This window comes from Mauremys reevesii, linkage group 2 (assembly GCF_016161935.1).
Source record: "Mauremys reevesii isolate NIE-2019 linkage group 2, ASM1616193v1, whole genome shotgun sequence".
Taxonomy (NCBI): domain Eukaryota; kingdom Metazoa; phylum Chordata; order Testudines; family Geoemydidae; genus Mauremys; species Mauremys reevesii.
The window spans coordinates 189,586,764-189,695,557 of record NC_052624.1 but is presented as its reverse complement, the minus strand read 5'-3'; the positions used below and the strand labels follow the sequence as shown (position 1 = coordinate 189,695,557).

Here is a 108,794-nt window from a genome sequence, read left to right as displayed (position 1 = left end):
CCTTGGGAGCTTAACCCAGAATTCCAATGGGTGGCAGAGACTGTGGGAACTGTGGGATAGCTATAATGCATTAAGATTTTTTGGCTCCCGAGGACAGCGTTATATTGAGGTAGAGATGTACTTCCAAATTTGTATTTTTACCACTTTATTGAAAAGAAAAGAAAAGAAAACACACAGTTTGCATTATTGCATGGTCATAATGTTTCCCTAAAGATAAGATGATCGGAAACTTTAAAAAGAATCAAAAGAGAAAAAACACTACAAAACACACGCTATTTTTAATTACAAGTTAAAGGAGGTCAAAAAAGTCCAGCCTCCCCTACCACTTCGTTATGTGCTATCTGTACGAGAACCAGTGGATTGAAATTACTGTAGTTTAGTGTCTGGGTGTAATTTGATCTCAACAGCAGGAGGTGGCGCTTTGCATTGCGGTAGTTGTAGTCATTTTCCCTTTAAGCTACTATTAACTGTGGACGGGAAGAGAATTTCTGTGAACTACAATTCCCAGAGCTTCCTGGTATTTTTTTCCCAGGCAACTTTGCAAACGCAATGGCGAGGAAGTTGCAAATGTCAGCGAGCAAAGGGTAATGTAGGTTTCTCAATTAAAGTAAATCGACAAGGTAAAAGCAAAACTCAAAGTCAGAGATTGCTTTAATTCTGTTAAATTCATTATAAGGGCTGCACCTTCCGTGCACACACTGTGCACGTGTTGCTTAGGTGCAGACTAAACTAATGTAGGATAGATCTGTGCGGCAATCAAGGGACGCTTTAGTTCAGCTAATCTAGATCTTAGTTTGTTGGTAACATATTAAGACTTGTTTTGCCTCATCATGTTTGCTGCTTCGTTTATGCGAGTTATTCAGTGCAGCGAGAAGTTACAAGGCTCGCCAGGAAAGTGGTTGCTTGCACCCCATGGGAAGGTGTTCCTAAGGACTTGGCGGTGTTTTAGGTGGGGGCAGGAATTTGCCCACAGAGAATCTGTGTTGCGTCCTCGTATGTTTTTCCAAGTTGCTAAACAAAATATCTGGACCCAGGAGGGGCCGCTGAGAGCTGGGAATGAAAGTAAACAAGCGTCTGTACAAAGAAGTCAAAAAGGAGGAGCACCCGTGTCGGCTGCTCAGAAAGGTAAGTGGGCCTATGGCCAGTATTAATTAGGAGCAACATGTATTGTTTTTAGAGATTGTTGCTGCAGGAACTAGCTGCAGCCTTGCAATTGAGATTTTAGGCACCCAGAACTGAGGAATTAAAAATTATGGTTCCCAACAGCTGCAACTCGTTTCCTGGTGTACACATTGCATTGTTTTGCATGACTTCATATAGTGTTAAGTTGTATGTGTATATTATACACAGAGGGTAAAATTTTGCTTGGATTCCCAGTTACAGCTCTTCTTGACTTTATTGGGAGTGGTATTTGTGTACATATGAGGGAAGAATCTGATGCATCAAGTGTTTGAGGGCGTGGGGAGGACTCTGAATACATGTCTACATTAGTGCAAAAAATAAAGTCCACATGTTGCTAATTCAGGTTCAGCTTTAATGATGTTGTTAGCAATAGGGACTTTGGTTTTTGGAAAACTTTCCTGTTGTAAATGCTTGATGAACTGGACAGTACCGCTCCAGTTGTGCAAATTTAGATTGTATTTTGCATGCCATCACACACTTTCTAATGCATACTAAACAGCTAAGTGGCAGGCCTCTTATTTTTAGACTAATTGGAGTAAGCCTAATATATTTTGTAGGATCCTCTTAAGTAATACACAGTGCCTCTCCATCTATCTCCTCAGTTATGGCTGAACATCCCCCTGGACATGCATAGGTTTACCACTACATCCCCATTCCGTTGCCTTTTGCCTGCCTGCCATCAGCTTTTTGTATCACCCCAGCCCCACTTCCCCATGGAACAGGAAGCCAAGAGATGAAGTAAAGGTACATTTTCCAAGCAGAGAGTCCACACAAAGACTCTCAGGGATAAACCTCTGCTTCTGCAAAGTGCCACCCAAGTCAGATGGGCTCATAGATGGGGAAACAGGGAAGATACCTGGTTCAGAGCCCCTGGAAAAATATTGCAGCAACACTTCGGTTGAAGGCTAATACAAATTCAAATAAACTGTTAATTAACTCTTCTAAAATCATTTTCTTCCTCCAACGCACACATCAAATTTTCTTATTGACATCATAACAAAATATTTTTTCTTTTAGCATGGGTGGAAAGGAAGGGCTTTGTATCTAATAATTTCCATATCTGTATATTAGATTGATATTTGATATCAGTTTCATCAATCCCTATTTAATATGGAAATTGTAACTCACTTTTGTGCATTTCTTCCATATGGCCACAACGATGGTCTTAGATTGAACATCATCCATCAGTTCAAACAGAAAAAACCTGAATGGAATATAGAGGTGACTCAAACTCTTATCACTGTTGGAATTCATTGTCTATAAGTGCCCATATAAATTCCATGTCATTTCCTGAAGATTAAGACTGGCTGGGTTTAATAACGTAAGAGAGCAGTTTCCAAACAGTGGTCCATTTGCTGGTTGCCAGCAGAGTTGGCTGATCACATGGTATTGGCTCCTTCTTTACAACTGGTACATCTTAAAAATAGTGAACGCTTTCCTAACAGTGCATGTCCATGTACATAATTAATATACTGTAGTTGCCATCGACGTTGTCATTTGATCACCAGTGGAAGGGGAGGCAGTCCATATTGTTCCAAATGCGAAGGAAGATGGCCCATAAGAGACTTTGATGTGGTCCATGTTTGGAGATCCCAAGTTTGAGGTGTCTCAACTAGGTATTAATCCCCAGGAACTGCCTTGGGCATTCATAATTCTTTGCTTAAACCTTCAATAGAATAAAGACAATGCTAAACCATGTAATTTTATTTCTCTGAGGCCAAGGAGGTTCCACTTTCATTGATAGACATAAGTGAATATCAGAATGTAATGTCTTAATTGATCTTGAATGCTTTGAGCGTCTGTCAAGCAGTTACAATATGTAGCTTTTGTTACAGTAAGCAATTTAGTTCCCTAAAGGCTCTAGCAGTTTTTTCTGTTTAGTTCCACTACTAGTGGAATACTTTGCTTAGAGGTAGAGTAGGATGAGAGGGCTTTTCTTAGAATTATTGTAATTTAGCTATCTTCTATTCATTATGTTTGTAATTATGTAATGTGTGATGACAGTTCCATCATATGACCCCTAGTTCCTCCCATTCATTCCTTTGAGCAAGAAGTGATTGTTACACAGCTTCAGAAAGTGAAAAGCCTTTTCTTTGGATAAAACCTTCTCAGCTGTGAAAAGTGGGAGGAAAAGAGGTTATTAAGTTTCCCCCCTAATTTGGAACTTTGCTAAAAAGCACACCTTATAATCCACACAAATTGGTGATCTCTTCCCACTTCTCAAGAAAGACTTTATAGCAGAGGTTGTAATGCGGTCTCATAATAACTTCTTACTCTTCTACATGATGCAATATTATAAATAAATTACAATTGACTAAATAAAAAAGTATATGCTTTTGTGGCATCCTTGCTTTTTATTGTTCACATACTTGGTAATTCCTCATTCACAGTCTTTGTCAGTAGTGTTGACTCTTTCCCCCATACTTTTGTTCAAAAATTGCTATAAATGAATGTTATATTGTAACTTGAATACTTTGCAGCTGAAAATGTAGTACTAAAACTTAAAAGAAAATGACTTTGTATGTCAACATGAGAGCAATAGCACAGGTTGTTGTGGGTTTAAACTAGTTGAAAGGTTTAATAAAAAATTCTGCTGGAACTGACAAAAACTTTTCATGGTCTCTTAATTTTACTGCTGAGACATAACAGAAGGAATGGACTAAAAGCTAACTTTTTCCCCCCTTATCACTGTGAGACCTACTAACCAAAATGCTAATTGAATCTTAGACTAGCACGTAGAGGAGAAGAAAATTATTTATATGATACACTTATTCTAATATTATTAACTGACATTTTAACTGGTATATTTTTTCTTTCTATTACAGTGAAAGAAGCTGGATGGGATTTTACCTACTTAATAGTGGTGCTCGTTGGGATTGGTGTTACAGGTTATATAAAAAGCTGTATGCCCTATAAATATTCTTTATTTATTGTTCATCAGATTAGATTAGTTCTCATTATATTTGCTTTTGTTTCCCTCTATTTCAGGTGGTTTGTTCTATGTGATTTTTAAAGAACTATTATCTTCCTCCAGTCTCAGTAAGATCTATGACGATGCCTTGGAGAAATGCAGATCTCACCCAGAGGTTGTTTTTCAAACCTAAATTACAGTTTCATTGTTGAACAAAAGGATTTCTCATTAATTGCTGTCTTTTTTAGATCTTCCATTCAAAGAGCATGTACCATTAAGCTCCAAAGAAAATTCCAGTTGACTTAGTCACACACATAATTCCACTCAGTACAGTGGGAATTGGTGCCCACTAAAATACACCATGTAGTTTCTGACTGCTTTCTGCACTGAATGATATATTCTTCTTATTTATACTGTGGTACTAAACAAGAGTCTCATTAAGATCAGAACACCATTGTGCTAGGTGCTATACAAATCTACAGGAAGACATGGCCCCCCTCAGCCCCAAAGAAATCCATTGAAATATAGAAATATTATTTGATATGAATCGGCTGTTCTCTTCTAGTTTGTTTCCTAAATTCTTGGGTTGTCACTATCAGTAGTATACTAGAAACATTTGGTGAAATAAAAATGATTTCTGATGAGGAGGTGGGATGACACTGGAGTATCTGTTTGAATGTAACCCTTTAGACATGCTATACCTCATCTCTGTTCTTTTTCTTAGGTAATAGGTGCTTTTGGAGACCCCATTAAAGGTTATGGTGAGCCAACGCGACAAGGAAGACCACAGCTTGTCAGGTACTTGTTTGCATTTGTTCTGTACAAACACCAATTTCAGCAAAGACGCTTTGGGCCAAGGTTACATCTAGACTAATTTAGCTGTGTAGGATATATTTGATCTGTCATTTATAAAAGGAACTGAGCAACCTTTTTTGCAGGGCTATTTAAATGGCACATAGGTAGCAAGTGTTTGCTAGGGTTAAAGAACATTTGAGAACAACTTTAGGTGGAAGATTTTTTTCCAAGTTCATCTTTCTGAGGGCACAGAATTTGAGTTATTAGGATTGCAAACACAGAGGCAATATTTTTCATCTTCTATTTATAGTTATGCTGATCAATTAACTCACAGAATTATTTGTATAGATTGAAAAGTATTATGGTGGGGTCTATTTTGTTTAAAGAGTAGCTAGATCTTGTTTCCTGAACTGCCACCTAAAAGAGCATTTTATTTTTAAAGGAAGACAGAAGGCTGGAAAAGGATCTTTTTAAAAAAAGGTCAGTCAAGGACATATTTTCCTTGTCCTAAATGTAAAGATGCACAAAGGTCCTCTATTCCAATTGGTCTAATTCTTTCTGTTGTAAGACTGGCAGGAAACTAAAGAAACACCTTAGTGGTAGAATGCTAAAATGAATATGCTTTGTAAAAGCTTTTAATACTGGGGGTTGGGACCTCTCAGGGGGTCGTGAGGTTACTACATGGGGGGGTCACAAGCTGTCAGCCCCCACCGCACATCCCACTTTGCATTCATCATTTATAATGGTGTTAAATATATTTAAAAGTGCTTTTAATTTATAAGGAGGGGTCGCACTCAGTGGCTTGCTATGTGAAAGAGATCACCAGTACAAAAGTTTGAGAATCACTGCTTTAATATGATACAGCAGAATGTCTGTTTATATCCAACACTCACCACTTTTCAGTCATATAGTTCCTTGCATTTGACACTATGCATGTAATATACACTAATCATTTTGATCTCACACAACACGTTTGAAATGGATGTAGTCCTCTGAAAGTGTGAGAATTTATTACATTCCCACTTCCCTCCTATTTGTCGTATTCCCTTGCTCTAGCTCTTCTTAAATTAAATTAGAAGCCCTTTGGGGGGCATGGACGACTTATGGCTTAGTACAGTGCCCAACACGATTAGATCTCAGTCCCCACTTGGGCCTTTGGGCTTCAGTTTACCAAAATGGATTTAGTGTGAGGCAGATTGATGGGCCTGCATAGAAAAACTCAACCTCAAGATTGAGAGTTTTGGTTTTTTTTTTTTAAAGGAAAAGAATTTTTCTCCCAGTTAAAGATTTTTTTTTTTTACCAGATTGTGTGTCAAAAATGCTGCTCACAGTTGATCTGCTGAATACTAAAATGTAAAAGGGAAGTTTTAAGCATCTGTCCATAAAAACAGGAACTGTCCTTCTCGGGCCATACCTGAATGAAGAGGTAATTGGTTCCTATGATTTCAGTTCCAACTTTTTGCTAGCTGTGCATTTTTTACAGTTATTTTTGAGTCAGGACTTTGAGGAAGGTGGCAGTCAAGTCTGTGGCCTGACCCATGATCTCACGTGTCTCAGAATACCTATGGGCCTGCTCACTGGGTGTATTTTTGGATCTCTGGACTTTCTGAACTCCAAGTTACCAGAATGGGGAGCTCCTTCATTAGCATAAAGGTAACTAATTAGATCCCATTGCAAGATGCTAGTGACCTCAAGAGAAGTAGCTCCAAGCAGGAGGAACTAGCTATGTAGTGCAGCCATGCCTGACAAAACGTTTTGACTTACTCCACACTCCTGGTTGGCTATTGAGTAGTAAGAGTCCAGCAAAATGAATCTTTTAAGATTAGACATCTACAAGCAAGTAACCTTTAGTCAGCCACCAAGTCTATCAAAGTTAAACTTCAGAGCCAATAAAACCACTGGCTTTTGTGTTTTGTTTTTTCTTTTCCAACCATGTACCGGCTTCCTGAAGATGAATAAAACCACAGTCAGCAACCATTATACATAAGCATTAATTTGTTTTGTTTTCCAATCTTTAACAGAAGAGTAACATATCTACTTCAGCATTCTTGCTCTTGATTTTAACTCCCAACGGACGACTGATATTGAATGCACGTGTATGGCTAGAATCCACAAATTTTTTTTGCAAATGGGACCTACACAGTAATTCCTCAGATACCTAAAATGGTTCTACGTTAAACAACTTTGCTGTCTAAAAGATCATGCCAGTGTCTCTTGAAAGCACTGGACTACATTCCCTCCCAACATAGCTAAGCAACTTCTCTAGCTAAGAGTGTTAACTCAAATACAATTCATTAAAATAGCAAGAAGGCCACAGTTGTTTGTTTTTTTTAAAGTGCAGTCTAGCACCTTTTCCTTAAACTATCTTACGTCTAACAAGTGAGAGTTAAGATCTTCTGTCTATACAATTACAATCTGGCATTGAGATGTAGGTAAGATCATACATTGAGACAAAATTGCTGTCAGTACAGATGTTACATTTCACATAATTGTGCCTGCAATGTACATGGTTTCTCAAACTGCAATACACAGAATGTGTAACATGTTTCCTTGTTCCTTTTTCTTAGTGAGATTGAGTATGTAAAAAATGGGTTGAAATACATGTGCTTGACGTTCTACATTGAGGGCTCAGAACGAGGAAAGCAAGGGACAGTCCATGTGGAAGTGAAAGAGGTAAAATTGTCTCAAATTAGTTATACCGTCAACAAGCATCACCTGATGCTTAAACTACTGAAGGGGAAAAAATAACCCTGGCATATTTTTTCCTTATTACAGAATCCTGAAAGCAGAAGATATGAGTACCGTTACATATTTGTGGAAGTTGAGCCTTACCCTGGAAGAACCATTGTAATTGAAGATAATAGATAGTAACTTGGTTCTGTGACAGTTCTTGAAGAGTGCTGAATGGTACACAGTCAGTGTACAAATGAATGCCGAGTGATGCAGCATACCATCTACAATTTCACAATCTTACTCCCTTACTTACATCCATGGAATCTCATTGAAGGCACTGGGGTTGCACAGGTGTAACTGGGGACAGTAGAGAGTTGGTCACATCAGTGTATTTATAATGGAAGTATAATAAGATTTGAAGTGAACCAAATTTTAAAATAGTGCCATCCTTTATGGCAAAAAGGCATGAGATAGGAAAGAATGGTTATACAATGAATTGTGTTTTTCTACACACAACCCCTAAAATTTCAACATTTCAAAATTATTTTTCTTTTGTTTATACTTCACAACAGCACTTCAATAAAGAATGACATACAAAATGTAGAAAAATACGTGTTTATTTATGTGCAGCCACTGTGTTTGATAGTGAGATAAAATGAGAAGATATCAGCAATACAAGGAGACTTTATTGCAGATGCAGCTATGAATATGCATCACAGTACTGTGTGTCCCAACAAGATGAATTAGGATGAAAGGGAACAAAATTTAACAGCTTCTAAGAGGTCTCAATAGAATGAGGAAGGTACAAACTTCTGAGCTAGTCAGACATATAGGACCAGGGACTTGATTGTAGTACTCAGTATCGTGGGGATTTTGGGCTGCAAAGCAGTCCCTACATAACTATGGGGAGTAGTATAGCAGAACTTCATATTGTGGCCACTGTCTATTAGATGGAAAACAATGCCAGTTTGGTTCTGGGTATCTCCTTGATCACCAGGCGCTTTAGAGACCACGCCAAAATGACTAGTAACAAACCTTCAGAGTTGCAGGTCTTCATGCTTTAGTTGTGGTGCCCTTAGTTCTGAATCTCTTTCCCCTATCTGATGAGGCAAATATCTCTGCTCTTCAGAGGAGGCTTAAGGGACACTTGTTGTTTAAATGACAAAAAAAAAAAAAAAGCCAAATTGATTCCTCCACCCTTTGCTTCACTTCTGTACAATGCTCTGTGCCACAGGATGTGTTGCAGGCCAAGGAGGAGGGTTTGTTTTTTAAAATGGGAGCCTGTGTATGATGGGAGCACAAACCCCACAAAGGTGAGGATTACGGAGTTGCTCTGGCCACAGGAAGTCACACCCCTTTACCCCTGCTGGGCCTTATCCCAATGGAGGGAAGAGTTCAAAAGGGGAGCAGCTCAGTCTAGACAGGAGAGCAGTTTGGTGCTACAGCCTCCAGCAGAGAAGCCACCAGGACTCAAGCAACCAGGCCCAGGCCTCACAGTCAAGCTGCTGCAAGCCTTTCAACAGTGGAGGCTGAGGGTGATGCATTTCTGCAGATAAGGAAAGATGCTTTGGAGCATGACCTGAAAAGACAGTGAGGGCAACCCCAAGACAGACCTGTCGCACAGATGGACAAACAGAATCAGGTAGAAAGTGACCCAGGGAACAGGCATAAGGGCATCCACCCTTAGGCCATGTATCTGGACCATTGTTTTGAAGGGTCCTGGGTTGGAACCTGGTGCAGCAGGATGGGCTCAGGTTCCCCTACCCCCAACCATCGGCTCTCGCCCTTGGGCGACACCGCCACTGGCTCTAGCTGCTAAGCCAGGCAGCCAAAACTCTTGCAGTTGGATGACTTTATCACTGGCTCTAGCCACTAGGCATAGTGGCCACAGACACTTGCCATGGGCAGCAGTCTGGAGTATTGTCCCCGCAACACTGTAAGTATATTAGAGGTTTGTATAAAACTCATACTGAATTTTTTCATGGTTATTTTACTAGTTGAAGGAGCATATACTATCCCATAATTAGAAACCCACTGAAAATGACTAAGACAAAGTATAAATGTTACACACCTCTACCCCTATATAACACTGTCCTCGGGAGCCAAAAAATCTTACCGCATTATAGGTGAAACTGCGTTATATTGAACTTGCTTTGATCCTCCGGAGCGCACAATCCCCCCACCATCCCACCCCGGTGCACTGCTTTACCATGTTATATCCAAATTCGTGTTATATCGGGTCGCATTATATCAGGATACAGGTATATCCACATCATACTACAGAGTTCAAACCAAGTGCACAAAAGGGAATAGGGCAGTTTGTGCGTGTAAACAGTACCATGAGCTGACTAGGTTGATGGTCCTTTGGGAAAACATAGGGAAATAATTCCAATGAAACAATTTACTGCCCCAAATATACTCCATAAATGCCAGTTTGTTGAATTCTAGTGCTGGAAAACTGGTGTCCATGTTGTCCAGTTTAAAAATTTGTTACCAAAACATAATTTAAAAACTAGAACATAAAGCTAGGCTCCCAGGGTTTCCATGCTTTTGCAAAGGAGGCCAAGAATGCATCCCATGAGGTGCGCACGACTTTAAAAAATCATGAAGTAACAGATTTAAAGATAAAGTCCAAAATAGTTTAATGGGAAAAAAAATCAGAATTTACTAAGCGGTGTGCTATTTTCTTAACTTTTAATTTGTTAAACTAAATCTTAAATGAATGGTTATACCTCAACCCCTGATGTCCTGGGTTCTTTCCTACAGAAGTTGTATATATTTCTTTTGGCATGACAATACAGGTTGAAAGTCTCAGGAAAGAAAATGAAGAGAAAGCGATACTGAACAAATATAAACACTGATGTGGCTATTTTTATAAAGTCCACAGCTAACAGAAAAGGAGTATTTAATAGTCATGATATATAAACTCCACAGCAAAACAAAACCTCAGGCAGGACTGTTACCCCGGGTTCTACCAAAGCTCTTGGTAACTTTTACTGTGTGCGAGGTGGTGTCAGCAAATAAATCAGGGGAAACACGGCTGTCTGATCGATAGCTGGCTGGCACATACAGGACAACACAAGGGTGGTTTCACTTAAAGCTAAACTTTACTTAGTCACAAACAGTTAACACATGTCCTCAACAGGTTAGTAAAACACCCCCAACCCTTGATAATTACCAAAGCTGAGTGTGGTTCTCGAGTGACACAGCGGCAGACTTCCAGTGGCCAAATCTGCCCGGGTGGGGGGACCAAGATGTATCCAGAAGAGGAGAGTCAGAGAGTCCCCAAACCAGGTCCAACAACCTTTTTCTTTTCCCCTTATTTATACAATAGAATAATATATGTCCTTAAAGAAAACTTGTCAAGTAAGCAGTTTCAATGGTCAAGCAAGAGGTTCCTTCTGATTGATTAACCAGGTGTGGGTTTTTTCAGAGTTTGCAGCCTTGAGACCCCCATAGACTTTCCTGTGTAAATGCATGTGTAAACATCCACTGTTGAGGTTCGCGCCTCTCTGAGGCGGCTGCTGGGCCACATCATCACAGCACAGCATGTAACCAAAACACAAACACAATATCACTCCACATGGGGGTCAGGGGCCCCTTTGCCCCAAAAACCCCCCCTCCTGCCCTGGGTGCCTTGGAGCTGATGACTGAGGCTGCTTTTTTAGCAATAAGCCATAGTGGTTTAGGGGTTTACTGGGTTGCCAAAATCTCCCCATACAGGACTAAAAGAAAGTAAACTTTGTTATTGTATTTATTTGTTGAAGATGTACTTGTCAGGGTGCAGGGTTAGATGTTTCCCCATCCTCTCCTCTCAAGGGCTTCAGGGCACCCCAAAGAAAGCAAACTTTCTATTCTTACACTCTCTAGCTATAGTTATGTGATTCTCCCACTTCTAGACCCGGACCTGTGTTACAGATCCTTGTTTGTTTGTTAACCAGCCCTCAGCAGCAGTCTCTTAGCTTCTTTCTGCAGTTCTGTCTGCAGTTCTGTGTGGTGGGAGCTGTGACCAGTGATTTTACAACACTGTACACCTTTTAATTTTTAAATTGATTTTTGATTACTCGATTCCTATTTTTTCCTATAATGGTATTAACAACTTCAACTTCTTCTTCTTGAAAAAGTGTTCCTGTGCAATTCTCAATACAGACCCCAGACCCTCCCCCTTTCTCTTCTAAGAAGACAATTGGAAAGGGTAAAAGATATTAAAAAATACCAAAATAGCTAAATACCTTAGCAAAAATTAAAATTGTTTAATTTAGCTTCCTTCCTAGTCCTTAGGCATGATAAGATAAGTCCTAAATAAAGCCAGGGCAGCAGGCAGGCCAAGGCAGTCCCCCAGTCCTGTTTGTTAGCCACCCTGAAGTGGTTTACTGGAAGGTATCTTATGTCTAGTTATAGCAAAAACAAGCAGGAAATGAAATTGAACAGCCCCTTTTCACTTAACACTAGTTAGAAAACATCCCTTACACTTACAGCAATTGCACAACCATATCGCATTCATGAATTAATACATAGTAACCCCAAATCCATCACAACAGTTATATATATTGTATATTGCTAATAGAAAATAATGGACACAAATCATAGATGTGCAGCTATTGATACAAATCTGATTAATATTAAAGCATTTGAGTCTTTACTTAGTTATATGAAACAGAGGTTGGTTATGTTGAAGACAAGAGGCAGATTACAAGGTTAGTAATATCAACCAAGACTGACCAAACCAAATTAACATCAGTGAACTTCAGTGGAATGACAAAGAATAAGTTGTTTGCAGGATTGTTGTAGCCATGTTGGTCCTACAATATTAAAGAGGAAAGGTAGTTGAAGTAATCTCCTTTACTGGACTTATCCTTAGAAGTTGGACTCATTTCCTTTGTTCCTTAAAGGAAGCTCATCAAGGCTAAGAACCCCACAATTCAATTTTACCTATAGCAGAAGCCATTAAAATGAACTTTTGCCAGCTGTTTCTACAGCTTTCCTATTCCAAGTATAGGGGATAATTATGGAAGTTGAGATTCCACCATGTGGTAACTTTAATGACTGCTATGGTAGGTAAAAATACCTGCTTGTCAATCTTGAAAGGGTCACTTTCAAGAATAAAGGCAATGGTCCAAATTCATCTCTCACGTCACTTCACTGAAAGTAATGCAGTCAGCATCTTTCACACCATCTCCCCAACTTTTAACATTCTGCTTTATTTCAGAATCTTCAAATCACTCATTATCACGACAGCAATAAAAAGTAAACTAGTAAGACATAATATTCTTGTGCAAGCTTCAGTGTTGCATATAATGTTTCCCTGCTTGTGCCTATCTGTTCCATTCTTATGAGCAGGCACAGTATTGACATTTACAAGAGACCTGCTCTCCAAGGGTTTTGTATGTACTAGGACAGAGCAAATAGCCATAGCAAAGGAAAAACATTAGGCACATGCAGTTGGCATGACTGTGCATTCTACCTTGAAAAAGGGTTTTCCCCTATACAGTACTTTCCGTTTACAAAATGTGTCACTATGTTGTTAGTCTAGATAGTAAAATGCCACATTTTTGCAGTAGAGTAACTGTATTAATATATTTTTCTTTAACAAGTTGTCTCAACGTTCTTGTAAATTTCCATGTGAAATTCTGCCATTAGGTTAGTTCTTCACCCTTTACCTCTAAACTGCACTTCAGTTCTCTTGTTTCTCCAACTGAGGTTTGTTTTCAATGGGCTTCATTGCTGGGAAGAATAGCACTTCCTAAAGCAGGGTGGGGAAAACACATACACCACAAGTCAGTGTTGCCAAACCCAAAACTTTGAAAAAAATCTTGAGTAAGGTCCCAAAAAGTAATGAAACTAGATTAAAAATGAGATTAAAAAAATGTTGTGTTCTTATTAGTCTTTCCATTTTTGAGCCTTTTCAGTGCACTTGGGTCACTTTTTCAAGTTTCTTTCTGCAACCGTAAGGGCTAGAAACTTGAGGGGGGAAAAAAGAAGAAGAAAGCTGAGAGTCTCACCTAAACGCTCGTCTGTTTAGGGAAGTTAAACATCAACTCTCACAAGACTTGCAATAAGATTGCAAGAATTGGCAACGCTAATTATTGGCTTTAGATTCACTTCAGTTAATTTGATAAAGCAAACTCTCAACCTTATTCTTATTCACAATCAAGGCCCTTTTATCCTGTTCTAGTAGTAAAGGAGTCCTAAAGAGGGAGTAAATATCATTTACTTACAGATCAATGTAAGAAAGCCTTTGTGTAAGTGAGAATCAGGCCCTGGGTCTTCTGAATGCTGGACATTGTACATTGGAATTGAAGGCCCTTTAAATTCTCTAAGCATCTCAGCATGATTGGCTGGAGATGCAGAGTTAAGGCACCTCCATTAAGTTATAGTTACACTGACAACTCCTGCTCTCCTAATTCATAGTCTGGACTGGCATTGGTATTTGCCTCAATGCCCAGTCACGTGCCCCCTAGTTAAGGATGAGTGCTACAAATACAGTTGTCAAAAGAGGTACTGCAAAGTAATATAGTTGTTTTGTATGACCCTTCAAAGGGCAGCCACATTTGGCCCAGATGAGGGTACAGAGACAGACCATACCTGGTTTGTTAGGTACTGGGGGAGGGAGAGATACTTCTAAAATATATGGATAAGTGCTTTTTGAATTTGACCTTAATGCTAGTGACCTATTGTAATTTACTGCAAGAAGCTGTAGGTGTCTAATACTGAAGTACAGAGCTTTACGTACTGTACTGCTTTTCAGGGAGCTGTAGAATACACAAAGAAAGAGATGGGGCAGGGGTTCCAAACTTTTTTTGATTCGATCCACCCCCAACATGATCGAGCTGTACCTCTGTTGCAACTGCCACATCTCACTTTTTTCCTGGGCGGAGATACTTGGAAGCTGCTAGGTGGCTGCCAGAGTGAGACTGGGCTTCACAGCAGTGTGGCTGCTCTTTCCACCACATCATTCATTATGAAGGGGAAAGCTGAGGCATATACAAACATGCCCTAAGCAGCAGCACTTGCAGTAAGGATGCATAGGACACCCCTCGCAGGTAGGGGAAAGTTGCAGTACAGGACATTTTAAACCTATTCTGCATCCTCATTTCTGCCTGCTTTACAAACAGCAAAGAGCTGCAGGGAAGCAAAATAATATTTTGCCTTTTATGGAAAAAAATAGCAGAACAGTAACCATAGGCATAAAAACTACTTAGCTACCTTTTGCTTTTTTCTAATTACAGCCTAACCCACCTTAATGTTGTTGGAGTCTGTGAGGAACATGGCAAGACGGTCAATTCCTATTCCCCAGCCGGCAGTAGGAGGAAGTCCATATTCCAATGCTGTGCAGAAGTTTTCATCAATACTCATGGCTTCTTCATCACCTGCTGCTTTAGCCTAAGGCCCCAAAACAATATGAACATACAGTATTTCAAGTATCTGGCAAGCCTCTAGGCACTTGTAACTCAATGGTAAAAGATGTGGCAGTACCAGCTATATTTAGTGCTGCTGAATGTCCCAAGTAACACCCTGACATTCTACTGACACATGCTGCTGAAGCTGCAGCATTTTCTGTCAGCAGGGAAGAGGCTGGTGTTTATTGATTCAGTCTGGGTAGCTGTTGTCTCTGTCTCTCCTTGCCTGAGATGCAGTTGAGTAGCAGAGCTGCAGTCCTTATGGGTCTATATAAACATGTGTTCTTCAAACAGAGGTGTAAGACCTACATTTAGCTTCTCCCCAAGATAAAAAAAAATTCTTAAAAATATATAAGTAATATCACCTTAGCAGCAGCTCAGAAGGGCAGAGCTTTGGTTGTGACCAAGAGTGAATTACTTCTTAGGCTGATGGCAGGATACAAGATTGTCATTCACTATAGGAAAACCTGGGCTTAAAGTCAGCTGGAGCTGTTTGGAGCATTGTGCTGATAAACATTTTCAAACCTGTGGGGCAGAAGCCCTAAACCCCATGGCTCCAGGAAATACTCTTGATAATTTAATCCCAGAGGAAAGCCTTCTGCTAGACAATTCGCCATGTAATACTAGTTACTTTCCAGTTGGCTAAAGTGTCCTGTTTAAGCAGGGAAGATTCTTAACCCCTGGATGTAAAGTTATCAGATACTTCAGGTACTTCCATAGAGCAGACTTTACTGGGGAATAGACAAGGCATCTAAATGTGGTATGCTCAGTCACCACACTCCACCTCCAAGTCTCAGAATGGAAATGTTAGCCAAGGGCAGCATCATGTGGGAGGGTCACACAAATACAATATGGCTAGGGAGTCAAAAAGCTCAATATGATTTCTGCTGTGGACCCCTTAAAAAAAAAAAAGGTAACTGGTAATGAGTGTCATGGGCTCAAAACATTTTGAAGAACTGACTAAGCACTACATTTAAACCTTCCCTTCTGCAGCCAATCACTACCTAGAAGCATTGGCACTAGCAAAAGAAAGAAAAAATAATTGAAATTGAATAACATTTTTCTTTATAATTTGGGTTTTTAGAGAAAACCACTTTTTCCTGCCTTCTGAAAAAGCTAATAACATGCAACATAAATGTAGACAAAAGTGTCTGTGGATGTGAAAAGAAAATCCATCTTTAACCATGCTTCCGTAATACCACAGGGTTTTTAAATCAGACAGATGACAAATAAAAGATTCAAAGGATTTTTTAAAAATTATATCTTACCCAAACCCAATTGAAAGTAGATGAACATTTAGAAGAAAACCTCCTCTGAGTTAAGCACAGCAAATGTAGCCCAACCAATAATTCAGGTGTAGTGCAGAGAATATAGATCAATTCAGCATTTGGCTCAACAACATATTGCCTTGTGTCTGTTAGTTTTCAAGGCAAGAGCTTGCGGTCATTGCTCTTAAATATAATATTTTAGTTCATACTGTTGTAATTTTGAAAGATGTTACCTTCGATTGGTCCATAAAAAGCTCTCTCTGCCTCATTGGATCATTGAGCTCAGTGTAAGCATTGCAAATCTCCTTCTCCATCACAAAAAGTTCAAAACGTTCACTCAGGCCTTTCTTTGAACGATGCCTAGTTAGAAAGACAAATTATGAGGAACAATTTAACATTTTGGTGTCCTGCTGCAGATTGGGATAAAAAAATTCCAATAAAGAGTTCAACCCATACAAACAATTTAGGGTTTTGACTTCGTTTTCAAACATCTTTCCCCTAGTTCTGTAGAAAGCCACTTAATTATACCATATGCCACTTATTTTCTGAAGAAAAACTATTTCATACTTATTAGAGCTGTGAAAAGAAAAAAACTCACTACCAGCAAATCAGAGCCAAAACAGTGAAATTGTCATGGAAATTAAACATTTTCTAGAGTTAGTTATGATTTTTTTTCTTCCCTGCAACAACCACTTTTCTCTCTTTCAGGGGATGAAAGAGTGTCTATGAAAATGGCTGTTTCTCCAGAAAAATGTATTATGGATTATTTAAAATTTGCATCCTGGCCTTAACCAGACTTCCACTTTTGTGCCCTCAGTTTTGTAGGTGCAAATAAGTGTGAGGATAGTACAGGTAGATATCTATGTAGCTGGTTTCTGGGAACAATCACATTACTTTGACATATTAATGACCTAAATTGCATGCATGTAAACAACTGTTTGAAAATCTGAGTCGTATGTCCTTACGTACCGTAATTGTCACTGAGTGTGGGTCCATGAAAGTAATGTATCTTGAGGGGATTCATTTTGCTGGAACTCAAAAACCTTAACTACAGCACCAGCAGCTGACTAACTTTTATACGATACAAAACAACAATGTGAACAGAAGTCACAATTTACTGAACCCTGAAATGAATTGAATATATGGTTAGCTGAAGTTTAAAAATCCACCGCTTGCACTGAAGTTACCTACCATTTAGCCAGAGGACTCATGATCTGGGGATGGTCACAAATGAATGTGGGGTTGATGCAGGAAACTTCAATAAACTCCCCTACCAACTGCAAAGAGACAAGACTTCTGTTTTTCCCTTTTACTTGCATTTCATTTTGTTCTCAGTGTCATCTTATTATCCCAGATGGCACCAGTACGATTTCCATTCATCCCAATATTTGAGAGATTATTCTAATTTTACCAGGGCCAACTAGTTTCAGGGATATTGATAGGCCCTAAAATCACTTTGGAGGCATATTGGGGTGGACATTGAGTCCAACCCCACTTTTAGGGCTCATTGTAAGAGGGAAGCTGACAGAAAACATGAAAGGATGAGGAGCTATGAAAGTTAACACTGAAAATACATTAAAGCAGTAGTAGAACCAGGAGAACACAGAGTTCAAAGACTACTGGGTAGAAAGACTCAAAGATAAGGGTCACTTGACTCCATCAAAGATGGCAATAAGGTCTTCAGAAGATGAGACTGGAGTAGAGACCTCACAATTTGATCACTGTGAGTGGAGTTGGGGAGAAGCTAAGCTTCAGAAGAGATATCATTATTTCTCCTCAATAGTGGGAACAAAAGGAAAAAAGAAATCTATAATCCATTCTAATATTCTGAAGTTTTCAAATGGATCTCAGGCAGTTAAGCACACGACTCACATTTGAAAAACCTCATCTTTAAAAACCACAGCTCTAATCACTCTACTTAGTTACTAGTATATTATATGCATGTAGGACCACAGTGTACACACTGTCTAGGCTACTTAGAATGTTGTCAAACATACAGTTGAATACACCAGAATAATTCTGAAATTATTGACATCCATTCCAAGCTAACTAAAACACCTCTAAAAGATCTTCTAGAACAGGGGCAGGCAAACTTTTTGGCCTGAGGGCCGCATTGGGTTTCAGAAATTGTATGGAGGGCCAGTTAGGGGAGGCTGTGCCTCCCCAAACAGCCAGGTGTGGCCTGACCCGCGACCCCCCCTGCTTCTCACCCCCTGACAGCCCCCGGAGGTCCCTGCCCCATCCACTCCCCTGCTGTCTGTCCCCTGGCCGCCCCAGACCTCCCGCCCCTAACTGCCCCCGCTGCCTCATCCAACCCCACCTCCTTCCTGACTGCCCCCAAGATCCAACCACCTCATCCAACCCCCACCTCCTTCCAACTGCCAAGATCCAACCACCTCTTCTCTCTGTCCCCTGACCACCCCCGGAAGCCCCACCCTGAATGCCCCCTGCTGCCCCATCCAACCCCTCCTCTCATTCCTGACTGCCCCCCATGGACCAATGCCCTATCCAACCATCCCTTCTCCCGGATGACCCCCGGAACCCCTGACCCCACTCAACCCCCCTGTTCCCTGCCCTCTGACCGCCCCCACCCCTATCCAGACCCCCAGCCTCTAACCACCCCCGAACTCCCCTGCCCTCTACCCCAGGAGCTCACAGCCCCACTGCCCAGGGCATTGCGCCCACGGCGCAGTGAACTGAGGCCGCAGGGGAGGGAGGACAGCAGGGGAGGGGCCGGGGGCTAGCCTCCCAGACCAGAAGCTCCAGGGCTATGCAGAATGGTCCCGCGGGCCAGATGTGGCCCGCGGGCCATAGTTTGCCCACCTCTGTTCTAGAAGAACCATATGATGAAAATATCTTTGATCAAGTTTCAGTAAAATCTCAACCAAGCTTTTATATATGTATATTTAATATGTAGAGCTGACATTTATATATACACAGTATATAAAGAACCATACAGAAATATGAATTGATGTCACCCCAATACACACAGCCTAGCATATTAAGATTTTTTAAGTATTATGTAACCAAAAGTAGGAAAATGTAGCAAAAATGATACATAAAAACAAAAAAAACAAGAAAACCTTATCTAGAAGTCTTGCTGTAGTCCGAGGAGGAGAACATTGGATTCCCTTCTTCACACATAGCTTGTCAAGGAACTTTTGGGCTTCTGTAAATGAAAATAATTATAACCGTGTGTCAATAAAGGAGCTCAGTTACGAATGAATTTTGTTTGCAATGGAACAAAAGAAAGGTACATTTCCTCTCAACATTCAGTATCAACTGTTGTTTACAATTTAAATTTTGACATAACAGAAAAATACAAGCTCTGGAAACCGCCCAATAAATAAGCTTGTAATTGTCTCCATAAAGGAGATAGGAACAGGAGCTAGAAAAGGGAAGTGTTAGGGAATTTAAAATTAGTGAAAAGTGTCAGATTTTCAGGCCAGATCTGTCATGTCCAAACATTTATCTATCTATCCACAGACCAAGTACATCATGGGCAACAGCTGCCTCCAATTCCCCCCACATCCGCCAGTGGAACTCTGCCCCAGCGTGGAGGTCAGGGGAGACTGTGTAAGGCAATCTCCACTCCTATGCACTCTTTGTTGAGAATCTCAGCTGAAAGGGCAAAGGTGCTAACATAACATAATAAGAACATAAGAAAGGCCGTACCGGGTCAGACCAAAGGTCCATCTAGCCCAGTATCTGTCTACCGACAGTGGCCAATGCCAGGTGCCCCTGAGGGAGTGAACCTAACAGGCAATGATCAAATGATCTCTCCTGCATCCCCATCCATCCCTCTGACAGAGGAGACAGAGGGACACTATTCTATCCCCATCCTGGCTAATAATAGCCATACTTAGCCACCATGAATTTTATCCAGTCCCTTTTTTTTTTTAATTGTATAGTCCTAGCCTCTTCCTCTCTCTCCTCAGGTAAGGAGTTCCAAAGTTGACTGTGCAAGATGAAGAAAGAACTTTTTTTTTTTTTTTTTTGCTGCTGCCTATTAATTTTTTTTGACCCTTGACCCTGTATTATGTATATAAATAAAAAAAAAACTTTTTTCCTTATCCACTTTCAACATCATATTATGATTTTATATACTATCTCTATCCCCTCCCCTTCTCTTTTCTTTTTCTGAAGAGTCTAGTCCTTTTCTCTTTTCTCTTTCCTCACCTGGACTCTCTCTAAAATCTTTTCATTTTTCTTTTTCTTCTTTCTTTTCTTTTTTTAGAGTTTTTTTTTTTTGAGGAGAGAGAGACTACACACACACACACACATCTGCGGGTATGATGCGATATAATATAGGGCAATAATATATTCTTCTCTTTATTCTCTATCCCCTTTTTTGATTCTTTTGATCCTTCCTGCTTTTTTTTTGCCTCTTTGCACACTGCGTGCACACTTCAGAGAGAATCTTCAGATAACTCCACCATATTTTTAAATCTGTAGCCATCATGTTGTATGCCAATTTGTTGTATGTTTTTTTGGTGTATTTTTTTTTTATTTTTTTACATTTTTTTTTATTATTATTTTATTTTTTTATCCATTTGTTTTGCCATTTTGTTTTTTTTTTTCTTAGTTTTGTTTTCTTTCTTCTGATCTTTTTCTTCTCTGTATCTCTTGTTCACTAGTTTAGTTTTAGTATCATCTGCAGCTCCCTTTCTCTTTTAATTTTATAGGATTAGGGATTTGATTGGGATCCTAGAACACCCCCCTACACCCCCCTCCTTGCCTCTCCCACTCCATACTTACCCCCCATTCTTAATTCCCTAACCTAATTCCCCTTCCCCCTTTCCTGTCTCCTTTCCAGTTCTCAATCCATGAATTATCCTTTGACAGCTTAATTTACGTAAGAGCTTTTTGGAGAGGACCTTTTCAAAAGGCTTGAAATCTAAGTACACTATCCCCACCACACTATCCCCCACGGATTTGTTTGTCCCTTTCCAAAGACCTAAAGAATCAAAGAACCTTTTCCAATTTAGACAGACACGATTTGTTTTTGATTCTTGCTATGTTTTTAATGTTTTTTTATGTTTTTTTTTTTTTTTTTTTTTTTTTGTTTAATTTTTTTTTACGGTATTTGTTTTGCACCCCTAGAGCCGCCCGTTTTTAAATACCCCTTTTTAAACTTTACCTTTAATTTATTTTAGCTAATTAAATTTCATTGTACATAAGGTAGGTTAGGACAGGTTTAGTTTACAGTTACACCTTATTTAATTTCACATTTTAGTTGATTAAGACAGCAGTTTCTGCAATACCATAGCCTATCCAAAAAGACTCCAATTTATTCAGATAGGCCACTGCACCACTGTCATCTGATATAGAGACAACTCTCTTCTGTCACTTGGATTCCAGGCTCCATCTGAATCTCTGACTGAGCTGAATGACCCTATACCATATCACTAGTTCCCCGAGACAACTGAATTTCAAGGGTTGGTCTTCCCTGCAGTGTTAGCTCGAGCTATAATGTGAGTGTTGCCCCTAATCTGACTCCTGCCTACCAAAAAAAATCTTAAACTCCTGTTCTAGCTGGCCCAACAATGAGGGTAGGTTGAAGTCTGAGTGCTGCTGATGCTGGGGCAAGTAATGCTGGAAGGTGGGCAGGCAGGGAACAGCTACTCTGTGCTGCTAATACCAATTGTGCAATCCATGTGTTATTTCACAGTGAGACCACTCTCATTAGAGCTAGGCTAACTGGAGAGGTGTTAACACAAGTGTAGAGAAGTTGAACTGTCCTTGTGCAATGAGTTAATTCCAATTCTTCTCTAGTTCCAGAACACGCTCATGTTTCTGCTCCCTCATCTTAAATCACCTCGCCTGCTAACATTCTTGAAAACCTTTACAGAATAATCATGTTCATCCAACCTCCACTTAATCACAACTGCCTTTTATTTGAATCACAATTACGTTCCCCAGCATGAATTGGTTTCTTAAGTTGCTCCCTCTAATTTACTTGACCTCCATTTATCCAAATGTGTTTTCCTTGCACTTTTTTGGATATAAACCAGGTTGTACTGCATTTGCAATCTTAATTGTACAGTGATAGCTCTGTGTTCCATTGAAAACTCTGTAATTTCAGCCATACTGATGTGTTCTAATAGCTCCCATGCATAGACGCTAAACATATGGCTGAATTCATCCTTAAAGTTCCGCTATGCTTCATTAGCGTTACGTCAGGAGAGGAGCTTGAGAGAATTGTAGCTTTGTATTCAATTTGTCCATTAGCCTGCATTTCATAACACGAGCCAGTTGCAAACAGAGAAATATATCTATCCTCTAGACATGGCCAGTTGCTTTCCTTGCATAACAATGGACATTTAGATCAAGGGCTGTGTACAACTCTTGTTTCCTTTTACACCACTGCTAGGTCAGAATGTGGGAGAACAAAAGCTAAAAGGGACAGGAAGCAATGACTGAGAATGTGAGGACTCGGATTAGGGGGCTCTTTATTCCAGCCCTGTGGAAGAGGAGCCCCCCAACTAGAAAGGAGCTCTTCTGTCAGCCACCTTCCTGTCCACCCCACTTACAAGAACCATCTGTATAAGCCATGACTATTCCTCTTCCCCAGTGTACCTACGTAAGGTATCCTACAAAGACACTTCTCTCGTGTTCCTTATACTCTTCCCAACCACCTCTTCTTTTGCCTGAAGTTCACCTCTTCCCACTACTCCAGGATTTCTGCCACCTCCCATCATTCCCTATTTTTTCCCACCAATCTCTTATGCCCACCCTTTCCTCTAACAGCCACACCTGTATTTCTTCTCTCTCTCCCCCCTTATCCAGTGTTCCACCCATTGTTGATCTTTTCCTTCATCCTTGGCTCACTCCTTTTATATGCATAAGCTTTTATTCCCCCACACTCCATTAAATCTCATTGCACATGTGTTTCTATTCGTGTTATTTCACATGAACCACCACTTTTTTTTTGCTTTAAGAGTTAGCTCTGAACAGAGAAATCCATCCACCAAATGATTCTAATAGAATGAGGAAACCAGTGTGAGCAAACAGCAGAAACTATTAACACAACCTCCAGGGGCTAAGGTCTTGCAGGAAGGGATAGTTCAGTGGTTTGAGCATTGGCCTGCTAAACCCAGGGTTGTGAGTTCAATCCTTGAGGGGACCATTTAGGGAACTGGGGTAAAAATCTGCTTGGGGATTAGCCCTACTTTGAGCAGGGGGTTGGACTAGATGATCTCCTAAGGTCCCTTCCTACCCTGATAGTCTGTGAACTCTTAGCAGTTTTCACCAGCATCTCAAAATTTGTTTCACAGGACAAGTTCCAAGAAGAATTGCTATTCCCTTTAGAGCCAGAAGCATGTGTCAAATAGGATGCACTGAGGTAGCTCCTCTTCCTTCCCCCTTTATTGGGGAACGGGATCCCTGCCCAAGACAAAGGTTTCTAACCATTAGAGGAGTGAAGTTCTAGAACAGCCTTCCAAGGGGAGTAGTGGGGGCAAAAGACATGTCTGGCTTTAAGACTAAGCTTGATAAGTTTATGGAGGGGCTGGTATGATGGGATAGCCTAATTTTGGCAATGAATTTAGCAATTGGTCATTGGTTATCAGGAGGTAAGTATGCCCAGTGGTCTGTGATGGGATGTTAGATGGGGTGGGATCTGAGTTACTACAGAGAATTCTTTCCTGGGTGCTGGCTGGTGAGTCTTGCCCACATACTCAGGGTTTAGCTGATTGCCATATTTGGGGTTGGGAAGGAATTTTCCTCCAGGGAAGATTGGCAAAGGCCCTGGAGGTTTTTCACCTTCCTCTGCAGCATGGAGCACGGGTCACTTGCTGGAGGATTCTCTGCAGCTTGAGGTCTTCAAACCACAATTTGAGGACTTCAATAACTCAGACATAGGTTAGGGGTTTGTTATAGAAGTGGATGGGTGAGATTCTGTGGCCTGCGTTGTGCAGGAGGTCAGACTAGATGATCATAATGGTCCCTTCTGACCTTAAAGTCTATGAGTCTACCTCACTCCTACCCAGGAGTTGGGCTCCCCTGGCAGGAAGCCAGCTACTTCATTCCAGCCTTACGGCTCCTCTTCCACAGGGCTGGAATAAAGAGCCCCCTAATCTGAGTCCTCACATAGATATAGGTTACTTCACATAACATACACTGGTATGTATTCCTGATGCTACACCCTGGACCTGGGTAGGAAGTAATTCATGCTAATATAATCATGCAAATTAAACTTGTGCATTTGTGCAACCATATAACGACCTTTTCACATTACTAAATCACTTTTCTTTAACACCAGAATAGCAACTTATCCCTCACTGAGGCCTATTCATATCCCAGGCCCGGCATTTTTGTAGTCAGTAATTTTTCAATGCAATACAAAAGTGTCTTCTCAGATTTCCATCATTCAAACACAGTGGACCCATTTTTTCCTGAACTTTAACAAAAAAAAAAAGAAAAAAAGAAAAAAAAAAGAAATCACCTTTGGGCTGAAAGCAGAGAATAGAACATTTCTGTCTCAAAGGAATATTCAAGAGAAAGGCGTAAATAAGTGGGGGAAAGTGACTCTAAATGGATAACCATACACTTTATGATAAATATTGGTATTATGGTAGAGACACACACAGACTTCTTTCCTCACCATAGAAGTGAAACTTAACCATGGTATGAAATACACTGTTACAAGAAGCGAGAGAATATCATGCAGTTGCAATCCTGTGAGACAAACATTTCTTTAGTGATCATTGAAATGTCAAATAACTTTAAAATGAAAATGTCTTACTACTTAATTCATTACACCATTCAAAACCCAGAGACAAGCCCTGACAGATTTAATGTACCCTCAGTATCCAGACTTTCTGGTGCTGGCATTTTTTCTCCCGTGACTTTCTCCAATTCTTCCATCATTCTGACTCGTTTAAAAGGAGGAGTGAAGTCAATTTCTACTGCCTTTCCCTCAGGGCCATCTGGATGGTAAGTGATCTTGTAGCCACCTGTCACATTCTTCACCATGCCTTAGGGTAAGTAAAATGTGAGGTGTCAGAGAAGTCATCTTAATCTGACTGAATTCCTGGACTTTTATACAAGCAGCTGCAGTATAACTTGCAACATATTGTCTGTTCTGATCAAGAGATACCAAACATTACCTGATAATCATATACAACAATTTATTTGCAAGAGGGAAGTCAGGGAAATTTCTCTCCTGTCCCCTCATATCTTGTTCTCTGGATCTAATTATTCAATATTATCCAAGCAAGAAAGTATTATCCCCCCTCCTCCCCTTTATATTTCTTAATTGGTTGCATTTTTATTTGGGAAATATAAGTTATGGACCTTTTTCCACACCTTTATGGTCTTTGAGTGACTCTCACCCAACCCAAACCACTGAAGTTACTCATTAATGAATGTATACAATCATCACCCAAGGACATACCTGACAGCAGCTGTTCAGTGATGTCCATGAGATCATTGTAATCTGCATAAGCCATGTAGAACTCACACGTAGTAAATTCTGGATTGTGGGTTTGATCAATTCCTTCATTTCTGAACTGACGTCCAACTTCATATACCCTCTCCAGACCTCCAACTACTAGCATCTGGGAAGAAGATCCAGATTATTCCCTAGTGACTTTCTATTCTATTCTATTCTATAGAATAATTCTATATTACAAGTGTCTAACAAAGGATGATTAGCCATACTATTCACCATATGTTAGGTGAAGCAGTATATATGGGGATGTGATCTTTGCCAGTTTTTCCTGCCAATTCTGTATGGCAGCCCTTCATTGAAATAATAAGAGCCAGCCTAAAATTAGAATCCAGTCTCGCAAGCCCTCTGTATATACACAACTCCCAGTGACTGCCTGTTGCTTTCCAATGGCTGGTTTGCTATGGGAGGGGACTTACAGAAGGGGAGTCCTTAGTATTTGGGACTGAGAACCAATATATAAAACACAAAGTCTAAACCCACTTTTTTAAAGAGATGTTTTACAATTGGCAGGTATTTGCTTTTCCTAAGTGTAAATGAACTGCAAATGTTAAAGGCAGATCCATGAAGACTTAGGTAGCTTTAAATCATGTTGCAGCACCAATGTGAGAGATATGATTCAATAACTCCTACCTGTCCACAGAGGATTGACACTGATTCCTAAGTCAAATAGATATACTTAGTCACCACAGAACATTTCCAAAACAATTAGTCATTGCCAGAGTACAATTTTTATTCATGTACATATATATTAAAAATATTAGTAATCTACTTACCTGTGGGAACTTCTTGATATCTAGAAAATGAAGGCTATGTAATTCATATAGCAGAGTCCAAGTTTTTGGGCTTAACCTGTTTATAGTATTATATGGACAACACTATAATGCAAAAATATATGCACAATCTTGTTCTGTGGGAAAGTGAGAGCATTGCATATCATTGTTAAGCATGTAAGCGGATATTATACAGTTGCTGCACCTTGTGGTATAGTTCAGGAGCTATCCTCATGTACAAGTCCATGTTGAGGTCATTGTGATGTGTGATAAAAGGTTTGGCTGCTGCACCACCTGCTATCATATTCATCATGGGAGTCTCCACCTTTAAAAGAAGAAAGAGCTTGGATGTCTTTCTAAAAGATATTCTGTAGCTCAAACAGAAGTTACTGGCTTGATGCAGGAAATATTGGGTGATGTTCTATGGTCTGTGATATATACAGGGAGTTGCACTAAATGACCATAATGGTCCCTTCTCGCCTTAAAGACCTATGAAAAAGCAATTCCCCTACAACATGCCAAGCAGATAAGAAGCAGAAGGATGAGCTAGAGACAGACAGCCATTTAGACTGGAAACACATTATGTTTTTCCACATGGATGCTTTAATGGGAGTTTGAGTAAGGGATGAGTTCAGCCTATTATAGTCAAGAAATAGATAAACACTTCTAAACCATACTCTGTAAAGGGAAAAAAAGTTCAGTAACATCAGCTGTACAAAAAGATTCTCACCAATATTGTTACTAGTTTGCAATAAAAAGCAACCCTCCCCCAAAATAATTACTTATCCTAATAGTGACTTTTTTATTCACAAAAAATAAAAGGTAAGTTTCTCACCTGCAGAAAGAAACTGTTTGTGTTTTTTCTGTAAATGTGTCACATTTCTGACAGCACAAATACACATTTTTGAATTTTGCACTAAAAAAATGGTGTTGGAGGCCAAGATGTAAGGGGACGGGAGGTAGAGACTTTTCAGTTGCAAGCTCAATATTCTAGAACACTGTCACAGAAGAGGACAGGACAGGTCCCAACTTCACTCTTGCTCTGATCCAGTACATTCTTAAGTGCATGTGTAACTAAGCACTCAAGTAGGAGTATTGGCTTCAGAGGGACTACTCACAAGTTCGAGCTTACATATGTGCTTAAGTCTTTGCTGGATAAGGCCCTATATTCAGGTGGCACTATAAGATGCATCTTTTTTGTTATAACAAACCAAAAAGAATCAGAATGGAAGAAAATTCAGTGGCACACTCAGAACTATCATCTTGGTCAGGGGTGGGCAAACTTTTTGGCCGAGGGCCACATCTAGGTATGGAAATTGTATGGTGGGCCATGAATGCTGATGAAATTGGGGGTTGGGGTGTGGGCTCTGGCTGGGAGCGCAGGCTCTGGGGTGGGGACAGAAATTAGGAGTTCAGGGTGTGTGAGGGGGCTCCAGGCTGGGGTGCAGGGGGGCGCGGGCTCCAGCTGGGGGTGCAGGCTCTAGGGTGGGGCTGGGGATGAGGGGTTGGGGGTGCAGGAGGTTGCTCCGGGCTGGGACCGAGGGGTTCGGAGAGTGGGAGGATGCTCTAGGCTGTGGCAGGGGGTTGGGATGCAGGAGAGGGATCAGGAGTGCAGGCTCTGGGCAGCACTTACCTCAAGCAGCTCCTAGAAGCAGCAGCATGTCCCCCCTCTGGCTCCTCTGTGGAGACGCAGCCAGGCGGCTCTGCACACTGCCCTGTCTGCAGGTACTTTGGGAGGGGGCAGCGTGCAAAGCTCCCTGGCTGCCCCTACATTTAGGAGCCGGAGGGGGGATGTGCTGCTGCTTCCAGGAGCTGCAGGGAGTGGGGCAAGCCCCTGACCCCACTTCCTGTCTGGAGTGCTGGAGCAAGGCAAGCCCCAGCAGGAGCTTGAGGGCCGGATTAAAATGTCTGGAGGGCTGGATGTGGCCCCCGAGCTGTAGTTTGCCCACCCCTGATCTTGGTGATTAAAGCTAGAAAAAGATACAGACTTGTCTTGGGGTTACATTTTCAGAAGTGCCTAAAGATATGTCTACATTGCATCTGGGAGGCGTGATTCCTAGCACGAGTAGACAGACTCGCACTAGAGCCCCAAAAATGGCAATGTGGATGTTGCAGCACAGGCAGTGACTTGTGCTAGCTAGCCAAGCTCGGGCCCAGGGGTTGGGAAGGCTTGGACTCAGGTGTCTAGCCCAAGCCCATGCCGCAACTTCCACACTCCTATTTTTAGTGTGCTAGCTTGAGCCGAGCTAGTGTGACTTTTACACTAGGAATCACATCTCCCAGCTCCAGTGTAGACATACGCTAACTGACTTAGGAGTAGAGCAGGTTGGAAAGTTTCTAACAGAACATTGTTGCAACTGGAGAATGCAGATTCATCAAAATGAAAAGATTTCACAGAGAAAATTTGATTTTGATGAAGCAGCAATGGTACCCAGGGTTCTGTCAGAACTGTGGCCATGTTCTGGAATGGGAGGAAGCCCAGCCCAGTTCTTTTCTTCCTAACCAGCCTCTCCAGCAGCTCCCAGGCATTCCCAATGCACCATGTGCAACTGCTGTGTACATAGGGCCTGGTGCCACAATTTTCCTGAGGCATGAAAGGGTAGTTGTGATTTAATACTTGCAATCTCAGCAAACCTTAACAGAATTTTATGGGGCAAAAAAAGACACTTTTCTAACCTAAGGGGTTTCTCCCTGGTGAATTTCCAAAGGCCTGCTGCAAACAATGGAGATCTTAGACTATCTCAAAAAAGTCACAAGAATCCTTTACCATAGAAAAGTGTTGGGCAACCCAAGTAGAGGGGTCACGACCAGCTTCTCCTAGAAAACTGCCAACTAGGAGATACAAAAGCTACATAAAGACCTCTTAAAAAATCAAAAATCAAACTAAGACTAGTGCACTCAGCAGGTGCCAGAATGTTTGAAACACTGCCTGTGAAGTGGGCTCCACCCATAGAGGGTATCCCAGTACCCAGCCTCATAAAATAATCAGCCACTGCACTGGAAACACTAAACATTCAGATGACCCAAGTGGCCCCGGGGTCTTTTGACACCCAGTTTGCTGAAGGGCTCCAACGTATCACATTGAAACAGGTCCTTCTTCTGACTCCCACTAGCACGGATTACAAAAGACCTCAGAATTGGCACAGTAACTAGATGTGAATTCAGCATAAACTAACATGTACCATAACTTTCCAGCAACTAATATCTCGGTATATTCTATTGTGGTATGTTCATTTGAATTAGAATGCTGCAAGACAACACTGACAAGACTGCATGTCCATATTGTTTGAGTATGTATTCATATACACAGTGGAGGCACTTGTTGTGACTCCTTAACTAAGTGTGTGTTGAGTTTTTAAACATATGGATGCACGCGCGCACACACACACACACACACAGAGTCAGTTGAGGGGCCCTAAACCCCGAGGGCCACACTGGCAATTTGATGGCAGGCTGAAGACTACATCCAGGCCTGCCCCTGCAGTCTTTATTGATTTCAATGTGAGCTTTGCCTGGTAAAGGACATGAATTACATATCAATACTTTAGAAACCAAACATACCTACACAATCATAACAGTAACTTGCACTTCAATCTTCCTTGACATATGGTTAGATATTGTTTATTAGTCTTTTTTGTTTCGCCACCAAAGAAAGCAACACCATTTGAAAGGAATTTGCATCTGGCTGGGTCCTTTCCATGGACCTCTCTTCTATGTGCAAGACATAGCGAATTGGAGGGCAGCTGCAGGCTCCATTTTAGAACTCTGCAGGCCACGCATAGCCTTCAGGCCACACTTTGGGCATCCTTGCTGTATATGGTACTGTATTACCTGCCTTAGAATTTTAAACACCAGGAACAACATGTATCTTTATGGAGGCTATAACTGACTATGAATCACCAATGAAACATACTTAGATTAATTCAACTAATGATTTTGGGCGCCCAACTTGATTTTCAGAAAGTACTGAGCATCCTTCAGCTGAAAACTTGACCCCTTAAACTTGTCTCAGGTTGGGTGGGCACCCAAAATTGTGTGCCACTTTTGAAAGTCTTGGCCATTAAAATATTATGTATCTGAATGATTATGAAGCATGTCGTGACATAATGCAACCATCATGTCAATCATCTTTTCAGGCCATACCTCAAGAAATCCAAGGTTATCCAGGAAGTTTCGTAAGAAAGTGATAATTTTACTCCTCATAATAAACTTCTGCCTCACATTCTCATTCATGATCAAATCTAGGTAACGTTGACGATATCTGGTTTCCTATAAAGAATCACAAAAAATGATAATATAGATACTGATAAAGCACAATATCCAGCTATTAAATCAACATTCAAAATTAATTGAGTTACTACTCAAGTATGTAATTTCTTTTGACTCAGATATTTCCCTCAGCAGGAAGAATAACCTGCATTCCTATTCCAGAAAGGAGCAAGAAAGCAGATATGTTATGACCTGCCAAACAAATCCAAATTAAAAAATAAAACCCCACAATTTTTTAAAAATTAAGTTTATGTTTCAGTTTAACTGTCCCAAATTCCTTCCTTTTGAAACATAACATTATCCAAGTGTAAAAAAACAACACAGGGATGTATCTGTGGTCTAAGCATCAGCCTTGGAATACCTAGACTCCCTTGAACTGTAGATTCAAATTAAGCAAGTCCTACTCAGCCATCACAGTAAGTATATTGAGTGCCATGAAGAACTCTGAGATGGGGTCTTTTGTAGGGTACTGTAGCAGGCTTCATTTGGGGGCCATCAGGCCTAGTGGTCAGGCCATGGCCAAACTCTCTCTCTCTGGTCTTGGGACTGCTCTTCTGGGCAGTCCAGAGGGCCCAGCAGCCAAGTCACAGTTCGTTGTCCCCTGAAGTCCTCTGCAATCTCTCAGGTGGTTGGGGAAGAAGGGAAGCAGGGCTGGCTCTAGGCACCAGCAAAACAAGCAGGTACATGGTGCAGCACATTTCCAGGGGGCATCATTTTGGCCATCCTTTTTTTTTTTTTTTTAACTCACTTCCTCCCCTCTCACAACCCTGCAGAAGTGGAGCCATGGAGCAGCTGGGGATCCACACTGGGAGCTGAGAACCCATGTGACCCTGGGAGCTGTAGTTCCTTGCCTAGCTCCCTGCCTATAGAGCCAGCCCTGGAGCAGGGAAAGAACTACATTTCCCAGCAATCCCTTGGCTGCTATCAACAGGAAAGGGAGGGGTAGGGAGTGAGGTAGCTGAGCCATGCTGCAAGTCGAAAGGGGTGGCACTGCGAATGGGGAATAAGTTGCCCGAGTAGTAGAAGGGTTTGCCCCAGATGTTCCCTTCAGAAGACTTCCCCAGACTGCATTATGGATACTGCTGTGACCTCACCTTGCAGCCAACAAAGAAGGAATTGGGTGGACTAAATGGACAGTGAACCTCTCCATCTGAAGCCTAGCAAGGGAGGTACATGGATCCCACTAGAATTTAAAATGAAAAGTAAGGGAGGGAGGGGAGGCTCTACTAGGGGACTTCGGCAGCTTTAGATACAGTACCAGGCATGTAGGAGAATTTGCATGTCTGAGCCATGGAAGCGGAAATTGACTTTTCCTTTCCAGATTTAGCTAATATTCAGAAAGGGAATCTAGCACCTGCCTTCCAGATTTGAACACCCTCAAAATTCAGGAGTGCTCAAGCTCAATTTGGGCAACTGTTACGTCATTTCTCCCAAATCAAATATACTGATCCACTGTAACTTGCTGTAGAAAAAGTAGGATAAGAAATGAAGAAGCAAGAAATGCTTCCCAGTGGTTTTTAGGACTGGAATTGCTATTATCAACAGCTATTGCCTTTTTTTTTTTAAGTTTTATTTGTTTAAAAGGAAGACAGTGATATTGCATTGGCAAATTCCCCATAGAAACAAAGAGTAGAACAAAAGAATAATAAAGGCATCTCAACTTTTCCTCATTTATGTAGGACAGTCTTATAATATCCATCCAGATATCCTCCAATCACACAAGCTGAAAATTGTTCCACTTTATTGCAATTCTGTAACCATATGGGAACCAATCCTGTCTGTGTTCTGTGCACATCCAAAATTCCTGCTGAATGACCCACCCTAGGAGCGAGTTACCAGTGACCCAGGGCTGGGACAGCAGGAGGCTGCAGGTTGAGGGGAGAGCCCAGGGCTGGGGCGGCAGAGAAGTGTGGGTGGGGGAGGAGCTGGTGGGGAAAGGAGGAGCCCAGGGCTGGGGCAGCCGGGGGTGCGGGGGGGGGAGAGAGAGAGCCTAGGGCTGGGGTGGGGGGCAGCCAAAATTTTTTTTGCTTGGGGCGGCAAAAAATCTAGAGCCGGCCCTGAAGGGAAGCATAGGAGGACCTAAGCCTTCGTTCTCCACCAGGTCCCATCTGGGGGCTCATGGGGAGAGAGGATGGGGTGGCTCTGTCACTTCTGGCTGCCACTCCAGATTTGCCTCCCCTGGGCTGCTTTCTACCTTCTCTACAAGCAGAAAGCTGGGGCCATGCCCCAAACTGAAGGGAAAACAAAGTCTCAGGAATTCAGAGCCTCAGCTGGTGGGAGATGGGGGCTTCCCAACTCACTCAGAGTCCAGTTGTTGCCCCTAGTCAAGGGAAAGGTGGGAAGGGGGTGTCCTACCTCCGTCGATTGCTCTGCCTCAGTGGATACAGTTTGTCTGGCTTCCTTCAGGCTGCCCCCCGCCCCACCCTTACACACAAACACACACACTCTCTCTCTCTCAGCTTCGTTTGGAAATAACTGCCCAAATATCCTAGTACAACATTTCCCCATCCCTCTCTGTGCAAGCTGACTTCTGCCCTCCCACACCCCAGCAGTGGCTGAAATTCACTAATGGTGTTTGCATGCATATTCTTCATAAAGCACTTTGTGGCAGTTTGAGCTGAAAAGTGTTATATTAATTCAAGATATTATATGAGATCCATAGCTGTGTGTTCAAACTGTACAGACAAAAAAAAAGGCCAACATGAATTTACTTGTACAAAAGAATCAGAAGTAAATCCCATGGAACAATTGCTTCTAGGCAGCTATCAATGGGCTCCCCAGCCATTGTCCCTGATTGAAGTTACCTGATCTTTGAATCCATAATGAAGATGAGGCAGCATATGCAAGCATGGTGACAGCAGAGTTATTTCTTTAGCTATGATGCTAAGTTCTCCATGCTTGGTTCTCCCAGGATATCCCAAAACTCCTATGATGTCTCCTCGCCGCAGCTTATCTATGGTCTTGGTGAAAAGGTCTTCAGACTTAAAAAATCTGACAAAAAGAAGCAGCTGACTTAGAAATGCAGATTCCTTTCCCAACCATTAGCTTTCTGTCTAAGGTAGAAAATAACTTTTAGCACAGTTAAACTAAAACCATCCTTGTAAAGAATTATCCTAAGATATTTCTTTCTTGATTGAAATATAGTTATTTACGGTTATTGTGGATAGAATATAATAGATTACAAATAATAATTTAAATTAAAATTCACCTAAATGAAAAGCACTATGAATTTACACTAGTAACTAACTGCATACATCAAATATCAGAGGGGTAGCCGTGTTAGTCTGGATCTGTAAAAGCAGCAAAGAATCCTGCTTTAACTGCATACATGTGATTGAAAAGTTCAGTCAACTTTAACTACACTACTCAAATTCAAGTTATATTCCATTTTTTGCCCCTTGATACTATAACTATTCAAAAAAGGATTTCTCCACTAAACCACTGGGTTGGTTAATAGAAATTAAAATCTCATCATTTTCGGGATGTAAGCAATCATCAAAAATAAATAAATAGATAAGCACAGCAAATAGCCACAAAGATTCTTTCAGATTTTCACACGCATTCACTTTGACTATGTTCACATCCCTTTTGTATTTTTTTTCTGCCAATAGTCTAACATATTTACTAGCAGGAATATTTGCCCAAATAGCACATTTTAAGTGAATATTGCAGAAACAAATTTCAAATTCCTATTCCCAGGCACACACCAGAAAACTGGATTTCATAAGAGTCACACTCACACATTCAGGAAACACATCCTCAGCTGGGGTAAACCAGCATAGCTCCTTTGACATCCAAGGGCTGATTTACTCCAGCTAAGGTGCTACCTCTCCTCTATGTCTCCCATCAAAATAGAACACCACAGCAAACAGTTCAAGAACAATGAACAAGTTGAAATCTGTTAGCATGCAAACATTCAGCAAATAATTTCTAAGTGTGAACAAAGGTATAGAAGCTAATCTGTTGCAGTATAATTCATGAGCAGAACACAGCCAAATCTAACAATTATTAACAACAAATAGTTTGCCCAGCCAAAAAGTAAAAACACTTAGCCTTTAATTAGGCAATGGTTAGAAGCCCATTGAAGTGAGTGGGGAGACTCATCACATCAATGGGCTTTGGGTCACCCCTATAGAGCTTTATTTGGTTCAGAGCATTGTGCAAATATTAACTAAATAAGCTTCCGGAGCTATTGAGCAGCTGTTTGGAAGAGCACCATCAATAAGGCGTTAAAACCACAAAGTTTAGAGCAGCTTGGATCTGGATCTGAATTTTAGGTTTGGACCACAGAAAGGTTTGCTTCCTTCTAACACTGAACAAGGAACTCCATTAGGTAAACGGCTTTATTCCTAAAGCTATTCCATCTCTCTTTCTGCTTCTCTGCACAGCTTCTGCCAGCAGCCTTCCCAGGCTCCCTGCAACAGATTTAAAGAAGCAGAGAGAGAGAGAGAGTGTGTGTGTAGGCTCCACATTATTCAGAAGTAACGTTTACTCACTTAGCATTGGCCATAACTTGTAATTTAAGTCCATTTCCCCGGAGATCATAGAAGTAGAGCTTTGCACCAGCAGATCTCTTGGCATGAATTCGTCCTGGAAAAAAAAGGGGAGGGTTGTTTGTAGATAGATGATAAGAAAACAACATGGGGGGAGAATTCCATGTCTAGTGACTAACCTGACTGCAGTATGGACGAGCTGGAGTTATCCAGCCTTTTCTTTCTTTCGACTACTTGATAAGAGACCATCTCATTGACCCACCTTCCCACCCAGAACCCCAGTTTGGACTACCAGGAAGGGCTCTGCTGAGCACTGGCGATAAACAGAATATAGTTTGAGAACCTATGATGTAGAGTTGCAAAGCCGGAAAATAATCATAGGAGAAGTGCATGTCTAGTGCCACATTCTATTAGACATTAGGATTATTCATAATCACAGAGCAGACTAAGTGCACTTTCCAATCGAGGTGCAGAATTTTGAAATTCTCTGTTATAATATAGGGCTTGATCTATTTTTCTGATAACTTCAAAGCAAGAGACAGTTACAGTGGTTAGCAGCCTTCTATGAGAGGACACATGCATGCTGATAGAGAGTTTCAGAGATTTCTCAAAAAATGAAGAAGAAGATTGATATCAGTGACACACTGGCAGGCTCATGATTTAGAACAAATACACTGTTCCGCACAATACAAAGGAGGCGATACTAGAATTGGTGCAGGTGATGAATGCAGGAATAACTAATCTGCTTCAGATACGACCACTAACCCAAACCTTCAATCAAAACTGAAGAGAAGTTTTTGTTTTGCTTTGTTTTGGGGCGGGTCTTATTTGTTTAATGAATTATCTTTCTTTTTTGTACACCTGTACTTCCTGCAGGCTGCTCTCAGTTGCTGGGAGGGACCAGTCAGCATGACACGACTAGGGATTGAGTGGAGGACAAAGGTTATTTAAACTTACTTTGGCACACCCTTGCCACTGCTATGCTGAGCACTCCTCAGTCACAGTTCAGGATTTGGGCCCATAAATCCAGGGAGGGGATCAGGTTACTAGGTATGACTCACACCTCAGCTTCAACTTGGAAGCCCAACTTTGAAAGGAGTTATAAATCCTCCTGCCTCAGGACATAAGGCAACCCCTAACTAAAGCTGGCCATGAAGGAACTTTCCCTGGGGTGAATTATTCTGTAACCATTTTCACTACCATTTTTTGCACCTTCCTGTGAAGCAGCTGTTACTATCCTGGCACTGGGCTGCACCCTGGAAGTGGCCAGCAGGACCGGCTCCTAGGTGGGGGAAGCATGGGGTTCTGTGTGCTGCCCCGGACTCGAGCACAGGCTCTGCACTCCCACTGGCCGGGAACCACAGCCAGTGGGAGCTGCGGGATGATGCCTATGGGTGAGAGCAGCACATGGAGCCTCCTGGCCCCCTGCCTAGGAGCTGGACCTGCTGCTGGCTGCTTCCGGGGTGCAGCACGGTGCCAGGACAGGTAGGGAGCCTGCCTTGGCCCCCCTGCGCTGCTGACTGGGAGCCACCTGAGGTAAGCCTGTGCCCCAACACTGAGCCCCTGCCCTGAGACCCCCCAAATCCAGAGCCCCCTCCTGCACCCAAACCCCTCATCCCCAGCCCAGAGCCTGAACCCCAGCTGGATACCTCACCCCCCTCCGAAGCTCAACCTCCTACCCCAGCCCAGAGCTCCCTCCTACATCCTGAATCCCTCATCCCTGGCCCCACCCCAGAGCCCACACCTCCACCCCAGAGCCCATACCCCCTCCCGCACTCTGAATCCCTCAGTCCCACCCCCCCATCCTGGCACCCTCTCTGCACCCCAAACCCCTCATCCCCAGCCCCACCCCAGAGCCCATACCCCCAGCTGGAACCCAGGGGCGGCTCCAGGCACCAGTGCAGCAAGCGCATGCCTGGGGTGGCAAGCTGCGGGGGGCGGCCTGCTGGTCGCTGTGGGAGTGGCAGTCAGGCAGCCTTTGACGGCATGCCGGCAGGAGGTCCACCGGTCCTGCGGCTTCGGCAGCAATTCGGCAGCAGGTACGCTGAAGGTGCAGAACCGGCACATGACCCGCAGAAACGCCGCCGAATCTGCGTGACCAGCAGACCACCTGCAGGCGTGCCACCGAAGGCCGCCTGACTGCCATGTTTGGGCAGCAAAAAACATAGAGCCACCCCTGCTGGAGCCCTAACACCCCTCTCCGCACCCTAACCCCCTGCCCCAGCCCAGAGCCCACACTCGCACTCCAAATCCCTCATCCCCAGCTCCACACCAGAGCCTGCACCCCCAGCCGGAGCCCTCACTTCCCCCCGCACTCTAACCCCCTGCCCCAGTCCAGGATCCCCTCCTGTACCCTGAACCCCTCATTTCTGGCCCCACTCCGGAACCCCTACCCCCCACCCAGAGCCTGTACCCCCTCCCACACCCCAACCCCTTGCTCAGCCCAGAACCCCCTCCCATATTTTGAACCCCTCGGCTCCACCCCCCAGCCTGGAGCCCCCTCCTGTACCCCAAGCCCCTCATCCCTGACCCCACCCCAGAGCTCGCACCCCCAGCCAGAACCCTCACCCCCTCCCATACCCCAACCCCCTGCCCCAGCGTTGTGAAAATGAATGAGTGAGGGAAGGTGGGGAGAGCAAGCGACGGGGGAGGGGTGGAGTAAGCATGGGGCAGGGACTCGGAGAAGGGGCAGGGCAGGGGTGTTCAATTTTGTGCAAGAAGGAAGTTGGCAACCCTAGTTTAAAATTTCTGCAGACATTGTCAAAGAACACCTTTTACTCAACTTTATCCAACGTACCAAGGCTCATTTAAATGTATTTTGACAAAAACCTGTTGTAGCACAAGCCAGAGACCTCTTGTCAAATTCAAATAGGATTTTACTTTATCTGCAGTTTGCAGTATCACCTAAATAGTGCAGAAGAACATTAATAATACAGAAAGAGAGAGTCCTTATGAATATATGTGATGTCACATGCAACAGTAACAGCGGGTCTCTAAGGATGAAAGGCTTTGAGTAAATTTAACTTCTATTTAAAAGGAAAAAATACTATGTACAAGTTTATGTTGTTCCCTGGCTCTCTATCCATTTGCAGATGTTTTCAGATGCGGCTTTTTTCAGGCGAAGTCCAGGCTATCTTAGAGACTACTTGATGCCCAGAGCCAGATAGCTTAATGGACATCAGCATTAGAGAAATAGAGTAAAAAGCATGTGGTCCTCTCCGAAATCAGAACAGATGACATTTTGTTTTACTTTTGTTGTTTAGTAGTACATAATCTGAAAAGACACACAATATAACCGAGTAACTGGATCTCATTCAAATGTATGCTCTACTGCAACCCACCCTTCCATATGAATAACTAATAAATAAAATGGAGGCTTTGGGAGCAATTAGAAATTACTACCCTGTCATGTACTAACCTGCCAGAGATAACTGTTTGTCAGGAAGTTGCTCTTCATTTCCAAGGTGGCTGAATTTGGCAAGGAATTCAGCAAGTGTAGTATTTGTATGGAATTTGTGTGGGTAAGGCTGTTCCCCTTTTTCTTTCAGCTGCTGGACAAAATCACTTCGAATCAGATGGTATTGCTGCAATGAAGATTTGGAGCAGAGTGAAGGACTTACAAATGATATACAGTCCAGTGTCTATAGTATTATTATTTTATATTATGTGCTGCAATATGAACTATTATTATGAGTGGGGCTGGTAGCACCTCCTATTATTAAAGTTCCATGATACTTCTCTTTATAAGACCAGGTTTTCAGTTACTTATAACTTTGCCACACGTTAACGGTGGCTGCAGTTTTCCCATGCCAAGTGTCTGCCTCAGGATGACTTGTTTTAAAAATTTTCAGCCAAACCAGTTTGGCTGTTTCTGAGAACAAGATTAGATGTTGTTTTGCGAAAACACTTTCATAAATTTGGATGACCTTTTCTTTGAAAAGCTATAATGCCCCCCATGCTTGGGAGCAGGGAACTAGAAATCTGGCTGGGGGAGGCTTTTGTGTTAGGTATGTGCTATTTGCCATCCCCACAAAAATCTTCCAAAATGTGGCCAATTTATAAGCCCTTGAAAAATATTGCAGTTTGTGCTTGCTTCTTAGATTTTTGCAGCTAAAATTCCCTGCAGATGCTGTCTACGTTTGGCATGCTGCAGCCTGGCACTGAGCAGAACTTTCTCTGGGCTGCCGTGGACTGTGCTGCATTTCTAGTTCCAGACACCTGAACTGAGAACAAGGAACCTGTCTCTCCTGTGCTCTCAGTGACCCCCTTGCATGGCCCCAGCAGCATAGAGGAGGAAGCCATCAGAGTTGAATACACAGGGGAGAAAAGCTGAACCTGCAGGGAGTAGAGGAAAGTGCAGAGTGGGATGGCGGGGAGGAGAGACTGGGATTAGCTGTGTAAGTAGACTGAGGGCTTGTCTATGCTTAAAATGCTACAACAGCACAGCAGTGCCACACAGCACTTCAGTTTAAACACTACCTATGCTGATGGGAGGATTCTTCCATCAACCTAGCACGGTCTACACAGTTAGTTAGCTTAATTTTGCCATTCAGGGCTATGGATTTTTCACACCCCGGAGCGAGGTAGTTACGCCAACCTACTTACCTAGTATAGACTAGGCCAGAGACTCAGAACCAGTGGGAAAGAGGTGAGAGAAGACAGAACGGATGAGGAGCCAGAGCAGACAGGGAGAACTGGGCCTGGTTGAATCAGGAAATTAAATCAAGAATGGATAGTGAAGAAGGCTGGCTATAGGATCCGTGCCTCATTTGTTGCGGACGTTAGAAGGTGTTTAGTGAATGAGGCAGGAGACTTCAGGAAGAGAAAGGACAGTCTCATGATTAAGGCAGCTGAATGCTGCCCTGGAAGACTGGATTCTATCCCTGCCTCTGCCACAAAGTTCCTGTGTGATGCTGGGTGAATCACTTAAGCCAAACTTTCTCTAAATCAGAAATTCTTAAGAGAACCTACCCAATAAAAAGCAGCTAAACAACAAGGAGCAAAAAAATGTTTAGGGGGTCAACTAAAGCTTGACACATGAAGAGAAGGGTAAGCTCTTTGGGGCAGAGATGGTCTTTTATCTTGTGTGTGTGGGTACAGGGCCCAAAACAATGGGGCTCCAATACCTGACTGAGGTCGGTCAGTGCTACTGTAACACAAAAACAATAACAAAACCTGTTATAGGAAATTGAGAATTATATGGCAACAAGGAGAACTGGTCACCACATGCATTCCTCCTGCATGCGCTAGCAAAAACAGGAGCTTTCAACCATCATCCTCACCTTCCTTGATCTAATACCAAACAAGAAGAATGATAGCAACGTGTTAACTCCACATCTTTCTGATACAGGTGTTTACACTAGACGATTCCATGGCCAGTCCCAGTTTACATAGCGGTTTCCAAAGAAGCACAATCAGAAATAACTCTGGGTCCTAAAAACGACCACTTCTCATGTGACAAACTGCAAACATTTCAGAAGCCATAAGGAGCTAATCTTGGCAAACTTAACACTACGGGGTGCTGCTAGGCATTTTTTATAGTGCATGCACCCAACATTGAGCCAGATCCTCAGCTGGTATAAACTGACAGTCCATTGACCTCAATTGAGCGATGTCAATTTACATCAGCTGAGAATCTGGCTCATAGTTTCTTAAATGGTAGTTTCAGTTTGGGAGCAATTGAATCGTTTATCTTGACATTCTGTCTAGATCTATCCACCCTGCTTCTCTAGCTTCATGCTAACTGGAATTTGAAGTGAGACAATATTTTGAGGCACAGATTGCTAGATAATAGGGTCTCCATACCACTGAGAAACACTAATTCCGGTAAAGATAAGAGATTGCCATCTACTGGTCTCTTAAGCAAGCTGTACCATAGAATCGCTTTCCTCTGGTAGGGATCTATCCTTCGATCATCATTATTAAACATGTATGTTACAGCCTATTCCTGCTTCTTACTTATTTTAATAATAAAGGGCCAACTCCTCAGCTGGTGTAAATCAATGGCACAACACTGATTTAAATCTGTCAAGGATCTGGTTTAAGAGAGGTAGCTCAGATGTCTGTGTTTTATATACACAGAAACGAGCATACTATTTTGAGTTTAGAAATACACAGGATTACACTTGCAGCATGCTGTTTTTCCATATTTGTAACAGTTGCCAGGCTCCCCATTCCTGTAATATACCTGAGCTAGCGTACGCCAGAAACTGTTTTCTCTGACACACTGGGCTGTTTCCAGCAGTTTCAGTTCATCAGAATAAAGCACAGGCAGTTTTGCTTCAGTAGAGGACTTTGGAATTGATTTATAGGCTGGATTAAACTTTTCCCCTTTGATGGCTATTGACTTGATTCCCAGCTATAAAATGTGAAATCACACATTGCAGCTTATACAATCGGTTGCTAATTTGCTAAGAATCTACAGCAGTGGAAATGGAAGTAAAACCCTTTATTATTAAGGCCTCCGCAAAAAGGGAGTTCACATATTAAACTCAAAATACTAGGATAATTGCAATCATTCAGCAGGCCTACTGTTTGATGTTACCCGACAGTTGCTGCTTAAATGTCTCCTGTGACATCAACCATCTGTTTGGCAGTAAGGAACACTGGACAATCTATTAAACGGCAGTGGGATTCAAAGGAAAGGATAAGAACCCTTTTGAAGGTTTTACCATTGAAAGTCCATGCCTTTCCTAAAAACCAATTAAAAAAACAACATATGTATGCAATGTTGCTGTAACTGTGCTGGTCCCAGGCTATTAGACAGACAAGGTGGGTGAGTTAATATTTTATTGGACTACTGTTTGTGAGACAAAAGTTTTTGAGCTTTTATACTGAGCTCCTCTCTGTGTAAGCTGAAAAGCTTCTCTCTCTCACCAACAGAAGTTAGTCCAAAAAAAGATAATGGGGAGTAGCTGCTCTTCACAGTGCTTTTATGTAATGGTGGTTAAGATTTTAATTTAACTCCCGTTCATTATTCTAAACTCTTCTACAATCCAAAAATCAACACACCCACTATGTTCAAACTGTGAAGTCAGCTGAGCAACTGACCACAGTAAATCAGCTTTGGCCATTAATTTCAGTTATGTCACTATAAAATCCAGCCTCAGTCTCAGAGAAAACATTGATGGTAAAAAAAACCAAAACAAACAAAAAAAACCCACTGCTTTGTTCCAGGCTAGCCTCTATAAAACTGAAAAGTCATATGTTGCTCTTGGGGGTGAGGACTCACACCACCATAGGAGGAGGTTACATACATCTGTGAGGCCACACAGATGCCATTTTGGATTAAAGTGGAGCTATAACATCAAGCTTGAGCAATGGGCCTCAGTTGCTGAGCAGATTCTTACAGATTTCTTCTAACACAGCTGTATCCCTTGTTCTTCAACCAAAAAAAAACCACTCACCACACAACAGTACATTTTGTTTATGTAATTCAGGTAAAAATCTTACTGAAATTATATCCCTCACTGTTATTTTATATTGGGCTGTATTCACCTTCTGGTAGAGTTCTAACTAGCCTGAGCACTAACTGGCATGAATTCTAGATGATTCACAAGCATACATGGGGAAGTCTGAAATATTTAGAGGTGGATGTCTATTCTAGATCAATGGAAGAAAAATTTCATTTGAACAAAAATCTTTGTTCTATCATCTGTTCCAAACAGCTGAAGTGTTGAAGAGCTAAAAGGCAAACATCAGAATAAGATGGCCACCATAGCAGAGCCAATCACAATGGGACACAAATACCTTCTGTAACATATGAATAAGGACTCTGAGCTAATATTCCACACTTGATATCCCATCAACCACTGTGTCCTTTTGAAGCCAATATATAATCAAGTGGGGAGGAAAAGAGGAACAAAAAAATATTTTACTACATACATATCTGCTCCTTACCTACACATATTGCTCACAAGCAGCAATATTCTACCTTGTGACATTACTAATTCCTTCACCTCCGCAAGGCAATTGGCTTTATTGAATGAACCAAGGGCATTTCTTTCCAATGTAAATACAGAGTAATCACTTGTACTATCACCTCCTTCACACGCACCCATGTGCTGGGGTGGAAAAACTGGCTTCTCCTCCCTTCTCAGCTCCCTCCTGCAACCCAAACAGCTAAACTGAAAGTGATGTATTCAAGGTTACATTTAATACTATTGGAGGCTAAATAAGGAACAGAGTATTCAGGACTTGTTCTCTTCACTGATGTGGAGTCTCATCATTAGGAAAGTGAAGCTGTATGTCTCAGTAAACCTGCCGCTGCTGCCTTGCTATGCTACAATTTGTATAGCAGCTTATAATAATGTGTATATGTAATGCTGACAGACCCCGGTCATTGGTGGGTGGGATCAAATTGGGCACCTTTGGAGCTTAGCTCATGTGGTAGAAGCTCATGCACTAAAAGCCAACTGGCTGTTCGCGAAGACTGTAGAGCAGACTCATTTAACTCTCTCTCTAAGTGGTCTCGGTGCCACTAGATGGGACAGAACACCACACCCAGAAGGTCTGTGGGTTACATATAATCAATTTTACTATAAAAAATGTTGGCCAATATTTTCAAATATGGGTGCCTAAAGTTCAGGTGAATTGGTAGTGTACTACAGAATCTATTTGAAATAAATTATTAGTGGTGTCAGGGTAGCCAGCTTTCTTCCTGCTTTGTACCAGGACAGCAGAACAAAGTAATAGGAACAGAAGTCAGAGTTGGTGCCGTGGTGATTTTGACCAATTCTGATGTTAATATACTGGAGATAGAGATAAACATCTTTGAGATTCAATTAAAACACAATGAATATCATAAATGAATAATCAAAAGTTGCCTCTGCGTCATATTGTTTGTTTTATTAGTGAAATAAGTTTCTATACGGTACCATAATTTACCTGTCACTTTACAGACCTAAGGAAAAAAAGAAACAGGTCCTACCCTAAAGAGCTTATAGTGTTAGGGTTAGATTGAAAAAATTGCACACAATATTGCACAGCTTCAGGAGCTATTTCCTGAGACAGAATTCTTCCTGGAACTCCCAGCATGCAGAAGGAACAAAATTACTGCTACAATCTTTAAGAAATGTTAAGTCAATTTCTTACTGAATTAAGTTTAAAAACAAAAAACAAAAACAAAAAAACAATGCAAACATTATTGTCCCGCTGGGCAGAGATGACCTATACCTGTTGAAAGCCCACCTGCAGAATAGCTTGAATCACGCCCTGCCCTCCCAGCTGTCCTCCCTGCCCTTACCCTGTCTCCCATCCCAGAAAGCAGCAGCCCCCTCCCTTCTGCTTCCAGGTTTTGCTGCCTCTCCCTGTGGGACACAGCTCACTGGCTGTGGCCCGGTAGCACGTGTGACCACGCGGGGCTGGGCTCTGCTAGGTCCAGCAGCCCCCTAGCGGCAGCCAATAGCTCTGCAGAGCCAATTCTGCAGGAAAAATTAAACTCAGTGCAGAACATTAATTCTGCATTATGCAGTGGCACAATTCCCCCAGGAGCAATAGACAAAATCTTCTTTGAGGGGCCATTAGCAGTACATCTTGAAAGATTCAAAACAGTTTAAGTCTGGTTCTCCTTATACTCAGTTATAGTTCAGCAGGGAATACCCACCTGGGGCCCATATTCCTCTTCAGATTCTCCTTTTCCCTGGTCAGACACAGTCTTGGGCTTAGCTGTTTGAAAATCCCTGCAAAAGAAGAATCTCCACAGTGAATTCACATTGAACTTTCAGAGGGCACTGCCAGTTCTTGTAGGCCAATATTCTGCACACACACCCCCACCAAAAAAAGTTAAATATATTTTAAGGGGGTTGGTTATAAACCCTAATATGAATGATTCCCCCCCCACGCACAATTTCTTTTTATCAATGAAACAGCAATGCCAACCCTAAGCTTTCAAAAATCATGATTCAAGCTCCCAAAACTCATAAGATTTAAAAAATAATACATTTGGGGTTCTTTTTATTTGCCTTCTTGGTTTTGAGCATTTATGTTTCATGCTTGCAAACTTTCCTCCACAGCAGCGAGGGTTAGAAATTTGTTTTTGTTTAAATCAAAGCTGAGATTCTTAGATAATCACCTGACTCCAGAAGCTGAGGCTTTATGAAGAATAAAGCCTCATGATAAAAATCATGAGAGCTGGCAACAGTGAGAAAAATAAGTGTCTTTTATTTAGGGTCAAACACAGCAGCATTGTTCCAAACCCATAAGGATCGAAGTGAAACTGAAAAGAATAGAACTATAAACAAAAGTAAATTACCGTTGCCCAAGCCTAATGAAATGCAAGAAGTGAACCAAAAAGTTGAGGTAGGGACTAGTATATTCATTATATTAAGATGAAAATATTTAAAATATCTAGTTATTAGTAACAAGTGAGGCTTTTTATATATGAAATCTTAATGTAATAGTGTGACAAAATCAAGCTTTTGTTTTTAGTCATATTGAGGGAATTTAATCAAATGTGTTATTGATCATGCTATGTATCTGAGTGGCTACACAAAGACTACATAGCAAGTGAACCAATGCCCTAGTATGCCACTAGAGGTGATATATTTCAGACATAAATCTGAGGTCCTGCCATTTGTGGTCTTTAAAGATCCCATGACAACTGCTATAGAAATTAGGGTGTTAACTCCAGGGTTCTGGCCAAATTCAGACCAGATAGTTACATTCCATTAACCTAAATTTCCTCTGAAGTTTCAAGTGGAAAAAAGTTATTTTTCCTGGCCAGGCATTTATGTCCTGAATTGTTGGTTGCTTTTTTCCTGAGAGTGGGAGGAAACAGGGGTTGTTTTAAATGTTGTTGTTCACTGTATAATGGCTGCCTTCAGAAAGATCAGTCATCATGATTATGTTTAGTAACAATAGGTCTGATCCTGAGAGCCAGGAGTCAGTGGGAGCTGGGTTGTTCTTATCAAATCTCAGGATTCGGGCCCCTTAATGTTTAAAAAATTATAAATACAAAATGGGCCCTGATTTATCATTGCCCTGCGGCCCTTTTACTCCAGCAAGGCTAGCACAAAGGAAACCTAGGGCAGGTGCAAGGCCCCCACCTTTGGGCAATACTCCTGGCACAGAAAAGCTCTATTAATGCTAGGTTTCGGAGTAGCAGCCATGTTAGTACTGTATCCGCAAAAAGAACAGGAGTACTTGTGGCACCTTAGAGACTAACAAATTTATTTCAGCATGAGCTACTAATGCTGTGTCATCTCTATTCCAAACCTGGGCCGAGTTGGTGTAGGGTACAGGTGGAGGAGGCAGATTGGGGGTGGGAAGGTGGAGACAGGGGCGGCTCCAGGCCCCAGCACGCCAAGGGCGGCATGCCGCGGGGGGGGGGCGCTCTGCCAGTCGCCGGGAGGGCGGCAGGCACGATGCCTTCGGCGGCATGCCTGAGGAGGGTCCACTGGTCCCGCGGCTCCGGTGGACCTCCCACAGGCGTGCCTGCGGAGAGTCCGCTGGTCCCACGGCTCCACCGAAGCCACGGGACCAGCGGACCCTCCGCAGGCACGCCTGCGGGAGGTCCACCGGAGCCGCGGGACCAACGAGCAGCAAAGCGCCCCCCACGGCATGACACCATGCTTGGGGAGGCGAAATGTCTAGAGCCGCCCCTGGCTGGAGAAGATCTAGTCCACTGGCAATTCTATGTCCCTGCAAAGCCTCACAAGGGCCTTTGCAAAAGGGGTGCAAGTTACAGTAGCACTGTCGATTGCACTGGTGCCTGTGCAGGGATGGATCTGGCCCTGTGCGGCGCTAGTGACTTCAGGTTGCAACATCCAGTACTGTTCACTAATGATCAACAAGTGGGCTGATCATCTAAAATGTTTTAAGTGTTGAGTTTTCTGGAGGATTCATCCCCAATTGATTGCCAGCCACTATTGCCAGGGCTACCTTGTCCTGCAGGACTCAAAGCAGAATTTCCATCAATATCAACTGCAAATTTCTGCCTGTACTGACAATAAATCAGCTACCTATGGCACTGACATTGGCTCAGAACTTTGCAGTGTCTCAACCACAGATAGACTCTTCACATCAGCAGCCTTATCTGATCCTTGATCCTAAGGATCCTTGAATCAGTTTGACTGTGAATAGAAAATTGGAGGGTAAATCCACTTTAGTTTCAGATGCAAAGAATACTACAACATAATAGCACTATATAACAGCTAGATGGTGCTATTATGTTGGAGTATTCTTTGCATCTGAAACTAAAGTGGATTTACCCTCCAGTTTTCTGCTTAACGGAGCCATGCAGACAACATTGATATTAAACTCAATCCTGTAGGATCATCACAGGGACTTTGAAACGGACTCCCACACTGTCAGTGGACTGCCTCACAGGGACTGCATCACCATTAGTGAGACAGCATACCATCAATAAAAAATGACACAAAAAACAGGTGCATGATCTAAGGCATCCATTGCATGGATACATTCCACCACCCAAGAGGCAGAAGTCCAGAAAGAGCTTTGCCTCTGAAAATCCTTACCCCCACCATGGAAGGCTACAGAGTTACAAAAAATGCCAGTGATCCTGGAGAATCTGCTTCATTCAGGACAACTCCCTCCAGGCACTGACCTCAAAGAAAAAAAACACTGGTGTATTCTAAATCGAGGGAGAGCTGGGGTGGCAAAGACCTAAGACAACATGATCAGGTGGAAGATGAAGAACACATCCGAATAGGAATGCAGAAAGGCTAGTGAAACACTTGTTCACTGCCACCATCAACATCCTATACCCTGAGGAACTATTTGTGATAAGTGACAACAACAAGTCTTGGATGTGGTTTTGGAGCAATGACCTATGATTAACCACCGGTATATAGGGACCAGATCCTCAGCTTCTGTAGATCAGCTAATCAATGGAGCTATGTTGGTTAGATATTCAGCTGGTATAAATCAGTGTATCTCCATCTATTTTGATGGAATTATGTTGATTGACATCAGCTGAGGATCTGGCCCTGTGAATTCTTAACTGCCACAATAGAGACCCATAACTAGAAATCAGATAAATGGGGAAGAAATTTCTTAACAAAGCAATCATACAAAACTCTGATTTCTCACAATCCAGTGAAAGTACACAACATCCTGCACCCATGAACTGCTGCCCAGAACCAACAGGTTACATGTAAGGAATGGACACATTCTTATCTGCCAAGAGATAATCTTGGACACTGTTCTAAATTCATTCCTTCACCAGGAAAGGAAAGTTTCCTCCTCTTTGATGATTCCTCCAGAAATCAAATATTGTAAAAAACAATCCAAAACTGCTTGATGTATGTGTGTCCATTGCCATTCACAACCATAAAACCTAACACCTGAAATCTGATATTGCTCCACTCTCTTCAAAAATGCATCACTACAGATGATGTAGTATCATCCCTGTGAATTGCTCCTTTGGCCTCTGAAATTGTCTTCTAACTGTCTAGTGTCTTCACACTATGTTACAGTATTGCACACATAGGCACTTTATCCCAAAATTATGGCAAAGGAAAAACAGATGAAAGATATCTGTGGATTTGTTTTCTCAGTCTTCCTAAACCAGAAACATCTTCGATCCAAAAGTTAACTATTTGTAGCCCAGCTAATCTTTACAAAAAGAGTGTTATAACAAAATTATAGTTCTTCCATCATCACATACAGTTTTTCTTATTGACTATAGTGACGTATAAAACTGGGAAAATGGGTTCCATCTAAGATTGATTACTAGCATAAGTATGGAAGTATGACAATCAAACCAGATGATTTGGGCAAACCATTGATATTTTTACTGGTGTGTCTGAAAGGACCTTTTAATACTCTAAGATGTACTATTAGGGGAAAGAAGAAGCTGCTTCACTGGGTACACCTGACATTGTTAGGAACCAGCTTGAAACTATTTCCCATATTGGTCTATTCCTTCAAGAACTGGGTCCTGTGTAAAACCTGGGATGGATTCTTTGGAGTCATCACTACTTTGATTATTACAGTGTCCTGGCCCCATAATGGAAAAAACTTCCAGTGCCTTCAGTGAGTGACTTTCACCCTGGTCTGTAGTTGAGTGATTCATTCCATGACATTACGTAAAATTGCAAAATTGCCTGTAATTCATCCCTGAAAGTCAGTAGACAGACACTATTCTTATCTCAAGAGAAAGAAGACATTTAAAAGTAGAAATAGAGACACAGCCATAGCAATTAATGTGTTGCATCATAAAGTGGTGGCCACGAATCATAGAAATATAGTAAGTAGAGCTGAATCACATCTATCCCACCCACTAAAGAAGAAACAGCCCATTAGTCTCAAAACATGTATTTTCTTTCCAGAGTAGTTGAAAATATCAAAGTGTGAAAAGCATATTTACTATATTTTCTACTAGCAAAATTAAAGAGAAAGTAGATTTTCTATTTTCCAGTTTGCAAGCCCATAGCGGAAGAAGCACGTGCCTGGAGCGGCACATGCTAAGGGGTGGCATTCCATCCATTCTTGGGGCGGCACAGTCCGGGCGGCTTTTGCTTCGGCAGTTCGGGGGGGAGTCCAAGCGACTTTTTTTTTTTTCCTTTGCTTGGGGCAGCAAAAATGGTAGAGCCGGCCCTGGTTATAATCATAATAGCACCTACCATTTATTAGAGTGCTTTATATGTTAATGAACTGACATTTAATAATTAGTTTCCAAACAACAAATAAATTAGAACTGGAATATTTTCACTAAAAAAAAAAATCAAAATTTGAAAAAAAATTGAATTTCAATTTTTTTTACACTTCACATAATGATGGCATGTTTGACAACAATAACTTACCCTGAAGAGGCAGCTGAAGTCTTTCCTTTATCTGTCATCTTTGCAAAGCTGAGAGCAGATGAAGTTACAGCATAAGAATTCTGCCTAGAATGCTTGATCTGTTCCCCCACTTCGCTTTATATGGACACTTGGAGGCAGTCATGTGAGTATCACAGAGATTTAGAAAGTGAAAGTTAAACTTCATGCTCTGTCCTAAAGAGTGATATATAAACTAAAGTAAAAAGTTTAGATGCTGAAATGTGTGATTTCTCTTATTTTTATGGGCACCTATAAAGATTAAGGAATTGAAAATGAGGAGATAACACATATAACATATGGGGATTTTAACTGGGGTCCAAATTGTTAAAGATTAAAGACATCTCCTCTTTCACTTTACCTATCAAAATATAAACACCATTATCTAAAGACTTGCAGTCACCACCCATTTACTGGAAAAGAGTCTTATTCCTTTAATCCAATACAGTGTGGTGTCACAGTGCCAGTTTCTTCACGTATTCAGCTCAGAGGACCAGGAAGAAACATACAGTACTTCCCATTGTTAAATGCTTACAGGAATTATGTTTTACTCTGACTCTTAGAGGTGCACCCCTGTGCATTGCACTCTTCAAGCAGTCTCCCCAGCTTGTTCTGGAATTAGACAAGTATTCACATCACAATACACTAGAGGGGGGAGAGAAGGAGGAGGAGAGAAGATCCTCAGCTGGCATAAGTCAGCATAACTCCATTGAAACACATTAAACCAGCATGGTCAAACAGACTCGATTCTATCCAGGTCAAGGGGATCAGAAAGATCTTCCCCATGTGCAATTGTTTCACTTAAGGGTAACATCTCCAGGAAAGCATCTGAGACTAAAATATCAGAGTACTTAAGTTATAGTATTCACAAGCAACATGCAAAGCAAAGTCATACAACAGAGAATGTTAAAGAAAGACATATGTAAGCAGGGGAATGGTTCCACTATTATAGGGAACTTTCCTAGCTTCTGCATTACCCCGGTGAAGTGGGCTAGTGAAAGGATCTGAGTCCTCGCTCCCACTTCCTTTACCTAGAGGCCTCCCTGCCCTTGAGGACTCCCCTTCCACTCTCCTGTCTGGCAGAGTCCTCGTAACCCCAACAAGGCTGGGCCCAGGATTCCTGAGGGGCTCAACCCCCAACCCTGCTGTGGTCGCCTGGAACAGGGGCTAAGGTGTCCCCACTCCAGGGTGCTCTCTCTGCACTGGGCACCTCCCTGACCCACTGATCATTTCATACAATTTAAAGCAAATACAAGTTGTTTAATTAACAATTAATTTAAAAAAAGAATAAGGAAAAATGGGAAAGGTTAAAGGAAAACACATCACTCGGCTCTGTGGCAGGGAACATTACAAACAGTGTCTCTGGACATCAGGGCACTTCACAGTCTGTTCCTTGTAGGTCCCAGGTCTCCTTCTCAGGGCCTGGCTGTGCTGCAGGGATGCTATGGGTTGGACACTTGCAATGGTGGTGGCCACACACCTCCTGGCTTTGGGTAGTGGGACCCTTCTTCCCAGCGTCAGCCCCCCGTCGCGTTAAGATCCCCCTCCCAGTCTGGCCTGCAAGGACCCTTGGCTGAGGGTGTCTTTCTGCACTGGGCCCTTTGCCCAAGGCCCCCTCTTGCTCACCACACCTGGCTTGGTGGCTGCAGCTCTGCTCCCAACACAGGATCTGCTCTCTCCCTGGGCTGTCTCTGGCTCTGCTCCCAACTCTGACCTGCTTCGTGAACTGCTTTTCTGGCCCCTCTGGATCTGGCACAGCTCTGCTCTCCAGCTCAGCTTGGGCCCCTGCTTTCTCCTTAGCTTGGCCCACTCTGTCTGACCTAGGCAATTCCAGCTAAGATGGAGGATGGGACCCCCCTGGCCTCCTGACTCCCTGATTAGCCTGACTGCCCTGTCAACCAGGCTCAGAGGCTGAGGCTGACCTGGAGCATTGGCCTCTCCCCAATCCTTTAGTGCTGGGAGCTAGCCAACCAAAACACCCCCACTGAATGTTAGTAAGGGGGCAACAGTCCTCTTACACATATAATAGGATATAGGAATGTATGTATCAAATGGCTACCTAGGTTCACTTGATCAATAACTCAGCTGGTCAAAGATTTTCCAATTATTGAAGTTGCTATAAGTACAAGAGGAAAACTCGTAAATACAGTTAGTAAAGTGGTTGAAAGAATCATACCATTTCTAATTCCCCTCTCTGCTAGGAGCTGAAAACCAGGCCTGAAGTGTGAGAGCATATACTAGTGCTTCCATCTGAATTTCTCAGGGCCCAGCCATGCCATCTCCTGGCAGGATGTAGATACATATAGGGGAGGGGGGTTATTCAAAATGTAGGTTCATGGTTGTGTGCTCAAGGTGGTAAGGGCTGGGGGTATTACTCATTATAGTTTAAGAGTTGGCTCATTTCTGCACAAACTGCCTATAATAAGGTGACATGTTGTTTCAAGCTAATTTTCAATAGAAGTGGGGCCTGATCAATCATCAGCTGGGCATAGATTTCCTTTCCTGTACCAGCGATTGATCTGTGACTAGCCATTTAACCAGTAATCAATATTATCCCTTCAGGGCCTTCCACCCGGCTAAACTTTCCTTCGATCATAGAAATAGGCAGGTTTAAAATGTCATGTCTCACTGAAAGCAAACAGAAAAGGGGGAAAGTATACCAAAAAAAAAAAATTAGTGTGTCATGCTCAGGGCTGTCCAATATTTTTGCCTCAAAACCAGGCAAAATTCACTCAGTTTTAGATTTTGATACATACCCCAAACTCTCCAAGATAGAAGAAAACTTGGACTGCCCAGGGAATCCACCCAACTGTGCTCCAGACAGCCATCTTCTCCACACAGACCTTTAGGTGTCTTCCAGAGGGGAAAGTTGCCTGTTACCACTACTTCCAATATCTTCAGCCCCACTTCCCCTTCTTAGGCTTGTCTGAGGGCAGCCAGCTGATCCACTCTCCCCTCTTCTGGGGGGATGGCTGATTACCCCATTCCTGAGTGTGGCTCTGATCTACAGAAAGGAGAAACACTGTCCTCAATTCATAGTTCAGAAGGGAGGAAGGTGAAGGAGGCAAATATTATGTTTCAGGGGAAGGGAAATAAAAGAAAGAGGGCGGGAGGGGCAGGATGTATGTCACCAAAGCTAGCTGTAAGAAAGGAGTGATTAATCTAAAGACTTGGAAGTCATTAGGGCTTCTGACATACTAGACATGGAGACAGGAAGACTCGGGGGAGGGGGAGAGGAACTCTCAGAGGTATCTAGGAATCCCTAGGCTTTTCTAATGTGTGCAAGTTACTAAAAACAACTGCTCTGTGTAACTGCCCTGAACAAACAGAGGGGCATGTGCAATGCGGAAGCTGACCAAGCAGCAGGAATTAGATAAGAGATCTCTTTACATACATAGCATGTGGTTGTAACTATCCCCAGGAGATAGAAAAGCTGGAACTTGCTCTTTAAAAGACCCAAGACTTTCCTGTAACTAAGCTGACAGTCTTTTCTCTAGTTTAGCTTATGAGGAGTATACAGAGGATACAGTAGCCATTTCTTTGGGCTTGGTTCCTTTTCCCCTATACTTTTAATAAAACCTTGTTTTAAGGAATTCTACTATTGGGTGGTAGTACAATCACTCTGTCCAAGGAGAAAAGAATCCATCAACCTCAAAAGGAGAGATGCTAAAGGGTGTTGGGATTCCTTCCCAAACACTCAGTTTGACTCCAGATTTTGTCACTTATGTATTTTATTTGGCATACACCAAGGCTACTCTGAATTGATCAGATTCAAACACAAGGAGTGGATGCAGAGTACATCACAGATCCAATGTTACACAGAAACCCTCTTCCTTTATATACATTTACACATCACATTGCATTTACTCTACATTGCTTTACACTAGGGCTGTCGATTAATCACAGTTAACTCACGCAATTAACTCAAAAAATTAATCACAATTAATCACAGTTTTAATCACACTGAAATAGAATACTAATTTAAATTTATTAAATATTTGAGATGTTTTTCTACATTTTCATATATATTGATTTAAATTACAACACAGAATACAAAATATTATTTTTATTAAAAATATTTGCACTGTAAAAATGATAAAAGAAATAGTTATTCAATTAACCTCATACAAATACTATAGCGCAATCTTTGTCGTGAAAGTGCAATTTACAAATATAGATTTTTTTTGTTACATAACTGCATTCAAAAGCAAAACATGCTCTGTTCATACACTGTCCATGTACATCTCTATGTTCCTGGCTTATCTTGTCCACTGTTATCTTGCTCTTTGTAAATCATAGAATAGAATCATAAACGTGTAGGACTGGAAGGGACATGGAGAAATCATCTAGTCCAGTCCCCCTGCACTCAGGAGAGGACCATTCTTGACAAGTGTTTGTCCAACCTGTTCTTAAAAAGCTCCAATGAGAGATTCCACACCCTCCCAAGGCAATTTGTTTCAGTGTTTAATTATTCTGACAGTTAGGAAATTTTTCCTCATGTCCAGTCTAAACTTCCCTTGATGTAATTTAAGCCCTATTGCTTCTTGTCCTAGCCTCAGGGGTTAAAAGAGAACAATTTTTCCCTCCCTCCTCCTTGTAACAACCTTTTATGTACTTGAAAACTGTTATCATGTCCCCGCCCCCACCCCAGTCTTCTCTTCTCCAGACTAAACAAACCCAATTTTTCCCCATCTTCTTCATTAATAGGTCATGTTTTCTAGACCTTTAATCATTTTTGTTGCTCTTCTCTGGACTTTCTCCAATTTGTTCACATCTTTCCTGAAATGGGACTGTAATGTGACGCTCTGCTCAGTTCAATGATGAGAACAGTCGGCTGCGTGCGTGTTCCCTCTGTGTGCTGCCCCGGCTCTGCGCAGATCGCTGACCCAGCAAACCCCGATAAGGTACGAAGGCACCCGGCCAGGTTTATTGTCAAACAAAGCTCAGTAATAGTTCCCCACAGACTCTACAGGACATACTACGAATATGTGCTCCCTGACAATGGACCGGCTCAGTCAGTGGTGGGAGTTGCCACTGGCCCCTGGGCCAGACAAAGACGTCCACTCAGGGATGCATTCTTATACACAGGTACAAACAGGTTATGCATCATTGAACGCACTGAGGTACAGCCCCTCTATGCATTACGGTGTTGCCTTTCCCCTAGTACAGGTTGGTTCGAACAAATAAGTCTATCCATCATACTGTCTATCCCTCGTATTGTCCTTTCATATTGTCTAGCAATCATATTGTCTTTAGGCTGGGTCTGCCTGTTCCTTTTATCTGTGTGGGATGTGTGTGAACCAGGCTGTTCTGGTGCCATCCTGGCATACGTTCATCTTATTAGTGCTTACTGCGGCGCCTCCTGCTGGTCTCTCAGGGAATTAGCTCGGTTTCCAGCTCTGAAGCGCTCTCTTCAGGCCAGTGATCCACCTGTCCTCTGACCCCCGTGTCCCTCCCTGGACTCTTTTACCTGGGGTGCTGCCCCCTGGCAGTAACCCCTTTCTCTTTGGGTCTCCCCTCCCCCGGGAACTCCTACCCCCACTATCCCCACCTTGCCTCAGTATATGGCTACTATCCTGGGAAAAGAAAGCTATTAAATCATGTCAAACAAACTTCTTCTTGACAAATCCATGCTGACTCTTACTTACACCTGATTATATTCTAGTTGTTTGCAAAGTGATTGCTTAATTTTTTGCTCCATTATCTTTCAGGGTACTGAAGTTGAGCTGGTCTGTAATTTCCTGGGTTGTCCTTATTACCCTTTTTTATTGATTGGCACTAGATTTGCCCTTTTCCATTTCTTTGGAATCTCTTCCATGAGTTTTTGAAGAGATCACCAATGGCTCAGATCTCCTCAGGCAGCTGCGTATTCCAAGATGTATTTCATCAGGCCCTGGTGACTTGAAGACATCTAACCTGTCTCAGTAATTTTTAATTTGTTCTCTCCCTATTTTAGCCTCAGATTCTACCTCATTTTCACAGGAGTTCACTATATTAGATGTCTAATCGCTACTAACCTTTTTGGTGAAAGCTGAAACAAAAAAGTCATTTGTCACTTCTCCCTCCCGCTCCCTCTCCCCCACACACCCATTCAATAATAAGCCTACTCTGTCCTTGGTCTTCCTCTTTTCTCATGTATTTGTAGAATGTTTTCTTGTTACCTTTTATGTCTCTAGCTAGTTTAATCTAATTTCTAATTGTTCTTCTTCGGGTGATTGCTCCTATGCATTCCAGTTAGGTGTGCGCGCCGCGCGTGCACGGCTGTCCGGAACATTTTTACCCTAGCAACTCCGGCGGGCTGGCTGGTGCCCCCTGGAGTGGCGCCGCTATGGCGCCTGTTATATACCCCAGCCGGCCCGTCCACTCCTCAGTTCCTTCTTACCGCCCGTGACGGCCAGTTGGAACTGTGGAGTGCTCTCTGTCCTCCACAACCCTAGCTATAGCTACCTTCTCGTGTATATAGTTCGTTTAGTGATTAGTGTAGATAGTTTCTGTTAGTTAGATAGTTAGTTTTTAGGATAAGGTTAAGGGGGGGTTTCCCCTCCCTTTCCTCCCCCGGTGCGGGCTCATGCCCAAGGCACCGGGCTTTAAGCCCTGTGCATCTTGCCAGCGGCCTATGTCAGTAGGGGATCCGCACGACTCCTGCCTCCGGTGCCTCGGCGAGAGTCACAGGGCAGATAAGTGCTCTATCTGTTCCTCTTTTAAACCCCGGACTCGTAAGGAGCGGGACATACGATTGAAGCAGCTCCTCATGGAGGCTTCGCTCCAGCCCCCGGCACCGTCCGCGCCGGCGCCGAAGGCTTCATCGATCCGGAGCGCACCGCCGGCCCCAGGCCGTTCCGGCACCGAGACTACGCATCCTCAGCCACCGAAGGCCCGGCACCGCTCCCTCTCGCCGTCAAGGAAGCGCAGGCCGGCGAAAGCGGGTGCCAAGCCCCACACTGAGGGCCCAGCAGCCAAGACAGTTGCGCCACCTGCGGTCCCCGCTGTGGCTGTGCACAGGACGTGCACCGGGCCGTTGACTCCGGCGACGCAAGGGCCGTCGAGTCCGGCACCGCCATGCTCCCCGGCACCGGCCGCGGTTGAACTCCGGCTGCCATCGACGCCGGAGACTTTCTTCACGGCGCGCGAGCTCATAGAGCTCACAGAGGCACCGAGCCTCCGGCCCCTGGCACCGCCGGTGCGGGCTGTCGTTTCGGCGGGAAAGCCGGCAATGATGGTACGGCCCCCCTCTCCGGACAGACGGCACGGACGACGCTGCCGGTCCCGGTCACGCTCCCGGTCCCGCCGCAGGTCACCGTCCCGTCGCTCGCGATCACGGTACCGCTCGCCGTCCCGACGCCGGTCGCAGTCCCGCAACCGTTCGACATCGCGGTACCGGTCGCACTCCCGGCGTCGCTCCAGGTCCCGATCGCCGTCGCGTCAGCACCGACGGAGGTCTGCTTCCCGGCACCGTTCCCGGCACCGCGATTCGCGCAGCCGCTCCCGGCGCCGCAGGTCCGGATCCCGATCGAGCTCCCGGCACCGGTCGAGCTCCCGGCACCGCAGCGGACGGTGGTCTCGGTCACCATCCCGGTACCGTGCAGACCGGCACCGATCCTCGGCACTGTCCGGGGACAGACTGCCTCAGTCGGCGGCGCAATTCGTCAGCGCCTCGGCGCCTCCATGGCCATCCCGCCCCGCCTCGGTTGCTTCCGGGGCAGACAGTAACGGGCACCTGCCGCCTACCCCACAAGGCCAACCTCAGGGGGCACAGCAGTGGGGCTTCTGGGTTCCCTGGGCCCAGTACGAAACTCAGGGGGTGCCATTCCCCCCAAGAGCCCCTGCCTCCGAGCGCAGGGTACCAGAGGCGACCATCAGCCGACCGGCTCCTTCGTCACCAGGCGCGGTTTCCATACCGCCTGAACCCCAGAGGCACACGCAGCCCGACCCAGCCGACGAGCAGTCAGCAGATCCATCGTCGGAGGCTGTCGTCCAGGGCTTATCCTCCTCGCCCTCACCTGATGAGGCGGTGGCCGGAGCGTCGGCCAAGGAGCCTCCGCCGATAGACCTAAAGGCGCACCAAGACCTGCTTCGCCGTGTGGCGACGGCTATGGCTCTCCCCGTGGCGGAGGTCCAGGAGGACGAGGACCCCATAACGAATGTCGTTGGAGCAGAGGCTCCAGTGCGCGTGGCATTACCATTCGTGCGGACGATACAAAAGAATGCCACCACACTCTGGCAGACGCCTGTGTCCATCCCTCCTATGGCCCGGGGGGTTGAGCGCAAGTACTCTGTCCCCCCCACGGGCTACGAGTATCTATATACTCACCCGACCCCGGACTCGTTGGTCGTTCAGTCGGTCAACGACAGGGAGAGGCATGGTCAACCTGCCCCTGTGCCAAAGTCGAAGGACGCGCGGCGAATGGACCTATTAGGCCGCAAGGTCTACTAGGCGGGCGGCTTGCAACTTCGCATCGCCAACCAGATGGTCCTCCTCGCCAGGTACGTGTACGACATCATGGCGTCCCTGGCGAAGTTTACAGAGCTCTTACCAACAGCCTCCCGCCAGGAATTCTCCGCATTATTGGAGGAGGGGAAGAAATCGTCCAGGTCCTCCATCCAGGCCGCCCTTGACTCTGCGGACTCGGGAGCTTGGACCTTGGCCTCAGGGGTGACGATGCGGCGTATCTCCTGGCTGCAGTCCTCCACCCTACCGCCGGAGGTGCAGTATACGTTGCAGGACCTGCCCTTTGACACACAGGGTCTTTTCTCTGAGAAAACTGATTCCCGGATCCAGACCCTGAAGGACGGTCGCATCGCCATCCGCACCCTCGGGATGCACACACCGGCTCCTCAGCGCAGGTCCTTCCGACAACAACCCTCCCGGTCTTTCCCGCAACAACGGTACCGCCCGTACAACAGCAGGCAACCAGGCCCGAATCGCCGTCGACCATCAGGCAACAGACGCAATCAGGCCCCTTCAAAGGCCCCCCAAGGGTCCAAACAGGCCTTTTGATGGGACGCCCGAGGACGGCCGATCACTCTCCCTACTGGATCCTACCCTTTTGTTTTACAACCACCTTTCCCATTTCTTTTCGGCGTGGTCCCGAATAACAACGGACAACTGGGTGCTTCAAACAGTACAGTCGGGATACCGCCTTCAGTTTGTTTCGCCCCCCCTTCCCACCCACCCTCCCTGTCCCTCTTCAGGGACCCCTCTCACGAGCAACTCCTCTTACAAGAGGTCCAGACTCTGTTGAGCGTGGGTGCCATAGAGGCAGTGCCTCAAGACAGGCGGGGCAGGGGATTCTATTCCCGATATTTTCTCATCCCCAAAGCGAAAGGAGGGCTACGTCCTATCCTGGACCTTCGCGAGCTGAACAAATATCTGCTCAAGCCCAAGTTTCGCATGGTCACCCTGGGGACCATCATTCCCTCTCTGGATCCGGGAGACTGGTTTGCCGCCCTCGACATGAAGGACGCCTACTTCCATGTCGCGATCTACCCTCCCAATCAACGCTACCTGCGTTTCGTGGTGAACAACGCACACTACCAGTTCGCAGTGTTGCCATTCGGCCTATCCACAGCACCGAGAGTGTTTACCAAGTGCATGGCAGTGGTTGCCGCAGCCCTCCGCCGTCGTCAGATACACGTCTACCCATATCTCGACGATTGGCTGGTTCGCGGAACGTCTCGGCGCCTGGTGATGGACCAGATGACAGAAATCCTGTCCCTCTTTCAGCGACTCGGTCTTCTCATCAATGCCGAGAAGTCCACCTTGATTCCATCGCAGCGGGTGGAGTTCATTGGAGCGGTCCTCGACTCCTCGTTGGCCCGCGCCTGCCTACCATGCTCTCGGCACCAGACAATGGTCTCCATCATCCGGGACCTCGTCACCTTCCCGACCATGACGGTACGATCCTGCCTCTGCCTCCTGGGCCACATGGCATCGTGTATGTATGTCACCGCGTACGCACGGCTCCACCTCCGCCCGTTCCAGTCTTGGCTAGCGTCGGTGTACCGGCCGCATCGAGATCCCATCAACATGGTGGTCACGATCACCAAGCTGACCCTCGAGTCCCTCCGCTGGTGGCTCGACCTGGAGGTCGTGTGTGCGGGAGTCCCGTTCCACCCTCCTCGTCCATCTGCCACTCTGACCACGGATGCCTCAGTGCTTGGTTGGGGGGCTCACCTGGGCGACCTTCACACCCAAGGCCTTTGGTCGCCCCAAGAGCTCGCTCTGCACATCAATATCCGCGAGCTGCGAGCGATCCGTTTGGCGTGTCACACCTTCCGCACCCGCCTGCAAGGCCGCTGCGTGACAGTGTTCACAGACAACACCACGGCACCATGCTCCTCCCTCCTCTGCAAGGAAGCGCTGCTCCTCTGGGACTTCTGCGTGACCCACTCCATTCACCTGGAAGCGTCCTTTCTTCCGGGAGTGCAGAACACGCTGGCCGACCATCTCAGCAGGTCGTTCTTCTCCCACGAGTGGTCTCTCCATCCCGATGTCGTGCACACAATCTTCCAGAGGTGGGGGTTTCCCCAAATAGACCTATTCGCCTCCAGGGAGAACAGGAAGTGCCACCTGTTTTGCTTGTACCAGGGTCGCTCGCCAGGCTCCCTGTCGGACGCCTTCCTTTACCCCTAGACGGATCGCCTCCTCTACGCCTTCCCTCCGTTCCCGCTCGTACACCGAGTGCTCCTGAAGCGTTGGAGGGACAGAGCCCACGTCATACTCGTAGCTCCGGCCTGGCCGAGGCAGCACTGGTACACCCTGCTGCTCGAGCTCTCTGTTCGGGATCCCATCCCCCTTCCGTTGTGGCCGGACCTCATCACCCAGGACTTCGGCAGACTCCGCCATCCGAACCTGCAGTCCCTCCATCTTACAGCTTGGTACCTGAGTGGTTGACCCACGCAGAGAGGGACTGTTCGGCGGCAGTACAGCAAGTCCTGCTAGAGAGCAGGAAGCCTTCCACTCGCTCCACCTATCTGGTGGAATGGAAGCGATTCGCACTCTGGTGTGATCAACGAGGCCTCAATCCATTCGTAGTCCCTGTCCCTACCATCCTGGACTACCTCTGGTACCTTAAGGAGCAAGGTCTTGCGGTCTCCTCCTTGAGAGTTCACCTGGCAGCAGTGTCCGCCTTTCGTCCATCTGTGGAAGGTCGGTCCATCTTCTCCAACCAGATGGTTTCCCGCTTCCTTAAAGGCCTGGACCGCTTGTACCCGCCGGTGTGGCGTCCTGCCCCAACCTGGGATTTGAACCTCGTGCTAGCCAAGCTGATGGGTCCCCCCTTCGAGCCCTTGGCCACGTGCTCCCTGCTCTACCTCTCCTGGAAGACAGCCTTCCTCGTCACCATTACATCAGCGAGACGAGTCTCTGAGCTTCGTGCTCTAACGGTGGGTCCACCATACACCGTCTTCCACGGGGACAAGGTACAGCTTCAACCACATCCGGCCTTCCTCCCTAAGGTGGTGTCGCCCTTCCACCTCAACCAGGAGATCTTCCTCCCGGTCTTCTTCCCGAAGCCGCATGCCTCGCCTCGGGAGCAACAGCTTCACACCCTGGACGTCCGCAGGGCCCTTGCCTTTTACATCGAGCGGACGAAGCCTTTCCGGCGTTCGACCCAGCTGTTTGTGGCAGTCGCCGATCGCATGAAGGGTGAGCCGGTCTCCTCCCAGCGGATTTCTTCCTGGGTAACAGCATGTATTCGGACATGCTACGAGCTTGCTCGCGTGCCACCATGCCGCCTCACTGCTCATTCAACGAGAGCGCATGCCTCGTCGGCCGCCTTCCTGGCCCATGTTCCCATCCAGGACATCTGTAGAGCGGCCACCTGGTCTTCTGTCCACACCTTTGCCTCCCATTACGCATTGGTGCAGCAATCTAGAGATGATGCAGCCTTCGGCTCCGCAGTCTTACACTCTGCCACGTCTCACTCCGACCCCACCGCCTAGATAAGGCTTGGGAATCACCTAACTGGAATGCATAGGAGCAATCACTCGAAGAAGAAAAGACGGTTACTCACCGTAGTAACTGTTGTTCTTCGAGATGTGTTGCTCCTATCCATTCCAGACCCGCCCTCCTTCCCCACTGTCGGAGTAGCCGGCAAGAAGGAACTGAGGAGCGGACGGGCCGGCTGGGGTATATAACAGGCGCCATAGCGGCGCCACTCCAGGGGGCGACCCAGCCGACCCGAGTGTTGCTAGGGTAAAAATGTTCCGGAGAGCCGTGCACGTGTGGCGCGCACACATAACTGGAATGGATAGGAGCAACACATCTCGAAGAACAACAGTTACTACGGTGAGTAACCGTCTTTTCCCTGGGTGTTCCCTCCTATTACTTTAGCTATTTCAGACTTTGTCTCAGCTCACTGACCCATGTACTTATTTTAGTTAGCACAGACATGCTGTTGCAAAGGACAGTCCCCAGTCCTTGCCTCTGCGGTTATTTCAGGAAGTTTTAAACACATGCTGAGATAGATAGTTTTGAAAGGCCTTTCAAAACTCTCTCTCTCTTTCCTTTTCATTGTATTTGTAAAACAACAAAAAGCCAGCTCAAAAAGCCAGAGCATAAAATGTATGCATATATTTTAATTTTACTTTTGACTTCACTTGCCTTGAGTTACAAACTGTTGCATCAATCGTGTCACACTTTCCATAAAAGTAGTAAAACTCAAGAGCACTAACATTGTTTTGCCTACTCAGAACCAATTCTAACACCTTCTATTCAGTCAGCATCCAAAGAGAAAAGAATCCTGCAACCTCAAAAGGTGGTATCAAGGTGTACCCCCCCACACTATGAACTTTAGGGTACAGATGTGGGGACCTGAATGAATAACCCCTAAGTTTATTTTTACCAGTGTAGGCAAAACAGTCGCTGCCACCACCAAATGTTTAAAAACAAACAATCCCCCCCCCAAAAAAAAACACGTTTGAGGGAGAGCCATTTGGAAACTCTGCCTTCCCCCAATTTTCTCCAGTCCTTATCCCACATTTCTGGCCAGGATATGACTAATTTCCCTCCCCCAAGTCTCTATTCTCTTTTTCCTGGGTAGACTCAAGAAAATTCTCCCCACCAATTCCTGGTGAGCCCAGATCCAAAATCCTTGGATCTTAAAACAAGGAAAAATCAATCAGGTTCTTAAAAGAAGACTTAATTAAAAGAAAAAGGGGGAAAGGAATACCTCTGAGATTAGAAAGCAAGATGATCTCCCAGACAACAGATTCAAAACACAGAGGATTTCCCTCTGGGCAAAACCTTAAAGTTACACAAAAACCCAATTTGATTCTCCCTCTATGTTTGCAAAAGAAATGACAAAGAAAAAAATAAAGAAATCTACCATATTCTTATCTAAATATTCACTAATTTAAACAAGGGTTAGATGGTGGTTTTCTGGATCTCTGACTCCAGCAAAAGCACACCCAGAACAGACAAAAAAAGACTTTTTCCCTCCTCCCTCTTTGAAAGTATCTTATCTTCTTATTGGTCCTTCTGGTCAGGTGTCAGCTAGGTTATGTGAGCTTCTTAACCCTTTAGAGGTAAAAGAGGAATTAACCCTTAACTGTCTGTTTATGACACACACCCCAAATCATAGACAGTGCTGGACCACACTGGCTGTGATTTCTTCCTAAAACTTTAGGAGAAAACAGATTAATAAAAACACATGCACCTTTGCATATGCTACTGATTATGTAAAAACTAACAATATTTTTCACATTTCAAGGACGATTTGAACCAGTTGATTTTGGGAAACTTTTACAGGAGAGTGCATCAGCCACTTGGTTAGAAGCTTCTGAAATGTGTTGTATTTCAAAATCAAAATCTTGGAGAGCTAAACTCCAACAAAGAAGTTTGTTATTTTTCTTGGTGGTATGAAGCCACTTTAGCGCAGCATGGTCAGTTTGCAGTTGGAAATGCCATCCCCAAACATATGGGCATAGCCTTGTTCTAAAGGCTTTATGGAATATAAGCTACTTTTTCCATTTTCAGTCAAAAGCTCATCTGCAGAGTTTCTCTTTCCAGAATGCTTTGTACATAGGCTAAGTTGTATAACAATAAAGTGTATTCCAGAACACCTTGTAGCTTATTGTGGAAATTTACTAGCCGTCAAATTGTTGTAACCTTTGTACATACAAAATCTGTCAGAAGCAAGAGGTATGCTCTGTTAAGGTTTGCCATATATGAACTGTGTGTTATATACAGTTAGTGGAAATGTCACTATGGTCTAATGCTACTTGTATGCTATGGTCTACTAACATCTAAAATGCTACATACAAAACCTAAATAAAACTGTATAAGTTCTGTAGAACTGTTTATCTGTTGTGAACAAGATGAATATAAGTGAGAAAAATTGAGCTTAGAGCACCGAATGGGAGTGACTCCGGGTCATTCTCTTCTTCAAGTTTCGTCTTATGGAGATTCAGTCCTGCCTGGAATATCATGCGAGCTGGAGGCTTCTGCCTCAGGCTGCTCTCCCAGCTGGCAGCACCGCGCGGTTGCACCTACCCCAGCCTGACCCTTGCTCCCATGGCTCATGAAGCCTGGACAGTAGTAAGGAGCAGTTCAACGAGTGGAATGACAAATACAGAACGAAAGATTGCACTCTATGGGCCACGTTCAGATTATTTCGAGTCCTAGATGAAACTCTTTTATAGGGACTAAATGCTTTCATGAAAATTTCCCCCCTCCCCTAACAAAAATGTTAATTTATCAGAGCAGCTGAAAGGGTAAGGAACTCGGGACTATAACTTAGAGAAAGCTTCCATATTATTTAACTCATAATTGAGTTAATTCAAAGTAAAATTTCACAGCGTGGTTTGTTCTAAGACTAAAAACGCAGGAGAGGAGTCAGAAAAAGGAACAGTGACCTGTTTCCGCCCGGTTTCAAACCAGGGACATGTTAAGTGAACGTGATAACCACTACACTACAGGGCTTATCTTTTTTGCCACAGACTTTGCCGAATGCACAGGAATGTCTTCTCTCACTATAGAAGCTACCTAATGCAATATCTATATCTATGGCCTTTCTGCTCACAAAGCGGTCATGCCCCCGCCCAAGGCTGACACAGCATGGAGTGCATGTGACACAGCGGCCTGGCTCGGGCAGGATCGCTAGCGAGGCATGATACTTTTGCCATTAAGCAAACGCAGCAATTCTTTCCTGCCCTCTGCCACTGAATGTCTCTATGCATTATGCTGTGCCCTATCGGTGTGGGAGGACTTCATGAGCTCAGAAAACATGTCATCGCGAGTGCATTTTTTTTTCCTTCCAATCTGCAATGGAGATGGAGATGATAGGGCGAATGTAGAAACATTCTGGGAGGACTGCATGGTCACCTGTGCTGCTGAGTTCGCCACGCCAAACAGGAAATGAAATTCAAAAGTTCCTGGGGCTTTTCCTGTGTACCTGGCTAGTGCATCTGAGTTCAAAGTGCTGTCCAGAGCAGTCACAATGGAGCACTCTGGGATAGCTCCTGGAGGCCAATACTGTCAAATTGCATCCATACTACCCCAAATTCGACCCAGCGATGTCGATTTCAGTGCTAATTCCCTCGTCGGGGAGGAGTACAGAAATCGATTTTAAGAGCCCTTTAAGTTGACAAAAATGGCTTTGTCGTGTGGACAGGTGCAGGGTTAAATCGATCTAACATTGCTAAATTTGACCTAAACTCATAGTGTAGACCAGGGCTTAGAAGGCCCAGTCTACTCTGTGACAGGAGGGTAGGTATGTTTTCCCTGCCTCCAAGAAGCTGACTATCACTGCATTATATTAAATCATCTCTGCTGGAAAGGACTTAACTCTGGATTCAAAGGTACTACTGAAGAGCAAATATTTTGCCTTTGAAATTAAACAACAGGGGAGTAACCTTGGATCCCATATAATTCTTTAGCCCCTGTGACAGAGTGCTGGAGGCTAATTAGTAAGCCAACCTTCTGCTCATTTAGGCACTGATTAGTTCCCCTAGAGAAGGCCGATAGGAAAATATGCAGCTAATTAGCTGATCAGTCTGGGGGCTGATGAACCAATTAGCCATCATCTGAGGGCTATAAATAGACATAGGAAGGCAGTGAAGGAGAGAGGATTGGGTTAGCTGAGCTCAATATGCTCTGAGATCTTAAGGGAGGGATATTTCTGTCGCCCTATGGGAAAAGGCAAGAAACCACTGTAAATACTTAGCTGCATAAGACTGTATTGGTGCTGGTGATGGGAATGTAAATTAATAACATAGGGGTACCACTCGCTGGAGAGTCTAAGAAGTTTCTGTGCATCAGAGGGTGGGGACAGAGCATGCCCCATTACAGCCTACATTTCAGGCTGAATATATGCTGTCAATGTACTTTCCAGAAACAAAGAATATTTCCAGCAGAAGATAGCCAGCATACATTTGCTAGCCCACAGGTTTTCCTTCCTATCATAAACCACCAAGATAAAAGCACTTTTCTTTTTGGAGTAAATGTAAACATTTAAACAAGAAAACAGTTGATTGATTTCCCAGTCCCTCATACCCCTGACTACAGCACAAGTCCTGCTGGTCACAGGGCTTATCAGAAGAGGACAGGTAACATTTTTGTGGGTGCCCTTGTTAAAACACCAGCAACATATAATTGATGCTCAGTGAGGTTTGCAGTGATACAATATATTGCAAGTGGGGGGTTAAAAAGCATTCACCATCAACCTAACTTCTCCCATTGAAGTTAACACGGACTCTGAAGACAACATTGGTTTTTGAAAATCCCATGATATTTATATGCAGTGCCTTTCCTATGAAGTATCAGAGGGGTAGCCGTGTTAGTCTGGATCTGTAAAAGCAGCAAAGAATCCTGTGGCACCTTATAGACTAACAGACGTTTTGGAGCATAAGCTTTCGTGGGTGAATACCCACTTCGTCAGATGCAAGAATCTATGAAGCTCAATCAGTACTTGCAAATGTTTACAGAGTTTTCTAACACCCATTAAGCAAGCACTCATATCACAGTGCTGGGAAACCTTATAAAAACCTATATATAGAGAAAGTATTATCCTTAGTTTATAGCAGGTCAGGACCAACCACGATGACAACTCTGCTCCTTAGCAATGGAGCTAGCCACACAAAGTATGACTAATGATGGCCAAGCACAAAGCTTTGCAGCAACTGCCTATGGCTGTGGAACTCCCTTCCTGAGAGCAGGATGATCATAAGTGCCCCGCTCCTAGGCCAGGTCTGCTAATTTAAAATCAATTTGTACTCCTTTAAACAGGAAAAGGTTCTGGCAGTGAACACAATCATAGCACAGAGTAGCTATAAAACTGAACAGCTGATTTGCTTTCAGTTTTGAAAAATAAATAGCTGTATTCATGGGAAAAAGGGAAGGTTTATTTTTAAACTTCAGCTATTTCAGAAGTTATCAGTTGATCATGAGGTGCTGTTAGCATATCTTACTGCTGTATATCAGATATTAACAGAAGGCACTGTGATTAGACACACATGGCTGGCCCATGCCAGCTAACTCAGGCACTGTTTAATTGCAGTGTAGATGTTCAGGCTGCAGCCCAAGCTCTGGGACCCTCCCACTTTGCAGAGTCCTAGAGCCTGGGCTGCAGCCTGAACCCAAACATCTACACTGCAGTTAAACAGCCCTGTGACAGGGCACTCTACTCACCACAGATAGCACCCCCTCCTAGGGGGGTTGGGGATAAGCTCTGTGCAGCTGATCCTCCTGCTGGCAGTTGCACTCCACCACACTCTGCCTCTTTCACTGTCTGTGGCCCTTCTCTTGCTCCAGGAACCAGTACTCCTCTTCATGACTCAGTTCTTCAGCCATGTGACTCAGCACATATCCCTCTTCTGGCATACAAAAGTTCTTCCACACAATTGGTCTCAAGCAGTCTTCTCTGGCATGTCCCCAGTAGTTGGTAAGGGAGCCAAACCCACCCACTACTCCAGGTTCCAGTCCAGGGACTCTGTACCTAGCAACTGTGCATTGTTCCTTTCCTGGACTCATTCCTGCAGTTAGTTACCCTGCTCCCTCTCCAGATGTACCATTCAAACTCCCTCCTTACAGGGAGGGACTGCAAACTACTGAACCCCATCACCTCAAACATACTCCTAGGGAGTGACTACAGCCTATGGCCATCCTCTTTTCCCAGCTTCCTGGCTTTACAAACCAAGCCCATCTCCTCCCCCAGCTGGACTTCATCCATAGATTAGGCCTTAGCACTCACTGGCTTTCCTCCAGGTGCAGCCTATAGGTTAATTGGCCTAATTCACTCCCATCACAAGCCCCATAACCTGAGCCCTGTGAGCCTGAGGCAGCTGGCATGGGCCAGTCACAGGTCTGCATGTAGGCATATCCGAAGCTGCAACCTAAATTAGGTAATATAAGGAGATCCTTCAGATCCCACTGAAGTCACATTCAGCACCTTGCAAGGAAGAGTTCAGCATCTAGCAGCATTGGACCCTTGGTGCTTTTCAGAGGGGCGCACTCCAATACACACTCTGCAGCAGACGTATAATTTGTGCTATTCAGCTGTGAACAAACTCACTTTGCATACTAAATGTTCATGCCAACTAATGATGGACATCAACTGCTGTTCCACCAAAAATATGCTTCCTGGGAAGTTGAAATTATGCCTTCTGGCTGCAAACCCCCTGTAATGAGTTCATAGCTCTGATACCCCCAAATAATTAACTGCAGGAAGAGAGGTTTTTTCCTGTGCAGTGAACAGTTTATTTCAAATTCACCATGAACTTCTATTGGCCAGCTGCTGTAAAAATGTGCCCCCTCTGCAGCTGAACTGCTGTTGTATGTGCTGTCAAACGACAAAGAAAAATCTGCAACATTTAATCTTCACTCCATTATGCCCCTTGGAGTTAAGCAGTTGCCTTGGTCCAGGACTTCTAACTTCCATCAAGACTCAGGAAGGCAGCCAGCTGACAGAGAGGAAAGAGAATAAATCTTGAATGGAAAAAAATTGTGTGCTGTATCTTTTTACATTTGATTGACATGATAGATCTGAGCAGAGAAACATATTCTTCTTTGTATGTTTCTAGCACAAAGTTTATAGCCATTTTGGTTTTCTCTAAGGCCAACAGTGATCGATTGTCAGGCTATCTGCTAGTAGATAGCCTATCATATTTCTCAAGACTGTCATCTGAAATGAGTTCAGACAGGGCTCCTTCTGGATTCTCTTCCTCAGCTGGACTGGTCATGATTAATCCTACCTGCCTTCTGCCTTGCTTCATTTTGCTTCCTTTTCAGAGAAACATGCAGTAATGAGCTGTGAGGAGGACCCATTCATCTCTGGAGTTGTTTACTTAAGTCAGTTTTACATGCCCTACGATACCTTAAACAACCAATTATCCATCGGCAGACCATTTAACAAGAGACTTCCTCTTCATTTTCCTAAAGTTTTTGTGGTCCATTTTTAGTTCAATTTTTTTTCTAGCAATAGGCAGACAAAAGAAGCAAAGATGCTTTGGCCTCTTGCATCTAAAAGTTTAAAGTTGAACTGAGAAAGGATTTTGAAGTCAGTGAGAGTTTGCCTGTGCAAGGAATGCTTGCGTGTGCCCTAAAGCAAAATTTTGATAGAACAGTTTTTGTATTTTTTTAAATCATAACAGCATTGCAAATGTTCGTGTATCTCTCTCACACACACTATATTTGTAATATAATGTAAATTTGAAAGTATGTTAAAATGCCAACCTTATTTAAAAAGGGACTTTGATAAATATACTGGAGATCTGTGATTGTCTCTCAATTGCCTTAGCACATTTGTTGAGTTTAAAAGGTCAAATATATTTTATCCCAATTGCCAGCCCTGCAACTCAACCAGGAAGCTGAAAATAATAGTGGGTTCTTTCCTTCTCTTGCATCATCAATACTTAATTTCTGCAGGACAAATTGCCTAATTTTTATCTGTGTAAACCTATTATCTCCAAATTCTGCCCTCTGATGCCAGTAAAGACCATAGCTCTGCTTGGATGTATTTCCCTGGCGCCATAATTGCAATTAAAGCCTTGATTCTGTTCCACCAAATTCAATGGAAAAAATTCCCCTTGACTTCAGTGGTCCAGGATCAAGCCATTAGCACTCAATTCTGTTAATACATAAGCAAGAATTTAAGTTCTCTCTTTCTTTTAGACAATAACCACACTAGGCATTTTAGCCAAACCCATTGTTATGCTAACCATCACAGTTCAGAGTAGGTTTATTTGACATGGTGTTTGAATGAGCTGCAGGAGCCCTGAAGCACTCTACGTTAAGGCTGAAGGAGTTAGCATTTGAACCAATGATCTCAGAGGGAATATTTTGCTAAGGGCTTGGCTACACTTACAAGTTGCAGCGCTGGTGGAGGCTTTCCAGCGCTGCAATTACACCCCGTCCACACTTGCAGGGCACAACCAGCGCTGCAACTCCCTGGTTGCAGCGCTGGCTGAAAACCCGTCAGGGTTGGGGTATAAGGAGTGCAGCACTGGTGATCCAGCGCTGCTCAGCAGGTGTGGACACTCACCAGCGCTTTAATTGTCCTCCAGGGAATAAGGAGTTATCCCAGAATTCCTGTTCAGCCACTCTGCTCATCAGTTTGCACTCTACTGCTCTTGCCTCAGGTGACCCGCCCTTTAAATGCCCCGGGAATTTTAAAAATCTCCTTCCTGTTTGCTGCAGCCAGGTGTGTGTGGAGTGCAATCAGTTAATCTTTACAGGTGACCATGCCTCCATGCAGCAAACGAGCCCCAGCATGGAGCACTGGTGAATTGCAGGACCTCATTAGTGTTTGGGGGGAGGAAGCTGTGCAGTCCCAGCTGCGCTCCAGCCGTAGGAATTACGATATCTTTGAGCAGGTATCAAGGTCCATGCTGGATAGGGGCCATGATCGGGACGCACTACAATGTAGGGTGAAAGTTAAAGAGCTGCGGAGTGCCTATTACAAAGCCCGCGAGGGCAATTGCCGATCCGGAGCTGCCCCCACGACCTGCCGTTTTTACAGGGAGATGGACGCGATACTTGGGGGTGACCCCACTGCCAATCCCAGGACCACGATGGACACTTCTGAGCCGGGTGGGGGACAGGAGGAGGAGGCGGAGGTGGGGGGGGAGGAATACGCGAGTGACACCCCAGAAGACACCCCAGAGTCCCTTGAGGCATGCAGCCAGGAGCTCTTCTCAAGCCAGGAGGAAAGTACCCAATCGCAGCAGCCAGCAGTTGCAGAAGGACAAGCAGAGCAGCGGGTTACCGGTAAACGGCTTTTATTTTCTGGGTGGAAATGTTTCTGGAGAGGAAGGGGGGTTCGGGCTGTATGCATGCCAGCCTAGATGTGGAATAGCCCATTGATGTGGTCTATCACGTCGCGGTAATCGTCTGCAGTTATCTCAGCAAAAGTTTCAGCCAGAACGTGGGCAATATGCCTGCGCAGGTTTATAGGGAGAGCCACTGTTGTCCTTGTCCCAGTCAGGCTAACACGTCCGCGCCACTGTGCCGCGAGGGGTGGGGGGACCATCGCTGAACACAGGCAACCCGCATAGGGTCCAGGGCAGAATCCACATTGCTGTAGAAGAGCTTCCCGCTGTTCCCTAGTGACTCGCAGCAAGGAGATATCTTCCAGGATTAACTCCTGTGAAAAATGTTGGGAGACTCATAGTGATAGAGATAGGGAGATAGTGCAGATCACCCCTGCAGCTGCATCTTCACTCAACCCCTCTATCACTGCCGTTGTTGTGTGCACTTAACCGAATCAACCACCACCCCTCTATTACTCAAGCCCCACTTCTCCCTCTATGCAGCACCCCCTCACTCACCATTTCGTGTCTTCTGTTGTGTTATGTGTGTGGTAAAAGAATGCTCAAGTGAGGACTAAGAACTCCTTGAGTGTGTGGGAATTTCAGTCTGGAGATAATGAAAACAATGGTACCCTGTTAACTGTTGTCATTTCTGCATTTCTAAAGTGACCTTGACTGCTGGACTGAGCAGATGTACCACAGCAGAGAAGCTGCAGAATTTGAGAAAAAATCCCCGAAAGAGCAAAGAGGACATGCTGAAAACTGTTATTGCTCACTCTGCTAGAGAGAGTAAAAACTTGCAGGAGTGGAGAGAAAAGGAAAGCAAGATCCGCCAGAGGGAAAGCAGGAACCGGCAGAGAAATGCAGTGGCCAAAAGGAAAAGCACAGAGCAGCTGCTAAGCATCCTGTCGCGCCAAGCGGACTCTATCGAGTCACTTGTTGCCATGCAAGCAGAGCACTACCATGCTACTCCCCTACCCCCCACCCCCGTCCCAAAGCTTTTTGCCTTCTGCCCCAATGTCAGCTCAAACCCCCTTTCCCCACCATCCAGGTTCTTACCACCACCAGCTGCCTCCAACACCTGTACGTTCACCAACCAGCCCTGATACCTACCACCCTTACTCTCTGCACTCAACCCCCATCACCATGCAGTATATGCACCCTGAAGTGCAGGATTCATTAAACAGCACTCCAGGCAGGACATATGCAAACTTGTGACTGTACAGTTCACCAACCCACACCCCTGCCCTCTTGTGTTCATGAAATGTTGTGTGTCTGTCTGTCAAGGAAGTTTTTTTCTTTTCAATAAAACAATTCTTGGCTTTGAAAACAGTCTTTATTATAGCAGATAGTGAAAGATACCTTAGCCCAGTAAAGAAAGAGGCACTGCAAATCATTTTAGGGATAATAGAATAACAGTGTAAACAGTGCAATTCACTCCCATGCAAGGCAGCAAACATTACTGTTGGCTTTCAGCCTCAAATTCTTCCCTCAAGGCATCCCTAATCCTTGTAGCCCTGTGCTGGGCCTCTCTATTAGCCCTGCTCTCTGGCTGTGCATATTCAGCCTCCAGGACTTGAACCTCGGTGGTCCATGCCTGACTGAATGTTTCACCCTTCCCTTCACAAATATTATGGAGGGTACAGCAAGCGGATATAACCGCGGGGATGCTGCTTTCCCCCAAGTCTAGCTTCCCATACAAGGAACGCCAGCGGGCTTTTAAACGCCCAAAAGCACACTCCACAGTCATTCGGCACTGGCTCAGCCTGTAGTTGAACCGGTCCTTGCTCCTGTCAAGCTTCCCTGTATAGGGTTTCATGAGCCAAGGCAGTAACGGGTAAGCGGGGTCTCCAAGGATCACAATGGGCATTTCGACGTCCCCTACTGTGATCTTCCTGTCTGGGAAAAAAGTCCCTGCCTGCATCTTCCTGAACAGGCCACTGTTCCGAAAGATGCGTGCATCATGCACCTTTACAGGCCAGCCTGTGTAAATGTCAATGAAATGCCCGCGGTGATCCACAAGCGCCTGGAGAACCATAGAGAAATACCCCTTACGATTAACGTACTCTGATGCCAGGTGGGGGGGGGGGGCAGAATAGGAATATGCGTCCCATCTATCGCCCCTCCACAGTTAGGGAAACCCATTTGTGCAAAGCCATCCACAATGTCCTGCACGCTCCCCAGAGTCACGGTCTTTCTTAGCAGGATGCGATTAATTGCCTTGCAAACTTGCATCAAAACGATTCCAACGGTCGACTTTCCCACTCCAAACTGGTTCCCGACCGACCGGTAGCTGTCTGGAGTTGCCAGCTTCCAGATTGCAATAGCCACCCACTTTTCCACCCTCAGGGCAGCTCTCAATCTTGTGTCCTTGCGCCGCAGAGTGGGGGCGAGCTCAGCACACAGTCCCATGAAAGTGGCTTTTCTCATACGAAAGTTCTGCAGCCACTGCTCGTCATCCCAGACTTCCATGACGATGTGATCCCACCAGTCAGTGCTTGTTTCCCGAGCCCAAAAGCGGCGTTCAACGGTGCTGAGCATTTCCGTGAATGCCACAAGCACTGTAGTGTCACACGCGGCAGGCAAATCCATATCGATATCATCGTCAGACTCCTCACTGTCACTTTGGAGCTGAAGGAATAGCTCGACTGCCAAACGTGTTGTACTGGCGACACTCATCAGCACAGTCCTCAGCAGCTCGGGCTCCATTTCCCACAGAAATCGCGATTCACACACAGAGCAGAAAGACACTCACAATGCCGCCAAACGTTGCCTGAAAGATAGAATGCTGGGATGTGAAGCGATGCACCACGGGGCGTTGGAACAGGAAGCGGAATGACCCACACACTTCCTTCCCCTTCCCATAATACTCAGCGCCAAAACGGCGCCAAAACGGGACGAGGTGCTCTGTGGGATAGCTGCCCACAATGCACCTCTCAATACAGCGCTGGAAAGTGCTGCAAGTGTGGCCACACTGCAGCGCTGGTAGCTGTCAGTGTGGCCACACTCCAGCGCTGGCCCTACACAGCTGCATGACCAGCGCTGTAACTCCCAGCGCTGCAACTTGTAAGTGTAGCCAAGCCCTAAGATTCCCTAACTGAAATGGGACCTTTGTTATATTGGTGTTGTGATTATGACAGGAATAAAAAGCAGTGAGAATCTATTTTGATTGCTGAACTAAGCAGAATTGATTCTGCATACATCCTGGGAGCAGATTTGTTGAGTAAGAAGGTGCCTTTTTTCATTCACTTTCATACAATTAAAATTTACCAGAGAGAGTTGTTTAAATATTTAGTGGTGGAATGAGATATTAAAATAATGTTCAGTATTTTTCAGATTAAAAATTCACAAGGATTCAATGCTTTCATCTTTAATAGATGTATTTATTATGTGTTATATTTTCACAAACATTTAATGAACATGAAAACTTTCAGGTTTTCTTTTTTCCTCACAATGACTGCAGTACAACATATGGAAATTAGTGTAGGTGGTTACAAGGGGTACTATCAAGATATTATTGTCATTGTTTTGATGTTGTTCAGTATGAACACTGATTAATGATCACACTCACAAGCACCCTGAAAAGGATCTAGAGTTTTTCTTAAAAAAAAAAAAAAAGCATTGCTTGCTTTTTAAATATTTGTCTGTCTTTCACTTTTATGTATTTCTGTGCAAGAATATAGCTCAAACACACAGACACACACCTGTTATCTCAGTTTCCCTAGTAACCAACCCAAGATTACACTTATATTGTTTTATTAAATGCTGCTCTTGGATCAAACAGAAAGGCTTATTCATGCACACACACATTCATCGCATTCATACCCTCATGCACCCACACACTCATACAGGTGGAGAGTTACCGGAGACAGCAGAGGAAGCCGAGAAGCCGAAGCATAGTAGATCTGGTGTGTCTGCCTGCCATCACAGATCCGGACCGGCAAGCTGGTCAAGAAGCAGCGGGATTGTGTGCATGCCTTCTTCCTTTTATGGAACTGGGCGGCTCCTGTCATGTACACTGAGTTTTCCTTCTGTGTCCGTCACCGAGAATCATTTCCAGCCCTCATTCCTTTCATGCATTGTGATGATGCGGTTCTGGCGGGACCCAACTGAGAGTGCCAATTCAGGACCAATTGCTCAAACAGGGCAGTCACAGCCCAAAGTTGGGGTTTTTCCACCTCTAAGGCAAACCAAACCAGCCAGACAAAAATGACTTTGGTTTCACCCCACTGGCTAACCACAAGTCACACAAGCAATTTCCTTAGACACTGCAGTCTCCCAGTATCACCACCAGTGCCACTCGTCCTGGGGATGAATGGTTATGAAAACCAACACCCCAATAAAAGAGAAAGGTTCTCTCAATCCCAAAGAATCAAGCCCCAGATCCAAGTCAATATACACATCAGATCTTACCCACAAATCATGCTGTTGCCAATCCTTTAGAATCTAAAATCTAAAGGTTTATTCATAAAAGGAAAAAAGATAGAGATGAGAGCTAGAATTGGTTAAATAGAATCAATTACATACAGTAATAGCAAAGTTCTTAGTTCAGGCTTGTAGCAGTGATGGAATAAACTGCAGGTTCAAATCAAGTCTCTGGAGTACACCCCCCATTGGGATGGGTCATCAGTCCCTTGTGTAGAGCTTCAGCTTGTAGCAAAGTCCCTCCAGAGGTAAGAAGCAGGATTGAAGACAAGATGGAGATGAGGCATTAGCCTTATATAGGCTTTTCCAGGTGTAAGAACCTCTTTGTCCTTACTGTGGAAAATTACAGCAAAATGGAGTCTGGAGTCACATGGGCAAATCCCTGCATACTTTGCTGAGTCACAAGGCGTGTCTGCCTTCTCTCCATGGGTCAATTGTGTAGCTGATGGTCCTTAATGGGCCATCAAGCAGGCTAGGCAGAGCTAACACCAACTTGTCTGCGGTGTCACCCAGAAGCAGAGCACAAATACAAAATACAGACAGTATAGAGCCAAGACTTATAACTTCAACTACAAAATGATACATACATATAGACAGCATAATCATAACCAGCAACCCATAACCTGGTCTTAGACACCTTATATGACCCCCTTTACCTAAGATTTGGTGCCACTACAGGACCTTGGTTGCAAACCATGTTCTATATGGTCCCAGTTTATATCAATAACGTCACATGCATACCAAGTTCTTCTTCTCTTTACAGCACCGCATGATTGCCTTCTCAAGGCAGATTACATCAGACTCCTGGCTCTATTCTCCTTGCAGTTCTTCTCCGCCCAGTCCCACATACACTCCCTTGTTCACATACTCTGATTGCGTGATGGAATATTACAAAGCTTGGAGGTTTATACAAGTGGTAACTGAAAAGGTTACAAAGTGATAGGGATTTTAAGGGGTCCCGCTTGCCCCAGACTGTGTCCCGCTTGCCCCAAGCTGAGTTAGCTGCCAGACCCCCACCCATAGGGTCAGAAGCAGACTGCATCCTAACCCCTGCCTTTCAGGCCCAGGCCTGTTAGCAAAACCCAATTGCTATATAGGACAAAGGTTAACTTCTGCAAAACTTGTTTGTCTGTATAAGGGGCACGAGCGGGGGTGGTGGTGGTGAAGAAACCAGAGAAAGGGGAACTGAGGGAAGCTCAGCTAGAATGTGACAAGAGCCTTATCCAATGCAACCGCAAAGGAGGGGTCTTAAGGCAGGCAAACTACCAACGAAAACTGTCAAAGAACAATAACAGGAAAACCCCTAGATGGTGAGGGGCAGTGACAGGCTCGCTAAAAGTAAGAAAGTATGCCAAATAAGGAGTTAATAAAGTATAATGTGTGTGATGTATAATTATGCTTTGTGGTTTTAGCCTTTATAAGCTTGGTGAAAATCTGTTAAAGACAAGGCAGCTGACCCGTGCGTGGGGCCACGCTGACCTTCCCTATATGCATATTTGTATTCTAATAAAGGTGCCTTGTGTGTCTGACCCAAAATCAACGGTGTGGTCAATTTTTCCACAACAATTTGGGGGCTCGTCCGGGATCCACAGATGACATCCCTGGATCGGAGGACCGCGGGCAGTTCCCTCTAAAACCCCGGGCCCACCTAAGAGGTAAGAGACCTTTTGAAATCTCTAGAGGAGCTTGGGAGAGGACTGGTCCGTAGGCTCCGGCTGGGGTAAGTCACAAGCTGGATCCAACCTTGGGACATAGTCAGACACACTTGACGCCCTTGTTCAGGTTCCAGTAGGGTTGCCTGTCAGCCTGTCTATCGCTCCAGGGACAGGCTGGTTTTAGTCTCCGTCTCCGTCTCCGGTTAGGCTGGGTGGGTCCCAGTCTCAGGTTGTGCCGGCCGCCCCAGGCCTCGGACCACGCTCTTTTGGTCCGAAGGAGACTGATCGCCTATTAGAGCTGGGCGTTCGGGGTTCCGGAGCCACTAGGTTGGGAGGAAACAGGGGCAGTTTTCGCCCTGGCAGCTCTGCCAGGAAACGTGCCTGTGTGTGTGAGGCCGTGCGGCCGGAGTGTGTTGGTTGTGAAAAGACGCCCCAGACCCCCTGCGAAGTAAAAACTAGTGACCGGGGGTGTTCTGAAAGCAAGCTCCACAACCCCGCTTGAAGAAAGATTGAAAAGCTTCCCTGACTGGCAGGCCTTGGTAAGTGGCTAACCAGTCGGGGTGCTTGTGTGTTCCCCATCCTGTTATCCTTTACCCTTCCACATCCCCATGGCCCTGTGACCGCTCTATGAGCACTGCCTTGCAAAAGGCCGCAGGGTCCCTTTCACCTCCCCCTCGGAGCCATAAGCTCCCTTCCCTTCCTCGGAGAGGAGGGAAGCCCCAAGGAAACCGCACCGTTGGCTCGGAAGCTGCTGTAGCACCGTTGGCTTGAAGGCTGGTGCTCAGGGCTGAAGAGAAGCGCGCGGGGACCACGGGCTTTTCTGTTAGCCCGCCCCCCCTTGTCCGCTTTCCTGTAGGTTCACCAGAGGGGAAATGCCTGGGAACCTGCTCCCTTGTGATCCTGCCGTGAAACAAGGGCAGGCCCGGTTGGGCCATTAGTGTAGAACTGTGGTAACCCCCGAGTTAGCATCCTAGTGTGACCGACTTGAGTAAAAGTGAGCTGTGGTGAAAATGGGGGCCAAAGGATCGAAAATCCTGCTGGTCCCACCCAAAGGCACGCCTGCTGCTTATATGTACATACATTATGGGTCGTCGATGTGTAAATATTTAAAAAAATGGAATTAGTATACCAGAAATGATCCAAAACTGCAGTTTCCCCTGAAAGGAAGTTTTAACCTTGACGGGACTGTACACCTCAGGGGTGCACTCCTTGTCAATGCCATGCCTGTGTTGTGAAGGTTGTTTTGTGTTGGTTATAGGTTTGGGGTTAGAACCCCCGAGGTAGAAGCCACTATGAACCCTGGGGAAGTGAGTAACCCCGGAGTGGCCCTACAGATAAGGTTGGCCAAGGCTCCCGTCAGCAATAGGCAGCCAGTGGAGGGGCCGTAAAACTAGCTGCCAGTAATTGGAGCTAACAGCCCATAGGTGTGCCAGTGAATGCTGAAATAATTAAGAGTTACACCCTGACTGATGGTGACAGGGGCGGAAGGGCACACGGTAAATGTGGTGTGTTTTGTTGTATGTTTTGTCCACTGTGCTAGCCTGTCTGTTAAGTGTTTTATATTTAGCCCTTTAGGGATGCCTGTCAGCTGGGTTGTAATTGTCTGCCCGGTATCCATAATGGGGGCAAAGGGGGAATCTAAGCAGATTCCCATGCCAGAGAAGGGCACCCCAGTCACGTATATATACCCAAATTATGGTCCTAGAAAGTAGGCAGGAAGCTGTTGCCCAGCCTCCACTGGTCCCGAGGGAAAGAAATATCAAAAGATTTGCGTTGTGAATTAAATTGTGCAATCTGCTGTACCCCAATTGGTGTGTATCTGGATGAGTCTGATCCCGCTCACAATGAGGTCCTGGCAGGTTTTCAGGACACTCTAAAGGAGCAGACCGACCCCAGCCCTTCCTCATTGCAACAGGAACGGCTGGTTAAGGTCTCTCCCACCCTGTGGGCATTGTGAGCTGATCATGCCAACCAGGTTGGGCACATTGGGGCTGCCCAACTGGCTGAAATTTGCCTAAACCCAGCAAGACCATTTCCCAAAGTGTAGTAAACCCTCTCTCAAACTAGACCGAAAGAGGAATTTTACTGTGCTGTTCATGCTGTTGTTTTCTCTATCTTTCTCGTTGTTTGTAGCCCTGCTACTATTCTTTCTTACAATGTACCGGTGCTGAGGGGTTGTCACCGTCTCAGAGGAGGATTGTATTAAGTCCGGACATAGAAAAATGTTGTTATTAAATAAAATACATCAAAATGTAATGTGTGTATGTAGATAGATAAATGGGGGGTTTAAGTAAAAAACCCACCCTCCTTGCTAAATTGGTAGTAAAACAATGCCTGTGCCCATAAAAAGAAATAATGTAGCAAGAAAAAAGGATTGGGCCCAAACAAGCAGGCAACCGCAGTTTGAGGAAGTTAAAAGAAGGAAAGTTAAAAGTTAACTCTGTAGTTATTAGAGGAAATTAAGCAATAAAACTATATACAATTATTAAAAGAAGGTGTTATGGTTTCTTTGCAGTCATTCCTTTGGGAGTGTCTGTAGATAATCCAGGCAAGAGGTTATTTAAGTTAAATCATTTGACTATGAAAGATAGTCAATTTTGTTAAAAACACATATGGTGTGTACAATCTTTGTTTTATGATAAATTGGTGTTGTTTTGGGGTTGTAAAACAAACAAAAATATTTTTACCAAAAAAAAAAGAAACTAGTGTTAATTTTGGAATTTAGTATTTAATCCTTAAGGTAATTTAATGTGCTATAAAATTTTGGTAAGAGATTTTGAATCTGTTTTGGTAACAAATAGCAAATAGAAGCTGTAGTAAGTACCCCACACTAAGCCTTAAGGTGGCTCTGTGCAATCAACGGTTACGTTGTCAAAGGAAAGCCAAAATGGATTGTGTTTTCCATTTAAAAATCAACATGTATTTAAGAACAGAAGTTAAAAGATAAAAACCATTAAAACCTGACCTGTCTATAAAACAAATACAGGAAAATATGGGGAGTAATTTAAGTAATTCCTCAGTTTTGCCTGCAATCAGTAAGGGTATTTATAAAGGAAAATTATTTAGATTAATTTTATGTGTGAATGTTGTAATTGTAAGTATATGTTAGTTTTAGTAAAGTATTTTCTTGTAAAAAGACAAATGCCAAAACTGTTGTAAAACTTTGGAGTACCTGTGTGTAGCAATAGTGATTGTGAACTTAATGTACTGGACAAATTGTAACAAGTTATGTGCAGCTTCACAGATCTAGTATGGTCACATGCCCTTTGAAGGCCACTCCCAATTGAAAGGCCAGATTAAGCTTTTATAAAATTTGTACCAGGGCACCTAATACAACTATTGCCAGTGCCCTGCTGGCCTTGGCTCAGAGGGACATTCATTTAATAAATAACACAATGTTTAATTATTACAAGAAACTAATGAAATGTGTTAGGTCTTTTTATATACAGTAGCTCTGCCGCTCGCTGAAACCAGAAGACAGGGTCTACATGGAGGTCCACCAGTGAGGAATCTTTCTGGCCCCATGCTGAAAGACCCTTATCAAATCTTGTTAACTGCCAACACCGCTGTGAAGTGTCAGGAACTGACTACCTGCCCATGTTTCTCACTGTAATGGCTCTCCAACTGATGATCGGTCTATCTTTTCTTCTGGCGTTGTTGCTCCTTCTAGAAAGCAGGAGTGAAGGACAAGGTAAAGATGTGGTGACCTTTCCTTTGTCGGCTGACAGACCTACTGTGCCTTTGAATCTTACTGAGAAAACAACCTCTCCACCTGAGGACATAATAAAGCCTCCAAGCAAGCAAGGTGATTGTGCTAGTAACCTCTCCCTTGCTGCCTCACTGCCGGACAGCTAAGTAAATTAAGACTACGAAGTCTCGAAGAATAGCTTGCGGAAGCTAGCCAAAACTACCTGAAAATAAAACTTGTAGTGTTCCTCAAACTCTCCTCCTTAATGAACTTAGGGTGGGATGGGGCTGATGGAGCAGCTGGATGGTCGCTCGGTAGCGCCCAAGACTTTGTTGCCTTGCTTTGCTCATGTGACCCATGGTTTGGCCCACGCGAGCAAAGGAGGGATGATTGCACTGGTGTCACGACACTAGTAGTACACAATAGTGGTAAGCCGGTCCGGACTAAACCGGCAGCTCACCCCACTCTGTGGGGCCCGTCTGTAAATATCCGGATTGACTTTATCAACATGCCAAAAGGTTGATCATATAAATATGTGTCTGTATATTCTCTGAATGGATTGGAGCCTTACCTTGTGCAGAGGCTGCCTCCATCACAGTAAAAAAAATTGTTTAGAGATTTTTATTTATAATTCGGTCTCCCTGTTTCTATAAACAGTGGCCGAGGTACCCACCTTATGGGTCAGGTCATGCAGCAAGTCTGCAAGGCTCTCCACATTGAGCAGCATTTGCATTGTGCTCACCACCCTCAGAGTGTAGGGGCGGTGGAACGGGAAAAAGGGGAACTTACAAACAAACTAGCCAAACTGTGTAAGGAAACAATCTTTGAAATAGATGCATTTTATGACAAGGTAGATAAAATGCTAGTTTCTGAAATCTGCCACGATACTCATGAAAAGGTCCCCTTTGCTATTTGGTTACCTATTTGGTAAATAACCAAACGTATATCCACAGAACTTGTCTGTTTTCCTGCCTAGAGGCCATCCCTGTAACAGATAACATCACCTGTACCTTAGTACAGTATTCTCCCTCTCATACTACAAACCCAGAGGCATCGCGGGAAAATATCCACATATATAACCAACAGCTGTGGTATAGCCCCTATAGAAAAAGAGACCCAGAGGGATACAAATGGACTATACTTAATGCCACGTTAGGGACTATCAGGTTTACTTTACCGTTAACTCACTTTCAAATTGCCGCCATCTATCCCAGTTGTTCCCGAGGGGTGGCCATTTAGCTAATGTTGCAACTCCTTTGGAGTCACAGGTCCAGAAAAAGAAGGAATATCACTGACACATTGTGAAAAGGGGCCAACAGTGCTGCCTCCGCTTGGACTTTACTATTTGTAAAACTTAACAGCCTTAAGGTAGATTGGGTCGACTGGAAAAGTATACCCAGTCTTATTACTGGGGCGTAGTTAACTCAGGTGTAGGTGGGAATGGGTGAATTGCACGTTATTTCAGCCCTTAGTTCTATGACCCAGAAGGTATTGAGAGAGGTGGTATTAAATATCACAGATGCTGGGAAGGAATTGCAGTGGGATCTGGCATGTTTGGGATTTCCTGGGTGACCAGCTAATGGCCATTCAGAGTGATCTTGAGCACCAGGCTTGGCCCACGGCCCTTACAGACATCTCAGGAGTACCATCTGACCTGTGGTCATGGAGGCATAATTGGAAATTCTCTGGGTAAAAGTGTGTGCATTCACAGTGCTCCTTCCAAGCATATGGACCAGTTAAAGGAAGTGTGAGCTTCCACATACCGAATCCTGCCAGGCCTGTGGGAAGGATGCATATGAGATTGGGTGATTCACCAAGACATTTGGGAAATCAAGCCACCTGATATGCCCGCCAATTCATAGTCAGTGCTCCTAAAATAACAATATTTGAATTGGAATAGAAAACCAATAAATGCTCTTGCCATTAGAACCCCCACAGCTTCAGTGTGTATGTAAACTGAAGCCAGTTTTGTTAGAAGAATATAGAACAAGAAACTATCCTGACAGGACACCTGTTTCTTTAAGCTAATGATAGTTGTGTGCTTGTAGAGACCACCATTTACAAGACATACATTTAATCTCACCACTGCTGCAGGCAGTCATATATTGAATTGGCCTAAAAAGAGAAATTTTGCAACCAGCCCTTTCGGCTTAGATACCCTTTAATTTGACTACCCTAGTACCTGACTGGTTCCAGAATTTGTTTGCAGTTTTACCAGAAGTACAAAAATTTCTGAACTTCAATGGCAAATTCACATATCCCAGAATATATATCAAATTAAAAATAATGTTTTTATATAGCCTATAGGGTTTCTATTTGTATACTAAATATGATGTTTTGTGTTTTGTAACTAAAACCATTTAGTAATCCCAACCCCATTGTTTTATTGCCATAGAAATGTTATTGCTTTTATTATTATTGTTTGGTATGGTATTGTGGAAACAATTTTTCCACAACACAAAATTTGCAAAAATTACACAACTTAAAAGGCTATGCTAACAATAACTAAAGTTACAAAGTTTGCAAAAGGTTACAGAACTTAATGATCATACTAGCAATGAATGAAAAGTTACAAATCTTACAATCGCATACTAGTGGATTGAGTGGAGGCTTTACATAACACCACCCAGTGAGAGAGGGTGGAAAAAGTAGTGGGTGGCTAAGAGACCACACTGGGGATAGCACTTGATTATGGCACACTACTGAAAAAACAAATAGTCTGTGTGGATTTCCCACTTCAGTGTTTATACATTGTGCCAATGGCTCCCTCTGCTGAAAACTCAGTGTATTCCTTTTCTCCTATTCACTTGCAGAATATAAAGTTAGCTTAGGGCTTAAAATCCACTGCATCTCAACCCTGTATGACACGTTGACCTGAGACAGATATAGCCGAGAATCTGACCCACTGGCCAATGGTTATTTTAGAAGACTTGGGTAGGATTGTCACCCTCACGTCCACACACGGTAATATCCCCACTACTCTACTCTTACCCCAGGTTCTCTGTGCCGTGCTAAGTTTAATATGTTTACAAGATGTTTGGTTTTGTTAAAGGATGTCTACAATGGAATAAAAAACCCGCAGCAGAGTCTCAGAGCCTGTATCAAGTGATGCAAGCTTGTGGGACTCATGCTATGGAGCTAAAACTTATTCCAGCATGCAAGCAGGCCTGCAGGGACAGAGCATCGTGGTGTACATAGTGCTCCGGATTGCCTTAACTTGCCCTGTTGAAGGGTAAAGCACGCATATATATATATATATATATAAAATCCCCAAAACAAGCCTCAAGTTCAGGATAAAGGTCAAACACCTCACACACACCCCACCCACCCCCAAGGGCTGTCTTAGGGCAGGGCTACCCTTGTGAGTTAGAGAGCATTAAAGCAGCCCAGTGCGCTCTAACTCATGACATGTCCACACTGGCAAGGCACATAGAGCACTCTGACTCCATGGCTAGAGCGCTCCTGGTACTCTACCTTTGTGAGTGGAATGACATTTGATGCACCCCTGCTGGAGTGCCACAGCGCCAGTGTGGACACCCTGGTCTGTTAATGTGCTCTGATAGGGGAAGCAAAAGTGGATGGGAACCTGGGAGGCAGGGACCATGAGATGGTCGAGTTCAGGATCCTGACACAAGGAAGAAAGGAGAGCAGCAGAATACAGACCCTGGATTTCAGAAAAGCAGACTGACTCCCTCAGGGAGCTGATGGGCAGGATCCCCTGGGAAAATAACATGAGGGGGAAAGGAGTCCAGGAGAGCTGGCTGTATTTTAAAGAATCCTTATTGAGGTTGCAAGAAAAAACCATCCCAATGTGTAGGAAGAATAGTAAATACGGCAGGCGACCAGCTTGGCTTAACAGTGAAATCCTTGCTGATCTTAAACGCAAAAAAGAAGCTTACAAGAAGTGGAAGATTGGACAAATGACCAGGGAGGAGTATAAAAGTATTGCTCAGGCATGCAGGAGTGAAATCAGGAAGGCTAAATCACACTTGGAATTGCAGCTAGCAAGAGATGTTAAGAGTAACAAGAAGGGTTTCTTCAGGTATATTAGCAACAAGGAGAAAGTCAAGGAAAGTGTGGGCCCCTTACTGAATGAGGGAGGCAACCTAGTGACAGAGGATGTGGAAAAAGCTAATGTATTCAATGATTTTTTTGCCTCTGTCTTCACAAACAAGGTCAGCTCCCAGACTGCTGCACTGGGCAGCACAGTATGGGGAGAAGGTGACCAGCCCTCTGTGGAGAAAGAAGTGGTTTGGGACTATTTAGAAAAACTGGATGAGCACAAGTCCACGGGGCCGGATGCGCTGCATCCAAGGGTGCTAAAGGAGTTGGCGGATGTGATTGCAGAGCCATTGGCCATTATCTTTGAAAACTCATGGCGATCGGGGGAGGTCTCAGATGACTGGAAAAAGGCTAATGTAGTGCCCATCTTTAAAAAGGGGAAGAAGAAGAAGGATCCAGGAAACTACAGGCCAGTCAGCCTCACCTCAGTCCCTGGAAAAATCATGGAGCAGGTCCTCAAGGAATCAATTCTGAAGCACTTAGAAGAGAGGAAAGTGATCAGGAACAGTCAGCATGGATTCACCAATGGCAAGTCATGCCTGACTAACCTAATTGCCTTCTATGATGAGATAACTGGCTCTGTGGATGAGGGGAAAGCAGTGGATGTGTTATTCCCTTGACTTTAGCAAAGCTTTTGTTACCGTCTCCCACAGTATTCTTGCCAGCAAGTTAAAGAAGTATGGGCTGGATGATTGGACTATAAGGTGGATAGAAAGCTGGCTAGATTGTCAGGCTCAACGGGTAGTGATCAATGGCTCCATGTCTAGTTGGTAGCCGGTTTCAAGTGGACTGCCCCAAGAGTTGGTCCTGGGGCCGGTTTTGTTCAATATCTTCATTAATGATCTGGAGGATGGCGTGGACTGCACTCTCAGCAAGTTTGCAGATGACACTCCGCCAGGACCACGACCGGCGCCGCGGGGCCCAACTCCCCGGGCCGGCACCGGGGGGCCGAGCCGCTCGGCCAGAACCGCGAGGCCCGCCTCCCTGGGCAGAAGCCGAGCCCCACCGCGCCGCGCCGCCGGGCCGGATCCTGGGGCAGGAGCCGAGCCCCGCTGCGCCGCCCGGCCGGACCCCGGGGCAGGAGCCGAGCTCCGCCGCGCCGCCCGGCTGGACCCCGGGGCAGGAGCCGAGCCCTGCCGTGCTTCCCCTCCTCCCCGCCCCTGCACCAGCTTACCTGCCTGCCTGCCTGCTTGTTCAGGCTTCCCGCGAACATCTGATTTGCAGGAAGCAGGGGAGGGGGAGGAGAAAGGGGGTGGAGCAGGAGAGGAGGGGGAAGTGAGCTTGGGCAGGAGCTTTTGTTAAATTTAGCAGCCCTTATAGAACTGGTTGTCCTGGAACAACCGGTTCTAAAAGGGGCTGCTAAATTTATCAACCGGATCGCTCGAACCGGTGCGAACCGGCTCAAGCTCACCACTGCCTATGGGTTACAGTGGACGAGAAGCTGGATATGAGTCAACAGTGTGCCCTTGTTGCCAAGAAGGCTAACGGCATTTTGGGCAGTATAAGTAGGGGCATTGCCAGCAGATCAAGGGATGTGATCTTTCCCCTCTATTCGACATTGGTAAGGCCTCATCTCGAGTACTGTTTCCAGTTTTGGGCCCCACACTACAAGAAGGATGTGGAAAAATTGGAAAGAGTCCAGCGGAGGGCAACAAAAATGATTAGGGGGCTGGAGCACATGACTTATGAGGAGAGGCTGAGGGAACTGGGATTGTTTAGTCTGCAGAAGAGAAGAATGAGGGAGGATTTGATAGCTGCTTTCAACTACCTGAAAGGGGGTTCCAAAGAGGATGGATCTAGACTGTTCTCAGTGGTACCTGATGACAGAACAAGGAGTAATGGTCTCAAGTTGCAGTGGGGGAGGTTTAGGTTGGATATTAGGAAAAACTTTTTCACTCAGAGCGGTGAAGCACTGGAATGGGTTACCTAGGGAGGTGGTGGAATCTCCTTCCTTAGAGGTTTTTAATGTCAGGCTTGACAAAGCCCTGGCTGGGATGATTTATTTGGGAATTGGTCCTGCTTTGAGCAGGGGGTTGGACTAGATGACCTCCTGAGGTCCCTTCCAACCCTGATATTCTATGATTCTATGATTCTAACCCTCCTTTGCATATGTTGGGAATGACTGTTTGTGCAAACCCCTCCCAATGTCACTCAGGGATAGGGTAAGGAATGAATTGGAGGATGACTGACCAGGAGCAGTTCAAGTAGTGACTGTGGTGAAAGAGAAACAGTGAATAGAGCTTTTCTGTTATACAGGAAGAGGATAGGACTTACCATTTGTGTGAGGGCCACAAGAGATACAGAGATATCCTGATTAAGCCCAACTGGATAAGTTATCACTCCAGAACTCTCAGCACATAACAATTCATTCTCTACACCATGTGGCATGACAGCATGGACAACAACCACCACACTAGTATTTCAAGCAGTCCCTGGTCAGGTTCCGCTGCATGTCTGGCCACAGTGGAACCAGCCCTGCCCCTCACCAGAAAAGATATATTGCAAACTATTTTAGAGGTCAGGGAATACTTGACTGGAAGCCAGCTGAATATACTCCCAGATGGGACAGAAAGTTATTCCTAGAATAACTTTTCAGAAGTTGTATTATGTTAATGTAAATATGAATGCATAAGGTATGCATGTACTCCATGCCTATTTTGTTTTTGCACACATAGGTCACTTGACACATACTTTAGGTTATTTGTGGACATCACAAGCTGGGAGGAGCAAGCCACCAACCGACCTCAATGGCGCCACATCCTCCATCAGGCGGTGGCTTGCTTGGAGGAGAAGCGCCTTGCCTCGAAGCTGAAAAGAGAGGGAGAAGAAAGGAAAAAGACAGAACTTTCTTTCAGTAGGCAGCTGACCCACCAGGCATAGATCTAGGGGTCATGGGGGGTGCAGCAGAGTGGTTTCTATTGTATACTGGGTTTACAGTTTTGTTCAATGACTTTCAGCACCACCTCTATAAAAATTTTTCCAGCACCTGTGCCACCAGGAAACATCTGCATGTTTGCCAGCAAACCAGCCCTGCCTCCCTGTGACAAGGTTGGGACTCACCACACAGCGCCCCCTCCTGGTTGTCTCTGGGAATTAGCTCAGTCCAGTGGAGCGCCCTCTCCTGGTGGTGTCACACCCGTTGTCTCGCCCTTGGTTGGCATTTGAACCCGCTTCACTCCCCAGTGCGTGGCGTCCTCTTCCGGACCACTGCCCTCCGGCAGTGCCCCTTAGTCCATCCACACCCCCTTCGGGGGCGGGGGTGATCAGCAGTCTTTCTATGCCCTAGGCCCACTGGCCTGCCGCAGCCCACACTCTCAAGGAGTGGGGAAGCCGCCCCACTAAACTCCCACACACCAGAAAAGATATATGGCAAACTATTTTAGAGGATTTTGAAATACTACTACTGCAGGCGGATCTGTGGTTCCAGGATTAGACTCCTGAGTCATCTCAGAGGCCATATGTAAATCCATGGGAGAAATTATCCTTGAATCAAGGGATCACCAATGGTGATAACTTCTGTTTATTACATGTCTCATAAATAGCTCTTTCCTTTTTTGTATCAAGTCAGTAGCCATATTTCAAAATCCAGATCCTGCATTCTCGGTGAACCAAATACTCACACTGATTTCACTACGAGTTTGGGTACACAAGGAATTTAGGACAGATCTTTTGGTTTATTTTAATAATTGTAAATATTTATTTTGTTTATATTTAATGATATTGTATTTTAAAAGGTTTCATTTGTTTTTTAGATAAATTGTATTACGTTACCTAAATCTACTTAATTCATTATGAATTCTTTTTTTGAGGGCCAATATTTGACAAACAAAGTATCAAGGAGGCTGGAACTGTGTTCAAATCAATTCTGAATCAGGTATCTGTCACACTGCAAATCATTAATAATTGTGCGCACTCTCTCTATTTGGCACTCCATTTTTTCAAACAAAAATAGAGAGAGCGAGAAAGGGGAAGAGACTGAGAGGAGAGAGAGATCTTGCACTTTAGATCAGGTTTACTACTTGTGATGAATGGGGCTATATCTGTACAACTCATGAATTCTATTTGATACTGTGAAGTTGTATTATGAAATACTGCTCTATTATGAGTGCCTATACATATGTGGATCCAGCATTGCTGACAGGGCCTGTAACATGTACAAGGAGACAAGCTGATACAAAGGGAAATACTTAAGATTAATAACGGTACTTAGCCCTCACAGAGCTTATTTTTAAAAAGCAGCTGTACTGTTAGAAAAAACGGTTTAGATTATTCCTCTTAGGAGGGAGGGGAGAAGGTTGGAGCAGTGGAAACTTACTGGTATGAGAACAAAAGAGACCAGGTGGAGTTTAAAGAAACAGATGAACAGGACCAGACAGGAAGAGGAAGCATGGAGAAGGAAAGAGCAGGGTCACAGAAACTGGATAAGGAGTTCCAGGGAGAAGTCACCAAGCATGTGACAGCTTAACGAGAAGGGGGGTGTCTGTTCACTTTCCTAGGCCAGACGGCCCCAAAGACTCTGGACAATGTGAGGGACTCAAACCCCAGCCCAAAGAATGCCCCAGAATGATGAGGAAACTGAGGCAGGGACATGATCTGTACTCTCCTGTGCATGATTAAATATAAAAGAGCATAAAGGTGTTATACTGTGACTGCTTCACAACTACTGTGTGCCCTGAAACAGTTATAGTGTAACCAGGGGTGAAGTTCTGGGAGAGGGGTGTGTTTAACTAGGGTACCTTGAAGGAGCAGTGGTGGTCTTCACGTGGACTGAGAAGTCCCATATCCAAGAAGGGGTAGCAAATGGAGAGCCAATGCCCAAGAAATATGCCAGAGAGGCCAAGGGAGGAACCAGCACTGATGGCTACTTAGGCTTCAGAAAGAAACCAGGGGCCCAGAGCATAGAGGCCTGGATCCCTAGCAAGCTTTGGGGGTAGTGTGGTTTGCTAGGATCTCTCACACTACCACAAGCAAGGAAACCCTACTCAGTGGCAGTAATTCCTAGTCCTAACTCTGCAGCTCCTGAATGCCAAGACACATTCATCTGGCTGTGGGAATATTATAGGTGTGTTTATAAATCACAGGGAGACACTTACTCCCCATATATGTGATGTATTCTGCAACATTCATCATCTCACTATTCTGCAACTAATTAGCTGAGTGAGCTTTCTGTGTATTGGAGTCTGATCCAAATTTAATTGACTTCACAAAAAGCCTTTCAGTTGACTTCATTAGTTTGGACTGGGCCTGTGGAGAAGCAGGCAGTACAACATTAATTGATTAAAGAGGTAAAGCCCTAGAACCCCCCACATCCCACTAAAACAAAACAAAAATCCTCAAAGATTTCTGATGTGGTATTTTCTCAACCTAATGTGGCTTAATGGACTTTAATCCAGCAACATTTCAGAGAAATATTAATGTTCCCTTTTAAGTACTGAATCTTTGAAAGTTTGAAGATATTCCAGTACTGATTAACAACTATTTAGCTATCAGATGTACTGTATTAATAAACTATCTAAAAGTTTCAGTGACAATACTCTTTTGCTCTATTTTGATGAATTTGGAAAAAAGGCTTTTGAAAAAAGATGATTTATATTTAAATTCTAATTTCCTTAGTAAATAGGGTGAAAAAAAGAGCATTTTCTTGTGCTGTTATAGCACCTAGTAGGCTAAAAAAATAAGTTGGGGGAAAAACCTATGTTAATTGAGAGAGGAATTTCAACAAGTCATGAATTGGAGTGTGTTCAGGAATTGTTTTAGAGGCCATGCCAAAGTGCTGTACTTTGAAAGAGTAATTTACTCATGAAAACATTCAAGGTTATGAAGAATTTTTCAGGAAAAAATACTTTAACAGAGAATATTTGTGATTCATGGAATGCAGAAAGGCAACTTGTAATGTACTGGTCTAGATAACTGTCCTTGATTTGCTACTTAATTTGTAGTCATCATACAACCATGATTGCTGTGGGATTTAAGGTCATTGTTACTGTTGGTTAACAGTATCCATAATTAGCACTTCTAACAGATGGGAAGAGAAAAACAGATGTGACTGATTGGGATAAGGAATTCAAGGTGATTGAACTGATTTTAAAAACAAGTGGTTTACTTCAAATCATTTTTTTTTAAATTAGTACAGAGAATCCCTTTTTATCGGCTCCAGATCCCAAAGGTAACAGAAATGTGACATGTTCCTAGCTGTTCCACTAACTTGCTGTGTGACCTTAGGTTAAGTAGTCACTTCACTTCTCTGAGCCTCTGTTGCACCTCCCACCATTGGTCTGTCTTGTCTCTTTAGACTACTAACTCTTTGTGGGCTGGAACTACCTCTTACTATGTGTTTGGATAGTGTCTAGCACAATAGGGGCATTGGCATTCAACACTGTAATACAAATAATAGTAATAATAAAGCCTAATTAATAATTACCAGTGACTCATAAGAATAAATCATGTCATTGGTGCCAACTGTGGGGGAGCTCTGGGCTTAATCTCCATCCTAGAAAGTTATGGTAAGTCAAGGAAAGGACCAGAGGAAAGGTAAAGAGAGAACACACAGGAAAAAGGCAGCCTGACAGAGAGAAAAATTAAGGGAGAAAGGAATTCACCAAATTCAGTGAGAGCTATTCTGACTCTTCCATGAGAACACTCAGGGAGATAGAGGCCCTGAGATGCCATGGACTCAGTCATGTGGCATCAATATGTGAATAATGTCAGTATGTGAGTGATGTCCTCTAGCAACACCATCACTAAAATGTTTGCTGCCTGGTGCAATTCAGCAGCTGAATGAACAGCAGTTTGTTCAAGCAGGTGGTTCAAAGCATAGAGATTGTGCTGGAATCATCCATACTCTAGTTCATGGCCATGCGGATTGACACATTAGCCATACATTGCTTTGTTATATCTTTTACATGAAACAGTGCCCTCTCTTCTCAGGCATGGATGTAGGCACTAGGATCCATTCTTTCATTACTTCAAGGTTACGTTACTGCAAATCTCACTAGATCAGGCAGAGTGAAACCACGACAGAGGCTGCAGATGGTACAGCATGCATAAAAGCAATAAAAGTGGATCACATCAACTTCAGAACAGAATTTAAAGCCCTGTCCTTAAATCCTTAGCAGTTTAGGATGCAGGTGCTGTGGAGACAGCCTTAACTGCCAAGAAAGCTGCAAGAGGCAGACCTGTTGGAAATCTCTGGTATGGATAGAAAGGGGTAAAAAACAAGGGTGATGTTATGGTGGGAAACTAATATAGACCACTGACCCAGGAAAGAGATGGATGAAGCTTTTTTTAAACAACTAACAAAATTATTCAAAGCACATGACTTGAGGGTGGGGAGTCTTCAACTACCCAGACATTATCCAACAAGGTCTTGGAATGCATTGGAAACAACTTTTTATCACAGAAGGTAGAGAAAGCAACTAGGAGACAGGTTGTTCTAGATTTGATTCTGACAAATCGGGAGGAACTGGTTGAGAAATTGAAAGGGGAAAGCCGCTTGGGTGAAAGTGACCATGAAATGGTAGAGTTAATGATTCTAAAGAATGGTAGGAGGGAAAATAGCAGAATTAAGACCAGGCATTTCAAGAATGCTAACTGAAGCAAACTCAGAGAACTGGTAGGTAAGATTCCACGGGAAGCAAGTGTAAGGAGAAAAGAGAGTTCAGGAGAGTTGGCAGTTTTTTAAAGAGACATTACTAAGGGCACAAGTGCAAACTATCCCAATGTGTCGGAAAGATAGGAAGTATGGCAAGAGACCATGCTGGCTTAACTAGGAGACCTTCAACAACCTGAAACTCAAAAAAGAGGCATACAAAAAGTGGAAACTAAGTCAAATTATGAAGGATGAATATAAAAAAAACACACAACACAAATATATAGGAACAAAACTAGAAAGGCCAAAGCCCAATAGCTAGGGACATAAAAGGTAACTAGAGAACATTTTACAAATACATTAGAAGCAAGAGGAAGACCAAAGACAGCGTAGGCCTATTATTCAATGAAGAGGGAAAGACAACAACAGAAAATGCAGCAATGGTCAAAGTGTTATATGCCCTTTTTGTTTCAGTTTTCACTAAAAAGGTGAGCAGTGATCAGATGACTAACATAGTGACCATCAGCATAAATGGGGTAGGATCTAAGTCTAAAACAGGGAAACAGCAAGTTAAGAATGACTTAGGTCATGTCTACGCTACCACTTATGTTGGTATAACTTATGTCGCTCAGGGGTGTGAAAAACACACATCCCAAACAACGTAAGTTACACCAACATAAGGACTGATGTGGACAGCGCTATGTTGGTGGGAGAGCTTCTCCTGCTGACTTAGCTACCATTACTAATTGGAGGTGGTTTAATTATGTTGAAGGGAGAGCTCTCTCCTGTTGGCATAGAGTGGCTGTATGAGTGAACTTACGGCTGCATCTGTACAGCTGTAAGCTCTCTAGGGTAGACATAGTCAACAAGTTAGCTGTTTTCAAGTCAATAGGGCCTGATGGAAATACACTGTAGATACTTAAGGAACTGGCTGAAAAGACCTGAGCCATTAGCAATTATCCTTCAGAACAGGACAGGAGAAATCCCAGAGGACTGGAAAAGGGCAAATAGAGTACCTGTCTATAAAAAGGGGAATAAAGATAACTCAGGGAATTATAGACCAGTCATCGCAACTTCAGTACCTGGAAAGATAATGGAACAAATAATCAAATAATTTGTAAGCACCTAGAAGATGATAAGGTGATAAGTACCAGTCAACATGAATTTGTCAAAAAAAAAATAATTCAAACCAACCCAGTATTCTTCTTTGACAGGGTAACAAGCCTTGTGGATTGGGGAGAAGCAACAAATGTGATATATCTTTAGTAAGGCTTTTGCTACTGTCTCACATAACCGTCTCAGGAGCAAACTAGGGAAATATAGCTTAGATGAACCTACTAAAAGGCGGGTGCACAACTGATTGAAAAACCGTACTCAAAGAATAGCTATCAATGGTTCACAGTCAAGCTGGAAGAGTATATCGAGTGGAGTCCTGCAAGGATCTGTCCTGAGTCCAGTTCTGGTCGATATCTTAACAAATGGATTTGGATAATGGCATAGAGAGTACACTTACAGAGTTTGCGATGATACCACCCTGAGAGGGGTTGCAAGCTCTTTGGAGTACAGGATTAGAATTCAAGATGATCTTATCAAACTGGAGAAATGGTCTGAAATAAATAGGATAAAAGTCAATAAGGAGAAATGCAAAGTACTACACTTAGGAAGGAACAATCATTTTACACAAATAAAAAGGAAATGACTGCCTAGGAAGGAGTACCGCAGAAAAGGATCTGTGGGTTATAGCAGATCACAAACTAAATATGAGTCAACAATGTAATACTATTGCAAAAAAAAAGCAAACATGATTCTGGGATATATTAGCAGGCATGTTGTAAGCAAGACTTGAGAAGTAATTCTTCCACTCTGCTCAGCACTGATAAGGCCTCAGCTCGAGTACGGTGTCCAGTTCTAGGCACCACACTTTGGGAAAGATATGGATAAATTGGAGAAAGTCCAGGGGAGAGCAATAAAAATGATTAAAGGTATAGAAAATATGACCTATAAGCAAAGATTGAAAAAATTTGGTTTGTTTAGTCTGGGGAAGAGAAGACTGAGGAGGGGACGTGATAACAGTCTTCAGAGATTCTGTGGCCTGCGTTGTGCAGGAGATCAGACTAGATGATCATAATGGTCCCTTCTGACCTTAAAGGCTATGATTCTATGATTCTATGTATATTAAAGATTGTTATAAAGAGAAGGGTGATAAATTGTTCTCCTTATCCACTGAGGACAGGACAAGAAGCAATGGGCTTAAATTGCAGCAAGGGAGATTTAGGTTAGACATTAGGAAAAACTTCCTAACTGTCAGGGTAGTTAAGCACTGGAACAAATTACCTAGGGAGGTTGTGGAATCTCTGTCATTGGAGGTTTTTCAGAACAAGCTAGACAAACACCTGTCAGGGATGGTGTAGATAATACTTAGTCCTGCCTCAGTGCAAGGGACTGGACTTTATGACCTATTGCATACCTGTCCAGTCCTACATTTCTATGATTCTATGACTATATTGGGACAAAGCATCTGGAAAGGCCCAGGTTTAGATGCTGAGGGGCAGGATGTGGTATGTGGCAATGCTTTAGCAATGGGACTCTTTTCCAGGAGCGCTCAACATGAGCCCATGCCTGACTGTGTTTAGGTCATAGTGGAACACAAGCCTTTTTGAGAACCAGTGCCCAAAGCAATTGACATCAACCAAACACAAAGAAATCAACCACAGCTCTCACACACTTTGTGAAACCAAAAAGTAACAATTTTTTTATGGATTCTGATACTTAGATACCAAAATAATAGGTGCCCTGGAAATCAGGATGTATAATGCAGTGTATTGCTAAAGACTTCAAAAGTTCTGGAACTGAATTAGTCACATTATTCAGGAGGATGGTATTAATAATATCAGTGGCATCTGCAATAGCATAAATTATTGGCAAAGACCTGATTGAAGGCAGGGAAAGGATCTATAAAACCTTCTGACAGTGTCCTCATCTATTTTCTGTTCTGGGTTTATTATATTTTTAAAAAGCTACAACACAACTTAGTCATGAATTCCCAAACCAGCTGGGTTTACAAACCATCTCTGATGTGTTTCTAAAACCTTGAGAGTGAGCTACCTTTTGTTCCATTGCACATTTTTTTTTTATTATTTTAGCATAGGCTGATATTTTTCATTTCAGCTAAGTGCTATAAAGAGGCATGGATCACAAAAGTAGTCAGTGATGTAAGGGTTGCCAGATTCACTCTTGTTGGTTAATGATTGGGTGCCTTAAAAAGGCAGGATAGTTCAGTGGTTAGGAAACTAGGTTAAGACTCAAAAGAGGGTTCAATTCCCTGTTCTGACCCAAACTTCCTCTCTTTTGTTGGGGAAGTTGCTTAGAGTATGACTACTCAGCCAAAAAAATCCCTGTGACAGCAAGTCTCAGAGCCCAGATCAATTGCCCCTTGTTTGTGGGGCTCACATTGCAGGACTAAAAATAGCAGCATAGATGTTCAGGCCCGGGTCGTCTGGCTTTGCAGTGTTGCTGTGCCTGGGAGGTGCTTAAATGGTGTCAGAGGGTTTAGTGGGGTGAAAGTGGAGGCAAGCTGTATAGTAATCCCCGTTAGGCTGTTCTGACTCGGGATGACCTTAAGATGAGGTGGATGATTAGGAGGCAGAGAATGACCTTATTTAAAATGACAAAGGGCAGACCAGCAAGATACACTGTGAAGTTATTCACCAAAATAGCTCTCCCAGAAGTGTCGAGAAGTGGAAGGGGGTTGCAAGCTATATCAGTGGGGAAGACTGTGCATCTATTCCTCATAATCTCCAAACAAAAACTGATCAATTTCTCAGCCTTAGATTTTTGCTTTATCTCACTTGCGGGAAAAAAAACGATGGCTCTGAAATGATGACCAGAAGCATTCACTGTTACCAGCCTGCAAGGATGCGTGTTACAGGGCATTTACAGGGGAGCTTTACTCTTTGTAGCTTTATGGACATGCAATGCCCATGTGTCTACCTCACATGAAGTGAGAACACGAACCAAACTTCTTTTCCTGTAATCAGGGCCGGCTCTAGTAAGCAGGTTCTTGGGGCGGCCAACGAAGAGGGGTGGCACATCCGACTCTTCGGTGACAATTTGGCGGCTGGTCCCTAACTCCCTGTCGGAAGGAAGGACCAGCCACTGAATTGCCACCGAAGACTGGAGCGGAACCAGTAGAGCTGATTGCGGCTTTTTTTTTTTCCCCTGCTTGAGGCGGCAAAAACTTCAGAGCCGGCCCTGCCTGTAATCACAGTCTCAATAAACTATTGCATTTCACACAAAAGAATGGTTTCCTCATTCAAATCTGCCGTGGAAGGGGGGATGGAGTAAAGGCTGTAACTAGGGTTGCCAACTTTCTACTCACACAAAACTGAACACCCTTGCCCCACCTCCTTCCTCTCCCCTCCTCTGAGGCCCTGCCCCTGCCCTGCCCCTTCTCCAAGGCCCCCTTCCCTCTATCGCTCACTCTCCCCACTCACACACACTCGCTCATTTTCACTGGGCTGGCTTAGGGGGTTGGGGTGCAGGAGGGAGTGACGGCTCATGCTGGTGGTGCAAGCTATGCTGAGGGGCCAGGCAGGAGGGATTTGGTGTGCAGGAGGGAGCTCTGGGATGGGGCTGATTGGTTCAGAGTGCGAGAGGGGGCTCTGGGCTGGGGCTTGGGGTGTGTGTGGGTGTGAGGGCTCCAGCTGGGGGTTCAAACTCTGGGCTGGGAATGAGGAGTCTGGGGTGCAGGAGGGTGCTCAAGGCTGGAACCGAGGAGTTTGGAGGGGGATCAGAGGGTGAACATGCTGCTGTTTCCAGGAGCTGCGCAGAGCCACAGCAGGCAGGGAGCCTGCCTTAGCCCTGCTGTGCTGCTGACTGGAATTTTACTGGCCCAGTCAGCAGCGCTAACCAGAGCTGCCAGGGTCCCTTTTCAACTGGGCGGTCCGGTCGAAAACCAGACACCTAGCAACCCTAATTGTGACTGCCATTTTGAGGTGGTAAATGGGGACTGGGGAGGGAAGGGGGAGTGGACAGTGCTCCACGGGCAAGATAGCTGAAGGAAGGGGAAATGGAAACGGGTACTTAGGCATGTGCCTTCCATGCCATGGACCTGAAAACAGTCAGTAGTCGGGGCTTTAGCATGAGATGGAGGCTGATTGCCTAGCCAGAATAGCCACCATTTTAGAAAGGCATACCAGGGGGCCAAACGGACAGTATGGGCTACCCAAGGGAGGGAAGCGGGGACCTGGGACTTTGAAAGACTTCTAACTTTCCTCTGCTTACCATGGCTGCAGCCATGAAGCATGGCAGTAAAGTACAGTAACAATTCATTAAAACTTAAATATTCAATTCTTTTAAATGTGTAAAAAGACTGGCATGCTAAGGTTCCCTCCATAGGATCTGCCTCCTCAGTCATGGACTGGGTTGCTGACTGGGAATCAGCATTGGTTACTGCAGAGCAGAAATCAGGCTTGCCTTCTAACTGGCTGTCATCAGGGTCCTCAGTCCCAAAGAGATCCTGGCCTTCCAGGAAGATCTCTTCAGTGTCCTCCTTCTGTTCCTTCTCTAATGAGTCTTGCTGGTCATCCTTGGGCAGAGGCTGGGGGAAGAGGAGACAGAGAGCAGCCAGCAGGCTCCACAAGCTTCCTGGGTTGGGCAACCATGTAGTTATGTAAAAGCCTATCCAAATCCTCAAAAACTGGCAGGTTACATGTCCCCTGCCAGATTTTTTCCTGTTATCCCTCATTTTAATGTAAGTGCTCCTGAGCTGTTTGCTCTTTTTCCAGCACCATTTGGTGTCCCAATCATGGCCCCTTGTGGACATCTACCTACCAATGTCCACAAAAAAGGTCTTTATTCCAGTGGCTGGCCACAAAAACTTACTGCACCAATGCTTCATCCCAGATGATGATCAGCTCCAGGGTTTCAGCGCAGCTTCAAGCAGCTGCTCAAGGCACGCTGAAAGACTTTGGAGTATTATTGCAGCTACTCTGATAAACTGCAGTTCAAGAGCATATGGACAAAATCTGGCTATGTACCTACTTTATAAATGGGGGAGGAGACATCAACTGGATCCCAGAGCAGGGGAGGACACACAGGTCAGACAGGTCAGTAACAGTTGCCTGCAAAGCATTGTGGGATAGCCATTGGAAGAGTACCAAAGTAGTTTTCAGCAGCATTGCACGCACGTGAAGAATATAGACTGGATTATCTTACTTCAAGACAAAGTTAGTTCATTTGAAACAGGATCCGGAGTCAGTGCACTACAATGAATTGTTCTGTGTACACACAACCATTTCAAACTGTATTAACTCAGTTTAGTCTGGTTTAAACACCCCGTGTAGACAAGCCCTCAGTCTAGTTTCCAACTGACATTCACCCACATCATAAGAACACTAAACCATGTATATTTGGCAGTGTCTACTTCTGAGCAACCCAGGACAGGAATAGCAGGCATGTTGCAAGACGAGAATGAGGCATTAGCAGAACTGATTGGAAAAAGCTCACAGATTAACTCTACTTAGGCACCTATGCAGGGACAGATTTAGAGGCAGGCGACCCAGGCTTGGGGTGCTGTACGGTATTCTAAACTTTAACAAATGGAAGATGCTTCTTGCCTGGGATGCCATTTAGTCTAGGGCCAGCCCTGCACCTAAGTCCCAGTTTTGGCTCCACCGCGATCCAGAAATCTCCTACCATACCCCTGTAGGCACCTAGGTTTTCAGGGTAAAAGTTTCCTTGATGCCTAAGTTTCTGCCTCAGGGCACATGCATTGCTGCCTCCTTCTAGGTATCTGAACACTTACCTTTCACCTAAGCTCCAGAGCAATTCACAAACTAGGGGAAGATAAGCATTCATCCACCTAAGTAGCGTGTAGGGCCCAATCTGGGAGGTGTGCTCAGAGGCCATGTAGCAGATCAAGTCCCATTCAAAAATCTGGCCACTATCACTGGAGGAGTTGGTGGTGCCACCCACTTTATAACTTTTAGACCAGTAGGTAGAGCACTCACCTGGGATGTGGGAGAGCCCAGGTCAATTCCTCTCTGTCTGCTGGAAAAGGAGAAAGGAGTTGTACCATGGTCTCCCACCTCTTAGAAGAGCACTTTAACCACTGAGCTATTCTGGTTTGGGGCTCCCGCATTCTCTCTTTTTGAAGCTGTTCCACTGTGGACAAACAATTAAAAGGTCACTGGAGCAAGGAGACTGGACCCTGAGTCTCCCACCTCCCAAGTAGGTGCCCCAGCTGCTGAACTACATTCTCTCTCTCTGTAACTCAATGACTATTAAGTATTTTTCCACAGTGGAACTATCATTATATGAGTGGTACCAATACCTCCTCCTCCAGCCATTTTGTGTGGAGTGAGGCAAGCATTTAACTCATTCCTGCAAGAGAGCCCTAAGCCACTTGGCTCCTGGCAATGGATCACTTATGGGTAACTAAGCGGAAATAGGTGCCTAGGTCTGGGCAGCAGGGGGGCACCTATCTCCAAGACAGGGAGAGGGGCTTAGGACTTAGGTCATTGGCATCTCCCACTGGCTAGTTTAGGCAGCTCTTTACCTAATGTTCTTGCCTTTGTGCATCGCATTCTATGGCACCTCTCTCTTCCTGTGTATTGTAGAGTGTGCCTGGACCCCTAACTCAGGCTTTATGGATCTCAGTGGAATTCCAGTGATTTTCTAGGCACCTAAAAATTACACCCTGGGACACTGAACATTGCAATGTCTCAATCCCTTTGTGGATCCAGGCCTAAGGCTCCAATCCTGAAAATACTTAAGCACAAGCTTAACTTGAAGCCAATGGGAATACTCACATGTGTAAAATTAAGCATGTGTATAATTGTTTTCAGGATTGGGGCCTAAAACAGAAATTAGTTTTATAGGTGATTATAAATCAAAATAAACAAACTGATTATACAGAGCTGCCTCAAAACATGCACCTGTAGATAGAAGTCCTATGGGCATATTTCTTACCATCCCACATTACTGGCATTCCAGAATTAGTGGATGCCTCCAGTAACAAAGAGGCAACTACAATCTTGATCCAAAGCTCACTGAAGTCAGTGGAAAGCTTCCTACTGACTTAATAGGGTTTGGATCATGCTCCCTATGTAGCATTACTCCAGACTGTCTGTGTTGACTCAGAACCCCCCAACAAAGCAAAGCATGAATTAAATGGAGTCAATTTATGTTCAAAGACATATGCTCAACAATTCTTTGTCTCATCGTTTCCTTGTGCTCCACCTCTCAGCCTGTGTCACCTGGTGTCTTTAGTTTTATACTTAGATTGTAAGATCTCTGAGCACAATGGGGTTCCAGTCCAGGACCAGGCTTCTAGGTGCTACAGTAGTTCAAATAATTGGGATGCTTGAAGAGAGAGTTCCTGCTTGCAACCTCCACCTTTGTGACAGGGTCAGCCAGCTCCCATCGGAATGGACTCTGCACCCTTCGTGCTCTCTCAACAAGCTTCAGGAGACAACAATCAAAATACAAGTAAACAAAAATGTATGAGGGGGTGTGAGGAAGAGAAGTTGGCTTGGAATCCCAGTAGGGTTGTTACCCCGTTGTGACAGAGCGCTCTTCAGTTGTGGGGAAGGAATGTGGGCTTTCATTAAGGTTCTGCAGTGACACCAGACAGCAGCAGCAAAAGCAGGAGCTCAGCCTTGGCCTCTCACTCAGATTTATGTGAACTTTACTGTCCTTACCACGTCTGTGGTAAAGACAGGCTACCCAGGAATAGCAGCGCATAGCATTCTTGTGGTTCCTTTCTTCGTTAGAGTTGTAGATGGTGTTGGCTGAGCCTAAAAATCTAAACACCTTCACTTCTGCTCCCAGTTTAATATACTGAATGAATTACTGCTGCTTTATTATGCTAAAAATGTCTGCCTTTCTTTGTTCCTCTCCTTCCACTTCCAATCTCCTAATAAAATAAATCTTCTAGAGAATATAAGGCACTCTCTTCTCCCAAGATCTCAATTAACAATTAAGAGTCATTGGGCTCATCTTGCCTCTCTATCCCACATCTTGATATAAGTATATGCATTTTAATTATAGAGCCCCTCTTTGCCAACTATTATATGTAAAGGTTCCTGCAGATCCAGACAAATGCTGCCCCTCTGTCTTCCAATGTTTTCAAGATGTTTGAGTTTGCTTTCCTTTGCATATACATGTTTGACATGCAGGGCCAGCGCAACCCATTAGGTGACTTAGGCAGTCGCCTAAGGCACTAACATTTGGGGGGTGGTGACCGCGGTGGCTGGATCTTCGACCACCCCACTCGTCGGCGGTATTTTGGGGGTGGGACCTTCTGTCGCCTCTGTCGGGGGCAGCATTTCGGGGGTGGGACCCTCCGCCGCCTAGGGCGCCAGCTCCTGTTGACATGGTTACACACTGATTCTCCTTCAAGAGAGTTGCACTCCATCACATCGCTTCAGAGTGACACTTAAATCTTACTACTACTGTAGTGGTATTCGGATCTGCCTGAGACACATCCCACACCAGCAAGTTTGCAAGAGGGAGGGGATTGGGGATTGATTCAGACTCCTGACATTTGCATGATTGAAACCCACCCCACCTTTAGCCTGCATGAACAATTCACCTGGAGGATTCTAACCTATAGCTAGTTACACCACTGGCCAAGCTGCGAGACAGCAGCTGTTTTGAATGAGCAGACCAGCCCTGAAAAGCATTGACAAAGTAAGCATACATTTTAGATGTGCTTTTTTTTATTGTGGGTTTACAGAATTTCTCCCTATTCTTAATCTTGAATACATTAAAATAATCCTCCAAGGAATAGGGTATTAAACAGATAATGTGCCAATTACAGAGTCATAATCACAATACCCTTCTACTCACCAATGTGCCAGGTCTAACACGCAGGGACCAACCCCACTCCCTGACTTTTATAGCCTGTGCACCTCCACCAGAGTCAGTGGGGCTGTGTTGGATTTGATCCAAAAGATTTAATAGTGCAAAGAAATATTTTGCTACCCTCTGTTCAAAACCTCAGAATTAAAATAAAAAGTAGAAACATGGATAAGACTGATCTTTATGGTTCAATTAATTTCCCTGCCATCCGCTTTCCACGGGAATCACAAGTGATCAGCAACACTGTAAATTAGGCCTAAAGTGAGAGAACACTGAAATGGAGCTTCTGAAATTCAGGTTGACCAACATAACAAATACACTGCTGTAATTCTATCTTAACAAAGAAGGCAAGAACTGGTTCAACCTCTATCCCACAGAAGACATTTTGTTCCTTTGTCAGTAACTATTTGGGCAACAGAAGTATTCTGTGTTTCATTTTATAATCTGTGGTTCCACCCTTCTCAGTCCTGAATGCCAGATTTTGGCAAAATTACAAAATCCAAACCCAAGTTCACCACACAACGCAAGATATTAGAGACTTAAAATAAAAGAAAAGAAACCTACTCTTTATCTAATATTTTGAGCTGGGATTTTCAAAGGCACAAAAAAGATTTAGGTGCCCAATGCCACCAGAGAGAAATCTCTCCCTTAGTTGCTTAGCATTAGTGTTCACCAAATTTAGCTGTATTTAAAAAAAAATTACATATATTTACATACCCCACACGCGCACTCATATAATGTCTTTCATCCTGAAGGATTGATTTTAAAGTGAGTTTAAAACTATGGATTGTATCCCCACTGAAGTCAATTGGAGTTTTGCATAAAGTAATGAATGACTAGACCATTAAAATCAATAACTATTTCACAGTCAAGCCTTAGAAGTGGTTTCCTTCCAAAACTCCCTTGTCCCCCTTTTTAAATTACTTCTCGCGCCCCCCAATTCTTTTGAGATGCTTGATCTCTGAAAAAAGATACTTTGCAGGGAGGTGTAGAAGCAATTTTGCTTCAACCAATTTTGAGTTAAGCAAATGAGAGACAGAACAAACTACATGGCTCAAGCAAAGAAATGACACAAGGGATAATATTAATTCTGGAGGCAGGGACTGTTATTCCGGGCACAGTCTCAAACGGTGAACTCTGTATTTTATTATTTGGCTGTCGCTAGAGGCTAATGGTTCTAATCTACTTATGTTTTCCATCTGTAGAAGAAAAGTTGGGAAAGATTAAGAAACTCAAGTCTTATTACAGTCAAATTATTAAATGGAGGATGAAGAACAGGTCTGGCCAGTGCTCAGAGTGAACAGAAAATTCTACATTAAATTCCTATTGTGAACTGAGTAGCAAATACTTCTCATGAATAAAAAGAGTTTTGGCTGTTTCACCAACACAAGGAGAGGGTCATTCAAAGCCTGAATGTGTAACATAATAGGAATGAAAATGAATGTAATATAATATGGAAGGATAGAGATCACTTAATGTAAGGGTCTTAAAACAGGCCTATTTCTGCAGTGCTCAAAAGCAGCCAGACTTGCTTCAGGTCTTGTCTGTGCTAGAAACATGAGCGTTACCCCTTCACTTTGGCTTCTGAAACCCCTTTAAATTCAAGATACAGCTCCCCATAATACACCAATAATTCATTTGCACTGGACTACTGATTTAATAATCTTCAACCCTAATCCCTGGAACAAAAGACTAGTAGAAAGTATTGTGAACTGGAAGGCAATGGCCTTGTTTGTCAAATCCAAGAAGTGACTGCCATTTATTTATGTCTCATCTTCAAGAGGGCATTTTATAACATTCAGAAAATAGTCTGATAGTATTTTTTATCCCCTTCTGTTTTTCCTGAACTACTGTATCATGTTTTGCAGAACTTTGACCCCTAGTCCCTCACTCTTCTACAGCAGAACCTCAAATATGCGAACACCAGAGTTACAGACTGACTGGTCAATCTGACACCATGTGAAATCGGAAGTAACCAATCAGGCAGCAGCAGAGACAAACAGAAAAACCCGCAAACTCTGTACTGTGCCAGTATTGCATCTTAAAGGTAGGCACATCTGGGCTGCCTGTTCCCACCCCTACTCCCATGCACAGGGTACCCACTTATAGCTAGGAGTTGAAGACACAGATTTGCAGGCAAAGCTGTGAGCCCCCACTGCCAGCCCAAAGAAGCTGGAGCAGGAGTAGCACTGGAGTCTGCACTGCTTTCCCGTAAGCTGTGGGTGCTGTTTTCACCTCCCGCTCCTCTGGCTAGGAAGGGGGGGGGGGAGCTGTTTTCACCACCACCCCTCTCTCACTCCCCACCCATGCAGGGAGGGGGACAAGCTTTCCCAACCCAGGAAAGAAGCTGCCTGCAAAGAAACTGCCTAGCTGCCTCTGGTACCTGGCATGGATCGTGAACTTCTGGAGCTGCATTTTGTTCAGAGTTATGGACAACCTCCATTCCCGAGATGTCCATAACTCGGAGGTTCTACTGTATTTTCTTAGCCTTTGACCCAGTTGGAGAAAAACTACAATAAAATCTCAAAAGGCACTATTAATGAAATAGAATCCTAACTAAAGACACTGAAATAAAAGGAGAAATAACATGCATAGGAGTCAAAAGGGAAATTTAATGAGAATCTCAACATGTCAGATAGCAAGGAAAGAAAAAATGGGTAGTACAGTGAACTCAATTGACTTTCAACTTGAGGGTTTAGCTATGCTGGTTTTGTTCCAATTACCAGAATATTAAAGTACAACTAGGAGTCACAAAATTCATGTTAGCACAGATGTGCCTAGACTACTTAATTGTTAGAACCTCTAATTAGTAATTAAGACTGAGTGCCTTTCCAGAAAGCACAAGAGGAAGATGGAGATTAGCAGCAAAGTGGACTAGATCATGCCTCTGGATCTGTGCATGGTGATATCCTACACACACAGCTCTCCATCTCACAAAAGAGGGACTCTGGTTGCACTGATCCCTCCCCAACACTATGCAAAGTCCTGTCTGTATATGCTGGGATTCATGCAGGGGAGGAGGAGGGTAAAACAAGTTGTTCTGGCTTTATGCCATCCTAGGATTCCCATACACAAGAGGAAACCTCAGTTCTTTTAGGACAGTTCCTGGCCGCTTTGCAGTACCTGAGCGATGCAAAGGGGCCAGACAAGAGGGTAACGATATTCACCACTTCAGATTAAAATTGCAAGCAGAGCAAATTGTGAGGAATAATGCATTCGATGAAAAAAAATAATGGAGCTGTCAGGGCAGCAGGCCAGTCCTGTAAACAAATGCAAAAAAGTTACCTTTGATTTTTAGCTGTGCACCACTGAAAAGTTCCTGCAAGCAAAAATTAGTACCAACTATTAAAATCAAACTGTCAGAAGACTAGGGAAGGGATTTTCAGAAGGGCTTAAAGGGTTCAGATGCTCAACTATGATTTCCATTAAAGATCAGCTTCCCTTCATTCTCCTGCACTTTTTTACAGATAGAATCATAGGACTGGAAGGGACCTTGAGAGGTCATCTAGTCCAGTCTCCTGGTGTTTATCTAACCTGTTCTTAAAAATCTCCGATGATGGAGATTCCACAACCGCCGTAGGCAATTTATTCCAGTGCTTAACCACCCTGACAGGAAGTTTTTCCTAATTTCCAACCTAAACTTTGCTGTAATTTAAGCCCAGTTTCTTGTCCTATCCTCAGAGGTTAAGAAAAATGTTTCTCCCTTCTCCTTGTGACAACCTTTTACGTACTTGAAAACTGCTATGTCCCCCCCTCAGTCTTCTCTTCTCTAGACTAAACAAACCCAGTTTTTTCAATCTTCCCTCATAGGTCATGTTTTTTTAGACTTTTAATCATTTTTGTCACTCTTCTCTGGACTTGCTGCAATTTGTCCACATCCTTCCTGAAACATGGTGCCCGAACTGAACACAATACTCCAATTGAGGCTTAATCAGCGCCGATGGTCTAAAGATACAGTAAATACTATCACATTTGCTCTTGATTCCAGACTGAACATGTCCTACTTTATACACCTGCAATTTTACTTCCTTGGTTATTTCTATGATAGCACAGTAGTCATTTCTTATCAGTCAGTTTCTAAAAGTCAGAATTTAATTAAGATTACCACTGTTTTTCTTCCATACACCCTTTAAATATAGATTCAAAAAGAAAGACAGGTAAAAGTTCTGACACATCATCTATACCAGGATACCCCAAAACACTTCTATTATTGTTTACTTTTTGCATCTCACCTTGTACAACAAAAAATATCAACTCTGCTTCTATAGAGGGACAATTTATACTCCATATCACAGACATGTGGAATTTTCAGAGAACAGTGCAAAGAAGAGTTAAAATGCATCAAAACTTAATGTCACCATTTTCATTTGTTCTAAGTTTTCTAAAATATTTAGTTTAGTGTGTGTAAAGTGTGACTTGTTCCCCCTAAATTTGCACATAGAACTTAGCTGACACAGTAAATATTTGAGTTAGTAATATTTGGCACTTAAAAAAATGTTGATTGCTTAATTTAGACTCCCTTCATAGCATTATCCCAATCAAGCTGAACTACCAGGGACACAGACTATAGGCCTGGGCTCCTGCGTATATGCGACAGTAGAGGGCAAGCACTGTAGTCCTTCCCTTGGCACCAATGAAACGGGGTAACTTACAGTAGATCTCCAAATGTTTCTTTTCCCAAAGCCCTTTCATACAGGTTTTTCTGGCTGAGCAGGGGTGTGGTGCAGGAATTTAAGTTTGACAGCTTTTGGAGAGGCACATTAAACACACACACACACACACACCCCATTTCAATGAAAAATCTGTGCACTGTGGAGCCACCTGACTAAATGTATCCACAACTTCTGGGATACATTTGGCAAGGTCACAGAGCTAGGGCCGTGGCAGTGAGAGCTCGATCCTCTGGCCCTAGGGCCAGAGAAGTTCTGTGCCCCCACTACAGCCCCAGGGCTGGAGGAACTCACTGTCCCTGCCACTGGGAGCTCACACACTCTATTGTCTTTTAAAGACTCACAGTATGCCTACACAACAACATAAGCCAGGCTTGAGCCTGGGCTCAAGCCTAACCCTTCCTGTGTTCACACACCAATTGTGCGTAAGGCTCAGGCCCTGCAGGGTCTGAGCCTGTTAAGCTGTGATCTAGAGTCCAAGCCCTATTGCTTTCTTACATGCAAAGTCCCGGCTTGATTTGGGTCCCAAAAATCCTCCTCCTCACTCTGGCACAGAGCTTGCCCAGAGCAGGGAGCAATGCTGACAGGCAGAAAGCAACTCCTGGCTGCCAGGCCATTGGGGGGGGGGGGGGGGCATCCCTGCCCTGGCTGTGCTGAGCCAAGTAGCTATCCTGCAGGGTGGGGTAATGGCAGAGTTCCCAGCTCAGCACAGCCAGGGGAGGGATGACCCCAAGCAGCCTGGCTGCTCCCTCTCTGCAAGGCAGTCAGTTGGTCCCACTCCTCTCTGGCCCCCACTGCCTTTCCTGGGGCTGCATGTGCAGGTGTGACCAGGCAGTGTGCACTGTGAGGGCAGGTGAGTGGGGGCCAGCCCCAAAACTTCCCCACAGCCTCCCAGTGGCAGCTCCAGTTCCTCCTTGCTGCTGTGCAGCTTGGCCAGAACAGGCCGCAAAGTTGACAGGCGGGCGGTGGCTCCCGACTGCCAGGGCGTCGGGGGTAATGTCTCCAGCAGCTGTGGTGAGCCAGTAGGTCTGCTGCTCACACTCCCTTTAGGGCAGCTGCTTGGTCCCTCTTCCGGTGTCTCCCTAGGGAGTGCTGGAGCACACTACACCCCAAGGCCTAGGGATTCATGGTAGCCAGCAACAGCCAGGCTGGAGTGTGTGTTTTTCCTGTGAAACTTACAATTTGTGTCAAACTTAAAACCAGACAAAAATAAATTAAAAATCAAACAAAAACACCTTTAGTGCACATCCCATTTAAAAAATGAATAGCAAAGTTTCATTGTAATAGTTTGACAGCCCTGGATACAGATGTTCTAATTATCCTCAGAACAAGTGCACCTAGGCATTTTCCTGCCCATGTGACTCAGTCTAGTGGAGAAACCAATCCTCAGATTAGATGGCAATTCAGTATAAAGTCGTCTCAAACTGCATTCATTCTACTGAGACAGCCACCAAAATAGCTAATTATGCAGTTTACGTACTCACGTGCTCCTTATTGGCACCTGAGTTCCTTCAATAGCACCATCAGTTAGAAAACATTTTCCCACAATGCAATCCATTTGTAGGGCTGGAGTGACGACACTGCGGGGTACAGGGCACTAA

The 108,794-nt window shown here is 44.3% G+C and overlaps 2 protein-coding genes across 3 annotated transcripts; one reads left to right on the top strand and one right to left on the bottom strand.

The window, feature by feature from the left end:
• The first annotated feature begins 506 nt into the window (after positions 1-506).
• TIMM21 (translocase of inner mitochondrial membrane 21) lies at positions 507-7,793 on the top strand. Of its 2 annotated transcripts, XR_005594098.1 has the most exons (7): positions 507-1,125; positions 4,008-4,070; positions 4,171-4,268; positions 4,818-4,891; positions 5,331-5,368; positions 7,456-7,561; positions 7,664-7,793. XR_005594098.1 is itself a non-coding variant. In XM_039524711.1 (6 exons), exons 1-6 carry the CDS (start codon positions 831-833, stop codon positions 7,754-7,756), a joined length of 729 nt encoding a protein of 242 aa, XP_039380645.1. In that variant the 5' UTR covers positions 510-830; the 3' UTR covers positions 7,757-7,793. The 2 variants fall into 2 exon arrangements, 1 of the variants encoding a protein (XP_039380645.1); XM_039524711.1 differs by lacking the exon at positions 5,331-5,368 and having other exon boundaries at positions 510-1,125.
• Positions 7,794-11,918: 4,125 nt separating this feature from the next.
• LOC120399234 (lysine--tRNA ligase-like) lies at positions 11,919-50,107 on the bottom strand. The gene is made up of 15 exons (XM_039527311.1): positions 49,981-50,107; positions 44,820-44,895; positions 38,634-38,799; positions 35,219-35,312; positions 33,527-33,713; positions 30,597-30,722; positions 26,659-26,778; positions 25,627-25,789; positions 25,034-25,207; positions 19,313-19,398; positions 17,421-17,506; positions 16,463-16,589; positions 14,801-14,944; positions 13,222-13,304; positions 11,919-12,363 (listed from the first exon to the last, which is right to left on the bottom strand). Exons 1-14 carry the CDS (start codon positions 50,016-50,018, stop codon positions 13,236-13,238), a joined length of 1,656 nt encoding a protein of 551 aa, XP_039383245.1. The 5' UTR covers positions 50,019-50,107; the 3' UTR covers positions 11,919-12,363; positions 13,222-13,235.
• Between the last annotated feature and the right edge of the window lie 58,687 nt (positions 50,108-108,794).

Coding starts and splice junctions, on each gene's coding strand:
- TIMM21 (XM_039524711.1), top strand. CDS start 831: ATGTTTGCTGCTTCGTTTATGCGAGTTATTCAGTGCAGCGAGAAGTTA. Junction 1,126..4,007: donor CGTGTCGGCTGCTCAGAAAG/GTAAGTGGGCCT, acceptor TTTCTATTACAG/TGAAAGAAGCTGGATGGGAT. Junction 4,071..4,170: donor CGTTGGGATTGGTGTTACAG/GTTATATAAAAA, acceptor CCTCTATTTCAG/GTGGTTTGTTCTATGTGATT.
- LOC120399234 (XM_039527311.1), bottom strand. CDS start 50,018: ATGACAGATAAAGGAAAGACTTCAGCTGCCTCTTCAGG. Junction 44,896..49,980: donor ACTTCAGCTGCCTCTTCAGG/GTAAGTTATTGT, acceptor CTTCTTTTGCAG/GGATTTTCAAACAGCTAAGC. Junction 38,800..44,819: donor AAGAGGAATATGGGCCCCAG/GTGGGTATTCCC, acceptor TCTTCATTGCAG/CAATACCATCTGATTCGAAG.